The sequence below is a fragment of the Rhinichthys klamathensis genome, unplaced genomic scaffold (genome assembly GCF_029890125.1).
Source record: "Rhinichthys klamathensis goyatoka isolate OS25496 unplaced genomic scaffold, OSU_Roscu_1.1 h1tg000196l_1, whole genome shotgun sequence".
Taxonomy (NCBI): Eukaryota; Metazoa; Chordata; class Actinopteri; order Cypriniformes; family Leuciscidae; genus Rhinichthys; species Rhinichthys klamathensis.
In genome coordinates this window covers 8,830,223-8,974,401 of record NW_026606722.1, presented here as the reverse complement: position 1 = coordinate 8,974,401, position 144,179 = coordinate 8,830,223, and the positions used below count along the sequence as shown (strand labels likewise).

The window sequence follows — 144,179 nt, the reverse complement described above, 5'->3', positions numbered from 1 at the left end:
ATAATTTAATACTCATTCATGGAAAAAATATATTAAAGTGCAAGTCAGTGATTCTGATAGTGTTTAGGCCAGCAGAGAAGGCCTTGCTGGCTCTGACGGCCCACCACTGGTGGAAACAATGTGGATGCACTGAAAAGTGTCTGTGCATAAATGCAAAGTGCGATCACTGCGTCGAGAGCACACATACACGGATGGTTTGTTTGCGCTTCAATATAAGAGACTCACGCATGGTTTCTTTACGACGTCACCGCATCGTCGTTACCTTGATTTCAATCCTCATCCATCAAAACTTTACTAGCGAGACGCTGGTTTGCTTTATCCAGCCGAGAAACGTAGTTTTTTTGTGTGTTTTTTTTACATTAGTGCTGTTTTGGACTGTTTGTTTGAATGAATTCGCTTACTGGATCATTGGACTGAAAACTTTTAGTGCCTCGCAAACACTGAAGCGAAAGCGAGTTAAAGAGTTCGAAGAATAGAAATGTACAGGTGCTTGCGTCATTGTAGATGCTCCGTGTGATAAACTCCCGACTTCTAGGATCATCTAACTGTGTGGTGTAAATTACATTAATGACGCAGTTTCACGTGCTTCAGTCATTTATGTGTGTTAAATCATTTGTGATTTAAAATGAAATGCATGCATTAACGTCGACAGCCCTAATGAGAATGTCTATATTCTGTGTTTAACTCAGACAAAGACATTCATATTAATTGGCTTCACATACTGAACAACAACAACATTGCCTCAGGAACTGAGTTCAGTGGTTCTGTTGTTATATTGGATTTTGTATTAAATTTACTTTTATGAACTAATCCGTTTGTCAGATCCCAGTGAAAAAAACATTCAACTTAAAGAAAATCAGCATGGCTGCTCCAAGCTAATGAATAGTTTTGGGCATAGCCTATTTTACTTAAAGGGTAATAACTTTTGAATGCAATAAACAATATTAACAAAATTTGGTGGATATATGTATAGCATAAGTATGAGGAAGCATGTTACATTGGATGATGTTCAGACAAAAGGTGGCGCTATAACAGAGAAAAAATAAGTGAAAATTAAGTGAACTGTATTTATTATGTTTAATATGCATAAAAATGACCAGAAATACTGATAAAAAAGAACAGTTATTGTTTTATACAATCAGTGAATAACTCTAAGAGCATAGACTAAATTGATGATTTATGCTTGGAAGCAGATTTGTGTTTTATTTTGTTCCATAACTTCCATTTTTGTCCTTTTGTAGAGCCAGTTTACGCCACTTCTGTAAATGTATGTGTAGGTTTCACACTTCACATCTCAATTTAGAATTTTTTTTTATCAATAGGGAGATGAAAATAAATAATGTGAAGACAACAAAGGTAACAAGATCTGAAAATGTCACAAGCTCGCTCATATGAGCACCGCGCTCAACATATGAAAGCATGGCCCTTTCTAGCCCATTTTACTTGCTGATTTATTTTTTAATTCGCTCTAATTATCTCTCTATGTACTAGTATGCAAATGAGTGTGCTAACTCCACAAGTACCCACAGTGAACAGTCTTTGGCTTCAGCGCTGATGTAGTGGAACCGAGCACAGACGTTCAGCAGTCTCTTATCGGCCACTTTAGATGTGAAGTGAGCGGCTCACCGGCGCTCTGTGCTGTAGTGGGTATCAAATGAATGATCGGAGGATAGGAGCATGTTCATTTTCATACGGCTCAGCAGATTTTACATTCATATTCTCTGTGCTCAATAGAACACATTATCTCTCCAAACTCTCTCTTGAGTTTCAATGGCTTTTCACATTAATTTTTGACCTCTAGTATGTAAATGGTGGAGATAATGGCGATAAAACTTGTCGCTACAGCGTTGTGAGAGATTTTGGATGTCAGAGTATGAGCTTGATACTAAATGGGTTGTATTCTATACATTTGCATTTCATGCTTTTGTCATTTTTAAGTCTCCTTATAATTTCAGTCAAGTTGGACCAAAAACACTTTAGTTTTTCACGATAATTTCCCACCCTTTTTGACGTTTAGAATTAAAGTTTTTACCATCCCTTTAAGCAATTTAGTGTCTTTTTTTTCTCTATTTTTACAGTTTATATGATGGCAACAAAATAGAAAGATGGCTCTCAAGACCGTTAACATAATTACATTAATTTGGTTTCAGTTTTTTTTAATCCAGTTTACATTTTAGGATCATTACTGTAATATACTATTATAGTTCTAATTCATATTTTGAATTTGATTTTATTTAATAATTTTTTATTTTAATTTTGGTAGTAGTGCTAATAGTGCTATATATAGTACACAGTATACAGTATATACACAGTATATATATATATATATATATATATATATGTACAGTATACACAGTGTATATATATATATATATATATATATATATACACACACACACACACACACACATATATATTCGTATGTATGACAGATGTATAACACCTGGTGTTTCTTAGAGTAGAAAACAATGCTAAATAGAGTCCAATTACAGGTGACAGGCACATCCATACCGGCTGATGGGTAGCACACGCTCCGCAGCTTCACACACACTGGAGACACACTGAGTGGGATCATCGGATTGGCTCTCGTCTACATTAAACGCTGATCACATACGACGAGAGCCAGGTCTCACAGACCTCTTGACTAATGTTGTGTGTCTTGGCGTAAATTGAAAGTAAATGCGCTGAGATACGGTGAAAGACTCCATCTTTTTCGGTTTTGATTAGGTTGCTTCAGCGTGTAGGTAAGGAGTCCTAACCCCAATTCAGAGGCTGGATCCTTTAAAGGCCGATTGCGTCACAGTGAATGAAGAAAACGAAGGCTGTCTCAATTCGAAGGCTCCTTCAAATGCAGCCTCGAAAGGCCTTTGCGGACTTCTGACGCAGCTAAAGTGACTCCTGAAAATCTCCTCTATTAGAAAATATAACAAAGAGATTTAGATTTCATATTCACTCCTATGTAAATTCTTTCTAACTTGCATAGGTGAGTAAGTGTGTGTGTGTGTGTTTATTATTCCGGTCACTGACTGCGCTGACCATACGTCTGTTCATTTATCTAAAGGACAGCGCAGTCAACGAGATGAGACGAGCACACACACACACACTGACTCACCCAGAGTCTACAGGGGAAGAACACGCATGGGTGAACTGAGAAGAAAAGCTGAACAAAGCTGCCAAACTATTTTCAGTTGGAAATTGCTATTATTGTAAATAAAACAAATATTATTGGTGTACAAGAAAATACTAATTCATTCTTTCTACTTTCTACTTTTACATTTAATTTTATGTATTTATTTAATTAATTATTTGTAAAATGTACTAGAAAAAAATTTATTCTTTTACAATTTTTTTGCAACTCTCACAATTTTTGCAGTTTATATGATGGCAACAAAATAGAAAGATGGCGCTCAAGACCATTATTTGTTTTCCATATTTTCTTTTAATCCAGTGGTAATTTAGTATCATTAATATACTATTATATTTTGAATTAGATGTTTTTAGATGTTAGATTTTAAATGTCTAGTTTTCAAATGTAATTATTTGTAATTATTTAATAGGTAATTGTGACTTTATCTCGCAATTCTGACCCAGGATCATTGGACTCTGGTTTATTTATAATAACAGGAATATTGTTCGCAACAGAATTGTTGAAGAGAGTGAATTTGCTGCTTTGTCAAAACGGGATGAATTAGAGATGCAATTTTTCACGTGGTTTTAACGTACTGTTATATGGCAATACATTTATAAGCAACATTTTAACATGCTGTTGACAGTCTAGTTACTGCTAAACCATTCGCTGAACCCACAGATGATGTTAAACCAAGAAACCAAGATCTCCTTCAAAGCAGAGCTTCTGAAAAACTGGCTTAAACACTTTATTTCAGTTATTTTTTCGTCAGTTGTTGAATGACTATGTCGTCCATACCCATCACTAAATATGTCAGTCTTACAGTATCAGTGCAAATTTGTCCTGCTGACATAGAAATGATCCATTCAGAACTATTGCAGATTAATTGGGCTGTTTAGTGGAAATACATGGCAAATAAAATGGTGAGAAAGGTCATATTATTACACTTCCACTTCCTAAAAAGACACATGTTTGACTGTGTGGTGTGTGTGTGTCTTATGTTGATGTGTAATCTGACTGAAAATAAATGTTTTTGATATGTATTCCAGGTTTGTTCTTCTTGCCCTGAGGTACGTCTTGAGCTGTCAGAGCTGTCGTTCTCTCCTGTCTCACTCTCTCCATGTGGAGCGATGGGAGAAACGCTTCTAATTCCAGTTGTTAGTGACTCAGACATCACCCGTGTGTGGGCCGAGCATGAGCGAGAGATATACTGACGGACAGAGACAGAGAGAGAGAGAGATTCTGATACAGATTATCCAGCTGCTTTATAAAAACAATTTATACAAAGTGTGGTATTTCTGAGCCGCCTCCTCCGGTGCTTACAGAGGCAAATTACTGCTTAGATTGAAAGAAAATGTGTTATGTATTGTTTGGATCATGATAAGTAGGCGTTACAAGCCAGAGTGATTTATTGTATATTGATGAAGACTTTTCTTTAGAGTAATGATCACTGATGAATCATTGACAACAAAACCAGGAACATGAATTAAGAAAGTAAACAGAGTCAGTTGTGATTTCATGTTGACTTAATTTGAGGCTAAACAAGACTTGTTGGTGGCTACAAGTTTCCAGCGAGATCTTTTTGGTTGTTGTTATTTTTGAGGCTGCCTGATTTGGGGGAGGAATCTAATTGGAGGATGGAGAATATTCCTGTGAAATGTAAGTTATGCGCCGAGGAGAGGAGAACACCACGTCTCAAATGCATTAAGTATTTGTCAGAGCATCTGATGGGGCAAGCCGCTTTAATGTGTTATTTCAAAGCCCTTAAAGGGATAGTTCACCCAAAAATGACAAATCTGCCATTAATAACTCTCCCTCAAGACTTTCGTTCATCTTCAGGAACACAATTGAAGATATTTGGATGAAATCTGAGAGTTTTCTGTCCCTCCATTGACAGCTACTGACACTGTGATGCTTTAAAAAGTTCATTAAGAGATCATAAAACTAATCCAACTAATCTAAACCTAAATTCAATCTGTTCATCATATAAAGCGATCGAGTCTCTTCAGAAAATTTGGACTAAAACCTCTCAATTCATATGGATTAGTTTTACGATCTCTTTATGAACTTTTTGAAGTGTCAATGTTTCAGTTGTGTAGCTGTCAATGGAGGGACAGAAAACTCTCAGATTTCATCAAAAAGATCTTCATTTGTGTTCCTGAAGATGAACGAAAGTCTTGTGGGTTTGGAACGACATGAGGGAGAGTAATTAATGACAGAGTTTTCATTTCTCTGTGAACTTTCTCTTCAATATAAAGCAAGTCGCATGTTTAAGACAAATTGTATTATACACTTTTTGATCAGCAGCTCACTCTTGTCTGTGTCCTCCGTCATATAGTTTATAAAAATATATCGATATACCCTACAAAGTGTCGAGCCCTATGCGACACCCTAAAACATAGAGAATAGAAAGAGAATACAAAGCATATTTGCATTGCATTATGAATGAAGCATCTCTGAAGGCAGTGATGCATGAAATCGAGCTTGAAGCTTATGAGTTCATGTACTATTGTAGATGATATTTCATGGCTTGAATGTTTCAGTACGTCTAGTTTTGCGTCTCCAGTCCATCAGCAGGTCAGACACTCGAGAGCACAGGTGTGTTGATGTGAGACGTGTGTGTGTATGCTGCAGTGGACTCGTTGACATTCTGCTCTCACCTCGTGAATCCTGAGCAAAAAGACGTCGCCGTCCGCTCAGATAAGAGTCGCATCGGTATGCGCGCTGTGAGCTGCGTAACCTTAGATACACCATCACCTTCACTAGCGAGTGAGTGTGAGAGGGTTACAGCAGGAACACGGCCGTTTAGTGGAAAGCAGAACAGCATATGTTTCAAAGTCTATGTATATGTTTATTTTAGTGCTGTCAAACGATTAAAATATTTGATCGCGATTAATCACATTAATGTCATAGTTAACTCACGATTAATCACAATTAATCACACATTTTTATCTATTCTAAATGTCTCTTGATTTCTTTTTGTCTCATTATTTTTTCTCATTTTAATGCTCTTATCAACATGGAAAAGTGGATCGGCTTGCATTGAGCAAATGTTTTTTTATTGAAAACAACATTGACAATACTATGTTCAATTTCACACTAACATTCTCACTTGGAGCAAATAATCTCTCACACAATGGAACACTCTCCATCAATAAAAGGGTGAAATAAATACCGACGAGGTCCTGATATTGACGAGGGGGCGGAGAATTCGCATCAGTTGTGTGTGTGTGTGTGTGTGTGTGTGTGCTTGGCCATCATCAAGAGGTATTTCAGACTGGATGTGCTGCGATGATGATAGCTCAGTTCACAACGACAAAACACACAGATCACTTTGGTCTTGTCAATGGAACCATTTGGCAACTTTTTAAAAGTAAACTTTCCATTCAGAATCTTATTGGCATCCATTTCGGTGTCTCGCGATCGTCACCCACTCAAAACGTAACGTTAACCAACTATTTGTCCGGCTCGCAAGCCCAAACAAGTGTGTGCGGCGTCGTGCCTGTTGTTTTGTTTCCGGTCTAGCTAGATCCGCTTGCGCTTTCAAAACGTCCGCGCGCGGCGCAAGCCATTGAAATGAATGGGTTTCATAGCGCAGCGCCGCGTCCTGTTGCAAAAGCATGTGAAAAAACCTACAAAGTTTGCTTATTCTGCGATAACAACCGGCTGCATGTACATTATCCCACTTATTACACGGCTAAGTAAATAATTAGACATGAAATTTTGAGTCGGAGTCTAAATATTTTATTAGCTCTTTAAACGCAAAGCTTCCTAAAGAAACTAAATGAACTCAAATAAAAATACATTACATAAAAATGTGTTTAAAATTAAATATGTAAATATTGACATTAAATAATAATCAATATATATATATTATTTTAGCAAGGGTTGCATTAGCAAGTGTTATGAATCTTTGACTCAATATAAATTAATCTTTTGTGCATTCATAGCAAATATTGGCTAATTGTTGTGTTGAATATTTTCACAGTATTTTATAGTTAAGGTTAACGGAATAATGCGAATACCAGCTTGTGTCTATTCTTACTATTATGGATACTGTTTTTTTTTTTTAGTGTTGACTTGGTACCAAAATACTTTGAGTTGGTCTGTGGATGTGCCTGTCTGAGTTTCAGACCAGTCGAGAGGCTTTAGAGGAAGATCATTGTTTAAACTGACAGCCTCTTCACCTTCTCTTGCGTCAGCCGCTCTTTGCATGGCAGTCTCTTCTAATGACTCCATTACTCTGAGCAGAGGAGGTGTGTGTGTGTGTTAGAGACGAGGTATAGAGCGAGTCCAGACCACACTGGAGAACTGGAGGGATTGTCGTTTGAGATGACTCTATGACTTTAGTTTTATTGGGCAACTCAAAAAGAGTTTTGCAGAATTTCTCATTATGGGAACTGGGGCCATCAAGCTCCAAAAAGACAAAAAGTCCCCATGAATAATAATAATAATATATCACTGATTTATCCGTGCACATGTATTTTTTTTACATTTATGTGCCTTGTAATCTTGAATCAAAATAACTCCTCCCTCTTGCATCTCTTTGATGATGAGGGCGGGGCAACCTGTCACTCACATGAGATCCACCAATAGCAAACCACAACCATCCAATCAATTCCTCCCGGACAAAATCAGGTCCCGCCCACATTTGTTCTTGTTCCAGAAGCCGTTTTACTCGGATATACGTCACTATAGGGAAGAAAAGACTATTGCAGCTAAGATTTCATTTCACTTTGAAAACATTTTTCGCTTCAGTTTATTGTTCAAATAACACTAGAGATCTGCATGATTTGAGGTATTATTTCCATCTGTAGGGTCAAGGGTTTGTAGTATCGCTGCTTTTAGTTAGTTACTCTGAATACTGAAGACAAACCCAGACACATGGAGGCAAGAGGAAGGTGTGTCCTCTTACCCTCACACACACTCACATCCCGTTGTTTACATGCACTCGTCTAACCTGGCAAGATTGTGTGAGATGGTTCAGTGCAAAGTTTGAAGGGCTCCTGGTCTTCCCTCTTTGTCAGTTTCTGCAGAATCCATCCACAAATATGCACACATATATAAACACACATATGCGCAGAAGCATATCTGATCAAGACAGACTATCTATCTATCTATCTATCTATCTATCTATCTATCTATCTATCTATCTATCTATCTATCTAACTATCTATCTATCTATCTATCTATCTATCTATCTATCTATCTATCTATCTATATATATATATATATATATATATATATATATATATATATATATATTTAGTATAAACCTCTCCATCCGTCTGCCATTATTATTATTATTGACAATAATAATAATAATAATAATAGTAAATAAACCAATTTTTATATAATATTTTTAGTAGTATTATTATTATAATTATTATTAGAGGAAATTGAATGAAAAGTATTTTTTAATATTTATATGCTTATGCTCAATTTTAAATAATAATATATAATATACACTCTGGTTGTTTTAACCCAATTTTGAGTCAAATATAGACAAACTCAAACATTGGGTTACAAATTTAATGAAAAAAATGTAACCCAATGGCTGGGTTTGTCCATATTTGACCCAAATTTGGGTTAAAACAACCCAGCATTTTTTAGAGTGTAATATACTATTATTATTATAATTATGTCAAATGTGTTAGTTAGTTAATTTGTTAGTATTATATATTGTTTGCAAAAAAAAAGACTTGGTAACTGTCATACCACCAGGCCACTTTACCAGTAAAACATGAATTCCATGTAACATCTTAGAGCTCTTTCAAAAAAATTAATCAAATGAAGGTCGTCGTCACCACCTCGGCTCAGATTCATCTCCACACACTTTCACATGACATTAACATATGGTCAATCAACACCACCATGTTGCATCAGGACTCAGTGTTTCTTCCAGTTGGTGTGTTGAGATCTGTGTGAATACTAACTACATGTGTGGGTGAGCAGGCTGTGAGTGAGTGGACGGCTGGATTCCAGTGTTTAGTTGATATTTCTTAATTATCTGAGCGAGTGTGTAGGCGAGAACAGACACTGCTGTAGCCTGGAGTTTGTCTTCAGAACACCTACTGATTTAAAAAGCCATTTTCTCCACTTGTGTAGCATTTTATTGCACTCAAGTCCACTTATGTTTCACAAGTTTTTTGCAGCAGAAACAGTCATCATTTAGTTGCACTTACTTGCAAAAACTTTAGGTTGTGAAACCATTTTTATCCTTCCAAATCATCATATTAGAATGATTTCTGAAGGATCATGTGACCCTAAAGACTGGAGTAATGATGCTGAAAATACAGCTTTGATCACAGGAATAAATAACATTTTAAAATATATTTAAATAGAAAATTGAAATAATATTTCACAATATTACTCTTTTTACTGTATTTTTGGATCAAATAAATGCAGCTGTGGTGAGCAGAAGAGACTTCTCAAGTCTAGTTTATTTATAAAGCCCTTTCCACTACAAAGTAGAGTACAGAAGAGACTTCTTTCATATACAGTACATTAAAAAATCTTAATGATTCCTATCTTTTACGACATAACACAGTAATCTTTTTTTTTTTAATGTAAATTATGCAGTGCAGGAAATTGCAGAAATGTTGTTAGCACATCCTTTTGAGACATTTATTAATTAATTACCACATCCAACCTGCATGGTTTGGTGTGGCCAAAACCCAAAATACCTTACATTGACATTTTTGAGGCTACCGGGATATTTTCAAAATGCTGCATTTTGTAATGTTTGCTAACCTTAACCATTTGCATCTAAATTGTAACTTTTTTTAATTTATTTTTTGATATTTTTATACTTCCTGGGATTTTAATGTTTAATGAATATTTCTGAAGGATCCATTAAACCAGGGTTTCTCAACCTTTTGCAACTCATGGCCCACCAATGACTATTTAAAAACATTCCAAGGACCACCTTTCCAAATTTGATAGTATGAACACAGAATAACAGATAATTCAAAAAGTACAATGATATACTCTGCTGTTAATCTGTTATGCCACTGTAGCAGACTAGGTCAAGTCAGCTATATAGATGAAAACTGTCTATAAAAACGACTTGGCAGGTTTACTCAGTAACCATTCTTGTAACAATAACAGGCACAACGGGTCAGACACACAAGAGGGGAACATTCACTCTATTCATTAGCAGAAATGTTCATTCACCCCAATTTACATAGTGTAAGTATAATTTATCAAATACAATTAGCGATATTAACATGACTGTTTAAAACAATATTCGTTTTGCTTCCCAACACAGCCCGGGTGTTTTGAGGTCAAATGTTTCTGCAGCTTTGATGTTTTTTTTAGCGCTTCATTTGACACATTTCTCCACATTCAACACACTTAAGGGGGTCGCACACCGGACGAGAGGCTTTAAAATTCGAAAACATTATTTTCTACACACGCGGCAGCCATTTGGCGTCTGTCCGCGGCACCCAGCTACGGCTCAGGACCCTGTTCAAAATCCTGCCGCGCCACAGAGCCCCATTTACACGGACTTAAAAGATAGATACAAGATACATTTAGTTTTATATTAATTTACAGAAATCAGCTGCGTGGATGAAAATTATCGGATTTTCAGGTGAGATTCTCAATTAATTCAGTTAATGTACGTCTTGAGGTAAAGTGTTCTGCAGCAGACTCAGCAACGGTTGTAATTGTAGCTACAATACAATCATAATAGTACAGATATTATCTTAATTTAATAATGTCCTTAAACAAAACAATATTGCTGGCCATAAACTGAGAAAGTGCACGTCTGGTGTGTGATACCTTGAGTTGTCCTAGCTCCTAGGGGCAATTTACACCTGGCCACTTTAAAGGAGCTGTATGTAATAAATTTATTTCAATTAATCATAAAATGGCCCTGATATGTCACTAGACATTAAGAAATCATGTACATTTCAAATACTTATATCACTGACAACAGTAGTCCGGCCAGGATATTGTCATTTAAAAAGTGCAGTTGCAGCCCTCAACTGATGTTGATGTTGTCATGTTGTGTTTTGGTCTGATGCTCCACCCTCCACCGATCTACCAATCACGAAGTCAGTAGTGTTGCAGCATCCGGGTTGCCAGCTCTGCTCTAGTTACCACAGCTGCAGCTCGTCACGTTCCTGCTGGATCCTGCAGCCTATCTGGCAACCTTGAGTCAGGGGGGAGGGGGAGGGGATACACCACTCTATAGTAATTTGAAAGTGATTGCAGTACCAGTTTTGGCCACAATCTTACATACAGCTCCTTTAAACTGTGATCGGATAGCTATCCGATTGTAAAAAAAAAAAGACGGATTTAAATCCGATCGCTCAAACCACGGGGAGGAGGTCTGGGGCGCATTCCAGATGAAACTGGACAAGTGGAAATGCATCTGGTTGAAACCACATGTTACTCCTCCCAACAATGCAAAAAAATAAACATGTGAGAGCGTATTATAGGCTAGGCCTATATATGTCATGTTATAATCGGCGCTACTGCAGTGGGCTACGAATTGCCGCAGATGAGAGCAGCTGAGCATCATCAAGCCAACGCGCAACTATAGCAAATCAAAGTGAAAGAAGTCGGAGACGCTTAACACACAATCATCTTCGTTAAAAGTAAAGAAACGAAATTATCTTACCATGTGCCATTGCCGTTCTCTCCTATTGTGGTCTTTGATTTTGAAATTAGCTGATGATCAATAAATTGCAGCTCATATCTTTTGATTTCGGTGACGTTAACTCCATTAAATCAGCATATAGTGCGGGAATTGAAGATCGGATTTAGGCTATATCCGTTTTGCGGAAACACATTTATGTGATCAAGTGTAAATGGAATCGTTTTGATAAATCGGATATCTATCTGATCAGTAAAAACACATGAAGTGAGCAGGTGTAAACAGGCCCCTAGACGCGACGCGGCGCTGCGCTTCTCGTCCGGTGTGCGACCCGCTTTAGTCTCAGTAGGACCTGCCCTTATAAAAAACAAATTGAATGTATTCAGCGTCATATTTTCTCACCACACACTTCGCAGCTTTTTCTTGCACCAGTCTGTCTCCCACGTCTACGTTTCTTTTCAGAAAACGATCCATATAACAGTAACGTAATGTTACTGCTTCTGATCGAACAAACGTTCAATCTGACGTTGTAACGTGATTGGTGTTGCGATATTTAAACATAAATTCGCTTTTAGATAATGCTTTATGACTGGACTTGAGTGTTTTTGATCATATAAATTCATAAGAACAATCAGATAATTAGAAAATAACAAGATTTGTCAATTAAAAAAACAAATAAAAATTAATTTGGGGGTAGTTTACCACTGCCTACACGGCCCACCAGATGGCGCTCCGAGGCCCACTAGAGGGCCGCGGCCCACCGGTTGAGAATCACTGCATTAAACTGTTTAGTTTCAATACATGTTCTGGATGGACTGTATATAAGCTTTAAGTGTGTTTACGTTGAATATTTCAATAGAGCCTAAAAATGCCTGCTTTCCATTACATGACCTCTTTAAATAGTCCTCCATCAGATTTTTTTTATTCCAGATGAACAGCTGAAAATCAGCAGCCTTGCATCAATCACTGTGGCTGAGGGGCGGTGTGTGTGGTCGTGTCAAACTGTGCAGAGGTTTTGATATAAATAGACATCATCAATCACGAGGGCGTGCGTAATCCACGTCTGGTGGAGGAGTGCGTCACTGTCAGTCAAACCTGTCACACACACTCCTGACGGATGCACAGCAGCGTATCATTAGTGACATCGCACATTCCCTTTAAAGAAACCCTGAATTGAGTTTCTGCTCTGCATTTATGCCCACGGGACACATTCAAGTTATAAGAACCCAACCAGCATCGAGTAGCTTTAAATAGTTCACAAACTCGTGTTCTCTATAGGAATTTGGCCTCACTTGGAGGCTTTATAAAGAGTCCTAGAAGTGAAATCGCAAAAACAGCACTTTTCGCTCCAACACCCTCATTGTTCTTCATTCGCGTGATTCTTTTCAATCTGCCTTCGTTTTATGTGTGACCCATCCAGTTACCCTCATGGGCAGCCTTCCAGAAAACTCAAATAACATTTGGGTCTCTTTTTTTTATTAGATGCTTCTCTGGGGAGGAAATGGCGTTAATGGGAAATTCTGTTGAAGGCGGCTCATTTTACGTTGAGTTGGCTTATTTTGTGGACGGAGTAAATCGTATTTTGGCGACGGATGAGTTTCATTACGAGGTTCTGCAGGTTTTTGTTGCTGTTTTTTTTTTTTTTTTAACAGCCTCTGACAAAACAGGATCTGTCTTTCTCTTGTTTTCTGTAATAGCTTTTGATTTGTGCACTGGTAGAGGCCAAGAACAGGAGGAACAGGATGGGAAACTTGTATCTGTTAGTGTTATTGTGGTCCTGCTTTTTCAGTTATTAAAATGGTTTTATAAAGTTATTGTACTACAGGGCTGTTGAATGCTTGAATCTGATTGGTTGACGAACGTTCTAATGCACGGCTAAAGTAGTTCCAGGCTGGTTTTGACCGCATTACAGTTCCATATCACTACGCCAAATGATTTCAGTGATTTCAAACGTCCTTACAGCCGACAACAGCAGAAGAACCAAAACCCACAACGACACTGACCAAGCAAATAAATAGTGAATATAGAACTAAAATGACAAACTACTTCCATGTTTTTGCCCCCAAATTACATTTTATCAGTTGTTTATCCCGCTTCTCCCACTCAAACACTAACACAGGACACACACTCGCACAGAAACGTGTTGTCAGCGCTACCCTGACGATTTTATTAGTAAAATTGTTTAAAATAGTTTCTCACTAGCGAGGTAATAACGGCGCTGTTCTTGAAGCAGATAAACTTACAGTTTCACTATTGTCGCTGCTGAGACGCTGCTGCCGAACACTGTTGAGAGACACACAGACAGAGGTAATTTACACACGCTCTCTCTCTCTCTGTCTCTAATAACTGCATTAGTCTGCTATCAGTGGCTCAAACCTCTGTTACTAGCTCTGAAATGACATTTGGGAATTAGCAACGGAGGCTCGGGATTAGATGCGTAAGAAATTAGTTCCACAAACAAGAGCGTTTTAAGGACAAACACCTGTATTATGTCTTGAAATACATCATCTGAACAATGTTTTGAGGTGTGGTAACCGTAGTATAAGCATAATAATTGACAATAATACAAGCGTCCGTTTAATTATTGAAAAATAATGATTCGCATCGTGGCCGCATTACCACCTCGGGTGTGCTTTATTTTTCAAGAATTCAATGACCCGGAGTCAGTTATTCCTTACTTAAACACTTTTCTACCAAAACAAATTTGAACCAGGGTTATTATAGTTAACTAAAATTAAAACCATAAAAAAACTAATTTTTAAATTGTTACTGTAAAATAAGATAATTTCTGCCTCATTAAGAAGCCACATTAGTTCACAGAAGGAAGTTATTTCATACTGGTTGCCATTAAGTGTATTTGTTCCTTCTTTTTTTTTTACACAAAATAAACAAAATGATGATTAATTTGACTGATAGCATTATTTTATTTTTTTCAAGATTTCTATAGATATCGCGATATATCGCTATTGTGAATTCTTTTGGCCATGATAATTGTGTAGGGAAAAATCTGATATCGTAACAGCCCTGGGCTGACCTTGATTCTGAGCCCTGAGCACAAACAAATGAATAATTCAAACAGAAGGTTTCATGCTAAAAAGAAGAGCACAGTTTTATCGTCTAGCATGTAGTCCAGCGGTTTGTCTCTCAGGTCTGGATCCTGGTGTCCCTCTCATGGCTGTTGAATGGAAATCCTCCATCTAATGTCGTCAGCTCGGGTCCTGTGATCCCTGACCGTCTCAGCTGCCTCCTGTCAGGAGATCCTCATGTTCTCAGAGGCCGGATGAGGAAGCTTTCTGGATGACACTGAGAGATACATCACTCAGAGACTGGTCAGAGCTCATAGATGGGTAAAACCCACCACAGATGGCAGGGAATAGTAATGCACACCTCTACCAGTACAGAGAGGACAGTCTCTTCAGCAGCTCAACATGAAATATGCCATTGGAAGGAAAAATCTTCTCAAATGTGTCGCCTAGTCATGAATATACTGTAGGTTAATGATTTGAACAAACCTTTAACCCTAAGCATTAACTGTCTTCAGAAATGGTTTCATATTTAAAGGGGATCTAATAAGCCCTTGATTCAAGGTCTTTATTATGTTTTTGGGCTTGAGTAGGTTTTCATGCTTGAATGTTCACATTTTTCCCATGTTTGACATTGTTGCAGCTCCTCTCTTCTGGTCTGTCAGTAACGCTCTGTTTCAGGGGTCTCAAACTCAGCTTACCTGGGGGCCGCTGGAGGTAGACTCTGGGTCAGGCTGGGCCGCATCAAGTATTTCACAAAAATAGTGTTTCAAGTATTCCATAAAAAGGAGTATGCTGATCCACAACTGATCCATTCTTCTCAATCTTTATTATTAACAGTTCTTCAACATCCAGTTCTTCAACGGTTCTTCAGTTCTTCAGCATGTTCTTCTGAACATGAAATGTTCCTCTGAATTTGATCAATCCTTTCTGAACATGAACGGTTCTTCTTGAACTGTCCTTCTGAACATGAACTTTCCTTCTGAACATGAACTTTCCTTCTGAACATGAACTTTCCTTCTGAACATGAACTTTCCTTCCGAACATGAATGGTTCTTCAGAACATAAGCTTCTCTTCGGGCTGCAGTGGCTCAGTGGTTCATGTTCAGGTTGTCTACAAACCGGAAGGTTGGTGGTTCAATCCCCGGTTCCACCTGACCAAGTGTCGAAGTGTCCATGAGCAAGACACCTAACCCCAGCTGCTCCCGACGAGCTGGATGGCGCTTTGCATGGCTGACACCGCCGTCGGTGTATGAATGGGTGAATGTGAGGCAAAATGTGAAAGTGCTTTGGTGGCCATTGGGTCTGTGAAAGCGCTATATAAATGCAGTCCATTTACCATTCTCTTGCCTACTCCTTGCTGCCAGAGACCTGGCAGCGCTTCCTCTCACACAGCTGAGACACATTTGGCTTGAGGGAGGAAACAGTTGAAACCCTCAGTATGGCTTGAAGATGCTCATCAGTAAGTCTGGACCTGTACTTTGACTTATTGAAGTTCATGGTGGAGAAGAATAGATATCTGCTCCCAAAAAGGCACATGGTCCGCTTGCACATCCAGCAGAGCTCAGGGAAGGTGCGTGGCAATTCTCTCAAAAATTGTCCAAGCTTATCTGCGTTTCCACTCATCTCCCTGAACTTGGCTTTGAGTCCAGAATTGCACTGGTCAGGTCAATGAGCTCCATTTGAAGTACAGGAGGAGTATCTTGCACATCGAAGGAGAAGGGGTCTGCAAAAATTTTAAAAGTGGCTCTGTGTGTCAGTCTGCAAACCTGCGATCAAATTCCTCCTGTAGCTTCATAATGACATCAGCTTGCTTCTCACCACTGAATGGTGTGCCCACATCCATGAGTGCCTTGCATGCTGGGAAATGGCAGAGGTTTGTCTGAGAGAGCTGGGCTTTGATTAACACAAGTTTTGTGGAGAATGCCCTCACATTGTCATAGGCAGCACTGACAAGTAACTTCTTCACTAACCTTGGAACTTCTTGTTCAGTACATTCAGCTCCTGTGTGATGTCAACAAGAAAAGCTAAGTCCATGAGCCATTTGGGATCTCTTAACACAGGAACAGCCATCCCATCCTTCTCCATGAAGGCTTTCACTTCTGCTCTTAGCTCAAAAAACCTCTTCAAGACGTTTCCCCTACTGAGCCAACGTACCTCGGTGAAGTAGAGCACATCCTCATGACTCTATTTCCTCCAAAAAGGCGCGGAACTGCCGGTGCTTTAAGCCCCTAGATCTGATATGGTTGATGCATTTCACAACAACAGACATCACATCGTCAAACCTCAGGCATTTGCCGCAAAGAGCCTGCTGATGGATAATGCAGTGCAGAGCAATGGCCTTCTCCACATTCTCCTCTTCCAGTTTTCTTTGAACAAGTGCCACCAGTCCATTTTTCCTTTCTGTCATTGATGGGGCACCAACGGTTGTTATTCCAGCAAACCTCTTCCATGGCAAACCAGCACCACACAGCTGGCGTAATATCTCCTGACCGGTGGTCTGACCATGCATTGGAATCACAGCGAACCACGGACATATTGCGAGCTGCGCAGTGTTCTCCGTGTTCTCAACAGCGACTGAGTATGTACAAAAACGTTTGGCTTTCTCACGCAGCTGATCATATATGTTTTCTGACAGGTCTGAAATGCCCTCTGCCACTGTGTTAGCTGGAAGGCTGATGTTGCTAAACTGACCCTTCTTTTCCGGACAGACTTTACTTGCAGCTAGTAACATGCACTTCTTGATGAACTCGACTTATTGAACGGCTCACCGGCCTTCGCAATCATCTCACTCACCACGTAGCTAGCTTCGACGGCTGCTCCATTCTCTTTGTTTGCTTTCTTGAATAAATCTTGTTGCCTCAATAGACATTTTTTAAGATTGGCGACCCGGTTCTTTCGCTCATCTCCATGGTATTTTGTCTAGTTGAGTAATGACGTCTGATGTTATATTCCTTGTACACCGCAACTTTCTCTGTGCATATGAGACACGTAGGGGTTCCCCTGTGCTCGACAATTTTTTTTCCTGAAATTGCCTGTGCTCGTCGCCAACCTTTCTCTTCACTGCACGTTCTGAGAGAGACATGACTGGAACTGGGTGATGGAATATATTTTCCGTCCACTTGGTGTCACTCTGGAACACATTTCAACCAAGTGGCTAACGTTGATACTTCCCCAGGTACTTCGCGGTTGGCTAGCTTCACAACCGTTGACAACAAACGCCGCCAGAAGCTGTCACAAGACTATCTATGGTAGCCCATAAGTGATTAAAAAAAATCCGTGGCAAGTGCGGCACACGCAACGACTCAGTAAAAAAAGAGTTTCAGAACAACGCGTGGGCCGCACTAACACTAAACTTTAATGTCAAGTAGGGGGCCACAAAATATCATCCCCCGGGCCGTGAGTTTGAGACCAGTGGTTTAGTTCCTGTCTCTATGAAGCCCCTCCGTCTGTAAAGCACACTGTGCCCTGATTACATTCACATTTATTCTTTTAGCAGAAGCTTTTATTCAAAGCGACTTACATATGAGAACAATAGAAGCAGTTAAACTAACAATAGGACAACAATATGTAAGAGCTATGACTATGAATAGTGATTCTTCGCCTCATATACCCTTTTCCTTGTTATGTCGCTTTGCACTGTTTTGTCCTATTGTTGATCTCACTCAATCCGTCTATTATGCATATTATCCAACAATTGTAATAGCTGTGAACTGGACTTTGCATCACTGCAGCACACAGAATTATACACATTTTTCTTCGCCTCATATACAATTGTTTCTGTTTGATTTGTCGCTGTGCCCTGTTTACAAAATATGCTATTGTTGATCTTTTGCACTTCATGAAATTGCACTGTCGATTGATCCTCTAATGTAATCTCGTTGTATCATTGCAATGACAATAAATTATTATTATTAAAAGAAAGATGAAAAAACATAAAAGGACCCCTTTAATATTTTAAGTTGATACTTATTTGAAACATGCATTCATTTAAGCAAAGACTAGGAGCATGTTAAAGCAGTGATTACTTATTGTAATCATAGTGATTACAATATATGGAAAATTTGGCAGTTTTGTGTGTGTCCAAAAATTGTTCTGTCAGGACCACTATTGTCAAATACGATTGACAATTAGCATACAATTAGGATTAGCTGTGTGGTTCTGTTCTGCGCTTCATGCAGTCTAGCATGGATAAGAGCAGCGATAACCCCCCTTAGGGTAAACAGAACAGGACCAAGATGAATGTATGCAGATATTATTAACTCAAGATTTTAAAGTACAACATAATTCGAGAATTTATTCTGATTCAAGGGGAATCATGCCAAATCCTGACTGAGGAGAGGAGGAGCTAGGGTGGGAGGAGGGTAATTCGCTCCTGAGAAACGCGATAGCTTCTGATAATACTGAAGGAGCTTATACATGTATACAGTGATAGGCGTCGTGTTCCTATAGGTAGACGTGGATCAGCTGAGAGTCACTGATGCGAGCTTGACTAACGTGACCTGCCAGAACTGACACTATACGCTTGATTTCATGATATTTTAGATTTTTTTTTTTTTTTTTGCATAAATGCATGGAAATGTTCAAATGTTCCACAACAAAATTGGAAGAAAAAAATAATTAAAGCCTATTTCAGTACCATAAAGATTTGTTTTGCATTGTGACATTATTTCCATGATATTCCCCGCAAATGTCATTATTGTAATACAAAAGGGGGAAAAAATCTAATTTTCATTACTGTAATCTAACCCTAAGTGTATTACTTAGATTGTAAATTGCTTATATGGCGTTGTTGAATTCCAGTAATGAGAATCACCATTGAGAATGAAAAAAATTACATAAAAGGTGTAAAGAATCCAAATGCATTACCATGAGAATCTGGAAAGAAGTTGTCATGGGGCTTCGCTATTGCATGCATATATGAAGTTATATTTCCTAATAATCAGAAAAAATATTGATTTATTTTTTGTGCATGTTTTCTTGAGATTCAGCCTTTTCTAAGATTGTATTTTGAGGGCTGCAGATAACGGACAGAGAGTGTGAGGATTTACACTGAACTGCTGTATTCACACGGGTCAGTCTGATGAGGATATTACAGCGAAAGTCAGAAGACTGTTTAAGAGGATTATGAGGGGAAATAAGGGTCTCTCTCTGTCTTAACACGCCAGAGAATAAGATTATGTCTTAAACTTGCAGTCTGCTACTTTGAAATAGTCATAGTTCACTCTAAACAATGAAAAGAAGTTACAGTGCTGCAGCTTTCTGCTTTGAGACTGCAATACATCCATCCCATCATTACAGATCCTGAGGAAGAGAGCGTGTGCTTGGGGAAGCTTTTAATACATTGTTGGATTATATTGCTTGTCCCTTTAAGGCAAATCAGTTAATGTGGCTTTTTTATTCATCCTGACCCAACTGTTTTCAACATTGATAATACTTTCTTGAGCATCAAATCATCATATTAGAGTGATTTCTGAAGGATCATGTGACACTGAAGACTGGAGTAATGATGCTGAAAATACAGCTTTGATCACAGGAATAAATTAAATCTTAAAATATATTCGAATAGAAAAGAGTTCTTTTAAATTGTAATAATATTTCACAACTTCTTTCAAAAACATTTTAAACAACCAACCGACCCCAAAATTTTGACCTGTAGTATTAATATAAATACATTTATTTGAATTTTAGATTATTTGTGCATATTATTAAAATTGTTCATTTATTCTTGAATTATAATTAGACTGAAGTATACGTTTTGTAATCACCATTACCCATTTAGGAGGATATTTTCACAATGCATTTTGTGGTTTTTGCATGCCTACTTTTAGGAATAGTCTTTGATAGGAATGCTGTCTTTAAACGTTGGCTTTTGCTCACTACGTTTTGTGATAAAGTTATGGTATCCTCAGTTTGTAAAGCTAGTGGTTGAGAATGATGCTGTAAGACAGAGATGTGAAGTACAGTAATATCTGACTTTGCAGTTTTGTATTTTCCCAGCTTCATAAATGTCCTCTGGCTTGTAACTCCTCTGTGTTGTTTTAAGTAAATGACTGATGTGAGTTTGGGTCCCCGCTGTGACCGAGGCCTGTGGAGCGCTAAAGGTCACCTGTCATCGCGGCTCATTAACGCAGAGACGCGCAGAATGACACGCGTGCGCTGCAGTTGTGCTTTATGTTCCACAGGTAGTAAAGGTCAAGTTTGTCCCCTGCAGTCCATTTCTGGTAATTAAAAAAAGACAGCATGTCAAATTACTGCTCTCCACGGGTGACCTTTCACTGCAGATCTGTGTGTGTGTGTGTGTGATATCAGACACTTGAGTTCAGTGGAGATCAAGCGGCTTGATCGTTTAACAGTTACTCTCACTACAGTGAACCAGATGAGCTTTTGAACAAGGACATGATGAATTATTCTTGTGTTTTTGTTCTTATATGGTGTTATACGTCCACGATTGGTCTAACAGCAAACAATCAACACAAGTAGAGCTCAGATATTGCCCTTTCATAGCTCAGGAGGCTTGCTTTTCATTGAAGGATTGACTAAAGCAGTGTTTTGCTTGACTAAAGCAATGATACTCTTGTAAGCTAAAAAGTATTGGAAATACTTAAATTTTATTGAAAATAAATTACATTTGTAATATTTACATTTATGAGACTTATGTTTCATTGATGGATCAACTTGATTTTTTTTCAATGACACTCTTGTAAGCAAGAAAAGTATGGAGCTATTAATGTGTCTTTATTACATGCGAGAAAATAAGTGAGAGAAAAAGTTATCACACTGATAGCAAAAAAGCATTTCATGAGAGAAAAAAGAATATTTGAGAGAAAAAGTTTTCATATCAATAGCAAAAAAATAATATTTGAGACTAAAAAAAGTTTTGAGAGAAAGTATTTTCTCATAGAACAAAAAAAATATACATTTGAAATTTTTAAAATTATTTCTGAGAAAAAAAACTCTCAAAATACTTTGAAAAAAATCTTAAATATAAATTTTTTGCTATCAGTGTGAAAACATTTTCTCTCTAAAAAAAAGGGTTCCCTTTCGTTGTCACTCCGAGTTCCGTCGGATGACGACGAATGGGGGTTTCGCTTAGAAAGCCTATCGACTTCGAGTATACAAAACGAGCCAATGGCAAACAAATGCCATGGGTCTGCGGAATTTGCATGGCGCAACTCCGCCCCACCTCGTGGGGATAAAAGGAGAAAGCCGGCAATATGCAGATATGTTTTTGCTTCGGAGCCAAGATGTTCTCTTCACTCCTGCAGGCTATTCTCTGACTATCTTCGAGAATCTTCAAGACGAGCAGCTTCCAGTCGGTGTTGGTGTGATGGCGTGCTCCAGCGAGTTTCACATTCCTGCCTGCTGATCTGAACAGCTGTGTGCTTCTCCCTGGGCGCTTCAGCACTGCTGCAAGCTTTTCTCACACAAAAAGAGCGTGCACGCGGCGCGTCTTTTTAAAGACGATCTGCCCGTGCATTTCTGAGTGCGGTAGTCTGATAGATTCAGCTGATGGGCACGAGCGCTGTTTTGACGTGTTTGGGCTTCGATCACGTTCGAACAGCGCTCGCGGATGCGTCACGTTCTCTAAAGGGAACATGACCATCGCAATGTAATGGTCAAGACTCAATGAGCTCAACTGAGTGAGAGTCCCCTCATCCACACCCCGATCTATTTTCTCCACGTGAGAGAATACTTTGGCTGGTGGCCAGGGTGACCTGAGATGGCCGGTGTGGAACTAACCGCCGATTAATATCCGTGGTCCACACCCCTCTCTTTAACATTGCAACCCGCGCGGTTCTGAATGAGTTAGCTGGTCAGAGCCGCGTCCAGAGGACGCCGGCGGGCCGGCATCTCATTCAGTTCCCCGGCTGATGAAATCATGTCTATCGCCGCGTCACAAGGTGAGCTGGAGTCCTTTGGAAGTGAGGGCTCGTCTATGTTGCCACTCTCGGGTGTGCAACATAGCGAGTCTGATCCAGAGTTGACAGCTATGCTTCCCGGGCCGCCGCGAGTATCGGGCATGTGTGGATTACTCTGCCATGTCTCGAGCACTCAAGGCTGATGATTGGTTTTGGGGAGGCGAACCCAAAATCCTTTCTACCCGGATGTGCATGAAGAAGTTATGAGATCGTGAGAGTCTCCTTTGACTTTCGCGACTGCTCAGCAGCCTCTTCCACCTTCTCTGCCCTCGAGAGGCCGCGGCCATGGGTACACTGGGGTTCCCCCCGTGGAGTGTTCTGTGGCAGCACGTCTGTGCCCCCACAGCGCCTCCACCTGGCGTGGCGACCCTAAGCACCCCTCCAATGCCTGTAGGTTTTTTGTCTACTCCGGTGGCAAAGACCTATAGAGCAGCGGACAGGCTGCCGTCTCACTGCATGTTATTGCCATCCTTCGGGGTGCTCAATGACATGCACGAGGGTAGGGCTGATTCAGGGCTCATCTAAGAGACTGCCTGCCGCCACCGACCTCGCTCTACGAGTGACGAAGGTGACCGCACGCTCCCTGGGTCAGGTGATGTCCACTTGTGTGGCCAGACATTTCTGGGTTAACCTGGTTGATATGCGCGAGGCTGAGCGAACCCGCTTCCTCAACTCCCCCATATCCCAGGCTGGCCCTTCGGTGGCGCGGCCGAGGACTCTGCCTAACAGTTCTCGGCCGCCCAGAAGCAGACTGAGGCTACCAAACACGTTCTGACCCCGCGGCCAGCTGCTGCCGCCGGCTCAGACGCCTCAGTCAGCTTGCCGCCGAACGCGCCCTCCTGCAACTTTCGGCCCCTCCCGCCCGGCCCCAGCAGCTCCGGGCCGCGCCGTGGAGGTGGTCGCAGGAAAGCGCCCCAGCCCGTACCAGCCCCGCAGCCTGCCAAATGCCGGGCAAAGCGGCGCTCCCGTTACGGGCAGCTCAGAGATGGGTTGCAGTTCTCCAGGAGGTGGTTGCAGGGCCACTCCTTTCCCCGGTGGAGGGCCGGGGGAGAACCTCTTTTTCCGAGAGCTGACTTCCCATCTCTAAGCACACAGAGTTCTCGGACGACACGGTGCGCCGCCCCCGGGCCGTGCACCCCTCGTCCTCCTCTGTCCCAGAGCCGGATGACAGTGCGCGCCGTCCCCGGACCGCGCCGCTCTCATCCTCCTCTGTCGCCAGACCCCTGGCAGAGTAGACCCCCGTGGAACGTTCGTCCTTCCCTGGTCTCCTCTGTCAGGACGCGGTCTATGACTGTACCCCCACACCAGGCCGCTATGCCGTCCACGTCTGGGTCAGCCATACCGCCTCGCTGCTCCACCGACGGGAAGTCTGTGGTTCGCGTGACCCCGCTGGTACAGTCCTTGGGAGCCTGGCTAGAGCTTCCCAACCTGTCCCGCTGGGTCGCACGATCGATCAGGCTCGGCTACGCGATTCAGTTCGCGCGGTCTCCTCCCCGCTTCAGGGGAGTCCGCTCCACTATGGTCGGTGGCAATGCCCCTATCATGAGAGCGGAGGTTGCTACCCTGCTGGCGAAGGGTGCGATCGAGACTGTCCCTCCAGCCGAAATGAGGACCGGCTTCTACAGCCCGTACTTCATTGTCCCGAAGAAAACCGGTGGGTTACGGCCAATCCTGGACCTGCGCGTTCTGAACCGCTCCCTTCACAGGCTGCCGTTCAAGATGCTCACCGCCAAACGCGTTTTCGAATGTGTGCGGCACCAGGATTGGTTTGCAGCGATCGACCTGAAGGACGCCTACTTTCATGTCTCCATCCTCCCTCGACACAGACCGTTCCTGCGGTTTGCTTTCGAGGGGCAGGCATATCAGTACGCGGTTCTCCCATTCGGGCTAGCCCTGTCTCCTCGCGTCTTCACGAAGGTCGTCGAGGCAGCCCTTCTGAATTACCTCGACGACTGGCTAATTCTAGCTCACTCTCGAGATCAGCTTTGCGAACACAGGGACTTGGTGCTCCGCCATGTAGCCCGTCTGGGCCTTCGGGTCAACTGGGAGAAGAGCAAACTTTGCCCCTGCAGAGGATCTCTTTTCTCGGTATGGAGATTGACTCGGTCGCCATGTCCGCGCAGCTTACGAGTGAGCGCCCGCAGTCACTGCTGACTTGCCTGAAACAGTTCGAGGGCAAGAGTGCGGTTCCACTGAAACTTTTTCAGAGGCTCCTGGGGCATATGGCATCTGTAGCCGCGGCAACGCCGCTCGGATTGCTTCATATGAGACCGCTTCAGCTCTGGCTTCGCGACCGAGTCCCGAGGTGGGCATGGCAACACGGCACCCTCCGAGTACCAGTTACTCCGACCTGCCGTCAGACCTTCACCCCGTGGTCGAACCTCAGTTTTCTACGGGCCGGAGTGCCCCTGGAACGAGCTTCCCGGCATATTGTTGTAACGACAGATGCCTCTACCACGGGCTGGGGTGCCATGTGCAATGGACGTGCTGCCGCGGGTTCCTGGACAGGACCCCACCGCCTATGGCACGTCAATTGCTTCGAGTTGCTGGCTGTACCGCTCGCCCTGCGCCGCTTCCGAGCCGTGCTCAGGGACCAGCATGTACTAGTCCGTTCAGACAATACCGCGACCGTAGCGTACATCATCCGTCAAGGTGGTCTGCGCTCCCGCCGTATGTCGCAACTCGCCCGCCACCTCCTCTTATGGAGTCAGAAGCATCTGAGGTCGCTTCGTGCCATCTATATTCCAGGAGCTCTGAACTGTGCAGCCGACGAGCTCTCACGGTTTCAGCCCCTCCCGGGAGATTGGCGACTCCATCCCCAGTCGGTTCAGCTGATTTGGGACCAGTTCGGGGACGCACAGATAGATCTGTTTGCCTCTCACGACTCGACCCATTGCGCCCTGTATTATTCCCTGACCGAGGGCACGCTCGGCACGGATGCACTGGCGCACAGCTGGCCGCAGGGCCGCAAATATGCGTTTCCCCCAGTGAGCCTTCTTGCGCAATTCCTGCGCAAAGGTCAGGGAGGACGAGGAGCAGGTCACTCATGTCGCGCCGTACTGGCCCACCCGGACCTGGTTCTCCGAACTCATACTCCTCGCGACAGCACCTCCTTGGCCGATTCCTCTGAGGAAGGACCTCCTTTCTCAGGGACGGGGCACCCTGTAGCACCCTCGTCCCGATCTTTGGAACCTCCACGTGTGGCTCCTGGACGGGACAAGGCAGGTTTGAGTACCCTACCACCAGCGGTGGTGGCTACCATCACTTCCGCTAGAGCGTCGTCCACGAGACACGTCTACGCGTTGAAGTGGAACCTCTTCGTCAACTGGTGCTCTTCTCACTGAGAAGACCCCCGGAGATGTTCGATCAACGTCGTGCTTTCCTTCCTTCAAGAAGGGTTGGAGCGAAGGCTGTCTCCCTCCACCCTCAAGGTCTATGTCGCCGCTATTGCCGCACAGCATGATCTTATAGAAGGTAAGTCGGTGGGGAAGCATGACCTGATCGTCAGGTTCCTGAGAGGAGCGAGGAGACTGAATCCTCCTCGCCCTCCTCTCGTACCCTCTTGGGACCTCGCAGTGGTCTTAACCGCCCTGCGTAGTGCTCCCTTTGAGCCTTTACAGTCAGTCGAGCTTAACTTCCTGTCAATGAAGACGGCGCTTCTGACTGCATTGGCCTCCATCAAGAGGGTAGGGGACCTGCACGCATTCTCCGTTGACGAAGCGTGCCTGGAATTCGGGCCGGCGTACTCTCACGTGATCCTGAGACCCCGGCCTGGATATGTGCCCAAGGTTCCTACCACTCCCTTCCGGGACCAGGTGGTGAACCTGCAAGCGCTGCCCCGGGAGGAGGCAGACCCAGCCTTGGCACTGCTCTGTCCAGTACGTGCGCTCCGCATCTACATAGACAGGACGCAGTGTTTCAGGACCTCAGACCAGCTCTTTGTCTGTTATGGTGGGAAGCTGAAGGGAAAGGCTCTCTCCAAGCAAAGGTTGTCTCACTGGTTAGTGGACACCATTGCTTTGGCATACCAGCAGCAAGGTCGACCGTGCCCCCTTGGTGTGACTGCCCACTCCACCCGGAGTGTGGCGTCCTCTTGGGCTCTAGCGCATGGCGCCTCGCTAACAGACATCTGCAGAGCTGCAGGCTGGGCGACACCTAACACATTCGCCAGATTCTACAATTTTCGAGTGGAGCCAGTGTCCTCTCATGTACTCGCTTCAACCAGCTAGTACCGGACCCGCTCAGGTGTCTTCGCTTGCTCGCCATTCCACTCTACGGACTGGATATGTGCGATATTCTCCTCAGGTGAGCTTCTCCGAAAGCCCTGAGTTCCTCCAGCACTCCTGACGTCGGCGCCAGTGTCTCTTGCCTGCGCGTCGGCTAGGTGCCTCCCGTGTGCATGGTACCTCCCGGAGCTACCCCCACATGTGTATTCCCACTGTAAGCCTCTCTGAGCATGTGTCTTTCCCTTGGCAAGCCACCTTGCCACCCCTGGGGTTGAAATATTCCACCTGCGGCTGGATACCCCAGTGATTCCCCATATGCATCCCTCGGGTCATATGTGTATTTCTAAGTCCCCCCCCTCTGGGTTGGCAGTAATTGCATACTTCCCTGAGACTGGGATATGCTCCCCAGTGTACCTTGGTATTCCTGTGTTAAATAGGAGTCCTTCGTCCGTGCTAGTCTCACGACAGGGATCTCAGATTTACGCAGGGCACTGGAAGACAGCTGGGAAGGTGGCGTGATTAGACTGGTATCCCCATTCGTCGTCATCCGACGGAACTGGGAGTGACAACGAAAGGGAACGTCTCGGTTACGGATGTAACCCTCGTTCCCTGAGTAGGGAACGGAGACGTTCCGTCTGCCTGCCACTTCCGCTGTACCGCTGGAACAGCCGAGTTCAGTCTTGGCTCCTCAGCGAAGAAACATATCTGCATATTGCCGGCTTTCTCCTTTTATCCCCACGAGGTGGGGCGGAGTTGCGCCATGCAAATTCCGCAGACCCATGGCATTTGTTTGCCATTGGCTCGTTTTGTATACTCGAAGTCGATAGGCTTTCTAAGCGAAACCCCCATTCGTCGTCATCCGACGGAACGTCTCCGTTCCCTACTCAGGGAACGAGGGTTACATCCGTAACCGAGACGTTTCTCTCAAACCGCTTTTCTTTGCTCTCGATGCCATTTTTTGCTCTCGTGTCAGGATTTTGCTTTCGCTGTGAAAATTGTGTCATGGGCGGGGCCACTTTCTTTTTTTCCTATTGGAACGTTCCTATTGGCCAGTCGGGTGAGCATTGTCTTGTCTTGGGAGTCGAACTGAATCATTACACCATTGTTCGGTTCACCTAGATAGATGCCTCCTCTGCCTTTAGATTCTCTGCCCGAGCCCGAGCCCGAGGTCGGGCCGATATTTCACGTCACTATCCTCGGGCCGGGCCTTTGATCTAGAGACGTGCACTCCCAACGCAAAAGAGTGCGGCGCGGGACTAGATGGCCGAGTGCGAGCGCGGGCTGTAATGCACTCACTCTGTGTGTGAGGGTTCAGGGAGAATAAAACGATTCGTGGGACTCCCGCAAACTAGAAATATCTATGAATAAAACATATAAAAACGAATACATTGTTATTCATCAGAAAAGCAACAAGAACAACTAAAACAAAATACAAATGATTTACAGGCCAGAGTTTCTATTTCTAACATGTTTGCAGCGTTGAGCGATGTAGCCAATCACAGACATGTGTTGATTTCTTGAACGCAATAATGGCCAATCAGAAGCATTTAAGATAGACTCCCCTCACCGCTCAAAACTGACTTTTTGTTCAGTGCTGAATTCTGTATGCTGGCAAATCCTCCAATTATAACAAACAAAGGGTATATATTATGAAAGATTCATTGTGCAGTCAGCTTCACTGATAATATAACAGAGATGTGTGAGATCGCGATGAACTGATGTCAGCTTTAGGAATTTTTAAGGTAGCGCACTTTGCGCGCAGTCATGCCAAACCATGCACGCAGTAGCCTGCTTGATTTTATGTTATAACAGTGGTTTGTGTGTTAATGCTTTAATAACAAATTATTTATCAGGAGCATTTATGCTGATGTGTATGATGGCGACACGTAGGCTAACTTGAAAGTATTTGGAGGTGCAGAACAGAGGAGGAGGAGGAGAAAGTAACATGGAAAGTAGTTGAGAACGTCAGTTATAACGACCCACGTATTAAAGCTGCCGTCGGCAACATTTTTTTGATCATATTCAGTGAAATCGACACTATAATCCTTAGGGGTGTCACGATTCTCCAAATCCTCGATTCGATTACATTTTCGATTCTAAGGTCACGGTTCGATTCGATTCTCGATTTTTACATTTATTTTTTTAAAGCCGAAACCGGCCAATCAGGATGCTCTCTGTCTTAATGCGCTTCATGAGGCACATGCGCAAGATCTCTCGCTCTCTCCCGTGCGCGCGCTATACGGTTTGGAGCACAGTTTTTTCTGTCTCACATGCGCGATTGCGCGCTCTTGCTCGCTCTCTCATTCCGGGAGATTAATGTGGGCATCAGGGAGCCGCTATCAGGGAGACTCCAGGAACTTCCGCGAGACTTGGGATGTCTGCAAAGTAAACTGTGGCTTTTTTTGAAGCGCGAACGTAACATAACTCACTGGAAATTCAAAAAACGTACACACCTGCGACTTCAATGAAAGAGGAGGGGGTTCAAGTTCTGTCGATGGGTCTCCTGCATCTGCTGCAGTTGCCATGCTATCTTTTGATTGGCTGTAGCTAAGTTAGAGGAGGTTGACCATATACTCGCAGCTTTTCAACACGCGTGTTTTTTTCCCGCTTGGCACGCCGACCGGACGTGACATGGGGGCGTGGCAGCATCAACGATTCCATTTTTTAATTCGATCGATTCGAAAAAAAATCAATTTCGATCGATTTCGATTTAAGATCGAAATCGTGACACCCCTAATAATCCTACAGAAGAACATAAATAAAGTGGTTTTAGAAAAAAACCCGAGCTTCTAACTCCACCTGGAGCGTGTTATTTGTTTAGCAAAAATCCACCGCTCCCGGATCATCGGGTCCAATCAGCGCAGGGGGGTGTGAGATCTGACTGTCAATCACAGATCGGGCACACGCCACCCCTCACGCACGTTACAATCATATGCACACGCCTGAAGTTCCGAAGAGTGATGGCGGAAAATCAAGTAAGCTCATTTAGAGTATAAATGACGTTAGCAATTGCAATCTATCAGTAGATTAGCCAGGGCAGCATACCTCCAAATACTCCATGGTGTTGATGGATGCTGATGAGACGGGCGCGTTCACTGAAAACCTGGTGCACACGCACTGACGAGCACGAACTGGGTGGGACGGTATTCGTTGATAGTGGGGGAGGGCCATGAGAGTTGTAAACATTCAAAATTTTGCCTAAGTCCACTCAATCTGCCAGACTTGCCGACTGCAGCTTTAAATGGTCGGTTTAAATCGGGCTCAGGCTCATAATTATAGTTAATGTGTCGGGCCGGGCTCGGACACAATGGGTAGGGTCGGGCTTGATTTTTTGGGCCCGATCTAAGCTCTAAGTTGAGCATGGACACTCCAATGTTTGGGTAAGATGATGACACACACACAACTGGATGTTAGCTGGCTGAGCAAGTTCAGCATCACTGAAAATTAAACATTAAAAATAGCACTCATATTCATGAATGAGTATTATATTATTAGCTTGCTAATAGCTAGTAAAGCTAATTATTAATTAGCCATCATTCTAGGTTGCATGAGTGCTATTTTTTAATGTTTAATCTTCAGTGATGCTGAACTTGCTCAGCCAGCTATCCATCGAGTTGTGTGCGCCATCATCTTACCCAAACATTGGAGTGTCCGTGCTCAACTAAGGCAGAGGAGGCATCTATCTAGGACGGTGAACCGAACGCGAACAATGGTGTAATGATTCAGTTCGACTCCCAAGACAAGACGATGCTCACCCGACTGGCCAATTCATGGGTTTCAGTCACGTGACTTTTTTGTTGTGGCCGCCATCTTTAGGACCATTGCGTTAAATCGCATAATCTCTCCCTGGTGATCGGAAAGATGTTGCACACTTAAATAGCACAGATGAAAAGCAACGGTATTTAAATAAAATAAATACTTTAGGTATAGATCCGTATTTACTGTTAAACGAACTGCTGACTCCACTAAAGTCTAGTAAAAACTTGCCAAATTTTACGTTTGCTGACATAACATCTAACGTTACCTCGTCCACAATCCCTCTCCATGTCCCCACCACTTTTGAAACATCTCGCGGCACGGATGTACCAATACACATAAATAAAAGTAAAATAAGAGGTGATCTACCACGCTGAAATGTGTTGTTTTTTAAATCAAGTGATCAAAGTGCTTGTTGACTCTGGATCAGTGGTGCAGAAACAGTGTTCTCTCGTGACTCGCGCACACTGCACAGTCTTCACACGGACGCGCGCTTTAATGAAATCACAAAATAAAATGCACACAAAATGTGTTCCTGACTGATATACAACCACTGATAAACACAATCGATTTTAATAAGGGTTTTTTAATAAAAAAGGGTACGAGGGCGGATTAGAACCCAGAACCTCTGACACGCTTGGCAAAAGTTCCGCCACTGGACCATCAAAGTACATATGTAAAATAGTCGGATGTTGAATGTCATTAAACAACAAATTAAATTCAATGGACTATTTACATTGATTGCTTGACATCGTAATGTTATTGTACAGGTATATCTGATTTATGATTTAGTGTTGTATTAAATGCCCCCATGAAGAAAATTTTCTTGATAACAGGAAGGGTAAGTGGCACTCTGTTAATCAAGCAATATTAACGTTACACCAGTAATCGCTGAACATAAAAGCATCGCTGAACTGAATTGCTAATAATGTTGGTAAAGCACATATCTCTTGTATTATCAGTGACGTTTGGACACCTTTATTTTCAATTCTCATTTATTTGTATAGCGCTTTTCACAATCAAAGCAGCTTTTTTAGAAAATGCATGTGTCTACATTACAATTTAGAGTGTCCGAGTTATGCATTTCAGCAATGTATATAAATCATGCAGTTAGCTAATAATCTATTAATTTAAACAATGCATTAAGGCAGAAACAGTGAGCTGTAGTTTAGCATACTAAAGCAGGTAACAACAACATAATTCAGCCAAACGTATAAGGTTATAATGTAAATATAGATAGCGGTCTAGAATAAGGTTGTATATAGAGAATACGTGTTCCAATTGTAAACTACATGTTTTAATTTAGCTAGCTAACCTGTAATTTGCTAATTTTACTTTTATTTAAATTTCCAGGTCAACGTTAATTTCTCAACATATCTTTGTGATTTGCTGTTATCACAGTTTACAGCACAGCAGATAGACGGCATGTTGGAATTCGGTCCTACAAATGGCGGCCGCTCCACTGTGTGACGTCACATGAAATCTATGAATAGGAACGTTCCAATAGGAAAAAAGAACGTGGCCCCGCCCATGACACAATTTTCATAGCGAAAGCAAAATCCTGACACGAGAGCAAAAAATTGCATCGAGAGCAAAGAAAAGCGGTTTGAGAGAAAAACTTTTTTTTTAGAGAAAATGTTTTCACACTGATAGCAAAAAATATATATTTAAGATTTTAGTATTTTGAGAGTTTTTTTTCTCAGAAATAATTTAAAAAATTTAAAATTTATATTTTTTTATGTTCTATGAGAAAATACTTTCTCTCAAAACTTTTTTAGTCTCAAATATTATTTTTTGCTATTGATATGAAAACTTTTTCTCTCAAATATTCTTTTTTCTCTCATGAAATGCTTTTTTTGCTATCAGTGTGATCACTTTTTCTCTCAAACTTTTTTTTTCTTTCAGATCATTTATTTTCACACATGTAATAAAGACACATTAATAGCTCCATACAAAATAAATATATTTAAAGAAAATACATGTGTAAATATATAATATATAAATATTGGATATTTTTCTCATCTATGTTGCATTGAAGAATCAACCGTTTTTTATTTATTTTTTATAGCTTATTATAATATTTGTAATTATCATATTTTTAGATTTCATTGTAATTATAATACATTTTTGTTTAATTTTTAGTAATTTCATTATGTGCTTTTGTCATCTTATTAGTTTTTTGGTACAATTTCGGTTAATATTTAGGTTTAATTTATTTAAATTTTTATTTCAGTTTTAGTTTTAGTTTTTTATTTATTTCCAGCGCTTCAATTTATTTCAGTTTATTTCCAAAAGGCAACATTTTTAATTTTTGTTTTAGTTGAAGTTTTTCTGCTATATTATATTTTGTTTCAGCTTTATTTCAATAACCAACATGTTTTTAATAGTTTTAGTTTTAGGTGCAGACTTATCTTGTCAAATCTTTGAGGCATTGTTGAGATCTCTTCTGAAACTGAGTCTCCTTTTGGTCTCCATTTCATCTCATTTCTGTGTTGGTGGAGTAACTGAGATGGTAAAGTGTTTCTCCTCCCATGGTTCCATTTCTTTTTTATAAATCCGAACCCTGTAAGTTGAGATCCCTTCTTCTGCGAGTGCACATGAAAGCACATCTCATTTTCCACCGTGTGACCCGTGTGGCCCCGTCCTCCAGCCCCTGATCTGATCCATATATCTTCTGTGCTTTCTGACCTCCGCTGGATTGTGCTGGACACACACACCACAGCAGGAGCTGCACCTCTCCTTCAGTGTGTTTGGACAACGCTAATGAATCCCACACACACACCCGAGACACTGATACATGAGAGGAGACGTCTGACTGCTCATTATTTGCTCTGGTGTCCTAATTAAAAGACTTGTTTGAAAAACAGTTTCAACAAACAACAGATTCTCAGCACAATGTGAGAACAGAGGAAGTGTGTGTGTGTGTGTGTGTGTGTGTCTATCATTCTGTCTGTCTATCTGTCTATTGTTCTATCTGTCTATCTGTCTGTCTGCCTGTCTGTCTGTCTGTCTGTCTGTCTGTCTGTCTGTCTATCGTTCTATCTGTCTGTCTGTCTGTCTGTATGTCTGTCTGTCTATCGTTCTATCTGTCTGTTTGTCTGTCTATCTCTCTGCCTGTCTGTCTGTCTATCTATCTATCTATCTATCTATCTATCTATCTATCTATCTATCTATCTATCTATCTATCTATCTATCTATCTATCTATCTATCTATCTATCTATCTATCTGTGTGTCTGTCTGTCTGTCTATCATTCTATCTGTCTGTCTATCTATCTATCTATCTATCTATCTGTCTGACTATCTGTCTCTCGGTCTGTCTATCTGTCTGTTTGTCTGTCTATCTCTCTGCCTGTCTGTCTGTCTATCTGTCTATCTATCTATCTATCTATCTATCTATCTATCTATCTATCTATCTGTGTGTCTGTCTGTCTATCGTTCTATCTGTCTGTCTATCTATCTGTCTGTCTATCTGTCTCTCTGTCTGTCTATCGTTCTATCTGTCTGTGTTTCTATCTGTCTGTCTGACTGTCTATCTGTCTCTCTGTCTGTCTATCGTTCTATCTGTCTGTTTCTATCTGTCTCTCTGTCTATCTGTCTCTCTGTCTGTCTATCGTTCTATCTGTCTGTGTTTCTATCTGTCTGTCTGTCTGTCTGTCTATCTATCTGTCTCTCTGTCTGTCTATCGTTCTATCTGTCTATCTGTCTGTCTGCCTGTCTGTCTATCGTTCTATCTATCTGTGTGTCTATCTGTCTGTCTATCGTTCTATCTATCTGTCTGTCTATCTATCTGTCTGTCTATCTGTCTCTCTGTCTGTCTATCGTTCTATCTGTCTGTCTGTCTATTGTTCTATCTATCTGGCTATCTGTATGTCTGTCTGCCTGTCTATCTGTCTATCGTTATATCTATCTGTCTGTCTGTCTGTCTGTCTATCGTTCTATCTGTCTGTCTGCCTGCCTGTCTGTCTATCTGTCTATCGATCTATCTATCTATCTATCTATCTATCTATCTATCTATCTATCTATCTATCTATCTATCTATCTATCTATCTATCTGTCTGTCTGTCTGTCTGTCTGTCTGTCTGTCTATCGTTCTATCTGTCTCTCTGTCTGTATGCCTGTCTGTCTGTCTGTCTGTCTGTCTGTCTATCGTTCTATCTATCTGTCTGTCTATCGTTCTATCTATCTGTCTGTCTGTCTATCTGTCTCTGTCTATCGTTCTATCTGTCTGCCTGTCTATCGTTCTATCTCTCTGTCTGTCTGCATGTCTGTCTGCCTGTCTATCGTTCTATCTCTTTGTCTGTCTGCATGTCTGTCTGTCTATCTGTCTGTCTGTCTGTCTATCTGTCTGTCTGTCTGTCTGTCTGTCTGTCTATCTGTCTGTCTGTCTGTCTATTGTTCTGTCTGTCTGCCTGTCTGTCTGTCTATCGTTATGTCTGTCTGTCTGTCTGTCTGTCTATTGTTCTATCTATCTATCTATCTATCTATCTATCTATCTATCTATCTATCTATCTATCTATCTCTCTGTCTGTCTGCATGTCTGTCTGTCTATTGTTCTGTCTGTCTGCCTGTCTGTCTGTCTATCGTTATGTTTGTCTGTCTGTCTGTCTGTCTATTGTTCTATCTATCTATCTATCTATCTATCTATCTATCTATCTATCTATCTGTCTGTCTGTCTGTCTGTCTGTCTATCGTTCTATCTGTCTGCCTGTCTGTCTGTCTATCGTTCTGTCTGTCTGTCTGTCTGTCTGTCTGTCTATTGTTATATCTATCTACTGTCTGTCTGTCTGTCTGTCTGTCTGTCTTTGTGTCTATCGTTCTATCTGTCTGCCTGTCTGTTTGTCTGTCTGTCTGTCTGCCTGTCTGTCGTTCTGTCTGTCTGTCTGTCTGTCTGTCTGTCTGTCCGTCTATCGTTCTATCTATCTGTCTATCATTCTACCTGTCTGTGTCTATCGTTCTATCATTCTGTCTGTCTGTCGTCGTTTGTTTTTGTTTGTTTGTTCTATCTATCATTGTATTGATAAATCTATCTATGAGCCTTAACAATTCCAACCGAACCATTTTTATTCAACTTCCATACATTCAAATCTAAATTGCAATTCTTCTTCCTGTTCAAGTTCATGAATTGTATTGGGATTTAAAAGGCATCCTCAGTTCAGTTCTAAATAAAGCACAACCCTGGTGTTTCGTGTCCACATCACATTACCAGAATATTGCGAGTCAGCAACATGTCCTCGGCAGAAACTTTATAGATTGATGTGTCGTTCTACAGGAGTTATTTGACATTTAGCTGATTGTGTCTTTTCTAACATGACTGACAGTCTCTCACTACAGGGACGTGGTATCCCGTGGAGCAAACGTTAAGTGTCTCGCTCGAGGACATGAGGGGGTTTCAGGGCTCAAGTTATTCTCCAGGACAATCAACCCTTCCGCCACTTTAACATCACAAGCCTGAGGTTTAATCCACTAATGCTGGAAGAGAAGCTGTACGCTATCATCCTTCACTTATCTGTAGATCTCATATCTGATATCACTTATGGATGATTTCAGAAGGAGACCTTGTGTCTTGTTAATGGAAAAACAGTCAGTGTGAGCATGATCTAAATAAAACATCAGTGAAGACTACCAGAATACGTATACATTTAAAGGCCAGGGCGTCTTCAGCCATTATACATGTAAGGACTTCTTTTTCATCTTGGTTTTACAGCCGAATGCTGTGTCAGATTTGAAAGGTTTTTATATTAAATGTGCCGTACCTTTAAAATTCCTGCTGTAAATTCACTGAAAATCTTTTAATTCATTATAGCTTTCAAATCTTACTTCAAGATGTCACATTTTGATCGGTATTTTTACTGATATTCTAGATTTGGAAGCTATCAATTTATATAACTATGATTATTATTAAATGGTTCAATATAGTTCAAAAGTTTGAATTATTATCATCATTATTATTGTTATTATTGGTACTATTAGTGATGAAATACATATGTATGCAAGTTGAAAAGTGTGAATTATTAGATTACTTAATTGTTGTTATACTATTATTATTATTAGTAGTAACACATTTATTTTATTAAGTCAAAATTGTATTAAAAAGGTATTATTATTTGTCAATAAATGTACAGTACGTTAAAAAGTGTAAATGTATTATTAGTGTTTACTGTTTACTATTAGGAGTAGTGGTAAAAAAAATAAAATTATTCAAGTCAAAAAATTTGTATTATTATCATTCATCGTCATAGTTTCAAATTTCATAATTGAATAATTATATGTAATAAATATATTTATTAAATATTATAATTAGATTAGGAATAGGAAGCATTCAATTAATATAATAATATTATTAAGGTTTAAAAAAATTAATTATTATTAGTCAATAAATATATATTTATGTAAGTTAAAATTGGTAATTATTATTATACTTAATTGTAGTTGTTATTATTATTATAAGTAGTAGTAAATATATTTATTTAAGTCAAAAGTGTGTTAATATTGATAATTAACACTTTATTAACTACATAAAAATGTTATAATTATTTATAATATATCACTATCATCAATGATATATAAATATTATTATAGTAATAAATATTATCACTATTATTACAAAGAATGAGACAAAAGTGTAGAATTTGCCTGCATTAATCAAGATTTAGATCTATTCTCTATTTATTAAAGCAGGTCAACATCCGTTTCCAGTATCCCAATACAGAACTTTCTGTGTTGTTGTTGTTGTTGAGTTTTTTTTTTTTTTTTAAGGAAAAACTCACATTTGGAAATAGATCATGCATACTTTGTGTTCTTGTTTTGATGTGGCTCGGCAGATCCCTGTTCCCGTGTCCTGGTTTGAGTAACTGTGTCCAGCATTTCCCCGAAGTGTCCTGTCCTAGATTGTCATTCCCGTTTGCTTGGCCGTTGTAGCCACACACACACACACACACACACACACTGTTACGAGGTGTGTCAAGGATGTGCTCTGCAAGGTTCCTGTTGTAATCCGTCAAACCTTTGACCTTAAGTATGATTCATGTTGAGGCCACACATGCATCATTCAGCTCTTATTGTGGAGTTTATTGCGGGGCCGGGGCCGGGGCCGGGGCCGGGGCCCGTGCGTGATGAACGACCTCTGACGGTCCCTCGCTCGGTCGCTTTGAGCGGGTCATTTGGGTTGACCTTTCCGTTGAGTGATTGACGGGTAAATGACAGCTGTACGCTGCCATAAAGATGATGAAGCTTTGAGTCTGAAAGGTCAGAGAAAGCAAAGCATGATGGGAACAGAACAGCAGCTCTTCTCTAACATCTCATGACCTGCAGGCGTCTGAAGCTGAAATCATCCGAGATTATTATAATATTTCATTTAAGAATGAGTGCATTACACTTTACTTTCAAAATGTGTTCTTTTCATGTTAAAGAACCACACAACTTTCAATCGTGATATGAATTGCCTTGCCATAATAATACGTTGTTATTGAAAGAAATTAATACGTGTATTCGGGGTGCGTTAAATTGCATTTATAATGTTACAAAAGATTTCTATTTCAAATATATTTTTCTTTCAATTCAATTCAATTTTAATTAATAAATGCTGTTCTTTTGACCTTTCTATTCATCAAAGAATCCTGAAAAATAAAAAGTATCTCTGTTTCCACAAAAATATGAAGCAGCACAACTGTTTTCAACATTGATAATAATCAGAAATGTTTCTTGAGCAGCAAATCATCATATTAAGAATGATTTCTGAAGGATCATGTGACACTGAAGACTGGAGTAATGATGCTGAAAATACAGCTTTGATCACAGGAATAAATTACATTTTACAATATATTCACATAGAAAACAGTTATTTCAAATTGTAATAATATTTCACAATATTACTGTTTTTACTGTATTTTTAGCCAATTAAATGCAGGCTTGATGAGCATAAGAGACTGCTTTCAAAAACAATCTTACTGACGCCAAACTTTTGAATGGTAGTGGAGGGATCTTTATTTTTACACTTTATTCACAAGATACTAAATGTGTTTATAAAGCTTACAGAGAAATTTGAGGCAAATGTACAGTGTTTATGCAAAACGGTAGCATCTGTAAATGACTCTTATGTTCAACATCACATGTACAGTGGTGAATGTTAAAGAAATGGAACTACTACTTTAATAGAAAGTAACGCGTGACTTATTTTTGTGCTATTTTTCCTCACCATCAGATGATTTTTCACTCTATAATTTCTCTCTTAAATGCAACAGAAATGGTTTCATAAATTTTTGGTCATGCAATTCCCCAAACTGCACATATCATGCACATTAAATATAGATTCTGCTCTCACGATGAAGTCCTTTAACCGAGATGCTCTTCTGTTGACAGAAATAGCAGAGTTGGGGGAAAGTGTTTCTGTCATTGGTCTCTGGTCTCATTAGTGGATCTCACCTGCTCTTTCTTCCTCACTTTACTGAGGAAACATAATAAAAGCCATCAGATATGAGGAGCCTGCTGAATATCCAGACAGAATCGCTCTGAAACACACACACACTCAGCACATCTACAGGATTGAGCCCCGTTTCCTCCTGTCTCTGAAACAATCCTGAGACGAGAATAACGTTGGAGCTGAGTTAGCGCTTCTGTTTGCTGAGATTTAAGTGTAAACGGCACAAAATTATGTTTGCGTCATATTTAACTTCCGTTATGTGATGCATTTCAGAGTAATATTCAGTGGGAAAAGGGCAAGAATTGATTTTGTCCGGCAGATTTGTAAAATTGGCTGTGATATTATAGGTTCATTACGTCTGCAGAGTCGGCGTTTCAGACGTGGTGGAGAATGTTATTAAAATGTTTTCGTAAGATTATGATTTATTTTCTTCTTTAGAATAACATCGTCTGATGAATAATGAACAATAATACCAAAGACATTAAGGGCCCTATTTTAACGATCTGAAATGCAAGTGTCAAAGCGTAAAGCGCAAGTAACTTTGTGGGCGGATCCCGGCGCTGTTGCTATTTTCGTCAGGGCCGTAAAACACAGAGAAGTGACATTGGGGATGGAGAAACCCACGCAAATTAACTTCTGTTAAACAGGCGTATGATAATTTGGGTAAATGTGTAAGCTACATGCTTTTATAATAAATTGTCTATCTATCTATCTATCTATCTATCTATCTATCTATCTATCTATCTATCTATCTATCTATCTATCTATCTATCGTAATAATGTATGATTTGCAAAAATGAAAACTGCTGCTTAGATGAGAGAATCAACGTGTATGCGCGTTGTGCACACGCTACATTGATTATGGCCAAGCATGCGCCCTTAAAATAGCATAATGAACAACGCGCAACGCGCCACTGACTTTAGACTAGTTTTTTTCTGGTCAGTGGCGCAATTGTTTTATAGAACAGCAAAATAGCATGAGGGAAAGTTTGCGCCGGAACACGCCTCCTCTTTGCGCTGAACCGCCCCGGGGAGCGCAAGTGTATTTCTTAGTTAACCGACGTGCGTCTGTGGAGGGAAAAGTCCGCTTTGCGCGGGTGTAAAATAGGAATGATACATGCGTCAGTGTACAGAGTCAGAGTCTTAGGGCCCTATCTTGCACTCGGCGCAAATGACTTTGTACACTGACGCATGTATCATTCCTAGAGGAGGCGTGTTCCGGCGCAAACTTTCCCTCATGCTATTTTGCTGTTCTATAAAACAAATGCGCCACTGACCAGAAAAAACCTAGTCTAAAGTCAGTGGCGCGTTGCGCGTTGTTCATTATGCTATTTTAAGGGCGCATGCTTGGCCATAATCAATGTAGCGTGTGCACAACGCGCATACACTTTGATTCTCTCATCTAAGCAGCAGTTTTCATTTTTGCAAATCATACATTATTACGATAGATAGATAGATAGATAGATAGATAGATAGATAGATAGATAGATAGATAGATAGATAGATAGATAGATAGATAGATAGATAGATAGATAGATAGATAGATAGATAGATAGATAGATAGATAGATAGATAGATAGATAGATAGACAATTTATTATAAAAGCATACATGTAGCTTACACATTTACCCAAATTATCATAAGCCTGTTTAACAGAATTTAATTTGGGTGGGTTTCTCCATCCCCAAATGACTCTTGCGCCCGACTCAAGTTTAAAAGGGGTTGGTCTGAAATAGCTTCATTATTCATAGGTGTGGTTTGGGCGTCACGTGAAATAAACCAATCAGAGCGTCATCCAACATACCCTTTAAGAGCAGGTGCGCATGTTGCATGGCGGATTGTTATTATTATGGCGGATTTACCAGGCGCGCGCCAGGAGCGGTTCACAGCCGAGGAGACCGACGTTCTTGTCAGGGCAGTGAAAGACAGAGAAGTGACGTTGTATGGGGATGGGAAAAACCCAACCACATCAGTGAAGGTTAAACAGGCGTGGGAGGAAAAAAACATTTTTTTTACATCTTCATGGACACCACAATGATTTCCCTCATGTGTTAATATTTTTCCTTGTTATAATGTATGATTTGCAAAAATAAAAACTGCTGAATCTGTGTTGATGAGAGAATCAAAGTGTATGCGCGTTGTGCACCCGCTACATTATGGCCAAGCATGCGCGCTTAAAATAGCATTATGAACAACGCGCAACGCGCCACTGACTTTAGACTAGGTTTGTTCTGGTCAGTGGCGGAATTGTTTTCTGGAACTGCAAAATAGCACCAGGGAATGTTTGCGCCGAAACACGCCTCCTTTTTGCGCAAGTTCATTCCCTAGTTTACCGACGTGCTTCTGTGGAGGGAAAAGCCCGCTTTGCGCGGGTGCAAAATAGGAATGATACATGCGTCAGTGTGCAAAGTCATTTGCGCCGGGTGCAAGATAGGGCCCTGAGTCTATCAGTTTGGCTTGTATTCGTTTATCTGTGCTATCAGTCGGTTCCTTCTTAATCAGAAAAATAACAGTAAAATTGGATATGCCTTGACTTTAGATCAGTGTGGATGAAAGGAAGCTCATATAACTCAACACAACTCAACTGTAACTGTAAATGGCAGTTCCTTTAACTTTACGGTTTGCAGACATCTCATCCCTCAGTGAACAGACACTGTATTCCCTTGCTTCAGCTCTCTGTCTCGCACTTAATGAAAACTGATGTCCTGTTAATGTTCAATGAAGATTCATTAAAAGCTGTCATATTCCTCTATAATGCTCCGTCTGAGTGAGATGCAACAAAATCATGAATGCTCGTTTTACGATCAACAGAACTCTAACATGGCATCTGCTTTGCTCATTCTTGTAGCTTTCACATCACTCTTGTGCAGTGTTTATAACGGTAGCGTTAGCTGTTGCATCTGTGCTGATTTATAACAGGAGTGTTGTAGTTTGTTGCTTTGTTCGCTTGCAGTATTGCATGTTTGTGCAATTAAAGTGTAGACAGCTTCATTGATTATAAAAGGAGCATTAGATGTCACATGTGCAGTGTTGCGTGGATGCGCAGTTGCAGTGTAGACTCAACTTAATTGATTAAAACAGAACATTCTAGTTTCGTTGTGTTCACTTGGGGTGTAATAGATTTGCATGCATGAAGTTTAGACAGATTTATTGATTAAAGGGGTCATGACATGGATTTTTTATTATTTTAATATGTTCATGGAGGCTCACTTAAAAGGTTAGTAAAGTTTTTTTTGCACACACAAAAAAAATCTTGTTTTAAACCTTCATTCTGACCCTCTGGTCTGAAATGACTTGTTTATAAGGCGATGCTCCTTTAAGGCTTGTCAGTAAACGGCCACTGTTATGATCGGCTAACGTTATTTATTATAAACAGTATCAACTATTTTGCATGTGAGTGAGTGTTTTGAAAACATCCATATAAAACCGTCTTCAGCTTGTGAACGTGAACTCTCTATTACTCTGTGCCTCGTTTACAAAATAATCTATAGTCAAATGCTCTGAACAAACATATAACCCTCCGACTCGATGCGGGACACCATTAAAATAAACCGTACACTTGTTTCTGACACTGGGATCCTTCTGAAGTCTCTACAGAAATGAGCAAATGATCTGTTTAAACTGGACGCATCAAAGCAAACGTTCTTTCACTCTTTCATTTGTCCTGTTGTCGTCTGACTCAAGCGCGTGCGTGGAGTGCGTCTGAAACTGAACGCGTGTCTGTATACTGTGTCAGTGTCAGTGATTATAATGGCTTTTATTAGCTTTTGACACTCATCCAGTAGGCGAATGTCAGCTGTGAAGCGACTGAACGCCAGTGGGCGGGGCCTATGATGCGATGATGTACAACTATTTGTCGATGTCTTGCTCTGGTGGCGTTCATATGCAAATGTACGTTACAGATCCTGCAATATCTAAAACGAGCCATTTTTGGAGTTTGATTATAAATCCTGTTTATAATGAGGGCGTTTTAAGCTATGGAACTTACAGGATGTTTAAGTGGTAAAAAGACCTCTTATATGTCAAAAAATCAAGTACAATTTAATTTCTCATATCATGACAATTTTCTGTCATTGCATCGCACACTTGCAGTGAGTGAAGACGGCGTTATTGATTATAAAAAGCGCGTTCTAGTTCCCGATGTCATGCACTTGCAGTGTCGTTGATTATAGAAGGAACATTATAGTTGTGTTTGCCTGGAGTGTAACTTTATTGATTGAAAAGGTGTGATTCAAGTTGTGTTGCATCGCATAGGGAGTCACAGGGTCATGTGTTGGCAGGGTGTTCTAGTTCTGTCACATCACTTGGAGTGAGTGTTGTTGATTATAACACAACGTTCTAGTTGTGTTTGCTTGCAGCGTAGACAAAGTCTGTCTCACTCATTCCTGGAGGGAAACTGATGCTTTTCTAGGGTCATTCCAGTGTGCATATCACTTCAGTTCGGCAGCATTGCAGTTGGTCACAAAACATGTGTCAACATCTGCAGGACATGTCTGAGGGAATGAGGAGGGTTTAGCTGTCAGAGTCTGAACCCGTGAGAACAGAAGTGTTGAGATGTGAGACTGAGTGCAGTACAGATGTACGTGGTGAGGAGCGACAGCGTTTGCCAAACCAACAGCGGGTCCAGGCGTTTTAAGAGTCTCCTCACATCTGTCATGAGATTGCACCATCGTGAGATTGTCATTTTGATCAATCCTCGCGGCTGTTGAGGCAGGGCTGCTTCAGGAGTGTGTGGAACAGCATTTTTATTTTAGTTGTATTCAATTCATCTCCATTGGGACACTGTGTTCTTCTTAGCTGGCTTTGTTTCAGGGCTCAGATTTTAACATGTGGTTTACCAACACAGCAACATTATTTATCATACACAAGTAATATATATATTAGGGCTGTCAATCAATTAAAATTTTTAATCTAATTAATTACGTACTCTGTGATTAATTAATCTAAATTAATCGCATACATCTTTTTTGCTGTGAAAGTATTTTACATATTTCAATTCAAAAGAATCAATGAATAATCAGCATTAGTGACATTAACTTCTGGATGCTTTGTTTGCATTGATGTGGTACTTTAGAGTTGACGAACTCTGGATATGCAAATTCCTTGCGGCAGACATTGCAGACGACTTTATTTTTATCAACACTTCAATCAAGCTGTTTTTTATAAGTAACTGTTCCAATCAATGATCCAGGCAGCGCGTTCTCGTCTCCCTCCTTCATTTTACAATCGAATGGTGGTTAGAACGGCTCCGGGTGAAAGGTCAATACGGAATGGATTAATCTGCGTTATTTTTTTTAACGCGTTATTTTTTCTCAGATATTATTTTGACAGCCCTAATATATATATATATATATACACTCACCTAAAGGATTATTAGGAACACCATACTAATACTGTGTTTGACCCCCTTTCGCCTTCAGAACTGCCTTAATTCTACGTGGCATTGATTCAACCAGAGGTGGAAAGAGTAATAGAATATTCTACTCAAGTAAAAGTACTACTACTTCAATGAAATTTTACTTAAGTACAAGTAAAAGTACTGGTCTAAAAATCTACTCAAGTAAAAGTAAAAAGTAGCTCATTTAAAATTTACTCAGAGTAAAAGTTACTGAGTTACTTTTTTAACAGCGGGTGGGGGAATCCCCCGTGTAGGGTTGTATTAATGGTATGAGATTTTCACAGTATGATAACGTCTCAGAAAATATCACGGTTTACAGTATTAATCAATTATTAAAGGTGCTATATGTATTTTTTAGCGGCCTCTATAGGTGATGTTTCAGATTGCAACCAATTTTTACAAGAGCGGGCGTGCTCGAACACAAGAGCGATCACTCATGGTACCGGCCACACTGATACTTTCAACACACCAGAGAAAGCGTCACACAACATGCTGGAAACTCATGTAAACTCCCACTGCAACGTTACTATAATAGGCTACTTTTATCAGCTTGACGTTGAACTAATGCTCCATGCTCGTACCATGATAACGTTACATGTGGAGTTATCTAGCATAAGGCATTTCACTAACTATTCGTGTATCTTTCACAATCAGCAATGTCAACATAGATGAATGTATAATATGATAATGAAAATGGTTAGTGAACTAGACTGAACAATTTCAGTGTAACAGTAAGATCTAGAGATGCACCGATTGATCGGCTGGTGACCGGAATCGGCCGATTTTCACGTGATCGGCCATGATCGGCGACCAGCCGGTCAGTCTGACATATGCCGATTTTATGCCGGTCAAATGCACTCGGGCGCCGCATGATTAACATCGCGCAACATCAGCATCACGTGCACACGGAACACACATGTAGGAAACCTCGTGAATTACGACCGTTTCACACCGCAAGCGTGAGCAGCGGGTTTTTTTTCTTCTCTTCGGCGTGCATGTTAATCAATGAGTGCATTCACACCGGGAGCAGGAGCAGTGCGTGAGCGTCGAGCAGGAGCGTCGCATGAACAACAGTGAAGCGCGGGTTTCGGCGCCGAGTCTATTCTGCTCGCGCTCAATTAAAGTGAAAGCATACTTTTGATGGACAAAATAAATATGATTTCACCCCAAAAGTGCCCAAAATGCACAGAATTTGCACGTCTGGTGTGTTTTAACAAGAACTGAAGTAGCCAGGCTATGTCAGAAAAGAAAATTAAGACTCAAAAATATTTATAGAAAATAACTTGTTTTTATTCCCAATCGTTTCCTTGCACATGCTCCACTTGTCCTGTTTAGCCTGGCTGGACATGTGTCAGAGAGAAAAACTGTTTGAGAAATATAACTTGCCATTGATGTACAAGTGATTGCAATAGGCCTGTGTGTGTGTGTGTGTGTGTGTGTGTGTGTGTGTGTGTGTGTGTGTGTGTGTGTGTGTGTGTGTGTGTGTGTGTGTGTGTGTGTGTGTGTGTGTGTGTGTGTGTGTGTGTGTGTGTGTGTGTGTGTTGAGAAATATATACTGCAAGTGTGTGTGTTGAGAAATATATACTGCAAGGGTAGGCTATATTTATTTGATTTTTATTTGTTATTTATATATTATTTTATTGCCATTACCTGTTTTCATACAAAAGTTTAGTTTGCTAAATATATCAATTTTTTTTAGTTGGATATTGGATGTGGAAAGAAAGAAATGCTTCTTCCATAACACCTGCACTTTAGATGTGTGTGGATTTCCCACACCAGGAGTAATTTATATAGTTCTATTTTATAGCGATTATCTGTTAAAAAAAAATTCTATGCAAAATGTTCTATTAAAGAGAAGTTAGAAAATAAATATTTGTGGGCTGTAAAGTGGTTTAAAAAAAGGAAATCGGAATCGGCTAAAATCGGTATCGGCAGGTCAAACTCAAGAAAAATCGGAAATCGGAATCGGCCTAGAAAATTGTAATCGGTGCATCTCTAGTAAGATCGTAGGAAGTAACATTACTGTACTGAACGTGTCTGGAAATGTGTATTATAAACAATATGATAGTAGTGGGATGAGTGACGTTAGACAGTAGATCTAGTACATAAAATAAAAGTTACATCCTAAACTTAAAGCACCTACTTTTTGTTATCCTGGAACAGTCTTTTGTATTCATTTCATGTCTCATGTATGTTGTAGTTTACCTTGCTATTTCATTATAGTTTAACATTATTTCAGCATATCTGAAAACTTGTAATTTATCACAATAAAAATAGCGGAGGTCTCTCCATAATTCAAATGCTCTGCCGATGTTGATCCGTGTTTTCGTCCTAAGTCGATCCGATTCACGTTTGGCCTGACGAGCTTCAGCAGATACATTTTTGTTTTGTTTTGTTTTTTATATTTATGTGGAGTTTGTGTTGGAGTGTGTGTTGTGCTGGAGGCAGGTCGTTTGTTGGTGTTATCAGACTCCATGTCGTCAGCTGCAGTGCCGTCGGATAGACTGTATATAAAAGGAGAGAGGCTCGGGAGCGCGCATGCACGTCACATCCGATGGATTTCGCAGTAAATCCGACCCAGAGACTTCACATAGAAATAGGAATACCGGCCTTCAGAGGTAATAGCTAAACCCGACAAGTTGATCATTGTAATGTGTGATTACAACGCCTTCACACACAGGCAATAAAAAAAGGATTCATTTTAGAAGAAAAGTTACATATAGCACCTTTAAATAAATAAACGGTATTATTAAATTATGGTTATTATTATTATTATCATTAGTTAAAATGACAGTTAAATTAATGAAAACTGGGTTTTTTTTTGGTTGAACAAATGCTTTTACTATAACAAACTTGAAACCATTTGTTTGTTTTGTTTATTAAAATTTCAATAAAACATGTCTAATCAATTAAATTCAATAATTGATAATGAATTAGATTGACAACTTATTTTTAACATTAATAATTTATTAAAATGTTTAAGAATAATATAGTCCTATGAAATGTATTTTATTCAGAAAATTAATGTTTCTTTTTATGATTTAAACCAAATATATTATCAAAAATGGTGGTAATCAAATGTAAATTTATACTTTGTGTCCTTTTATTTTTTGGGGAAGCGCTGCAAAAACAGATTTACTAAATAAACCATGGACAAAAAATGTATATTCCTTTAAATAATGTTTAAATAAAATGTATTATTGTTGTTATTACTATTTTGAGAAGTTCGTTCTATTGTATGCCCAGAATTTCTCCTTAGTAAAACCGAACTTTTATTTTGACAGGTTGTAGTGAAGAAGACCCGTTTCAAAGTGTATTTGACAATGGTTTTTCTCAAATAAAATTATGAAAATGCTCATTAGGCGTTCTCTCAGAGCAACTCTGGAAATGTATTCATGTCCTCAAATTGTTTGTGAGACGCTGAAAACACCATGAACGTCACGCGTAGCCTACTTGAGTATGTAACGTTAGTAGACAAAGGGGCACAGCTCAGCAGAACAAATATGTTATATATTTACATAGCAGTATTTTTGTGCTTAAATATTCACAGACCATGTCGCGATTGGATTTATTGCACAGTTCTACTTTCCATGTATTCATCCATCCATTATTTTGCGTGTTTTACGTGACATCTGCGTTATGTAAATTCCATTTTCATGACTGGATTCCGGGATTCCCTCTGCATCACGTAAGTCATTCGGCCTTAAGTTACAATCATCGGGACATACCTTTATCTGCAGGAGGGATGGTGTCCTATGTATCCTCCTTTTGCAGCCACTTTGCGTCCACATTTTTTGCAAATTGGATATCTATCCTCGAGGACAACCACTCGTTTTTTTTACAAAGTATTTCCATACTGGCCATAATTCGCTTCATAAGAATTCGAGGGCGCTTTCAGCTCAGCTGGGTCTGCGTCACCTTTCTTGCGCGTTTGTTCTCCCGCCCTTCAACCAATCAATGCAGTAGTTTCCGGAGTGATTTTTTTTCTCTCCCTTGTATTATTTTTTACTCAGTAACGGATATGATTTCAAATGTAGCGAAGTACAATACTTCAAACAAAACGTACTTAAGTAAAAGTAAAAGTACAGCTTTTAAAAACTACTTAAAAAAGTAGAAGTACACAAAAAAACTACTCAATTAGGTAACGCGAGTAAATGTAATTCGTTACTTTCCACCTCTGGATTCAACAAGGTGCTGAAAGCATTCTTTAGAAATGTTGCCCCATATTGATAGGATAGCATCTTGCAGTTGATGGAGATTTGTGGGATGCACATCCAGGGCACGAAGCTCCCGTTCCACCATATCCCAAAAATGCTCTATTGGGTTGAGATCTGGTGACTGTGGGGGCCATTTTAGTACAGTGAACTCATTGTCATGTTCAAGAAACCAATTTGAAATGATTAGAGCTTTGTGACATGGTGCATTATCCTGTTGGAAGTAGCCATCAGAGGATGGGCACATGGTGGCCATAAAGGGATGGACATTGTCAGAAACAATGCTCAGGTAGGCCGTGGCATTTAAACGATGCCCAATTGGCACTAAGGGGCCTAAAGTGTGCCAAGAAAACATCCCCCACACCATTACAACACCACCACCAGCCTGCACAGTGGTAACAAGGCATGATGGATCCATGTTCTCATTCTGTTTACGCCAAATTCTGTCTCTACCATCTGAATGTCTCAACAGAAATCGAGACTCATCAGACCAGGCAACATTTTTCCAGTCTTCAACTGTCCAATTTTGAAGAGCTCTTGCAAATTGTAGCCTCTTTTTCCTTTTTGTAGTGGAGATGAGTGGCACCCGGTGGGTCTTCTGCTGTTGTAGCCCATCCGCCTCAACTGCCATGTGATTGGTTGATTACATAATTGCATTAATGAGAAATTGAACAGGTGTTCCTAATAATCCTTTAGGTGAGTGTATATATATATATATATATATACACTCACCTAAAGAATTATTAGGAACACTATATATATATATATATAGACCATATAGACCATATATAGACCATATATACATTTTGATATTTTTTTACTACTGGGTGCAGGACACTATTCATTTACATAAGTTAGGATAGTAGGATAGCGTGATGTCTGAATACATTTTGGTTTGACTGTGTATATATATACTTGTTTATTATTTTATCTTATAAACTAAACTGAACTCCTGTTGGCCTTAGAAACATAACACGTGTTAAGCCAAAATGTTTATATAATAATTCAGATTCACCCACATTAAAACAAGGGGAAGAAAAAATGTATATACATTTACGCACCTGTTGTGAATCATTCAGTATTCGACCTTTTTAGTTCAGATATGTAAGAACTTGTACAAGCTTATCAGTAAATGAGACACATTTCGGTTGACACAAACCATTTGTATAATAATTCAGATTCACCCACATTAAAACAAGGGGAAGAAAAAATGTATATACATTTACGCACCTGTTGTGAATCATTCAGTATTCGACCTTTTTAGTTCAGATATGTAAGAACTTGTACAAGCTTATCAGTAAATGAGACACATTTCGGTTGACACAAACCATTTGTATCCTTATTGCGAGGGAACGTACCCTGGGCTGGATTTTATTTCACCTGCACCATTTTGTTCTTGGATTTCGAGGATGAATTTGTCTAGTGACAGACGCGTTTGATTGGACACAGCCTTTGATGTCAGCAACAGAAGATATGGGAAGCATTTTCTTCTTTCTTTTAAAAGTTGATAAGTCTATTTTTCTTGTTTAGTTTAATCATCTACGATTAGATGGTGACTCTTTTATTTGCATTCAGCATCGTTTTTCTCTGCTGTCGACTAAGTGACAAACCAACCCGATCACACTAAATGCGTCTCTATAGCACGCATTGTGTTTATCGTGCAATATATACGCGAAAATGAGTTTTTACGTGCATATGATACGCATGGGTAGGTTTAGTAGTGGTGTCGGGTGCGCGTGTATTATACGTAACGTTGGGTAGGATTAGTGGTGTGGGGTGCGTGTGTATTAAACGCAATAAAGTGCGTATCAAATGCACGCGAAAACTGCGTGTCATGTGCACGTAAAAACTCACTTTCGCGTATAAATTGCACAGCGCGTGCTATAGAGACGCATTTTCATGACTCCTCTATAACATCTTTCTCTCTTTCTCTCTGCAGGACAATAATGCATTCAGAGAACCCAACAAAACCAGTGAGACGCCAGTGAAACACCAGTGAAACCTGCAAAGCCCAAAACACACCACAATCCTCAACTATAGGAACAGAATGGAAGATCTGGCTTCTTGACGAGTCACGATGTATGAATATCCACGGTGTGTTGACGTACCTACGTAGACGCACCAGTTGTTTCTTTCATCTTCCACATTTGGACGCCTTGCTTTTAACCTCTACTTTAATCGGCAGACCCAGTATGCCGGTCCGTGATTTGTGACTGGAGTTTGGCGAGAGCATGCGTCCATGGACGGGCTCATGGCGCTGGATAGCGCTGGTCCTGCTGGCATGGGGGACGTTGCTCTTTTATATCGGGGGTCATCTGGTGAAAGACAACGAACACGCGCCGCGCTCCAGTCGTGAGCTGGCCAAGATCCTCACCAAGCTGGAGAGACTGAAACAGCAAAACGAAGACCTGCGACGCATGGCCCAGTCTCTACGGTAAACTCCTGCTGGATTACTATAGTTCAGCTAAAAATGACTGGTTCTTTATTTTCTCATAATTTTGTCCAAAAAAAAAAAACAGCATATGGAATTGGGAACAAGGTTACAATTAGGAAATATTTGGAAGTATTCTGTTATCAGCTAAAGATGAGTGTGTCAATAATAATACTAATAGTAATATACAGTTGTAATGTATTCAGTTAAGCAGACACAATGAATGTTACACAAGGGCAGCAATTACAACATGTTCTCATATGATTACAATATAATAGGGCTGGGTAAAAAAATATCGATTTCTCGATTTTAATCGATTCTCATTTTTACCAACCGATATCGATTCTTAAATCCCAAGAATCGATTAGGTTATCCTGTTTTCAGTTGACGAATGAATGGAACATTGTAGCGCTCATCCCATCCAATATATCGCAAAGTCTCAGATTTCTAAGTACGTCCATTTTCTTACGAAATTCAAAAACATACCATTTTGACGCTGTGGCGTGAGATCGCTCGGGCTCAGCTCAAGAGAAGCAGATCTTCTCTTCCGCCTTAATAATACCAGTTACAGCGCGAAATTGACATGAATGAGCACCTGAAAGTGTGTTAAAAGATAGAGTACAACTTATCGAAATCCGTATCATGTCACATGGAATCGCTCAATCAGTGTTTCAACCGTGGAAAGACGTCAGTAAAACAGCGTCATGTAACGTCACATTTACCTCAGAAAAACCATGTGTGACCATAAACTCGTTAGTCAGCTAGAAAAATTAACTCTAGAGAGGAGCATTTAGCTAAATATATGCACCATATTACATATTAATTATAATTTTTAATGTTCTTCAATATTTAATGCATGTTTGAATAAATCTGACAAGTTTTTATGACAGCCACCATTTAAATGTTTATATTTCATATACCTTTATTATTATAAAAATAAATAAAAGTGTAATTTAAGTGTTTGTATAAAAATCAGTATATAATTATAATAATATACAACTGACTCCCATAGTTTACAGCATTAGTTAAGAGATTTGTTTTCCTTGAGAAAATTTGCCATATAGCTATTGTACCTGATATACAAAATAATCAATATTGCATCGAACCGAATCGGAATCGAAATCGAATCGAATTGCAAGCTGGTGAATCGAAATCGAATCGAATTGTGAAATTTGTGTCAATGCCCAGCCCTACAATATAAGGATAATATTTGACATGTTGTTGTACTATATTTATACTATATTTATTATAACATTTAACAGTGTATGTTGATCCTAAGTTGGCATCATCGCAGGTTATTCAGTGCAGGTTATTCAACCATTCAAAGTAGTTAAATTATCTTAATTTCAGGGATTTCCGCAGTAAAAATGGACTTATGCAAGTATGCAAACTTTTAATCGATTTACAGTCCGCTATGCATGAAGATGCATTGTGCTTCTATAGTTTAAATTGATTGATATGTGTATGGTTTGTGATATCAAGGCTGTGTGCCCTGCCACTAAAGACCCTCTCTAACATTTGCAGTATTTGACCCGATTCTGTCTGATGTGAGTTTAGTTCCCTGGGAACAACATTTGCTCTTAACAGAACAAGAGAAAAGAAACCGTATGAGCTTCTATAGAAACACAATCCCATGTTCTTCTGAGCAAAGCTGAGCCAAACAGTCGAAGATTGTGGTTCTCAAGCAGGCTGCAGAATGACTTCAAGTTAAAATTATATGTATTATTATTTATACAATGATTTAATATGTAAAGTCATTTATATAATATAATTAATATTTGGACAATCAAATATTAATATATTTAATTATATTATATATTTAATGTTTTAATATTAAAGTGTAAATTGCAGGTAAAATTTTTCACGAAGATAATGCAATGTGCTTACTAAATATAAAGATAAGAACCGCCCACCATTGTTTTTTTATGTTTTTTATACCAAAATGCTGAATATAATATGAAAAGTTGGTGCGTTTTACAGTGGTTTTAAGCACGCCCCCTCCCTTCCACTAGGCTGGGCGTGACGTCATAAAAGGTACTCCAAGCTTTTACTGTCTATGCTCCAGGCCTGGAGTTACGTTATATTGGAGACCTAGCTAGCAAAAATGGTTGTTAACTATTGTGTTTGTGCGGGATGTACGAATACATCAGAGGCTCCACAAGTTCCCCAAGGACAAACGGCTGATTCGTGCCTGTAAGTGTTAGCATAACTTTCCCGAGGTAGAGCTTAGATCGGGCCCAAAAAAATCAAGCAAGACCCTACCCGAGCCCGCTGTGTCCGAGCCCGGTCCGGCCCTGCCTGACACATTAACTGTAATTATGAGCCCGGTTTAAACCCGACTATTTTTTAATACGTAACGTCGGTCGTTATAACTGACGTTCTCAACTACTTTCTATATTACTTTCTCCCGCCCGCAACATTTATGTTTTGTCCCGCTCCCACCCGCAAAAAGACTTTTTTTCTGTACCTCCAAATACTTTCAAGTTAGCCTACGTGTCGCCACCATACACATCAGCATAAATGCTCCTGATCACTGTTATAACATAAAAGCAAGCGGGCTACTGCGTGCATGGTTTGGCATGACTGCGCGCAAAGTGCGCTCCCATAATAATTCCTAAAAAGCTGACATCAGTTCATCGCGATCTCACACATCTCTGTTATTATCAATGAATCTTTCATAATATATACACTGTTTGTTATAATTAGAGGATTTGCCAGCATACGTAATTCAACACTGAACAAAGAGTCAGTTTTGAGCGGTGAGGGGAGTCTATCGTAAATGCTTCTGATTGGCCATTATTGCGTTCAAGAAATCAACACATATGTCTGTGATTGGCTACATCGCTCAACACTGCAGACATGTTAGAAATAGAAACTCTGCCTGTAAACCGTTTCTATTTTGTTTTAGTTGTTCTTATTGCTTTTCTGCAACAGATGAATAAAAATGTATTCGTTTTTATGTTTTATTCATAGATATTTCTAGTTTGCGGGAGTCCCGCGAATCGTTTTATTCTCCCTCAACCGGCACACACAGAGTGAGTGCATTACCGCCCGCGCTCCCTTTTATGACGTCATCACCCAGTTACAGTAAAAAACATGCTATCTTTGAAGAAACCTCAATAAATGTTATTTTAACGCATTTTAAGACAGAAATTTTTACATATATACACATTGAGCACTTTAATTTACACATTAATTGGTTGTGGTGGTTAACCTGCAATTTACACTTTAAATACTATTATTTTGTAAGGTTGTATTTTGTAAGGGGGGGGGGGGGGGGTTACATTTTAATTACAAAAAAACATTTTTGTAATTAATATTTATTATTAATTTGAATTACCTAACTTAGTTAAAATGTTAAAAAGCAAGATGTATACTTAAATCGTATTTATTTTCCCTCAATAACTAATGTTTCTCTTCAAGCACATGCAGTTCTCGCTGTACAGAGTCAGACAGGGAACAGATTTATGACACGTGACTCAGAACATGAGGAGTTTTGCAGGATATTCAGGAGAGATGTGTTCTGAAGTTCTGATGGAGAAAGTCAAGATTTATAAAGAGCTTAGAGGAGTGAAGACAAATGTGGCCCTCTCAGATGATGTTAGAGAAAGCGGGATATGCTGAGGACCTGGTTGCCCTGGATAAAAGGGGTGTCCCATTATGCTTTTCCCCATGTTCATCTTTCTTTAGTGTGTAATGTTGCAGCTCAAAGTCCCTCCAGCGGGAGTTCTTCTCTATATCAGTGTCAGTGTTTCTGAACTCCTGAAACGCCTCCATTGTAGTCTTGAGTTTCTTCCGGGAACAAACACGTCACAATATTCCTCATTTAAATAATTAATACGCAGAATAAAGGGGCGGGGCCTGGTTGAGTTAGTTAGTAGTGTGTTGAAACTGGCGGTTATGGGAAGAGTGCACATTTCCCAAACACACTCAAAGTGCTTGACCAATCACAACACGCTGATCCAGCCGACCAATCAGAGCACAGTGTGCTTTTCAGAAGGAGGAGTTACATAGACACAGGAACTAAACAGAGCGTTACTGGCAGACTGGGAAGAGAGGAGCCGCAACAATGGAGAATATGGAAAAAATTATGTGTTTTTGGAACATTCAAGCATGAAAAGTAGATTCTATTAGACCCCAAAAATAAAATCAAGACTTTGTAAAAGTGCATAATACAGCCTCTTTAAAAAGATCATCAGTGAAGTAGGGCTGCACAAATTAATTCGAAAAATAATTACAGATTAAAGCTGCCACAAGTAGTTAATTGTGAAAAGTGTTGGTTACAGCATTAAAGTGGTAGTCCCACGACTCCCACCATAGTGCTGTTTTGTAAGGGGAGTGTGCTTGAAACTGAACCTGTGTTTGATTGTCTGTAACACACAAGCAAATAGTTCCTCAAAAACAGCTCTTTATGGATCCTTGGAGTCGAGCTATTGTCCATAAGCAGTGAATAAAGCTGCTTTGGTCATTTGTCTTTGTCAGGCTGAAGGAGAAGCATCTGTTTCAGATATAAATCTTGATCTGATCAATGTATTCTGTGCTTTAATTCCAAACAGATCGTCCAATGTGGCTCTTATGTGTCTTTCGGCCTCATTCAGGGTCCCAGTCTCACATTGATCGGCTCTAAACCTGGAGGTCCACAATATCAATCCCGGGATCTCTGATAGATCCAGACTGTGTCCTTGGACTGTGGAGCTGGACGAGTATTAATTATAAAACAGCTGCATTTACTGGTTTTATCAGGCCAGATTCATTAGAACTTGAGTGAGTGAGTGAGTGAGTGAGTGAGTGAGTGAGTGAGTGAGACAGTGAGTCAGTGAGTGAGTGAGTGAGACAGTGAGTGAGTGAGTGAGTGAGTGAGTGAGTGAGTGAGTGAGTGAGTGAGTGAGTGAGTGAGTGAGTGAGTGAGTCAGTCAGTCAGTGAGTGAGTGAGTGAGTGAGTGAGACAGTGAGTGAGTGAGTGAGTGAGTCAGTCAGTGAGACAGTGAGTGAGTGAGACAGTGAGTGAGTGAGTGAGTGAGTGAGTGAGTGAGTGAGGGAGTGAGGGAGTGAGTGAGTGATGGAGTGAGTGAGTGAGTGATGGAGTGAGTGAGTGAGTGATGGAGTGAGTGAGTGAGTGAGTGAGACAGTGAGACAGTGAGTGAGTGAGTGAGTGAGTGAGTGAGACAGTGAGTGAGTGAGACAGTGAGTGAGTGAGTGAGTGAGTGAGTGAGTGAGTGAGTGAGTGAGTGAGACAGTGAGTGAGTGAGTGAGTGAGTGAGTGAGTGAGTGAGACAGTGAGTGAGTCAGTGAGTGAGTGAGACAGTGAGTGAGACAGTGAGTGAGTGAGTGAGACAGTGAGTGAGTGAGACAGTAAGTGAGACAGTGAGTGAGTGAGTGAGACAGTGAGTGAGTGAGACAGTGAGTGAGACAGTGAGTGAGTGAGACAGTGAGTGAGACAGTGAGTGAGTGAGTGAGACAGTGAGTGAGACAGTGAGTGAGTGAGACAGTGAGTGAGACAGTGAGTGAGTGAGACGGTGAGTGAGTGAGAGACAGTGAGTGAGACAGTGAGTGAGTGAGAGACAGTGAATGAGACAGTGAGTGTGTGTGTGAGAGCGAGTGTGTGTGTGAGCGAGTGTAAGAACATATATGTACATTCGATAATATTTTTTATAATAATTCATTATAATATGATTATAATTTATATTTTGTGAGTGAGTGAGTGACCGAGCGAGCGTGTGTGTGTGTGAGAGAGAGAGAGAGAGAGAGTGTAAGAACATCCAGTATATGTACATTCACTTATATTTTTTATAATATGATTATAATTTATATTTTGCTGTGTGTTTATATATTTTTCTTGTATATTTATTTTAAATAATAATAGTAACAGTAATAATAACAATATACTTAGATAATAATAATAATAATACTTAATAAATAATAATTTATACTTAAATAACACTTACTAAGTATTTGTAATTAGTATTGTTTAAGCACAATAAAATATTATAAGAACAAAAATATTTACTGTATATTATTACTTGATTGTATTTTTAATATTAATTAACTATAATATGATTATATTTAGCTGTCTATACAATATATAATATAATATTAATATATATTTATAGTATAATGTTATGCATGTAATATATTTTATTTATATTTAAATAACAACAACAATAATATGGTGTAAAAATGTTACGTCCAAAAACTGCTGCACCGATGTGAAAAAAGCATCGAGGACCTTTATTTCTCTTTTTTTCTTAAATGAATATCTTCAACAAAGCACTGTTTGAATGCCAGAAGGCACTTTTATGTGTTATGTAATTTATATATGCACATACTACTATAATAAAGTGGTGATGAAAAAAACCTACTGGATAGATACATTAACAGGGGAATTGATGCTCAAAGCAATAAAACGTTTCCAGCCTTCGCTGAAGAGAAATGGAATGGTTTCTGACAATGGCCCGCGTGTGCTGCCGTCTGCCGTGCATTATTATGAAGGTTTCTCCACACATCATAACGTTCATTTGTTTCATTGAGACGCAGCGGTCCACACCCTCAGGCTGGGTGAAGATATGTGTGCTTTCTGTCAATATCATTATATGAGCAATTAAAATTGCCACGAGCCTTGGAAAATATTCTGCCACAAACATTCTTCATAGTGGCATTTGCCAAGAACACACACAATAAACGTAGAAAAGAAAACAGCTTCCCTGCACTAAAAACACTTTTATGATTAAGAATATTGTGCTATTCCTCTTAGTATGCGTAGCCAGACTTAAAGCGTAAAGGTCAGTCCACATTCAGCTTATTCTGGATAGGAGGAGTCCATCTGACTGACATCACAAGTGACCAATCACAGTTTTGTGTTCACGTGATATTAAAGGGCCCCTGAAATCAAAATGTACGTTTTTTTTAGCTTTTAGATTGAATATGTTAGCCTTAAGGTTAAGAATAAGCTGGCGTGTTCCAAAACAATGACAAAATTCGCATTTAGGAGATACAAGCATTCAAAATTCAGTCTCTCACTTACGCTAAAATGGATCACGGATTTTGATGACATCACCGCGGACTTCAGTTTCTTCTGTCCAATCAAATGCTCTCTAGAATCTTAAGCTCCGCCCCCTCTGCTATAACTACCACCAGGCCAAAGTGAGCGTTGACAGTCACGGAGCGATATGTGTTAGAGATGTGTGTTCAGTTGCTCAAACGCTCGAGTTTTATTTCGTCTTCCAAAAAAATACGTTTGATTTTTTTTTATCCAACGTATCATCAGCGCTCAGCGCATTCGCTTCCATGTTGCTGTCAAGTACGACTTAAGGTCTGTGAGGTAAACTAAACGCTATTGGCTATTTGAAAAGGGGGAGGAGCCATTCAATATGTCCCGCCTTAGCTTCCTGTTTCAATGTTATGTGGAAATTTGTCAACGCATTGGGGCTTTAAGGATGATTGCCAGTGCTTTTGCCACATTGTTATGCGTTTGCTAGTGTGCTAAGTGGCATTAGCATTTTGCTATGCAGTTACTAGGGTGTTCTTGGTTAGTTAGTTGTTCTTTAGCATGTTCTTATGCTCTTGCTAAGGTCTTTTGAGTGGTTTTCGTATATTGCTAAGTGGTTACTGTAGTCATCTGGGTGATTTAAACACATTCATGTGCAGTTACTAGGGTGTTATGGTTGATTTGAACATGATGCAATGCAGTTACTCTGCTATTCTTAGTGGTTTCTTCCTGGTCCAATTGAACAGAGTCCCTCCTCAAGTCTCTAGATACAGCTCTGCTCCCTTCTTCAATGTAAGTGTGTGGGATTTTTCCACCTATTTCATCATCCACCAGGTGAAAACCTTCAGTCTGATTGCTTGAAAAAAGTAACAGCATTTACTGTATAGACGTCTATTCGAATTCACTAATCATTTTGCAGTATTCACATCTTCCTTGCCAAAATCTGTGTGATCTTCAGGCTTCAGTCTCCTGACTAATCTTGCGACTCTTGTAATTTCCTCTCGCAGTGAGTCGGTGACTGACAGTAATTCACTCGCTGTAATGTCATTTGGCCGCCGGTTCCTCCTGTATCAGACTCTGTTTTGCTCTCCATCAGCAGTTCTGAAGTTCTGCCCCGTCTGATGCTCGTGTCACACACTCGTAAGATGGAGTTGAGCTAGAGCTGCATTATTCTGGATTAATTGAAAATATATATATATATGTTTTTGTTTAAAGCTACAGTCCGTAGCTTTTTTGGGGTTAAAAATGATCCAAAATACATATTTGAGAAAATACATAACCAGCCTGTGTTCAAAACTCTCTGCTTGCCGTAGCTCGATTCAAAGCGGTAAGCTTGTAATAATGTTTTTAATTCCAGTGGTACTGGTGGATTTCCGCAGGAGATTCGAGCATGTCTTTGCGTCATTACGTCACATCTGTACACACACATCTGTACACAAACATCTGTACACACACATCTGTACACACACACATCTGTACACACATCTGTACACACACACATCTGTACACACACATCTGTACACACACACATCTGTACACACACACATCTGTACACACACACATCTGTACACACACATCTGTACACACACATCTGTACACACACACATCTGTACACACACATTTGCACACACACATCTGTACACACACATCTGCACACACACATCTGTACACATAAAGAAAAGTCTCGGCTAGTATAAGCTATATTGCGTGTGAGGATGCTGGAGGTGGAGATTTATAGCCTTTTCTCACAGCACTTGATATAATTAAACGTATTAATTTGATGGCGGATCCAGAAAGGTTCAAACGACAATCACCAGTGACAACAGATTCACCCGCTGTAAAATGCAAAGGACTTCGTTCGGACTAATATCGGAAGGACATTACATGTAGTCACGCAATGCTTGCTTACATTGTTAACATTAACAATTTGAGAACAAACTATAATTTGCATGGTTTTGCGTGATATGATAAACGATTGTTAGATTTAGTCAGCGCGATTTACTGCAATGACAGAACCAGAACAAAAGTGGATGTTTCTCTTACTTGTTCAGATGACATTTTCCGGTGAAAATTATTATGTTGGTCATACTTCCAAAAAGAATAATCTGTGATTCTGAATGCCAGTATCCACACCGGCGCGGTGACTGACACACTCCTCAAACACTGTGTTCATTCGCGCTGTGCCGTGTCGAGGGTGTTGAAGTACAACTCACATAAAGTTGATAATTCCGCGAATGACTGCAATTGCAGATTTCGAACAGAGAGGGCGACAAAGAGGAAAAACGCCGGACTGCAGCTTTAAATATTGAAATCCCGATTCTCACACAATTCTGAATAGACCACTGAACAAAATAACCAGCCCGTTCTCATCCTTTGGCGTCATACATGTGACGCTTTGTACATTTCGTCGAAATCTTACGCACATGGCATCCTTTAGCATCAATATGAGACGCAGATCCCAAGGCGTCATACAGGTGACGCTCGTCTAAATCCGACGCACATGGCATCCTTTAGCGTCAATATGAGACGCAGATCCCAAGGCGTCATACAGGTGACGCTCGTCTAAATCCAACGGACATGGCATCCTTTAGCATCAATATGAGACGCAGAACCCAAGGCGTCGTACAGGTGACGCTCGTCTAAATCCAACGCACATGGCATCCTTTAGCATCAATATGAGACGCAGAACCCAAGGCGTCGTACAGGTGACGCTCTTCTAAATCCAACGCACATGGCATCCTTTAGCGTCAATATGAGACGCAGATCCCAAGGCGTCATACAGGTGACGGTCGTCTAAATCCGACTCACATGGCATCCTTTAGCATCAATATGAGAGGCAGAACCCAAGGCGTCATACAGGTGACGCTCGTCTAAATCCGACGCACATGGCATCGTTTAGCGTCAATATGAGAAGCAGATCCCAAGGCGTCATACAGGTGACGCTCGTCTAAATCCAATGCACATGGCATCGTTTAGCGTCAATATGAGACGCAGATCCCAAGACGTCATACAGGTGACGCTCGTCTAAATCCGACGCACATGGCATCCTTTAGCATCAATATGAGACGCAGAACCCAAGGCGTCGTACAGGTGACGCTCGTCTAAATCCAACGCACATGGCATCCTTTAGCGTCAATATGAGACGCAGAACCCAAGGCGTCATACAGGTGACGCTCGTCTAAATCTTACGCACATGGCATCCTTTAGCGTCAATATGAGAGGCAGAACCCAAGACGTCATACAGGTGACGCTCGTCTAAATCCAACGCACATGGCATCGTTTAGCGTCAATATGAGACGCAGATCCCAAGGCGTCATACAGGTGACGCTCGTCTAAATCCGACGCACATGGCATCCTTTAGCATCAGTATGAGACGCAGAACCCAAGGCGTCATACAGGTGACGCTCGTCTAAATCCAACGCACATGGCATCCTTTAGCGTCAATATGAGAGGCAGAACCCAAGGCGTCATACAGGTGACGCTCGTCTAAATCCGACGCACATGGCATCCTTTAGCATCAATATGAGACGCAGAACCCAAGGCGTCGTACAGGTGACGCTCTTCTAAATCCAACGCACATGGCATCGTTTAGCGTCAATATGAGACGCAGATCCCAAGGCGTCATACAGGTGACGCTCGTCTAAATCCAGCGCACATGGCATCGTTTAGCGTCAATATGAGACGCAGATCCCAAGGCGTCATACAGGTGACGCTCGTCTAAATCCGACGCACATGGCATCGTTTACCATCAATATGAGACGCAGATCCCAAGGCGTCATACAGGTGACGCTCGTCTAAATCCGACGCACATGGCATCCTTTAGCGTCAATATGAGACACAGATCCCAAGGCGTCATACAGGTGACGCTCGTCTAAATCCGACGCACATGGCATCGTTTACCATCAATATGAGACGCAGATCCCAAGGCGTCATACAGGTGACGCTCGTCTAAATCCGACGCACATGGCATCCTTTAACATCAATATGAGACGCAGATCCCAAGGCGTCATACAGGTGACGCTCGTCTAAATCCGACGCACATGGCGTCGTTTACCATCAATATGAGACGCAGATCCCAAGGCGTCATACAGGTGACGCTCGTCTAAATCCGACGCACATGGCATCCTTTAGCGTCAATATGAGACGCAGATCCCAAGGCGTCATACAGGTGACGCTCGTCTAAATCCGACGCACATGGCATCGTTTACCATCAATATGAGACGCAGATCCCAAGGCGTCATACAGGTGACGCTCGTCTAAATCCAACGCACATGGCATCGTTTAGCGTCAATATGAGACGCAGAACCCAAGGCGTCATACAGGTGACGCTCGTCTAAATCCAACGCACATGGCATCTTTTACCATCAATATGAGACGCAGAACCCAAGGCGTCATACAGGTGACGCTCGTCTAAATCCAACGCACATGGCATCTTTTACCATCAATATGAGACGCAGATCCCAAGGCGTCATACAGGTGACGCTCGTCTAAATCCGACGCACATGGCATCTTTTACCATCAATATGAGACGCAGAACCCAAGGCGTCATACAGGTGACGCTCGTCTAAATCCGACGCACATGGCATCTTTTACCATCAATATGAGACGCAGAACCCAAGGCGTCATACAGGTGACGCTCGTCTAAATCCGACGCACATGGCATCTTTTACCATCAATATGAGACGCAGATCCCAAGGCGTCATACAGGTGACGCTCGTCTAAATCCGACGCACATGGCATCGTTTACCATCAATATGAGACGCAGATCCCAAGGCGTCATACAGGTGACGCTCGTCTAAATCCGACGCACATGGCATCCTTTAGCGTCAATATGAGACGCAGAACCCAAGGCGTCATACAGGTGACGCTCGTCTAAATCCAACGCACATGGCATCCTTTAGCGTCAATATGAGAGGCAGAACCCAAGGCGTCATACAGGTGACGCTCGTCTAAATCCGACGCACATGGCATCGTTTACCATCAATATGAGACGCAGATCCCAAGGCGTCATACAGGTGACGCTCGTCTAAATCCAACGCACATGGCATCGTTTAGCATCAATATGAGAAGCAGATCCCAAGGGGTCATACAGGTGACGCTCGTCTAAATCCGACGCACATGGCATCCTTTAGCATCAATATGAGACGCAGAACCCAAGGCGTCGTACAGGTGACGCTCTTCTAAATCCAACGCACATGGCATCGTTTAGCGTCAATATGAGACGCAGATCCCAAGGCGTCATACAGGTGACGCTCGTCTAAATCCGACGCACATGGCATCCTTTAGCGTCAATATGAGACGCAGATCCCAAGGCGTCATACAGGTGACGCTCGTCTAAATCCGACGCACATGGCATCGTTTACCATCAATATGAGACGCAGATCCCAAGGCGTCATACAGGTGACGCTCGTCTAAATCCGACGCACATGGCATCCTTTAACATCAATATGAGACGCAGATCCCAAGGCGTCATACAGGTGATGCTCGTCTAAATCCGACGCACATGGCATCGTTTACCATCAATATGAGACGCAGATCCCAAGGCGTCATACAGGTGACGCTCGTCTAAATCCGACGCACATGGCATCCTTTAGCGTCAATATGAGACGCAGATCCCAAGGCGTCATACAGGTGACGCTCGTCTAAATCCGACGCACATGGCATCGTTTACCATCAATATGAGACGCAGATCCCAAGGCGTCATACAGGTGACGCTCGTCTAAATCCAACGCACATGGCATCGTTTAGCGTCAATATGAGACGCAGAACCCAAGGCGTCATACAGGTGACGCTCGTCTAAATCCGACGCACATGGCATCTTTTACCATCAATATGAGACGCAGAACCCAAGGCGTCATACAGGTGACGCTCGTCTAAATCCAACGCACATGGCATCTTTTACCATCAATATGAGACGCAGAACCCAAGGCGTCATACAGGTGACGCTCGTCTAAATCCGACGCACATGGCATCTTTTACCATCAATATGAGACGCAGATCCCAAGGCGTCATACAGGTGACGCTCGTCTAAATCCGACGCACATGGCATCCTTTAGCGTCAATATGAGACGCAGATCCCAAGGCGTCATACAGGTGACGCTCGTCTAAATCCGACGCACATGGCATCGTTTACCATCAATATGAGACGCAGATCCCAAGGCGTCATACAGGTGACGCTCGTCTAAATCCGACGCACATGGCATCCTTTAGCGTCAATATGAGACGCAGAACCCAAGGCGTCATACAGGTGACGCTCGTCTAAATCCAACGCACATGGCATCCTTTAGCGTCAATATGAGAGGCAGAACCCAAGGCGTCATACAGGTGACGCTCGTCTAAATCCGACGCACATGGCATCGTTTACCATCAATATGAGACGCAGATCCCAAGGCGTCATACAGGTGACGCTCGTCTAAATCCAACGCACATGGCATCGTTTAGCATCAATATGAGAAGCAGATCCCAAGGCGTCATACAGGTGACGCTCGTCTAAATCCAACGCACATGGCATCGTTTAGCATCAATATGAGACGCAGATCCCAAGGCGTCATACAGGTGACGCTCGTCTAAATCCGACGCACATGGCATCGTTTAGCATCAATATGAGACGCAGATCCCAAGGCGTCATACAGGTGACGCTCGTCTAAATCCGACGCACATGGCATCGTTTACCATCAATATGAGACGCAGATCCCAAGGCGTCATACAGGTGACGCTCGTCTAAATCCAACGCACATGGCATCGTTTAGCGTCAATATGAGACGCAGAACCCAAGGCGTCATACAGGTGACGCTCGTCTAAATCCAACGCACATGGCATCTTTTACCATCAATATGAGACGCAGAACCCAAGGCGTCATACAGGTGACGCTCGTCTAAATCCAACGCACATGGCATCTTTTACCATCAATATGAGACGCAGATCCCAAGGCGTCATACAGGTGACGCTCGTCTAAATCCGACGCACATGGCATCTTTTACCATCAATATGAGACGCAGAACCCAAGGCGTCATACAGGTGACGCTCGTCTAAATCCGACGCACATGGCATCTTTTACCATCAATATGAGACGCAGAACCCAAGGCGTCATACAGGTGACGCTCGTCTAAATCCGACGCACATGGCATCTTTTACCATCAATATGAGACGCAGATCCCAAGGCGTCATACAGGTGACGCTCGTCTAAATCCGACGCACATGGCATCGTTTACCATCAATATGAGACGCAGATCCCAAGGCGTCATACAGGTGACGCTCGTCTAAATCCGACGCACATGGCATCCTTTAGCGTCAATATGAGACGCAGAACCCAAGGCGTCATACAGGTGACGCTCGTCTAAATCCAACGCACATGGCATCCTTTAGCGTCAATATGAGAGGCAGAACCCAAGGCTTCATACAGGTGACGCTCGTCTAAATCCGACGCACATGGCATCGTTTACCATCAATATGAGACGCAGATCCCAAGGCGTCATACAGGTGACGCTCGTCTAAATCCAACGCACATGGCATCGTTTAGCATCAATATGAGAAGCAGATCCCAAGGCGTCATACAGGTGACGCTCGTCTAAATCCGACGCACATGGCATCCTTTAGCATCAAAATGAGACGCAGAACCCAAGGCGTCGTACAGGTGACGCTCTTCTAAATCCAACGCACATGGCATCGTTTAGCGTCAATATGAGACGCAGATCCCAAGGCGTCATACAGGTGACGCTCGTCTAAATCCGACGCACATGGCATCCTTTAGCGTCAATATGAGACGCAGATCCCAAGGCGTCATACAGGTGACGCTCGTCTAAATCCGACGCACATGGCATCGTTTACCATCAATATGAGACGCAGATCCCAAGGCGTCATACAGGTGACGCTCGTCTAAATCCGACGCACATGGCATCCTTTAACATCAATATGAGACGCAGATCCCAAGGCGTCATACAGGTGACGCTCGTCTAAATCCGACGCACATGGCATCGTTTACCATCAATATGAGACGCAGATCCCAAGGCGTCATACAGGTGACGCTCGTCTAAATCCGACGCACATGGCATCCTTTAGCGTCAATATGAGACGCAGATCCCAAGGCGTCATACAGGTGACGCTCGTCTAAATCCGACGCACATGGCATCGTTTACCATCAATATGAGACGCAGATCCCAAGGCGTCATACAGGTGACGCTCGTCTAAATCCAACGCACATGGCATCGTTTAGCGTCAATATGAGACGCAGAACCCAAGGCGTCATACAGGTGACGCTCGTCTAAATCCGACGCACATGGCATCTTTTACCATCAATATGAGACGCAGAACCCAAGGCGTCATACAGGTGACGCTCGTCTAAATCCAACGCACATGGCATCTTTTACCATCAATATGAGACGCAGAACCCAAGGCGTCATACAGGTGACGCTCGTCTAAATCCGACGCACATGGCATCTTTTACCATCAATATGAGACGCAGATCCCAAGGCATCATACAGGTGACGCTCGTCTAAATCCGACGCACATGGCATCCTTTAGCGTCAATATGAGACGCAGATCCCAAGGCGTCATACAGGTGACGCTCGTCTAAATCCGACGCACATGGCATCGTTTACCATCAATATGAGACGCAGATCCCAAGGCGTCATACAGGTGACGCTCGTCTAAATCCGACGCACATGGCATCCTTTAGCGTCAATATGAGACGCAGATCCCAAGGCGTCATACAGGTGACGCTCGTCTAAATCCGACGCACATGGCATCCTTTAGCGTCAATATGAGACGCAGATCCCAAGGCGTCATACAGGTGACGCTCGTCTAAATCCGACGCACATGGCATCCTTTAGCGTCAATATGAGACGCAGAACCCAAGGCGTCATACAGGTGACGCTCGTCTAAATCCAACGCACATGGCATCCTTTAGCGTCAATATGAGAGGCAGAACCCAAGGCGTCATACAGGTGACGCTCGTCTAAATCCAACGCACATGGCATCGTTTAGCATCAATATGAGAAGCAGATCCCAAGGCGTCATACAGGTGACGCTCGTCTAAATCCAACGCACATGGCATCGTTTAGCATCAATATGAGACGCAGATCCCAAGGCGTCATACAGGTGACGCTCGTCTAAATCCGACGCACATGGCATCGTTTAGCATCAATATGAGACGCAGATCCCAAGGCATCATACAGGTGACGCTCGTCTAAATCCGACGCACATGGCATCCTTTAGCGTCAATATGAGACGCAGATCCCAAGGCGTCATACAGGTGACGCTCGTCTAAATCCGACGCACATGGCATCCTTTAGCGTCAATATGAGACGCAGAACCCAAGGCGTCATACAGGTGACGCTCGTCTAAATCCAACGCACATGGCATCCTTTAGCGTCAATATGAGAGGCAGAACCCAAGGCGTCATACAGGTGACGCTCGTCTAAATCCAACGCACATGGCATCGTTTAGCATCAATATGAGAAGCAGATCCCAAGGCGTCATACAGGTGACGCTCGTCTAAATCCAACGCACATGGCATCGTTTAGCATCAATATGAGACGCAGATCCCAAGGCGTCATACAGGTGACGCTCGTCTAAATCCGACGCACATGGCATCGTTTAGCATCAATATGAGACGCAGATCCCAAGGCGTCATACAGGTGACGCTCGTCTAAATCCGACGCACATGGCATCGTTTACCATCAATATGAGACGCAGAACCCAAGGCGTCATACAGGTGACGCTCGTCTAAATCCGACGCACATGGCATCCTTTAGCGTCAATATGAGAGGCAGAACCCAAGGCGTCATACAGGTGACGCTCGTCTAAATCCGACGCACATGGCATCGTTTACCATCAATATGAGACGCAGATCCCAAGGCGTCATACAGGTGACGCTCGTCTAAATCCGACGCACATGGCATCCTTTAGCGTCAATATGAGAGGCAGAACCCAAGGCGTCATACAGGTGACGCTCGTCTAAATCCGACGCACATGGCATCGTTTACCATCAATATGAGACGCAGATCCCAAGGCGTCATACAGGTGACGCTCGTCTAAATCCAACGCACATGGCATCGTTTAGCATCAATATGAGACACAGATCCCAAGGCGTCAAACAGGTGACGCTCGTCTAAATCCAACGCACATGGCATCGTTTACCATCAATATGAGACGCAGATCCCAAGGCGTCATACAGGTGACGCTCGTCTAAATCCAACGCACATGGCATCGTTTAGCATCAATATGAGACGCAGAACCCAAGGCGTCATACAGGTGACGCTCGTCTAAATCCGACGCACATGGCATCTTTTACCATCAATATGAGACGCAGATCCCAAGGCGTCATACAGGTGACGCTCGTCTAAATCCGACGCACATGGCATCCTTTAGCGTCAATATGAGACGCAGATCCCAAGGCGTCATACAGGTGACGCTCGTCTAAATCCGACGCACATGGCATCGTTTAGCATCAATATGAGACGCAGATCCCAAGGCGTCATACAGGTGACGCTCGTCTAAATCCGACGCACATGGCATCCTTTAGCATCAATATGAGACGCAGATCCCAAGGCATCATACAGGTGACGCTCGTCTAAATCCGACGCACATGGCATCGTTTACCATCAATATGAGACGCAGATCCCAAGGCGTCATACAGGTGACGCTCGTCTAAATCCGACGCACATGGCATCCTTTAGCGTCAATATGAGAGGCAGAACCCAAGGCGTCATACAGGTGACGCTCGTCTAAATCCGACGCACATGGCATCGTTTACCATCAATATGAGACGCAGATCCCAAGGCGTCATACAGGTGACGCTCGTCTAAATCCAACGCACATGGCATCGTTTAGCATCAATATGAGACACAGATCCCAAGGCGTCAAACAGGTGACGCTCGTCTAAATCCAACGCACATGGCATCGTTTACCATCAATATGAGACGCAGATCCCAAGGCGTCATACAGGTGACGCTCGTCTAAATCCAACGCACATGGCATCGTTTAGCATCAATATGAGACGCAGAACCCAAGGCGTCATACAGGTGACGCTCGTCTAAATCCGACGCACATGGCATCTTTTACCATCAATATGAGACGCAGATCCCAAGGCGTCATACAGGTGACGCTCGTCTAAATCCGACGCACATGGCATCCTTTAGCGTCAATATGAGACGCAGATCCCAAGGCGTCATACAGGTGACGCTCGTCTAAATCCGACGCACATGGCATCGTTTAGCATCAATATGAGACGCAGATCCCAAGGCGTCATACAGGTGACGCTCGTCTAAATCCGACGCACATGGCATCCTTTAGCATCAATATGAGACGCAGATCCCAAGGCATCATACAGGTGACGCTCGTCTAAATCCGACGCACATGGCATCGTTTACCATCAATATGAGACGCAGATCCCAAGGCGTCATACAGGTGACGCTCGTCTAAATCCGACGCACATGGCATCCTTTAGCGTCAATATGAGACGCAGATCCCAAGGCATCATACAGGTGACGCTCGTCTAAATCTTATGCACATGGCATCGTTTAGCGTCAATATGAGACGCAGAACCCAAGGCGTCATAACCGTACCCTACCCCAGACCTAAACCTACCCATAACAGTGCGTGTTATATTGATGCTAAAGGATGCCATGTGCGTAAGATTTCGACGAAATGTCATATGGCGTCACCTATATGACGCCAAAGGATGAGAATGCGTTGAAATAACATGTAGTTTACTAGAGGTTCTCATGTTAAAGGGGCTATATGGAACTTTTTCCCCAAAATAAATGTAACAATAGCCTTTTTATTTTACCATTTATGACTTAAACATCTCCTGATGAGCATACTGACACCTTGTCCGCTCACATTGGGTGCACCTGTAAGCCTGTATCCTATTTTTCCTATTTTCTGTCGGGTCGGATTTTTCCCGCGCTGTCTGCGGATGTGATGTCAAGCGCGTTCATGTTAAACGTTTCAGATCACTCTGCCACCACAGCTAGTCAGCAAGTAGCCTACACTCGCAAGCAGTGCAATGGATTTTGCGAATACACAGAAGAGACCTAGGACAACTCGGACACCAACAGTAACTCCACAGAAGACTAAAAAAGTTAAACCCCTGACAAGTGGCCGAAAAAGATCGAAGATTGAGAGCGACCGGCGCGGAGCAAGGACTAGAGTGAACATCGGCTTCGCATTTGAGCCTTGGAGGGAGCTCAGATCTGTGTTGGGAATACGAAGTGACCCAGAAATGGCTTTTTTTTCTGAAAAGGTAATACGTGATAAAACTGTTCATTGAAATAGCACTGTGTTGTTTTCAGTTCACTTGTAAATGCTGTTAGTGAAGTGTGCACATACGAGCGCGCGCTGCGAGAGTGAGCAGAAAGGAAGAGCAGTTCTGTTTTTTGGCCACAGGTGTCAGTCGCGAGTTTAAATTTCAGAAAAACACATATAGCCTCTTTAAGATGAATTGCTTCTAATTTAATTAATATATTTTTTTTTTAATCAGTTTGAATGAATGATTCAATGACTCACTCATAAATACGTCATTTGTTTCATTACTGGATGAATCAGCGTTTTTGAACGAATCTCTTTAATGAATGATTCAATGAAAAAAAAAAATTTACAGTCACTTGTCGCCACATACTTTTCAAATGGTGATTTACTCTATTACATTAGTGTTTATATATTAACTATAATCTTTAATTCCAGTACTTCTGTGATAATATATTTATAAAACAGAAATAATGATACTGTGTGGCTGAAAAGACTGTTTATGAAGCTGTTTCATACCTATACATGACTAAAGGGATGTTTACACAACACCGTTTTCAACTAAAAACGTAATACATTTTATGCGTTTTGGCCGTTCGTTTACACGACAACGGCATTTTGGGTGCCTGAAAATGCGAACTTTTGAAAACGGGTTTCAAAGTGCAAGTTTTTGAAAACGGTTTCGAAAAGCAGCAGAATACAGGGTTTTTAGTCGTTTTCGCGGATCCGTGTGAATGGGGATCGTTTTGACAATGATCAAACGTACCGTGTAAACGTACCCTTAACCACAACAGAACATGCATGTTACATAAATCTGCTCAAATTAAAACTCTAGTCTTAAGTGTGTCAAAATTCTAAGATTTGCGTAATTGTAGTCTTATAGACTTATAAGTAGTCTTATAGACGACATGAGGGTGAGTCATTAAAGACAAAATTTTCATTTTTAGGTGAACTAACCCTTTAAGAATAAATGTGATTCATAAAGAATTAATTTCTTTCTTAATGAGCTTCGTTTACAGTCTGAGGGAGACGCACGCTGGAAACAAAACAATCTTCACAAACATGTCTAAGGATTTCCACACAGAGGAAGACTTGCATTTTTTTGCCCAGCCATATTTATTTGAACCCGAATACACGGACGCACCAGACACACGTCAGCAGCGTCACTGAACGCGGATCCACAACAGAACCCGGAAGACAATACAATGCTGAATAAAGTCCTAGTTTTTGTTATTTTTGGACCAAAATGTATTTTCGATGCTTCAAAACATTGTAACTAACCCACTGATGTCACATGGACTACTTTGATGATGTCTTTATTTCCTTTCTGGACAAGGACAGTATACCGTACATACATTTTCAATGGAGGGTCAGAAAGCTCTCGGACTAAATCTAAAATATCTTAAACTGTGTCCCGAAGATGAACGGAGGTCTTACGGGCTTGGGACGACATGAGGGAGAGTCATTAATGACATCATTTTAATTTTGGGGTGAACTAACCCTTTAAGAATAAATGTGATTCATAAAGAATTAATTTCTTTCTTTTAAAAAAATCCTTGCTGACCCCAAACAATTGAGCGGTGTCGTCTTTCTAATGTCTTTTTGCATATGGAAGCAGGCTGGTGTCCTCAGCACTTGTGGTTGTTTTTGTCATTTGCTTTCAAATTAAAAGCCCTTTTTGCATCTTTTGAATCAATTAGTATTCCCTCCTCCACTCTTGCAAATTGTGCTAACATGCTCTATTGATTTCTCCACGCTAATCTTTGTTCCCTTGCATATATACCCTCATGCATATGCATTCAGCAGAAGTATTAATATTAATGTATGATTACCATATTAATACTTAGTATAAGCAATCTACTCAGTGGTTTTAGCACTTGGACGCATATTGACCCGTTTACCGCCCCCTAAAAACAAATAGAAATATTCAGTAAACATTCAGTTATTAAATAAAAGCTCAATATGATAATATGTGATCTAAACGAGCAGATGTTTGTGTCATGCAGTTTCCCAAATGCTCGTTAGTTAAGAGGTGATTTCATCTAAATCAGCTGAATAGAAACGAACACTGCCAAACTGTAATTAGCAATTATGCTTTAGACGAATGTATGGGCAGCAAATTTATGCAGTGCACTGAACGCTATTGAACATCACAGCAGACATTTATGATTATTTTATTCATGGCCAATTCATAATCAGGCTCCGGTGAATCAACGTTTGGAGCCTGTCGTTTTCCGTGTCGCTCTCCGTTTGTTTACGGCCTGATTGCTTTCTTCATAGACGGCGTGAGAAGAGCAGACTGATCCGCTGTTTGCAAACTCTAAGCTGCGGAAGCGGTTCGCTAACAAACCGTGTGTGTTTTGCAGGATGCCGGAAGGACAGTCGGATGGGCCAATATCGTCAGGAAGACTCCGCTCTCTTGAGGAACAGCTAAGCCGGGCCAAACTGAAGATCCACAGTTTTCAGAGATTATCTGGAGAAGGCAAGTAAAGAGATAAACAGGACTAAGTCTCCCTTTCTTAACCATAACAGAACCCTTGTCCATACATAACCAAATCCTCATGGTCTTACATTGGTCAGATAAACAGGTCTGACCCAAACTTACTCAGTGTTGTTGTTTCGGGCTGATTTTGATAGCGTCACTGAGTCACAGTGTTTGCTATTCAGGGGGGAATCAGCCTATGAATGTCATACTTATAGTTGCATGTTAAAACGGGATGCAAGAACGTATTTTAAAGTGCCCCTATTATCGGGTATATTACCTTTTATGTAGTGTGTAATATGGCTGTTTGTGAATTTAAAGGTCTGCCAAATTTCAAAGTGCAGATAAATGGAGTTATTGTCTCCCAAAAGAAAGAAGAGATTCGAGTCTTACTTCCTACTGAACCTACGTAGATTTGTAACAAATTTGCATATTGCCAGCCTATCATTGGCTGCCTGCGAACAACGTTTACTTTGCCCCGCCCCTAAACACTGTAGTTTTATCTGAGGCCTGAAAGAGTTTGGACATGTTGAGAAGACGCTGTTTTCTGTACAGCGAAAGCAAATCAACTTTGATGCACTCAGCGCTGGATACGGTAAATCGCACGCCATCGTTACTGTTCATAGGACTGATTAAGTGCTGAGGAAGATCCAGAGCTAAAATTCAGATATGGAAATGGACATTTGGTTTCCAACAGGCTGGGTCATCTGACCAATCAGAGCAGAGTAGGCTCTCGGAAAGGAGGGGCTTAGACAGATTAGAGATTCCTGATCAAACCGTTGCAGATACTGAGAAAAGAGTTGATGCTGCAATATATATTAAGTGTTTTTTAACCTTATGCATGTAAACCTATTGTTGGAGACTCCAAAACAAAATGAGGATCCTTTAAAATAGAATAATAGAGGCACTTTAGCAATGAAAAAAAAAGGATCTCTGAGCATGCAGTTTATATTCTGGCCGAAATTTCCACAAGTTAAAAAATAAATACGACCACCTCACGTTGTGTCAATCACGTTTACACACTGCCTCTGAAAAAAAAATCTGATCAGGTTCAATTTTCTGCGTTTTTTCACATCCGTAGCAAGCATTTTGAGAGGTGCTTTGACAATTCAGAGCATCAAGCAAACGCCAAAATCCAGAACTGTTCAGGGTCAATTGGTTCACGGAAATTTGTGGTTTTCATTAGCCTGGCAAGCCAGACCTACATCAAGATGTTAGGTCTGGGAACTCACAATTGGCATACCTCAATCCGAGGGGCGGGATAAACGGTTGTCTTTCAATATCCCTCGGCACGTAATAGGATAGCGCAACAACCAACCAGAGCAACGAGCGGCTGTGGCTGAGTGAGTCCCATGCGTTTTTCCACCAGTGAACCAGCTAGTTGGTATGTTAAACTTTTGCCGTATCCGGTCGTCAAAACTCTGAACACATCTTCCTTTTTTAGGAATGACTTAAGTGACGTTCTCTTAACTCCAAGTCATCCAGAGTCGCGGGCAAAGCCGATTCGAAAGACCGCTGTTCGCCAGCAGCATCTTCTTTGTTTTCAAGCAGAGGGAAATCACCTATGGAAATCACCCGGAACCGTCATAACTCTGCCGTTATTATGTTAAGCCTGCCCGCCGACTCTACACGATCTGATTGGCCGGACCAGTTTTTGGTTTTTCCAGCTCAAAAGTCTATGGAGAGTTGCTAGACCACACTTTGCTGCAAAATTATTTTTGCTGCCACTAGATTTCTAGGCTAGGTTTTCATTTTAATATGTGGCTCCAGTGTTACTAGGCAAAGCATCAAGCTGAGCCACTGACATCCTTAAGTAAACTTTGAATCGCTCGGGATATTCCCGAAGCTCTTTGATAAGGAGGTGTAACTCTCCTTCCTCTCTACGCAATCTCAGGATTAGATGGACCCAATATTTCCTCATTCTTTTTCTCTTTTTAAGAAGAGAGAGGACAACAAAATCATCCTCACTGCTTGAAGACTCCATTTTGCATTGTTTCGCGAATTTTTTCGCAACGGATTAATTAATACACATCGAAGTCAGTGCATGACAAATTTTTAGGATGATGAATACGAAAAAACAAATACAAAAATGTCTTACTCAGTGTGCAAGGACCTTTAAGGTTTTGTTGTCCTCTCTCTTCTCAAAAAGAGGAAATATTGCGTCCATCCAATTCTGAGATTACGTAGAGAGGAAGGAGAGTTTATCTAGAGGGATTATCCCGAGCGATTTACAGTTTACAGAGGCAGTGGGAAACGTAATTGACACAACGTGAGGTCGTATTTATTTTTTAACGTGAAAATTTCTGACGACAATATGGACTCCGTGTGCAAGGACCTTTAGACTTGCAGATTGACATCCTTGTAGGTTTAACAGAATCACAACAGAATGATTCATTGTGTAGGGAGAGTTTGAATGTTTGCACACGTTCATGTGCATTTATGTCTGTGTATTCAAGTCTCTGCATGCATAATCATCAGGGTCAGGATGGGTGAAATTTCCTTGCTGCAGGATCTGCCAAAAATAACTACCAACATCATTATCATCACCCTGGGCCAGAGGTCACAGATGTATAAGATTCATCCTTAAAGAGTCTCTCTCTCCTCGTGCTTGGTCTGACCCCTATAAAAGGACCGATAGATGCTGTGTGTCTCACTCAGGTCACCTCTGCTGTAATGAGAGGACGGATTAGAGGATAAACCAGCTGTGTTTGAAAACCCTAGTGAGCTGCCCACATACACAGCACCTGAAGTCACGGAGAAGATTTATAGCCATAGTGATAGTGCTTATTGAAACAGCATTTGTTTATATAGTTATATAGCTGCAGAAGATCAGCAGTTTCTGAAACACTCAGACCAGCAACAAACATGCCACGTTCAACGTCACTTACATCACTTTCTTCCTCACTCTGATGCTCAGTTTGAACTTCAGCAGAACGTCTTCATCATGTCTACATTCCTAAATGCTTTGAGTTGCTGCCATGTGATTGGCTGATTATATATTTGCATTAACAAGCAGTTGAACAGGTGTTATAGATACCTAATGAAGTGGCTGGTGGTGAGTGTATACAGTATATATATTTTAGGATACTTTTGTGTGTGTGTGTGTATAAATATATATATTAGGGGTGTCCTCGACTAAGGATTTTCATAGTCGAATCAGAATCGTCAAGTCTTGCCTATAGTCGAATCATGTGTGTGGGGGGGGGCTTTAACATTTTAAAGCCGCGATGTACAGAACATCATACATAGATATAGAAGAAAATGTATAACAACATTTCGGATCAATAAAACATAAATAACTGCAGACAGGATTTGCATCTCACATGCAAATCAAATTAAATCGGCTAAATTGCCTGTGCGAGCAGGCTCGAAGTACAGCGCAACATTGATGCACCAAAAATGAATCGATATTTAATTTACAGAATTAAATTAGAAGAGAATATTCGGTTGTTAAGTCTGACGTCACGTGTGACGTTTAGCATCTTCCGGGTCCAAGCGCTCTGCTCGTCCAGATCTAATAACAATGGCGGAACCTGTTAATTTATTTACGATCACGTCCTACTTTAGTGATGCACCCTTGGCGGTCAAAAAGGGTTCAAACTATTTTAACTCCAACAGAGTGGTCAGTGTAGCTCATCATTCAGGTGGCATAATTAAGTGGTAGAATGACAAAGTTTTTTTTTTTTTTTACTCCAACACGGGACACAGCACTGCGGCATGTTAAAACTCGGGCGAAAGCGGTAAGTAGGTAGAGAGGACCCGGAAACAGTATTATCGGAGAGTGGTTACGTCACGACTTAACAACCGGATACCTTCTCATCTACTGCTTTCATCTTCTACTGTGTGGGCCTCGAGTGAGTTCACGTATTGTAACTTCTGGGTTGTACGTCAGAACATAGGCTCACTATTGGCCTATGCTGGTCGTGTGTGTGATGCGTGTGATGCTGGCCAATAGTGAGCCTATGTTCTGACGTACAACCCAGAAGCGCTGCGCTGTTACACTACGTGAACTCACTCGAGGCCCACAGAGTAGAAGATGAAGAGTTGAATAAAGTCGTTATCTTTGTTTTTTGTTTTTTGTGTCGTCGCTTGATAAACTTAAGGTTGAGCCACTGTAGTCACTCGGACTATTTTAACGATGTCTTTACTAACTTTCTGGGCCGGCAAGTTTCAATTACAATTGACTTGACTTGGACAAAAACTACGATAAGACCTGTTGGAAAGCATCTTTTGCTGCGATTTTTGTGTGAGCAACCACAGAAACCGAAAATTCTCGGGCCAGCAGCACGTGTCCAAATTTTAATCTTAACCGTTCTATTTCATCAGAAACGATCTTAAAACAGGGCGATGGAATGTATATGCACATGGTACAATCCACTCCTAATGCACATTAAGAAACTATTTCTTCAGTGTATACATTAGTGGTATACAAATGGTACATTTGCATCAGTTGAAACATTCCTTTTCTTGCAAACAGCATACCAACTGTACTCATCTGAAGTATAATCATCATTGGAATAAGTGAACATTACATTTTACTCATACCTTCAAGCAGAATACATGTTCCTTAAACACATGTGTCCATGCACTCTATAGTCTAACTCATGCATTTTAAACTTCATAAGATAATGCAACTGATTATGAATACTAATAAAGAATAATAATACAGGTACATAATATTAAATAATGAAATTATATTCAAAGATGAAATTTTAGTCTTCAAATATTCGACTATTCGGGGTCACCCCTAATATATATATATATATATATATATATATATATATATATATATATATATATATACACACACACACACACATTTTCCTTCTTACATTTGTTTCACAGAACTATATAAATAAAGTGTGAATGCTATAAATAAATACTGATTAACAAATAAAAATAATTTAACCTAATATTTGAGATTGCCATTTATTTGTTTATGCTTATTAGAGTATCATGTTATTGGCAACATGCTAACTGAGAGAAGCACTATTGAGCAGTTACTTCTGAGGTTTCATTTCCATTAGGATGCTGCCTATGTAGTCAGCATACAGCAGGGCAGCTCACTGGGGATCGGGACAGATCTTTCATTCAGGGTCACCTGTCCCGCTGGCAATATACCCAGGAGGGTTTTCCTCCAAAAGCACTGAACTGAACGTATTACATAAGAGCCAAAGATGGAGACCGAGCAGAGTGAGAGACGAATGAGAACAGAATCAAAAAGAGGACAGTCTAAATCTGTAGGGGAGATCGACAGCAACTCTAACCTTTTGTGCAATTTCCTTCAAAACTCACACACTGTTACAAATCTCCCTGCCATCTTTTCATATAAAGCACATATGTCAGCAGTAATAGCTGCTAAGTCAACTGCAGTCTTCAACTAGATACTAGACTAGATACTTATCTTCACATTATATCACGTCCTCTCAGACCTTATTCCTTAATTAGAGCACTTTTGAATCTCTCATTCTCTTCCTCAGTTGGTCCGGGTCGAGAACAGGAAGAATTGCGGAGGAAGGTGGAGAATGGAGTGAAAGAGCTGTGGTATTTTATTCGAAGCGAGATCCAGAAGCTGAGTCACATCAACCCGACAGACAGACAGAAACACACTGAGACACTCCTGCAGGACCTGGGTCACCAACAGAGGTCAGGCATAGCGCTATTATCACCGCTGCTCTTCTGCTTCATTCAGTTCAACTTTGTCTTTAAAGGGGACCTATTGTGCAAAAATTACTTTTAAGATTGTTTTTTAACGTAATTATGTGTGTGTACACAACCCCCCTGTTATGGTAAAAATCCATCCACATCCATTATTTTCCCCATAAATCTAATACAGGGTCTCCCATTCAGGAATGCTTTGGATGTGTGCGCTCAGAAAACCACATATCAACATTTTAAACTGATATGGCTATAAAATGCATGCAAATGATCAACTTTAATGATGTCGAAGAACTGCAATGTCACTTGAGCGTGACCATGATACTGATGATAATCAAAAACAAACAAACAAAACTGAATTTTTTTATCTTGTTTGTTGTTGCCGGCGTATCTGAGGCACGAGCTGTAAAGGCTCCGCCCTCTTCTGGAAAGGGGGCGGGGAGCAACAGCTCATTTGCATTTAAAGATACACGCATGAAAACAGCATGTTTTTGCTTCCACCCAAAAAGGGGTTTCATTGCTTTAATTCTTTAGGAGGAATAAAAATGACATGCATTTCACATCTGAAATCTACAGGAGACCTAATTTGCTCTCATTTACCCTTCTTATTTCTTGAAGAAACAAGATTTGTGATCTTATCTCATTTGTGACTCTCAGAGGTTGAATCTCTCAAACCATGTTTCGCCCCGTGGTCAAAACTACATTACATTTGCATTAAGAATATGATTAAAGGTTGTTGTTGTTTTTTTGCATTGTGACAATAGCACATTTAGTCTCTGAATTATTTTTAATATAATGCAAAAAAAAAAAAAAGAGAGAAAGAATGTGTTACGTATTTATTAACGACGTGTTTTCTGTATTGTCTTTAATTAAAAATAGACTCAAACATGACCGGCTTGCACTAATTTAATAAGAATCAGCATTATGAAAAATAATAATTACAAAAAAGTTGACCAATCAAATGTTTGGACTAAGATTTATAAACGTTTTTTCAGAAGAAGTATCTTCTGCTCACCAAACAAAAATACAGTAATATTGTGAAATATTATTACAATAAACACTTTGTAAGTGTTTTCATTATGCCAGTATTCAGTGTCACATGATCCTTCAGAAATATGCTTAATTGCTGCTTAATTATTATCATAGTGCTCACTGTTAATTTATTATTATTATCAATGTTAAAAACAGTCTTTGCTACTTAAGGGACTGCTTTTTTATAGAACATAAAGTTCAAAAGAACAGCATTTATATGAAATAGAAATCTTTTGCATCCTCATGAATGTCTTTACTGTCACTTTTGATCAATTGAATGCATCCTCACTGAATAAAAGTATGAATTTATTTTTCTTTTTAAACCTTTCTTACCCCAGACTTTTGAATGATAGTGTATCACAGTTTCCACACACAAAAAAATGAAGCAGTAAAAACTATACTATTTATATGATTAATTGTCAAAATGCAAAAAAAAACAAAAAAAAACTTAAACCTAAAATTGGTTTTCAGCAAAACATTATTTTCATTTATTTCTTGTTTTCTTCTGAAATATGAGTCGAGCATGTTGTCGACGGGTTTCATAACACTCAGAATTGTTTTTTGATGAGATGGATGATGAAGAATTGATGTGCGTCTCTAGTTTCACCGTTAGGAAACGGCTCCAGACGCTAATGGTGGTGCAATAGAAATATAGCAGCACTTAATTTTGAGTTATCACCCGCTAGACTAATTACAGAGAGAGACGCTGTCAATATCTCATTATCTCGGCGTCTCTCAGACGGTCAATCAGCACATTCACACCTGTTTCTCTGTTTTCACAAAGAGAAGTGCTCGATGCACATTTAATGCTGTGCTGTGTTGGAGCGAACGGCTCCCTGAGGAGTCTCTCATTGATGAAGTAATAATTAAACTCCTCATAAACTCAGCATATGCCCATCTGTTTGAATTAGCAAATGACTGGTTGATGTGTTACTAGTGTCTAAACTCCCACTTTTTGAGGAATAAGTTGATTTAAAGGAATGGATCATCCAAAAATTGAAATGATCATCATTTACTCGTTACTTTATTTCTTCTGTCGAACAAAAAAAGGAGATGTTGTGCTGAATGTTCACGCTGTTCTTTTCCTCGGTTAACATTAAAATACTGCAAAATTTATCAAGACGAATGTTAAACAAAAGGACGGGTGTTTTTTTCTCTCTCTGGCAGTGATTTTATTGTGTACAGGCTGTAACTGCAGCCCTATTAGAGCAATAATCAGATCTCTGGTTTGACTGGATTATTTTGATTTCATAGTTTTTTTCAAAATGATCAAGCGGGATGCAACCGTGAAGGACGGTTTAAGGAGATTTGAGATCTGATTTGGTCAAAATGTGTACTGTAAGTAATCAACAGTGATGGGTAGATGTAGTGCTTACAAATTATAGTCCGTTACTGGAGACAAATTACATGTCTGACTCTGTACACTGCAAAAAAATATTTTCTTCCTCTGTATTTCTGTCTTGTTTTCTAGTACAAATATCTAAACATTCTTAAATCAAGATTCAATTACTTGAGAAGCAAAATGACTTGAAAAATTTATCAAAATGAAGTGAGCTTTTGCTTAAAACAAGAAAAATACCAGCCAGTGGGGTCAGAAAAAAAATCCTGTTTTCCCTGTGAGTAGAGTTGGTTTTTCTGACCCCGTTGGCAGATATTTTGGTAACCCTTTACTTAAAGCCTTCATGTATAATGCATATTCATAATGTACGTTATAATGCATTATATAATTTTTATAAACAATTGTAATTAAAGTTAAAATGCATTTACAGCTTCCTTGTTACATCTGAAATTGGTTGTGTCATGCATAATGCTTTCTGAAGGTGTCACATTAAATATTATAACTAAGGTGCCTTACAAGGCATAATCAATGCTTTAAAAATACTTTTATAATGCATTATAGTGATACTGATATTGTTCTTGTTTTAAGCTTAAACTTGCATAATTTTGACTTAGACTTAATACTTAATATTGAAGTAATTTCACTTCTCAAGTAAATGTATCTTGATTTGTACTGGAAAGCAAGACAAACATACTGAGGAAGAACATCACTGCAGTGAAAGTGACAATCTATTCCCTTACACATACTTTTTGATTACTTTGAGATTAAAAGATCGCATTGATTTGAATAATCGTGTACCATAAAAATAAAGAGAGAAAGAAAATCCATTCTCTATATAACGTCAAAGAGGTTGGACTGACAAAAACCTTTGGGAATTGCATAAAAATGGCATGAATTTGTGCATTTTAATGTGTTTAAAAAAACAAAAGCCTTCCAAAGACATAGTAATAATTGATTAGATTTGGAATCAACAAACATATATTTGTTTTGCATATATAGTATATATACTTTACTTTAAATTTCTACCCCCCCCCTTCCTCTAAATATTGTATTGTATTATTATTGCACTATAGCCTCAAACTAAGCATTTGAATGTACAAATTGTCAGTGACATATGTATACATGACAAATAAACTTAAAACTGAATTAGAAATAATTCACCACCATTTTGCCAATAATATTTAATCATGTAATCAATAAAAAAGTAACTTTAGTCCGAGTATTTAAAAATGCATGTCATTTTTTTAATCTGATTGCGTAATCCAGGTTACATATGACCAGCACTGGTAATGAATGGATTGTCAGATGATGATAGAGGAGGTTTAACACTCTCTCCTGTGTGTTTGTATGCTGTCAGAACGATCATGACAGACCTGCACCTCCTCAGTCAGGCGGATGGAGCAGGGGATTGGAGAGAGAAGGAGGCCAGAGATCTTTCCCGTCTGGTGCAGAACAGGATCTCATACCTGCAGGTACAGTACACGCGTCCTCTCGCTCAGGGCTCGACATTAAAGGGATAGTTCACCCCAAAATGAAAACTCTGTCAGTAATTACTCGCTCTCATGTTGTTCCAACCCCGTAAGACTTTCGTTCATCTTCGGAACACAAATTAAGATATTTTTTATTAAAACTGAGAGCTGGATCACTCCTCCATAGGCTTCTAAGGGATTGAAACTTGCCGGCCCAGAAAGTTAGTAAAGACATTGTTAAAATAGTCCGAGTGACTACAGTGGCTCAACCTTAAGTTTATCAAGCGACGAGAATACTTTTTGTGCGCAAAAAAACAAACAAAAATAACGACTATATTCTGTTCCACTACGTGAACTCACTCGAGGCCCACAGAGAAGGAAATGAATAGTTGAATAAAGTCGTTATTTTTGTTTGTTTTTTGCGCACAAAAAGTATTCTCGTCGCTTGATAAACTTAAGATTGAGCCACTGTAGTCACTTGGATGTCTTTAATAACTTTTGGGCCGGCCAGTTTCGATCCCTCAGAAGCCTATGGAGGAGTGAGACAGCTCTCAGATTTAATCAAAAATTTAATTTGAACAACACGAATTAAATATCTTTTTTCTGATATGATTCTTCTGTATTACTATCCCTCTGTTCCTTTATTCCCCTTCTTTCCCTTTATACTGAAATCTGTGACTTCACTTCAGTTTGATCGACTGGTAAGAGGAAATATTGATGCCGTTCGAGATTGTGATTTTCTTTACAAACTGCCTCTAACGAAACCCAAAGTGTGAGATCAAGTGAAGTCAGTCTTTTACTGATTTATCTTAAAGTCTTTTGACACTAATGCCTCGATCATGCATTATTTGTTTTCTGCAAAGAAGCACTAGTTTGTCAAATCAGGAATCATTAAAGATCCCACTTTATTTAACATGATAATAATATAGCTGCTAATTAGCAGGTTTTTTTTCTGTTGGTTTAGATGGTAAGCCACCAGTCTAGACCAGCACAACCCAGCATGGTGTCTGTTTCTCTCCGCAGGAATGATCTGGTTATCATTCACTACCATGCTTTATACCAAATCCTCTCTGATCACTGATTTCCATAGCATCTCTGCATCACAGAAGCGCACAGCACATGTCTGTGAGTGTTTTCTGCTAGGGCAGCACTTTAAAACGAGAGTGCTTCATCTGCTGCCATAGCAAACTCTGTGCCAACTGGATTGGATTTGAATTAAGAGTGAAATCTATATTGCCTTCGCTCAAAAAATACATTCCACCAACGTGAAAGGGCCGCCAGACGATTTGATTATCGTAACTCATTTCCTCTAATGGCACAATAAAACTGAAAAAGCATTTCTGAGGGGAAATAATGTGAGCTCAGAAATTCCCTTGCCGGACACACAGAATCTGTTCATCTTTTACAAATGTGTATCAGGATAACCATAATTCCTGACCAATACTTTAACTTCAGATTTTGTAAGCGCTGTAAAATTATCATTAATATGGAATCTCCTTCAAGCAGGGCAAGAAGCTTCAGCATCGTTGTCATTTTATTTTCTTATAATTCGTGGATTTTATTTTTTTATTTGACTTATTTATTATTTACACTATGCCGTTCAAAAGTTTGGGGTCTGTACGATTTTTTTTTTAAAGAAGTTTCTTCTACTCACCAATGCTGGATTTATTTAATAAAAAATAATATTGTGAAATATTATTACAATTAAATGAACTATTTTCTATTTTAGTTTATTTTAATCTCTAATTTATTCCAGTGATCAAAGCTGTATTTATTTTCAGCATCATTACTCCAGTCTCAGTGTCACATGATCCTTCAGAAATCACTCTAATATGATGATTTGATGCTCAAGAAACATTTCTGATTATTATCAATGTTGAAAACTGTTGTCTGCTTCATATTTTTCTGGAAACAATGATACACTTTTTTATTCTTTAATGAACAAAGTTCAAAAGATTTAATTTGAAATATGAATGTATCTAATAGAAAAAAATCTGTCATTTATGTATGTAATAAATGTGACCTTGCTATTGAAAAAATAATTTTGGAACTTTTTAAGTTTGCATTTTGCTACAAAGTCATTTGATCTAAAATGCAGTCATAATTTGAGTTGCATCTGTCATGTGTGTCGTCTGTCCGGATCAGAACCCGCAGGATTGCAGTAAAGCTCGTAAGTTGGTGTGCAACATCAATAAGGGCTGTGGATACGGCTGTCAGCTCCATCACGTGGTTTACTGCTTCATGATCGCTTACGGCACACAGAGAGTTCTCATCCTCGAGTCACACAACTGGCGCTACGCTCCCAAAGGATGGGAGGCAGCCTTCCTTCCCGTCAGCGACACCTGTACGGATCGATCCGGAGCCACGACGGGACACTGGTCAGGTGAGAGCTGTAAATCAGCAGATCTCTTTATTAAAGTCAGCATGAAACCAAAGTTGAGAATCTTTTCTTCCCTATTGTGACGTGATGTGTCGTTCATGAACGATTCGTTCATTTTGAACAAATCTTTAATATGACTCGGGACTACCGAGTTGTCTCAGAGAGTGATTCGTTCATTTTGTGTTGACCGCGCATGCGCATTGCGCAACATATAGTTTTTGAACATAGATATCCATAATAAAGGCTAGATGTCTTACAGCGGAGTCTCTATCGTCATTACCGGCGGCCATCTTGTCACAGGCAAGCTTTCTGGCGGGCTCTCTGATGTAAGATGAGTGTTCAGCACGAACACCAATACTCTTATCTCGTCGAAATCTTGACGGATTTACAAACGGTTTGGTTTCTTACAAACGTTATTAACGTGGCTATAATTCTGGATGATTATTTATTGATACACTTATTATTCATAAGTGTGCAGTGACTGCACACTTAGAATAATAAGTGTTGCAGTGTCATAACTACATGTCTGACGTTTATAACAAACCAAACCGTTTGAAAATCGGTAGAAAATTGAGCAAGTTATGGTTATTTAAAAAGTACATGCGCCATTAAAACACAATGTTACGAGTGAGCGAGCTGCCTGTGACAAGATGGCCGCCAGGTGCGGACGTCGACCTCACTGGCCAGCAGCGCGGACGAGACATCTAGCCTTTATTATGGATATCTATGGTTCTGAATCTGTACTGGAAACAGAGATGATTAGTTCATCTCTCTCGAGTCTTCGGGTTCGGGACGGGTCCGAGTCTTTCGTTCGTCCTGTCAGTCTTATAGAGGCTAGACTTGGACCCGGCCGAACCCGAAGACTCGAGACTCGATGAACTATTCATTTGTCTTTCCGAATCCGGACCGGTCCTTCAGTGCATTGTGGCTGTGTCACACCATACGGCCCACAGACACTGACGAGTCGACATCGACAACTAACGTTTTAAAGTTCGAACCCGAAGACACAAGAGGCGGAGAACAGACGTGATAAATATGAAGTTGCAAAAAGAAAGAACGTCTCGGATCAGGAGGTGAGGTGAACTAACAGACTGCAATAGCTTGAACTTAAGACCCAACTAATAAATTAACATTTCTGTTTCTTATAATTTGACTTTGGCTGCATTACCCTATAGTTTATTTTTATAAAAAAAAATCAAATGGAATCAACATTTTCGTAAGTAGGGTACTAGATGTTTTGGGCATTTATTAATTTAAAAAGAATGATGTGCACAGATAAATTATTTATAATAATTACTGCAATATTCCATAAAAATAACAATAGTCAGTTTTGATTTCATGGCGCTTTGAAGTCAGTAAGTCAACATGAAATTAAAATGGGCCCTATTTACCTTCCCATTAAAGGCCAGCTTGTCATATTGTGAATGATTCGACAGTGCATGTTATTATGGAGAAAACAAAAAACATATAGTCTGTATGGTAACAGTGACTATTTACCACTGCTTCAAATGTGGCTCGTTCAGTGTTTTATAGTGTTAGTTTTACTTTATCAAATACAAAGAAATCAATCAAATGAAATATACACTACCTTTCAAAACTTTGGGGTTAGTAAGATTTTTTTATTTTTTTATTTTGCCCACCAAGGCTGCAGTTATTTCATTAAAAATACAGTAAAAACAGCAATATCGTGACATATTGTTATAATTTAAAAGAACAATTTTCTATGTGAATATATAGTCAAATGTAATTTAAAATCAGATTTAGCATGTTTCTTTTGTGCAGTAGCATCTTGTCTCATAGACTACCATTCAAAACTTTGGGCTCAGTATGTTGTCGTCATTTTTTTAATTCTTTTTTATTCATCAAGGATGCATTAAATCGATTAAAAGTGACAGTAAAGACATAATGATCAAAAAAAAATTATATTAAAAAGAAATGCTGTTTCTTTGTTCTCCTGAAAAACATATATCACGGTTTCTAGTAACACAGCAGTTTCTGACATTGATAATAATCAGAAATGTTTCCTGAGCAGCAAATCATCATATTAGAGTGATTTCTGAAGGATCATGTGACACTGAAGACTGGAGTAATGATGCTGAAAATTCAGCTTTGATCACAGGAATAAATTACACTTTACTGTATATTCACATAGAAAACAGTAATTTTAAACCGTAATAATATTTCACAATTTTACTGTTTTTACTGTATTCTTTTGCAGCATTGATGAGCAGAAGAGACTTCATTTAGAAACAATCTTACCGACCCCAAACTTTAAATGTAATGATGTATGCAGGCGTCTCGAATTAAAACACATCTCTTTTTCTGCATTCTCCAATTAAACACAGTGCTGCATTGATTTAATTGTTTTCTCTTTCCTTGTAATTCAGTTTAATACACTTTTAAATGAACATTTCTCAATCCATTTTAAATTAACTTAAGATCAGATTGTAATTGTATTCTTTGTTATGCCAATTAAGCACTATGAAATGTGAAAAGTGCTGAGCCCATCAGGTCATATTTAACACGAATTTGTGCAGCAACATTTTCTACTGTAAAACTTGTTCACCGTGTGTGTGTGTCGTGTGAACTGGAGTCTAATGCTCCTAAAGCTAAATAGACAAAGTGTGAAGCTCTAGTACAAGACCGATATTTAAGTGTAATGAGGACATGTGAAAATTTCCTCTCTTCTTTGTGTCCTAATTATTACAGCCGAGGATCTGTTGAGGGAATAGATTATCTGAGGATTCTTGTCAAAACCCATTCCAGCCGCGTGAAAAAAAGGCAGAAAAAGAGCTGCGAGTGCTTTTACACGAGCCTGGGAATGGCTTGGGAGTTTTTTTCTTAAATATTTCATGCTTTGCCTAATTAAAATTTCAAGCACACTCGGATCACGTGTGCACTTGCTCATGCAACGGCCGTAAAACAGCCGGCGGGCCGCTGTTGTTGTTGTGTAATTGTTAGGGAGAGTTTTAATGAGCTAGTTGTCAGTTGGTTTGTGGTTGGGAACGTCAAAGCCGTGTTCAGCTAACGCTCATAATTAGCAGACCCGCTGTAACTTGTTTTTTGACAAACTATTAAAACAAAGCCTCTGTGTTCTGCTTCGGTTCATTTGCGGTTTGTGTGTTTCTAAACTCAGCTCAAGTTGTTGTAGGCTAATCAGAACGCCTTCATTCCTCTAATAATGTGACAGTATAGCATGTGAAACAAGAAAGTTCACACAAAAATGAACATGGCGTCATCATTTACTCACCCTCATGTCTTTTTAAACTTAAATGTTTAACAGTATGTTCAGTAAAACAGAGTTTCTGTCAATCAAAAGCTGTCCACATTAGGTCATTTGTTAAATTTATGTGAGGAACATACCATATTTCTAACCCTGTAAAGCCAAACATATGAAATAATATTGACATTTTTTTAAATGCAAAAATATGCAATTTAGATGTTATTTATAAGTCCAAAAAGTAAGATACTTCTCATGCGTGTAATGTAAATCAAAGAGATCTTTATAACAGTTTAGCAGACTACTTAGATAAAATGCATATAAATATCAGTTTGTCACTCTATATCTGCTGATAAATTGCTAGGAGATATTTAAATGCTTAGTAGCTCTGTAGTTTGTGTTGTGTTTTTATGCAATGCAATAGAATTATGATTGAGAGATGAACAACTAAAGGCCTGATGAATCGTATTTGATCATATTTTAACATGATTTTTATAATCCAAAGTTGCTTCAGTCCAGTAAATGTGTGTTTTGAAGTATTACTAACAATATAATTATTCTAACGTTTACTTTATAAAAATTTGTGAAGATTTTACACCGCAAAAAGACACAAGCTGCAGATGCACGTTCGTACAATTATTCTAGATAAATATATCAGACGACAGATTGAAGGCATGTAGATTGTGTGCCACAGGTTTTTTCAGCAAAGTTTTGATCATCTTGATCATTTTGAGGCCTTAGAAATGTGCATATCAAATATGATAACAGTAGGCTTTATAGGGTTCATTTGTGTCCAACCGCAAATAAAATTTGTGCTGAGAATAGTAACTTTTGGGTCTGTTTGCCATACAAAGCTATCTTGTGGCTTCGAGAAAACTATAGAAAACAAATATTCTGACTCTGAGGCTTATTGACCACTATTAAAGGGGACATATTATGTTTATTAACTTTCTTTAGTGTGTAATGTTGCAGTTTGAGCTCAAAGTCCCTCCAGCGGGAGTTCTTCTCTATATCAGTTTCAGTGTTTCTGAACTCCTGAAACGCCTTCATTGTAGTCTTGAGTTTCTTCCGGGAACAAACACATCACAATATTCCTCATTTAAAAAATTCATACGCAGAATAAAGGGGCGGGGCCTGGTTGAGTTAGTTAGTAGTGTGTTAAACTGGTGGTTATGGTAAGGGGCGGTACATTTCCCAAACACACTCGAAGCGCTCGACCAATCACAACACACTAATCCAGCCGACCAATCAGAGCACAGTGTGCTTTTCAGAGGGAGGGGCTTTATAGAGACAGGAACTAAACAGAGCGTTACTGACAGACTGGGAAGAGAGGAGCCGCAACAATGTCAAACATAGGAACATTTTTTTTTTAACATTCAAGCATCAAAAACCTATTCTAGTAGAGACCAAAAACGAAATCAAGACTTTGTGAAAGAGCATAATAGGTCCTCTTTATAATACGTATTTGTAATATTTGTATGTATTTTTGGAGCTTGACAGCATCTATCCCTTCACTTTCATTGAATAGAAAAGAGCAGCATGTTCCAGGCTAGGGTGAGTAAATTATTTTTTTATTTTATGAGCTGTCCCTTTAAAAACTATTTATCTACCGAATAAACATCCACAGCTCCTGCCTCTCTGGCTCTTTCTTCTGGCCTGTGTCTCTTTGTCTCTCTCTGTTTCTCTGGAGGGTGTTTGTGAAAGGACTCCGGGTAAGTGACCTGCTTAATCTGACGTGTCCAGACTTCTGCCCCGAGACCAGCGCCAGTCATTCCAGCACGAGGGAGAGCGAGTGTGTGTGTGTGTGTGTGTGTGTGCGCAGGAGCACTGAAACGGGTCACCTTGGCGACTTTTGAAGAAACTCGCCTCCAGAACACTTTGGGAATTTCTTCAGATCAAAGTCTCTCTGGTTTCCTCCCTCCGCCGTCCTCTCGCGCTCTTGTCCTTCCTTTGCCCCTTCTAACACAAACTGCACCATTAAATCTAATCAGTCTTTATTTCTCAGGGGTGACTTTGTATCTGCATGGCAACCACATAAACCATGCGACGCTTTAATGCAGTTAAACGCTACAGTCGACATCTGCATCAAACATTTATGAAAACCTGTGACGGGTCGAGCGTTTATTCTTTACGGTTAGCTGATGAAAATCCACTGAAATGCGGTAAACTCAAGCTTAGGTTATGCTAGAGTATAAAACAGAAACAATGCTCAAAATGCTCCAAGTTACTACATTTGTCTTCCATAAACAGCCTACTGTTACTGGCTAATGAACTATCTCACATGGCAGAAGAATTGAGCACAAAAGCATGTTTTGGGCTCTATTTGTCCTCATTTCGCAGCAGTGTTGGTGTTGTTTGGAGCGCACAGGTGCGGATAGGAGTGAGCGATGGTCTTCAGGTGTGGCTGCTGCGCTCTTGTTAATAAAAAACATGAGATTTCTCATGCAAATTGCATGTTTTCTTTGTTTTTACCTCCGCCAGATGCATTGTGAATTGGTTGTGCTTTAAAAGATGGTTTGTTGTCTGTATCAAACATTTGCATGCATCTTGAAATCATGATAGATGGGTTGAGTGAGCAGTGCCAGGTTGAGCTACTTGATGCTAATGCCGCGGCTCTCTTTCAAATTCTATTGAGCGTCTACCTTGAAAGCATCATTGGCAATGCAGTAGGCAGATAAATGCTTTGTTTTGGCCATTTTGGCAGCGTTGCATGTTTCTGCAATCCCGGAATGCATTGTGATTAGCTCAGTATTTTATCCAACAAAGGTTTGATAGAAAAAAAGGCTCCATCCAATTAAGAATGAACCGTTTCTCCCAGCATCTATTGTTTCACCCAGCTAGCAAAGTGACGATGTCGTTTCAAAATTGATTAAATTTCTGCTATTTTCTGTCAAATGAAATTAGATGCTGACAGACACTGTTGAGTTTCAAAAATGACCATAAAGGTCGCATAAAACTGGTCCATATGATTTGTGTGCTGTTTTCCAAGAGTTCTCAGGTCAGATGTTAAATTTATTTGAGGAACAAACGATAATTTATGTAAAGTTTATGTAAGGGATAATGTCCCATCGCGTCGGGGTCCTCATCACCCTGTCAGGGGTTCTCAGATAACAACTGGATGGGTGTACATTATTATTATTACACGGCTATTTGCCACGTAAGTAAATAATTAGACACAAAATATTGATCTGAGTCAAGTTCAAACTAGACGGACATTTCAGAGAGACGGCCCAGCGGGCACCTTGACGTCAATTTGACATCAATAAATAGTCAAGATTTTGACCACCATGTATAACATGCATGAATATGCACATTTTCATTATATTTTGTAATTATTTCCTTGTGGTTGTAAAGAGGCCAAACAAAGGTATCAATCTGACATGTTTTTTCTGGTCCCTACATCTCAGGTCAATATCATTGACATTAAATCGATGTTGATTTGACGTCAGGAAATAAAACGTCAATATGATGTGAAATGTATATCAAAACAATGTCTGAAAAAGTATATTTATTACTCACTGTAAATCAATGCGACTAATTTTCAACATCTAAAAGACCTCGCCTGAATGATCTTGAAAGTTGTAGGCTTATAGGTATTTTGCGTTTTTATTTTATTTAAATCCTAGCAAGTTTATATTCAGTTCACGATTAAAATGACAGCAGACACTATAATTGCATATACTATAAAAGGTACATTTAATCTGACATTGAAGCTGATTTTTAAAATAATCATCATCGACTACAAATTGACTACAAAAAGACGTCACATCCTGGCCATATCGCGCGGAAAAGTAGAAGATCTGCATAACCGCCCTCACACGTCTGCTCAACTGCCAGAGAAGAGATCGTCAATTTCAATTTCAAAAAATCCTTCTCTTTCAAATCCTGGTAAGTAACCAGCTAGCATGCTATTGTTGTTATTATGTTAATACACCATATTATACACAGGCTACTTAATCTTAATGGGTGTAATTTTCAGAATTATGTCGAATAATTTCAAAGCCTTTACCAGAGCGAGTTAGCTAGCTAATTTGACCTGAGGTTAGCTTAACTGTAACGTTTACATTCTGGTATGGAAGAAGTGTCTTCCTGTCTGCCATCGTATGATTTTAACATTGTGTGTGTGTAAGTGTGGAAAAATGTAGATTTTACTGGTTTTCTGAGGCCAAACCGACGATATTTACTTTAGATTCGAATTTGTTACATAAAAGTTACATAGGCTATATTTTGCGATCCGGTTCACAGAGACCATAAAACATTGGGAAACATTGCCAAGTCTATGCGAATAATCTTGAAAAATGTATGTTCTTGTAGTGGTAATAAAATATCCATATTATGACTAATTACTCTTGAATTGTAATTATTTTAAAGAAATGTTTATTTTAATAAGGAGTTGACAAATTAACAATGAGTTTAAAATGATATCCTAAGCATGTGAAATGTTATCAATTTTTTTCAGCGTACCAGCACCAGATCTGTAACAGATTTGAATAAGAGGTAAGTTGGTAGCCATATACTCCCTTGACCTTTTTACATAATCCTTTCCCAATGGAAGAGAAAAGTAAGTGTGTTCTTAACAAAAATAGCTGCTGCATTGAATTATTATTTTTTTTAAATGCAATAATAAAAAAATGATTGTACAGAATATAATATTGTAATATTGCTCTCTTTGGTCTGACATTCAGAGTTCCAAAAGCGACTCCGCTTCAACAGCTTAACAGACAGCTAACCAGCGAGAAAAAACGAAAACTCATGGTAGGTTACTATGAAAAAGTAAAACAAACTTTTGCTAACAGATGTAATTATTACACATACAATATCGTATTCACATATTCTTGTACCTCATACATTTCTGCATATTTGCTAAATTATTCCTTCAGACAGATCCGATGTCAAATTGGTGCAGCTACCCTGCGGGAAAATGTCAACATTGTGATGAAAAGGTCAGTCTCTGAAGTTGTGCTGTTAATATCTAAAAATGTATTTAATATTCTTAAATGAGTACGCCAACATCTGCGGATTGAATATGAAGAACACACTGAATCTGATTATAACAAGACTGAAGCGAACACGAATGTTTGTAGTTTACAATTAATCACAAATTTTTAGGGGGCGAGGCAGAAGTTTAGGGGAATTTGATTACACTATTTCAGATAGTCCGTCGGACAGGCCAGTTATGCATTTTGGTAGCCCGACTGGAAAACACAATAGCCCCGGGACGTCGGGCTAACGATTTTGTGAGCCCTGACATTATTTCACATTTCTTGCTGTACAGCATGTATAACTTTGTTTATTCCCATTTTGATTGACAGAGTGCTCACAAATCGCCTCATGTCTATAATGAACATGGATGGGACTGGTGACAAGCTGCCTTTCAGAAGAATGGAACTTTATAAGGTCACAATAGGTAATTATATTTTCTATTTGTGCACCTACACCACCTATAGCTCTATTCTCTACATGATTTTTATTTTGATCAGTATGTGCAAGATAAATGGCAATTGCTGTTACATTTTTCAGGTGCCATCCAGAAGTTACAACCCGGCATCACAGAAGCTTCCATTGGTAGCCTTAGGCCATCCTTAAAAATATTCTTGTTTGCCGTAACCCGACCGACCCTGTCAAATTAGGACCGACCCAATTTTTTATTTTTTTCCCCTTTTAGTCCGACCGACTTGCCGGTTGTAAACTTGCATTAAGACCGACCGATTTTTTTTTTTACTCTTCAAACAACTAATACAAATGCAATAAAATAATATACATTTATTATAGTAAGTATTGTGAATATAAATTGCGTAGGCTACGTTCTTTCTTTTAAATAAAAACCCGTGGCGTCATCTATTATGATTATGTTTACACCATTGGTTTACGCATGTCACACTATGGCCTGTGCGTTCGCTTCGTTTCATTCACTGTCAATGGTTCGCGCTCGGTGATGATGGCTGCGGCGCGGCTGCTTGTGAAATACGTCTGTATGAGCCTACATTTAGTCGCTCATTATTCGAAATTCAAATAGGGAATCGATGTTAACGGCCTTTCCTCGGAGCGCGTCCAGCTCGTCATGACATGCCCACCGCGAACGCACGTCACACAGCAACTGCAGGCTCTGACAAACAAACACACATAAGTGTGGGAAGCCAAACACACCAAAAGGGGGATGAAACAGCGCGGTGTGTTACAGAGTTCGCGCTGCGCTGACTTGTAATCTGCGTGGCTCAATGGACCGAGACGCGCGAGCGCGACAGACTCGACAGCGCAGAGAGAAGTGTTTGCTTGCGCCAGCCAATGGTCAGAGCGGCGGGAACTAATCTCACCAGCGCCACGCTGACCAATAAAACAGCACATCCCATACCGAAATGTACTAAATTGCACAAAAGAAAATCGACCATTCCATAATATGTCAGGACTACTTAATCGGCCTATAGTTTCCTACAATGCGCCTAGCTATTTGACCACACTGATTTCCGTTAATAATAGCAGATGTTTATGGGTCAAATCTCTCACTCTCTCCCTGCAACTTTTTGTTACCCTCCTTTCCTGCCCCTAGACCAGAAAGGGGGCTTGTAACAGTATGGGTCAAATGTAAACGAATGGTGCCAAACGCGCTGTTTTATTGGTCGGTGCGGCGCTGGTGAGATTAGTCATTTTAATTTATTTGTTTCCCTCTGAAAATCCACTTTCAATGAAATCTAGTGGCTCCTTTTTTTTTTTTTTTTTTATTCTGCCTATTTTTTTCCAAATGAATGCAGCTGGAATTAATGCAATAAATATGTTTTTTTTTTACAAAGATTTCAAATTGTTTGTGGTCTATAACCTGTATCAGAATGAGGTTCGCAATGGTGCGCCCGAAGGCATGGGGGTTGAAGACCCAGTCAGTGACGTCACGATATGCAAATTTGTTTAAATTCATACCGACCTAATCACCATGACCAAAATTATCCTTTTTTTTTACATTGAATCTTGAAAAAAAAAAAATATAGACCTACCTACCGACCCTTTTTTTTTTTTTTTTTTGCTGTTACTGCAAACCAAAATATTTTTAAGGATGGCCTTACGGCCAACCATTTGAGCGCTGCACCGGACAGAAGAGGGGGCACTGGACGCCGGAAGGTAGGAGCTGCTGCAAACAATGTAGATCTAGGCCCAATCCCATTTCTCTGTTTTTACCCTTCCCCTTAATTTTACCCCTACACAGTATCCTTCGAAACAGAGTGGAAAGATATAGGGGTAAAAATATTCTCCATGGAAATGAGACACCAATAGCCTACATAGGGAAGAGCTCGGACGAATGTGATGTTTTGATATCGCTGCTCTCTGGCTTTGAATGAATATTCACATTCTACAATTCAGTACAAAATGTGGACTGATTACTAGCAGTGAAATGAGATCCTGACATATGACACTATTAACAGATATTAACAAAAGTTCAGATATTAACAAAAGTTTTCATATATTAGTACACATCTGGACCTCTGACTACTGCATGTGATTAGGCTATAATGTGGATTATCTTTAGTTGTCTATATATTGTAGAGTAGCCTACTACTGATGGGTACTAAGCGTTAGTTATGTTAATGGAAAGGCCCCATTTTAATGTTTGCTTTCTTGTTCTCTTGTTCCCTTTTACAGGCACTTGAGAGCCCTGGAGGTCTGAACCCAAAGCTGTATTACACTGCTCAAAAAAATAAAATAAAAACATATCAGATCTCAAAGTATGTGTATGTTGTCAGTCATTGTACATTAAGGTTGGAATTGAGTGATGCTTGGCATTGAAATGATATCAAAATATGTCAATAAATTGATGTAATTTTGACATCAATGTTTGATGTCACATTTATGTTGAATTGATATTGAAGCTTGATATTGAATGACATCAAAATAGCATTAAAATGACATCAACATCATGACATCTTGACGTCAAATAAATGTTGAATTGGCATCAAATGCAAACAGCATGACATCAAAATGACATCGGCAGAGGTCAAAATCTTGACATCAAATTGACGTTGTCACTTTGACGTCAATTTGACTTTCATTTTTGACCTATTTCGTGACGTAATTTTGACGTCAATGTTTGATGTCATTTTGATGTTAAATTGACATCAAATGCCCACTGGGGGGATAACGCTTATTACACAGAATTTCGCCACATAAATATTTATGGGGATTAGAGATATTGATTTCAGATTAAACCGTTTTAAAATCATGTCTGTTATATTTTATAATCCAACAGTGTACTAAACAAAATGGCAGCCGCTGCGTTTGTGTGAAACGAGAGAGAGCGAGTCCACGATACTGGATGGCATAATTAAATAACTGTACACAAAATATTGATTCGACTGAGTTTTTCAAATATTTTATTAGCTCACCAAAAGCACAACTTCCACGAAGAAAACACGTTCCTAGCAAACGTATAGCGCTGCTGACTTCAGTGACACGGATGAGCCTGTGTTTCTGTCATGGTTTCTGTTTATCTGGGAATAATATATCGCTGGATGGCGCGATTGACCAATCAGAATCAAGTATTCCACAGAGCCGTGTATTAATCATTTTAACTCTTTCCCCGTCTGCATTTCTGAAAAAAAGTTGTCAGCCAACGCCAGCATTTGTGATCATTTTCACAAGTTTCATGAACCGCAAAATATTTTGTAGAATGAATATCTGAATATGAAATACATCAAAAGATAGAACAGCCTCTGTTTAAAAAAAAAAAAAAACAGTTAATGCATTATTTTTTTAGCAAAAAGCTGAGAAAATCCTGTTTTTGTCAAAGACTACAACCAGATCAGATTCAGAACGGTGATCAAACACAGATGGAGTAGATCGAGTCCATCAAAGCTTCACAGTCCTGTAACTCGTCCTGGGTCGACATTTCATTCAGCAACATTAGGAAGTTTTGATTTATATGCTGTTATTTTACACGTGCATCTGCTTACATATGATACCGCTTGTTTCTGCTTCTTATTTGTCAGTGTTTTGATCAGGAGATTCAGTAATCTTTCAGAAGATGTGTAATAGCGCCCCCTATCGTATAACAGTGAAAACATGGAAAGACAGAAATTTCCGTCAAAGGCAGGAAGCGTTTTCTCATAAATGGTGGGGAAAGAGTTAAGTAAAAAAAAAGTAAGCCCCGAGTTAGAGGCCCTAGACGGCATGAACTCAGCACAACTTCAATGCAATGCAAGTCGCTTTGGATAAAGTGGTCTGCCAGCGTCTGTATTTGTGTGTGGGTTAGGATGCCTGAAGCTCACTGACAGTATAGGTTTGGAATAAAGCCAAAGTGTTGCATTATTGAATGGACTCTATGCTCACCGACTGCCTATGAATTTCCTCTAAAATCACTGAGCTGTGCGAGCTTTCAGTATAGTATTCTCCCATAGCAATGTAGTATATTATATACACTGCCCGGACAAACAAATTAGCTGTTTGGATTTAAATAGGCAAACGCTTAAGAGTCTAAGATTGGATCATTATTGCAGTGATTATTATGTTTCTATAATGTTATATGTGTTGCATCAGTTCTTCTAACCCTAATTGAGGGAGTGTGTAGCTTTTCATTTCTTAAACATCCATGTAGGAAGAACATCATGGTCATATTCCAGGAGGACAGTGTCAAGATTCATCAGACTCAGATTGTGAAAGAATGGTTGTGAGAGAGAATGAAGAATCATTTTCACACATGAATCGGCTCCTCTGAGTCCAGAGCTTAAACTCATTGAGAGTCTTTGTGATGTGCTGGAGGAGACTTTACAGAGAGCTGGACTCTTGCATTGACAATACAAGATCTGGACCAAAAACATTTATTTCCATCAAGAGCTGCATCAGTTTTTGGTCAAGATCTTGTATTGACAATGCAAGAGTCTGTAAGGGGGGATTTCCTCCAGTCAGTGCTTGAAGTGGGGGGAAAAGGTGCCGGTACTCTCTTGCATTGGCAAATCATGACATTTGACATTTCTACAGTGAAAAACAAAACTTGGAAATATTGCTGGTACAGCAACAATTTATTGTTATTTATTAACAACATAAATGTATTTAAACAAGTCGTGTGTGTGCGTGCAGACTGATCTCATGAAATGGCGTATGTATGACACGCCAATTCGTATTTCCATTTTTGGCGTGCTATCAACACGCATAATCGCTTTTCAGCGTGTTTATCAACGCCTTTGACTTAACGTTATATTACTGTATTATGTACATATAAATATATGACCTACCCCAACCCCGTCCCTAAACCTACCCGTCACTGGGGTTAATACCATTTATGAGTCTTCTCCTACCATCCTAGGAAAAGAAATATCGCTCCACAGATGTAGAATATAGATTTTGCTTCGTTTCGCTCGGACATTTAACGGCGTACACATACACGCGGAATCACTCGGACGTTTAATGGCGTAGACATACACGCAAAAGATTTCGGCGTGGACATACATGCGGATAGCTCAAAATGCGTATAGATAACACGCCACTTGAATTGAAAGTGGCGTGTATGTTTACGCAAAGTCATGATGTCATGTTGGTGCGTGCGTGTGTGCGCGCATTTATTTACAAAGAAACATTCTCTTTTTAGAAGTTGGTCATTAATAAACTTGATACTTGAAGTTTGTTAAGATGGGAGGTATACAACAATTACATGTAAATGGTAAACAACAAGAACAACCAAGAAAACAGCTCTGATATTGTCTTTTCAGTCATATGTTTACAAGACAGCAAACATTAAAAAAAAGTAAACTCGGGTTTGATTTGGGCATGTCTGTGTAGGCTATTACATAAACTAAAAGAAAGCTTATATTCTGACTAGTTTGCTCGTTTTATTAAGTTGGCTTGAGAAAGCCAACTTACTGAAATCCTATTTAAACTTCTTCTTATTATTATTTTTCTTACCCAAAATTTTCTGACTCTAACTCCTCCTAGAGCTTTAACTCTACAAACTCCAAACTCGGGTCAGACCTTCAGACTGTTCTGACTCGAGTTGCTATATCTTTTCAGACTGATTTGACTTTCAGATTTCTTAAAAATTAATATTAAAAATCATAAAAATCCCATTGACTTTCATTGCAACAGTTCAAATTGAGCCAAGGCTACGGTGGCCCAGTAGTGTACAACACAAAAACTCAAATCTAAACTCCTGAAGCCCTAGACTCAATTAAACTACCATTCTATATGTACTAATGAACTTTATCTATCTATCTATCTATCTATCTATCTATCTATCTATCTATCTATCTATCTATCTATCTATCTATCTATCTATCTCTTTCTATCTATATATCAAACTATCTATCTCTTTCTATCTATCTAATCCTATTACTTTCTAACTAATCTATCTATCTTTCTTTCTTTCTAACTAATCTTTCTTTCTTTCAAACTAATCTTTCTTTCTTTCAAACTAATCTTTCTTTCTTTCTAAATAATCTATCTATCTTTCTTTCTATCTAACTAATCTTTCTTTCTTTCTAACTAATCTATCTATCTATCTTTCTTTCTAACTAATCTATCTTTCTTTCTAACTAATCTATCTTTCTTTTTAACTAATCTATGTTTCTTTCTAACTTTTCTTTCTTTCTTTCTAATTAATCTTTCATTCTTCCTTTCTAACTAACCTATCTTTCTTTCTAACTAATCTAATCTAATCCTTTCTTTCTAACTAATCCATCTTTCTTTCTTTCTTTCTTTCTTTCTAACTGCTCTTTCTTTCTTTCTAACTACTCTTTCTTTCTAACTAATCTATCTATCTTTCTTTCTAACTAATCTATCTTTCTTTCTTTCTAACTAATCTTTCTTTCTTTATTTCTAACTAATCTATCTTTCTTTCTAACTAATCTTTCTTTCTAACTAATCTATCTATCTTTTTTATTTCTAACTAATCTATCTTTCTTTCTAACTAATCTATCTATCTTTCTTTATTTCTAACTAATCTATCTTTCTTTCTAACTAAACTTTCTTTCTTTCTAACTAATCCAATCCATCTTTCTTTCTTTCTTTCAAACTAATCTATCTTTCTTTCTTTCTAACTTATCTTTCTTTCTTTCTAACTACTCTTTCTAACTACTCTTTCTTTCTTTCTGTCTAACAGCTAATCTATCTATCTTTATATATTTCTAAGTAATCCATCTTTCTTTCTTTCTAACTAATCTATCTTTCTTTCTTTCTAACTAATCTATCTTTTTTCTTTCTTACTTACTGATCTTTCTTTCTGACTAATCTATCTTTTTTCTTTCTTTCTTACTGATCTTTCTTTCTTTCTGACTAATCTTTCTTTCTAATAATCTTTCTTTCTTTTTTCTAACCAATCTTTCTTTCTTTCTTTCTACCTAATCTTTATTTATTTATTTTTTCTAACTAATTTTCTTTCTTTCTTTCTAACTAATCTTTCTTTCGTTCTCTCTTTCTTTCTTTCTTTCTTTCTTTCTTTCTTTCTTTCTTTCTTTCTTTCTTTCTTTCTTTCTTTTTTCTAACTATTTTGCTTTCTTTCTAACTTTCTAACTTATCTATCTATCTTTCTTTCTTTCTAACTAATCTATCTTTCTTTATATCTTTCTAAGTTATCTATCTATCTTTCTTTCTAACTAATATATCTTTCTTTCTTTCTAATCTTTCTTTCTTTCTTTTTCCTAACTATTTTTTCTTTCTTTCTAACTTTTCTTTCTTTTTTTTCTAACAAATCTTTCTTTCTTTCTACCTAGTCTTTCTTTCTTTCTTCCTAATCTTTCTTTCTAACTAATCTATCTCTCTCTCTTTCTAACTTTTCTTTCTTTCTTTCTTTCTTTCTTTCTTTCTTACTGATCTATCTTTCTTTCTAACTAATCCATCTTTCTTTCTTTATTTATTTCTTTCTTTATTTATTTATTCCTTACTGATCTTTCTTTCTAACTAATCTATCTTTCTTTCTAACGAATCTATCTTTCTTTCTTACTGATCTATCTTTCTTTCTAACTAATCTTTCTTTCTTACTAATCTATCTTTGTTTCTAACTAACTAGTCTTTCTTTCTAACTGATCCATCTTTCTTTCTTACTAATCAATCTTTCTTTCTTTCTAAACTAATCTTTCTTTCTATCTACCTAATCTTTCTTTCTTTTTTCTTTCTTTCTAACTAATTTCTTTCTTTCTACCTAATCTTTCTTTCTTTCTTTTTTCTAACTCATCTATCTTTCTTTCTCTCTTTCTTTCTAACTAATCTATCTTTCTTTATATCTTTTCTAAGTTATCTATCAATCTTTCTTTCTAACTAATATATCTTTATTTCTCTCTTTCTTTCTTTCTTTCTTTCTTTCTTTCTTTCTTTCTTTCTTTCTTTCTTTCTTTCTTTCTTTCTACCTAATCTTTCTTTCTTTCTTTTTTCTAACTATTTTTCTTTCTTTCCTTCTACCTTTTCTTTCTTTCTAACTAATATTTTTTTTTTTCTCTCGTTCTCTTTCTTTCTTTCTTTCTACCTAATCTTTCTTTCTTTCTTTTTTCTAACTATTTTTCTTTCTTTCTAACTTTCTAACTTATCTATCTATCTTTCTTTCTTTCTCTCTTTCTTTCTTTTTTCTAACTATTTTTCTTTCTTTCTTTCTAACGTTTCTTTCTTTCTAACTAATCTTTCTGTAGCGGCACATGAAAAAAAAATCCTAAAACCGCTAAGGAGCTGAGTGGAGGAATAACTTCTGTGACGCGTTTATCCTTGAAGCTTGCATGTTGTTTTATTTTGTACAGGTTTCACGTTTGCACGGTCAACAAAATATGTGCTCCAGCACTCACCCCCATTCTTCCATATGAACACACACACACAACAGGTGTTTTAACCCCACTTAATTAATGACACTCCCATTATAGTTTGGTCACATGACTTTCCCATTACATGGCTCCTACATACCAGCCCCTAATTATTATAAATCGATAATTATATTAAATACACATAGGAGACATTTATAAATACAAGATCTCAAAATACAAAAACATTTTTTTTACATCAATCATAAATGTTTGCACATTTACAATACATCAATTATTCAGTACTGAGTCCTTGTAAAGTCCATAACAGTGTCAGCACAGAGTGAATTTACAAATCGATGCAAGGTGAGAAATATGTGGTGTGTCAATGTGATAAGTGTGATAAGTCCATGTCTGTGTTAAAAAGTAATTCTCTTTCAAGCAAAATGTCAAATATCCACCTCTTGCAGAAGGCAGATTTTTGTCACTGGTCTATTCAAACAGTTTGTCTTGGTTTTAAGTCTCACTTGACGAACAAAGCCTTGATTATCTGGGAATGTCTGAATCACTTTTCCAGTTATCCATGAATTACGTGGTGCTGAATCATCAACCAAAAGCACGATATCACCTGGTAAGAAGTTGCGAGATGGAGCTGACCATTTTTGCCGCTCTTGCAGTTGAGGCAAGTACTCCTTTGTCCATCGTTTCCAGAACAGGTCTGATATATATTGCACCTGTTTCCATCGACGACAAGCATATATATCCTCCTTTTGAAAGACCCCTGGTGGCAATGATGGGGTAGTTTTTAACAGCAGCAAATGATTGGGTGTCAGTGCTTCCAAATCATTGGTGTCAGTAGATTCCTTAGTAATGGGACGTCCATTAATAATTGCTTCAGCTTCACATAACTGTATGAAGACCTTCTTCGTCAAGGTTTTGTGTTCTTAAGGTGGCATTAAGTACTTGTCTTACAGACCTGATCATTCTTTCCCATATGCCTCCGTGATGTGAACCAGTGGGGGGATTAAAAATCCACTTTATTCCCTTCTGCAGAAGCATGTTGTTGATCTGAGATTGGTTCCAGCATTCAATAGCTTGCCTTAACTCGCGTTCCGCTCCATGAAAATTTGTACCATTGTCAGATTGCATTTCCAAGACCTGTCCACGTCGTGCGATAAATCGTCGTAGTCCATTAATAAAGGAATCAGTATCCAATGATTGTACCACTTCAATATGAATAGCACGAATGGCTAGACATGTGAAGATAACTCCGTATCTCTTCACAATACTTCTCCTGCTCTTAATTTCGAAGGGTCCAAAACAGTCGACTCCGACGTATGTAAATGGAGGTTTATCTGGAGAAACTCTATTCACTGGCGCCAGGTATCCAGTACCTCTGATGCAACCTTGATAGCATATAGTTTCGACCACCATGACCCACCTCTTGATGTATATGTTTAAGAATGAGGTCTGAGATGTGAAAATCCTTAGCAAGTATAACAGGATGTTTTGTCTCTTCAGGCATAACAGCCCTACTCAAACGTCCACCGACTCTTAAAACAACTTCTTCAAGGATGGGATTGAGCTTATAAATGTGACTGTTCTTTTTCACATTTTCTCCCTTTTGCAAGCTTGAGATTTCATCAGAGTATCTTTTTCTTTGGCAGTAACGAATTACCTCTAATTCAGCTTTCTTTAGCTCTACCACGGAAAGCTCACTTTTGGCACATTGTGCCTTGATTTTCTCCATTTCCTCTTTCAAATGTTGTGTTTGTTGGTTTTCGTCTATGCAAGATTGTATTAAAGACATACCCAGTAATTTCCTCTTCTGGCTTAGATTGAGGAGTAATTGCTTAAATCTGAGGATCCAAGCCACTGACTGCTTCAAAAGGGTCCAAGAGGAGAAATGCTGGATGAAGTATGTTGTAACATCCATATTCTCTTCTATTTGTACAGCATTGACTGTGACACTTGATTTTATCTCTGGATCATCTAGTGAACATTCCCCCAGGTCAATAAGATTAACTGGCCACTCCTGTTCAGGCGAAAGAAGAAACTGAGGTCCAAGCACCCAATTCTTGTTCTTCAGGAATGATTCCACTCTCAACCCTCTAGAAGCTATATCTGCTGGATTAATTGCAGTGTTCACATACCGCCATTGTGATGATTGAGACACCTTTAGGATTTCGGAAACTCTGTTGGCGACAAATGTTTTGTACCTAGAGACTTCGTTTTTGATATATTTAAGTACAGAAGTACTGTCAGTCAAGAAGACAGAGTCTTGAAAGTCCATGCACAATTCCAATCTCCACACTGAATCCATTCGACTTGCCAGTGTTGCAGCAGTAAGTTCCATTCGAGGGATAGACACCAGCTTCAAAGGAGCTACTCTAGCTTTCCCCATTACAAAGGCGACGTGCGCTTGTGAGTCAACATGATGCAAAAGCAGATACGAAACTACTCCATAACCATCTTCACTTGCGTCGGAAAAGTGGTGTAATTGTGCTGTGCTCACTTCTCCGAAGTGACTTCTCCGAAGTGAATTGGAAACTTCAAACCCGATTTTGAAGTTTTCCAATTCACTCAATCCGTCCAACCACTTGATCCACTCCTGAGCATTTGAAGCAGGAATAATTTCATCCCAGCCTAGTTTCTTCCTGCACAAATCTTGCAAGATCTTTTTTGCATATAAAATCACAGGAGACAGGATTCCTAAAGGATCATAGACAGAACTCATGGTAGCCAGGATCCCTCTTTTGGTCAGAGGTCTTTGCTGCAACACACTCTTAAACTTGAAGGCATCAGATTGTATGCACCATTGTACTCCCAGCACTCTTTCCACTGGAAGTAAATCTTGGTCCAAATCAAAATCCTTCACATTGTTTGCTCTTAATTCCTCTGGAATTTTTGCCAGAACATCTCGATTGTTACTTATCCATTTTGGCAATGAAAAACCTCCTTTCCCACAAATAGCAACAAGGTCGTGATACAGAGAAACAGCCTTCTCATCTGAATTTACTGACAACAGACAGTCATCCACATAAAAACAATGCAAGATTGCTTCAATTACTTCCTTGCTGAAGTCTTTGTTGTCTTCAGCACACCTTCTGAGGGCAAAATTTGCACAACTGGGTGATGAAGTAGCTCCAAAGAGATGCACAACCATACGATGCTCAACCAGGTTTTGAGTAAGGTCACCATCAGGCCACCAAAGAAATCTCAGCATATCTGCATCATCTTTTGGCACCCTCACCTGATGAAACATGGCTTCAATATCTGCTGTGATCACAACTCGTTCCTTCCTGAATCTGGATATCACTCCAATCAATAAACTGGTGAGATCTGGACCCTGTAACAGTTGGGTATTCAAAGACATCCCTCGAAATGTAGCAGCACAGTCAAATACAACCCGGAGCTTTCCTTTTCGTGGGTGATGGACACCGTGATGGGGTATGTACCATACCTTCCCGTCGCTACGTCCTAAGTCCTCCGTTGGCACTCTCTCTGCGTAACCTTTAGAAATAAGGTCTTTCATGAAAACAGAATATTCAGAATGAAACGAAACATCCTTTTTCAACCTTTTCTTTAGGTTCAGAGCACGCTGTTCCGCAATTGTCCTGTTGTCTGGCATACAAACATTTTTCTTCCTCAAAGGTAAGCCAATTGAATAATGACCATCTACAAGCTTTAATGAGTCTTTTACCATCTCAATGAACTTGTGATCTTCTCTTGAAAACCCAACTTGTTCGTTTTTGTTACACTCAGGAAAATCAACCTTGAATTGTTGTTGCCAAAGCTCTCCCAAGTTTGAAACTGAAATCCTGTTAACTGTAACATCAGGATACTCAAAGGCAGACTGGTCACCACCATCTCCTCTTAGTGGACCATTTACGGTCCATCCCAACCTGGTCTTAATTGCATATGGTCCATTATTGACACTGCAGATCACTTGAATTGGCTCCATAACCCTTGGGGCGTTGATTCCTATAAGCAATTCAACCTCAGAGTCAATTTCAGGTAGAGTCACATGTTTCAGATGTGGCCATCTCTTTAGATCCTTTTGTCTTGGGATGTTTCCACTATGCACAGGCATGGTATTTTGTGTATAGGCATCAGGCAACTCCCAAAAGTCATCTTTGTTCAAACCAGCCACCTCTAATCCAGAAACAACGTGGGTAGTTGTGACTTTCTCCTGTCCCATAGTACGCAAGAGAATATTAGTTCCCTTTCAAGGGAACTTCGAGCTGCGTCAAACGCTGCGGGAACGCCCCTGCGTTGTGCGTCATGAAGCACGTATGGAATCAGCCCAATGGAGAGATGAAACGTCATAGGCGGGTGACGTCATCGACCAGGAAACTATAAAGCACCCCAAAAACACAAGCGCATTAGCTTCTGTGCTTTCAGTCGCGCTACATGTGAATCTGTCCCTGTGTGATATTGTCTGTCTTTACATACCCTGCACCACACAAACAATTTATTCTTATATTGAGAGATATGGCGGACGAACAACAGTTTAGGAAGTGTGTTCCTCCCTGCTCGCGTTATTTAACGAGCGGGGATACACATGATCTTTGTGTTGTTTGTTTGGGAGTTCAGCATGCCCAGTCTGCTCTCGAGGGGGCAGACTGTGAGCATTGCGAGCGTCTGCCGTTAAGGACGCTCCGCTCCCGCCGAGCGCTCTTTGAGAAGAGCGGTTCGGTGCGCACTCCCCGCGGTTCGGGTCCCGCTTCTGCCGAGGCAGAGCGGCGGCGCTTATCGTGGGGATCGCAGATGGATCTCACAGCGGGGTTTGAGACGGGCTCTGCCTTATCTCTCCCTTCACCTGTGAGATCCAGTGCCTCAGTCCCGGGTTCGGAAGCACGCGCTGCGGTTTCTTCCGCTCGGGCTGAGGCACCAATGCTGCAGCTATCCAGTTCTGAGGAGCTGGATGTTGTCAGTGTTGAGGGAGATGTGGAGGATTCGCCACCCCACACTCCCGAAAGTGATGAGCTTATGGAGGTTTTAACAAGAGCTGTTGAAAAACTCAATATTGAATGGCCAGTGACTAGACAGGAGTCTGTTTCTAAATCAAAGTTGGATGAGAGATTTTTGCCGTCACGTGTGCAGCCTCCACGCCGGTGCCTGCCGTTTTTCCATGATCTCCACACCGAGGTGTCGAAATCATGGAGAAAACTGGTGTCATATAGAGTGTTTAGTCCCCAGACTTCAACATATGCAAATATAATGGGAGCCAAGGCTCATGGTAATGGTGCTTTGCCTCGTGTGGAAGAGACGCTTGCGAGCCATCTCTCCCCCGAAGCAGCATCATCTTTTAAGGCACCGGCATTACCCACCAAGCCTTTAAGAAACACCTCGGCTTTGGTGGGTAAAGCATATTCGGCAGCAGGTCAGGCTGCGTCATGCCTGCATACTATGTCAATCTTGCAGGCATACCAGGCTGATCTGCTAAGGGACGTGAGTGAGAGTGAGGAGGTCAGTACTGACGTAGTTCGCGAACTGCGTCAGGCTGCTGATTTATCCCTGCGTGCCACCAGAGAATCGGCCAAGCTAGTGGGTCGTTCTATGGCAGCTCTGGTGGCCGCAGAAAGACATTTGTGGTTAAATCAAACCAATATTAAAGAGAAAGAAAAAGCTTTTCTTTTAGATGCTCCTCTCTCTCCACTGGGTTTGTTTGGTGATGCTGTAAATTCAGTTATCGATAAATTCCAGGAAGAAAAGAAACAAACTGCAGCTTTTAAAAAGTTTCTTCCCCTGAAAGTTCACGTCCCTGGGGCTGCTGGGCGGGAGCAGCCCCGGCCGTCTATGAGCTCATCACATAGAGCGCAGCAGAGGCAGAGTGTCGCGTCTCGTGCTCCCCCTGCTGGACAGTGGGCTCAGCCGCGACACTCTCAGCCGAAGCCTTCTAGCAATAGAACTGATCTGAGGACAGTTATATTGGCTAAGAAGGCTTCGGCTAAGAAGAAGTCCTGACGCCAAGGCGTTCAGGATACTGAGGGTGGTCCCCACCGAGGCGGAAAGGTGTTCACCTCTTTTTACGGTGCCCATTCCTCCTCGGTGCCCTCAGGGGCTCGTTCTGCCAACCCCGCCTTTATGCCGGGGCACAGACGATCCCAGCGAGCGCTTTCCCGAGGGACGCTCGCTCCCTCTGAGGAGGGTCTCAGAGCGGTCAAACCAGTTGTTCCCTGCCGGTGCGCCGTTACAGGGCGCTGCGTTTGCTGCTCAAGTTACACCAGAGGCCAGTCTCGAGAGACTGGTACCCTTAGTAGAATTTCTGGCAGAGTGGAAAAGCCTTCCAAAAATATCTCATTGGGTCCTGCAGACAGTAGAAAAGGGTTATGCTATCCAGTTCAGGTGTCGTCCACCAAAATTCAGAGGGGTTCTGCACACAGTGGTGGGCCCCGAGCAGGCTCTGGTATTGGAACAAGAGGTGAAAACACTCCTTCAAAAGGAGGCTATAAAACGGGTTCCTCCTCCCAGTTTGGAGTCAGGTTATTACAGCCGATATTTCATCGTTCCAAAGAAGGATGGGGGGTTGCGTCCAATTTTAGACCTGCGCATATTGAATCGCTCGGTAGGGAAGCTAAAATTCAAGATGCTCACTATCAAGCAGATCGTGTCTCAAATCAGATCCGAGGACTGGTTTGTCACGATAGATCTGAAGGACGCGTACTTCCACGTTTCCATCCTTCCACAACACAGGAAGTTCCTGAGGTTCGCCTTCGGGGGCGAGGCGTACCAGTACAGGGTTCTTCCGTTTGGCCTAGCTTTATCTCCCCGCACTTTCACGAAATGCATGGATGCAGCACTAGTGCCTCTGAGGCTTCAGGGCATTCGTATTCTCAATTACATCGACGATTGGTTGATTTTAGCTCAGACGGAGCAGATGGCGGTTCGGCATCGAGATGTCGTCCTCGCTCATATCAGAAAGTTGGGGTTGAGGCTGAACGCAAAGAAAAGTGTATTATCTCCTTCCCAGAAGACCACTTTTCTGGGTGTCGTTTGGGATTCGGTCTCGATGCGGGCGCGACTCTCTCCGACCCGCATCGCTTCGATTCTCTCAGCTGTGAAACAAGTGAAGCTAGGCCAGCTACTCACTGTGAAGCAGTTTCAGAGACTGTTGGGTCTGATGGCAGCAGCGTCCAACGTTATACCTTGCGGCCTGTTGTACATGAGACCGCTACAGTGGTGGCTCAGGACCAAGGGATTCTCCCCGAGGGGAAATCCGCTCCGCACGTTCAAAGTCACGCGGCGCTGCCTTCGTGCTCTGGTCATGTGGAGAGAAACTTGGTTCCTATCCAAAGGTCCTGTGCTGGGGGCTCTTTGTCGTCGCATAATGCTAACGACGGATGCTTCCCTCACAGGGTGGGGGGCGGTCATGAGTGGTCGCCCAGCCCAAGGTCTGTGGCAGGATCATCATCTATCGTGGCACATAAATTGTCTAGAGATGTTGGCTGTGTTTCAGGCTCTGAAATACTTCCTAACAGACCTGAGAGGCCATCATGTGTTAGTTCAATCAGACAACACGTCGGTGGTCTCTTATATAAATCATCAGGGGGGCCTGCGGTCTCGCCGGCTTTACAAGTTGGCCCGTCAGATCCTTCTGTGGTCCCAAGGGAAGCTACTATCTCTGAGAGCAATGTATCTTCCTGGGTATTTGAATGTGGTAGCAGACTCCCTGTCGAGGCAGGGGCCGAGGCCAGGGGAATGGAGACTCCACCCCGAGGTGGTGGAGCTCCTTTGGTTGAGTTTCGGTCGCGCCGAGGTGGACCTATTCGCTTCCAAGGAGACCACGCATTGTCATCGGTGGTTCTCCATCACTCATCCAGCCCCCCTGGGGTTGGATGCTATGGTGCAGCCGTGGCCGAGGTCACGTCTGTACGCCTTTCCCCCGATTGCTCTGTTACCAGGAGTTCTGGAGAGGGTCCGCCGGGACGGGGTCAGTCTACTACTAGTAGCCCTGTTCTGGCCGGCCCGAGTATGGTTTGCGGACCTGATTTCTCTCCTGGACGGTTCTCCTTTGGAGCTCCCGGTCAGGAGGGATCTACTCTCCCAGGCGGGCGGCACGATACTTCACCCCCGCCCAGAATTGTGGAAACTGTGGGCTTGGCCTCTGAGGGGGCCCAGCTCATAGACTCCGGTCTCTCAACCGAGGTTGTTGAGACCATTCTTAACTCCAGAGCTCCATCCACGAGGAAGCTTTATGCCTTGAAGTGGAAACTTTTCACTTCTTGGTGTGGAGAACACCTGCAGGACCCAGTTAACTGCCCAGTGGGTGCAGTGCTGGAATTCCTGCAGGAGCGCTTCTCCACAGGGTTATCCCCCTCCACACTAAAGGTGTATGTGGCGGCACTAGCTGCTTACCACGTCCCTTTCAGTGGAGTTTCTCTTGGGAGACACCCGCTTATAACTCGTTTCCTCCGTGGCACTTTGAGGCTGAGGCCAGCAGTTCGTACGAGGGTGCCGACTTGGGATCTGGCCATTGTATTAGAAGGTCTTTCCCTAGCTCCTTTTGAACCTATCGAAGAAGTTCCCGAGAAGTTTCTCACTTTTAAGACTATCTTTTTACTTGCTATCTCTTCACTAAAAAGAATCGGAGATTTGCAGGCTCTGTCGGTTTCACCCTTGTGCCTGGAATTTGCACCTGGCATGGTTAAAGCTTTTCTGCATCCTAGACCAGGTTACGTTCCTAAGGTCCCTACTAATATCGTTAGACCTACGGTTCTGCAGGCTTTCTGTCCTCCTCCATTTATGTCATCGGACCAGGAGAAACTTAATTCACTCTGCCCTGTTAGGGCATTAGACGCTTATGTCCACAGAGCTGCCCTGTGGAGGAAATCAGAACAACTTTTTGTATGTTTCGGGCCACCCAGGAAAGGGTGTCCTGCGTCTAAACAGAGAATGAGCAAGTGGGTGGTCGAGGCTACCTCACTTGCTTATGAGTCGGCTGGCCAGCCTTCACCTTTGGTTGTCCGAGCTCACTCTACCAGGAGTATGGCTGCTTCTAAAGCTCTTTTGTCGGGGGTTTCCCTGAGTGATGTTTGTGATGCGGCTGGATGGTCTTCACCGCATACTTTTATTAAGTTCTATGACCTAGACTTAAGCTCTACCCCTGGGGCACAGGTGCTCTCGTCCTCTGTGCGCTAGTCTCACATGACGGTCATTTGGTCCTATGGCGACGTGGGTATTCGCGTTCCCGCAGCGTTTGACGCAGCTCGAAGTTCCCTTGAAAGGGAACGTCTCGGTTACGTATGTAACCCTAGTTCCCTGATAGGGAACGAGACGCTGCGTCGCTCCGCCATACTCCCGGCACTCCCGTTAGCGCTTCCTTCAAGCCTATCAGAAGCTAATACGCTTGTGTTTTTGGGGTGCTTTATAGTTTCCTGGTCGATGACGTCACCCGCCTATGACGTTTCATCTCTCCATTGGGCTGATTCCATACGTGCTTCATGACGCACAACGCAGGGGCGTTCCCGCAGCGTTTGACGCAGCGTCTCGTTCCCTATCAGGGAACTAGGGTTACATACGTAACCGAGACGTTTTTTTACCTGAAAGACCAAGTCTGTTCATCAGTGCAGGTGTACAAAATACTGCAGTGCTACCTTGATCCAGAAAAGCATAAGTAATCACAGTCTTATTTCCTTTTTTAGATTTAACTTGTACAGGAACTATGGAAAGTTTACATTCAAATTCACCAGCCCCAATAAATCCACTGGACTCAACAGATTCCGGAACACTGCCCATTACAGTGTCCATTTGTCTCCTGATGGGTTTTGAATCGATCTCCTTTTCTCTTGGGTAGATGTGAAGTATACTTGGGTGCCTAAGATTACACACTTTACATGAAAGGCGATTTCTACAATCTCTACTGACGTGCCCTGTGCACATACAGCCAAAACAAACACCATTCTCTTTTAAGAACGTAATCTTCTCACCATGACTCCTCTTTTCCAATAGAGGGCACATATCCAGAGCATGTCCACGTCTACAAAACAAACAACTCTTGTTGCTGGGTGAAACGATATCTTTTTTGCTGGTTCCAATTTCTGATTTATTTTCCATTGCTGTAACGGTAGTAGCAAAACTGCTTCTTTTAGATTTAAGATAAGACTGAGACTTGCCTTTGTTCAACAATTTACTTCCTGTTAATGCTGGACCATCCTGTATGTCTCCGAAAACTGGATCAGTCATTATTTTTACTTGTCTTTCAACAAAGTTAACAATGTCGCTGAAGGTAGCTCTTTGATTGACAGCTTCCTGCAATTCACAGACTTCAGATCTCCATTTTTCCCTCAATTTGTATGGTAATTTCTTCACTACAGTCAACATATTAGAGGGCGTATCCAACTCGTGAAAATACTGAATATCTTCCATGGAGTTACAACAGCTTCTTAGGAACAGATTGTAATCCTGTAAAGCTCTGACATCTTCACTTTTGATATTTGCCCATAAAAGAGCCTTTTCCATATAGGTAGATGCAATTATATACTGGTCACCAAAATGCTCTTGTAGTAAACCTTTGGCCCTTAAATACCCACGGTCAGCAGGCATATGCTGGCAACTTTTTATAATCTCTTTTGGATGACCCCTGGTATACTGTTCAAGAAAGCATAAGCGATCGCTAGGGCTTTCAGTTTTACGCTCCACACCACTTTCAAAGGATTTCATGAAGGCATGATATTGCAGAGGGTTTCCATCAAACACTTGAATTTCCCTTTTAGGCAAAGATGACAAACACTTTTGTTGAATCAGTAAAGATGTAATTTCATTTTGCACTGCCTCCAGTTATTCAGGTTGCAGGACTGCCGAATGACTAAAGAAACCTTTTCAGCAAGATGGTAGAAAAGCGCAGTTACAATAGCTTAATATGTGGGAGAGCGTTGCTATAGGTAAGGCAAGTTTATTTATATAGCACATTTCATACACTATGGCAATTCAAAGTGCTTTACAGAAGGTATTAAAATAATCACAAAATAAAAGCAAGGAAAATTAAAACAGCTATAAAAGAAATTATAACTATGTGTATCATCACATATTGCGAGTGTGTAGAACTCCAGGAACATTTAATATTCAACAATATTATTGATCTGCCTTACTTAAGGTGGACGATGACGCAATTTTCTTCTAGAAACAAACTTTGTTGTATTATTTTCATGTTATCACTGTGAAGCTGCTTTGATACAATCTGTATTGTAAAAAGCGCTATATAAATAAAGGTGACTGGACTTGACTAGTAAGAGGCAAAGAGAGAGAATAAGAGACAGAGCAACTGTTACAATCTTTTTTTATCCCTTCCTTAACCATGTGACCAAAACCCAAATGTGAGACGTTCAAACTGACCAATCAGATCATTGCAATTCCCCCATCGTACCAAAGGTGTGACGTTTAGAAGACACCCGATGTCCACATATCTTGGACTACAGGCCTTGATCACTATCAGCACATCTTTGCCTTTAGGATCTCAAATGGTCCTTGGGGTAAGAAAGGGGGTTGAAAACAGTAAAGCAAATGTCTTTGTTCATTTTCAAATATCTTTGATTATTTTCAACCTTATAAGTCCAGCTCTCTGTAAAGTCTCCTCCAGCACATCCCAAAGACTTTAATGAATTTCAGGGCCCGTATTCATAAAGAATCTTAATGCAAAGAGTTAGCCTAGGAAAACCCAGACCACTTCCGGCAAATTTAGATTTGCTCTGCAAGTAGGTCTGGAAAAGAGCTCATTGAAGTCCATTTCCAATCCGTCGGGCACCAATCAGAAACGTTGGGACGGGCTTTACACGATGACGACAGCACAGCGACGGTGAAGCAGATTTTTTACATTTACAAAGATGAATGCCGCTGTGGAACTATGTGTGACGGTTGTAGTTGAACACCGTCATTAGAACTCTATAACCGCCAAAACCATGTTATTAAAATATTTTTTTTCACAAACATTTATCATAGAGAATGTTTAAATACTAATATCAGCTTACGAGGGAAACGGAGGCGGAGTTAAGCCCCGTTCACACTACAAGCGACAAAGCGACACGATACCATTCATTTCAATGGGGAGCTGGCGATTTCCGGCGACCGGATGGGGCGTGTCTGGCGACACGACAAAGTTGAGATCTGTTTAACTTTATGCAAATGGGGAGCGACTTTCGGGAGCTACAACCAATAGGAGCGGAGCGCGTATGATCCTTCTCCACATCATTGGATGTCATTCATAAAGGCAACCAGTAGTGGGAACTCCCACTAGCGACCTCATCGCCAGCCACTGGCGACATGCAGCGACAAAGTCGCTTGTAGTGTGAACGGGGCTTTAGTGGTGCGATCGGAGGCTGCTACTGCTGGAGATGATTCGGGAGAGGTCTGTGCCCCTTTACCGATCAGAGCGCGCGCTGACACGGAGTAAAGCCTTGTTTATACTCGACGCGTCCGCACGAGCGCGAAGGTGCGCGGGGCAAAAATCACGCGTTCGGTGCTCAAGACCGGCAAGACCCCATTTCGCTTGCCTGTGTGCACGGGTATTTTGTAACAGCGAGCGCGGCGCCGCATCCGAGGATGAACGACTTCAAGCCGAATCTGCCCGAGCCGTTCGTCTCACACCACCGGCACCCAGTTTGCGCGTCTAAATTGCAAAGTTTTTTTGTTAAGGTTTTGTTTACTGTGTGTGATTTATTTAATGGAAAGCACATTCACTTCCAGTTGTCTTGCTGTTAATTTTAAATAAACGTAGAGCAAGTAGCTAATCAGTGTCTGCTCGTTTATTCATTTCAAACCAAGTTGTTAAACAGACGAACGTCGCTCTGCATACGTCATCTTCATCGCTCTGATTGGTTTTAGGTCTATCCAATTGCTCCAAGAGGCATTTGAGCTACGTCCGTTGGTGACGCCCCTTTGGAAGTGATTTGTTTATGAAGCTTTGCCAGACCCTAACTCAGTTACAACTGAGAATGGTCTGGTTTTAACCAGGCTAGCAAAGAGTCGCTCCTAGTGACAAAATTCTAAGAAAATTCTTAGTAATGTGGGGTACGGACGAGGACTTTTAAGAGGCTTAAGAGTTTCTTTAGCAGAGGAGAGATGGCAGAAAGACGAAGAGGGAGAAGAAATGTGTGGCAGACAATGGATGACAGTGAGTTAATAAGACGCTATAGATTGACACCCGGCCCGAATGTTCCTTTAAGGATGGCCTTGTGTTCATCCACTAACTGGGATAACAGTAAACACTGTTCCTCTGTCCAGTCGGGCTTTCTCGTCCTTCTTGGTTCTGATTCCATGTTTGTTACATTAAAACCAACATTCAAACCAACACTTAAATAGACATGCCAGCAATCAGTGTAACTGGAAAGAGTGGAACAAGTTTTATCATTCTAAGCCAATCAAATACCTTATAGGAAATTAACAGCATGGTAAATAAAAAAAAGGATTTATATACACAAATATAATGTGTGTGTGTGTGTGTGTGTGTGTGTGTGAGAGAGAGAGAGAGAGAGAGAGAGAGAGAGAGAGAGAGAGAGAGAGAGAGAGAGAGAGAGAGAGAGAGAGAGAGAGAGAGAGAGAGAGAGAGAGAGAGAGAGAGAGAGAGAGAGAGAGAGAGCGGTCAAATAGGAAAAATTACGCATGTAATTTCAAAGTGAAGGCTTTGAAGCCGAGACTCCTACGTAAAAGTTTTTAAGCTAAATTAAGAGTTTTCTGAGAGGATTCTTAGGATCTTTATGAATACGGGCCTTTATGAATCTGGACTGAGAGGAGCCGATTCATGCTTCACTTGTATATACAGGTACATCACAATAGAGAAGAAAAGAGCACCGCAACTTCCGTTTCATGCCGACTTTAAACTTTAAAATGCTGATGTAATGTGTTTCTCTGCAGGTGAGGCTCATGACCGGGACGTTCAGGTGGTGGAGCTGCCCATTGTCGACAGTCTTCACCCCAGACCCCCGTACCTTCCGCTCGCTATCCCAGAAGACCTCGCTCCCCGACTGCAGCGTCTGCACGGTGACCCGTCCGTCTGGTGGGTGTCTCAGTTCGTCAAGTACCTGGTCCGACCTCAGGCCTGGCTGGAGAAGGAGATCCAAGAAACCTGTGTCAAACTGGGCTTTAAACACCCTATTATTGGGTCGGTACATCTCTCATCTTCTCTCAGTCTATCAGATAATCATTTTATTTGTCTTCTCACATTCCGTGTGTGTGTGTGTGTGTGTGTGTTATCTGTGCCCGTGGCAGACGCGTCTGGGTGGGTGTTACGCTGATAAAACACTGCGAGATAAAGATGATGACACATGATAGTGACAATGAACATGAACATGGCTCACAATCATGATGAAATTAATGAGAATAACTGAGAATTGAATGATTGCGGCCCCATGGGAAGCATCATTCTCTCATGACAGCGCTGTGAAATATAATAACCCAAATAATATAATAAAGTAAATCTGCATAGAGATCAGATGAAAAGAGAGAGATAGACAAATACTAATGTGTTTGGTACCGGTACATATAAAGGACTTGATTTCTGCTCCTGTTTCTGAAAATCTTCCTGTCAGTTTAATTTGAATGCAATTTTTAAAATTAAAAATATGTAAAGCATCAGTGAAGTATTGAAGTTCAGTGCGTGTGTCGTTCTTCAAATCATGTGTTTGTTGATGCTGTGCTAGTGCTTATTTTCACTGATAAATGATCAGACTTTCAGACTTACCTGGCAAATTATATATATATGTGAAAAAAGATGAATTGATTTGCTTATATGAAGTAACTGGATATGTTAGGAATAAATGAACATGCAAAGGAGAAGTGTTCACTGCAAAAATTATGTTCTTCCTCAGTATTTTTGTCAAATTTTTCACAAATTTCGAAACATTCTTAAATCAAGATATATGTACTTGAGTTTCACAGTCACTAAAGATTATAAGTCTTGATTTCTGAAAAAAAATAATTATCAAAATTATGTTACTTTTAGCTCAAACGAGAAAAAAAAAAGCAAAAAGTCAGAAAAATAAACTTAATTTTAAGGGAATTTTTCTGACCCCACTCACTTGCAGATTTTTTTCTTCTTGTTTTAAGCAAAAACTTCACTTGATTTTGATACATTTTTTAGATAAAAAAAGTAATATCTTAAAGGTGCATTGCGCAACATTTCATGTTAAAAATACCCGTTTTTCTAACCCATACATGCTTAAACAATTGCCTGATGGGCTGAATGAGCCCTTCTCTGATCACTGCGATTGCCTCTGTAAGGATTCAGGGCGGATCTAATCCGTGGGGAATTTGCATATAATAATTAATAATTGGTAATTAATAATTATTCATACATGTTTGGAGTAGATCAGTCTTACATGTTAATAAATCTCCCGATAAGGGAGGATCTGTCATTTTACCTGCATGCATGCATGTGAATCCTTGAAATTAACCACAAGTTGATTGCAATTAATTACACGGACCACGTTTCACAAAACAGGTAAAATGAATTAGCTCAATTGTCAGGATAATATTTGTGGGGATCCACCATATCATCTTACTTTATAGGATTTCAGGAAACGCAATTCTCTGGCCAGAAGAATTGGGTTTCCTGCCCTATAAACACAACACATACTCTTTAAGGTATTTTTAATTTTAGTAAGCTTGTAGCATAAGATCTTTGGCACTTAAGTGACTTGAAACTGAGCAAAGAGACTGTACATCAATCAAATGAATATATAATTAATTTAATAGAGGCATGACTACTTATGTATTTACTACGGTTACACGGGATATATGTATTTACAAACACATAGACATCAATGAACAATACAATAAGACATCAATGAACGAGAAATGCGTAAAGTTTGGACAATGGATAACTTACACGCGTGAGCGAGTAAGAGAGAGAGAAAGGGGGAGGGGGAGAGAGAGAGAGAGAACATTGGCAGAATTTCATTGGCAGAAAGACATTCACCTCTCCGATTACAACACGAAACATCATCTTCAAACTTCTTAGAAGCTCTATAAAGAGATTATACTTGCACAAGTTATGTTATGGTCTCTCTGTGCGTCGAGGCATTCCTGTACGGCCCTGTCTGGCCGCGTGAGCTGAGTCCTTTGTGTGTGAGGAAGCGTCACGTGGGCTGCTTGGCGCACGTGTTGAACGGAGGTTTACAGTCTTTGGGGTAACATTTCCAAAGGGAAATAGTTCGGCTAAGGAAGTGAACTGAGTCGACTACGGAAAACAAAACTTTGACTAACAAAAAGGAAATAAAGATCTCGACGGGGAAATCATGCGGAGTTAACGTTACATCTTTGCATGGCTGGTGAAGAAGCGCGTGCGTCGCTCGGTCCGGCGCGTCACGCGGTCACGTGCGCGTGTTTCTCCTTCAAAGCGAGCGCGCGCTCGTTTAAAGGTCCCTTGTAGATGGATTTGCTGAAGAGATATGTCACGGGGTTTTCTTTTCAATCGTCGATTGGAATTAAACACAGAGACTTATCTACAACTGAAAAACACATACTAAACTAGAAACAAATAAAAGAAAGGCGAAGAGCTCGCCCGGAGGCGAGACGTTACATTATGACACGAGGACAAGGGAGGAAGAGAGCGTCCAGAGGGAGGTTCAGTCCTCTTTAGAGGAACTGGAGTCCACACCTCTGAGGTGCGAACTGTCCAATGACATTCAACGAAACTTTTGGCGGCCAAATTCTCTTTGTCTTGTCAAAGTTAAACTATGGCCGTGTCCGCCTCTTTTATGACCAGTCAGAATTTGTCAGAATCATTCCACAAGATGGTAAAAACATAGAAAACATACATTTTACTGTAATCTTCTGTATCTGACCAAATCAGTTGGAACGAGATAATTAAAACGGTACCAAACAAAACATTTACACATAATTGGAATACGAAGATACATCTTAATACATAACTATAAACTCTCAAGAGTTTCACTGATACGCTAGGAGATCATATCTAGACTACCATGGACTGGGAAACACACAGACATACAGGAATATATCGTATACAATTGGTAATGGCTCGTTTTATGAGTGTAATGTAAAGGTCCATCATGTGTGTGTGTTGGTTTGTGTGTGTGTGTGTGTTAGAGTTCTGTTATCTCTCTTGCAGAGATAGGGGAGGGCATGGAATGTTCAAGCATTTTATGACTCTGGCCATTCCTGAGAGAGAGAGTGTGTGTGTGTGTTGTACACACGTTCTTGCTTGAGGAAAGGGGGAAGTCAACTGACAGTCCATACCTTACACTCTATAATCCTGTACAGTAAAATAAATTAGAGGGATTCGGGGCGGAATTTGAGACTGGCCGTGACGTCATGCGCGTTCACGCTCACCTGGCTATGACCGGCAGGTTTGTGTATTCGCCGCCATTCTCCGTATCAGCGAAGACAACTCGAGCGACAAAACTTTAGTCAACTTTCAACAAAAGTAGATGATGGATTTAAAGAGTTCATTCCAAACCCCAACGCAAACTCCACGTAAGACAAAGAAAAGAAAACGTTTGTCTAGTGCCACCAAAAGGGCCAAATTGGAGTCAGACAGGCGTCGGAATAAGATAAGAGTCAACATCGGGAAGGCTTTCAACAAATGGAGAGATCTCCGGTCTGCTCTAGGGCTCAAACGGGATCCTCAGTTGGCTTTTACAAAGTAATAACTTATATTGTTCATGAACGTGTTTCCATAATAATACAATCATAAGTGGATACAGTAAACACATAAAACAGTTCAACATGGAGATAGATGGAAACAAAAACCGAAGTTTTCTACTACCCCCGTTTTCCCCTCACACATAAGTGTGTGATTTACTCAAATGCCTTTGCTTTCATAGATTTAAAATGACTTGGAGATTTATAACTTTATTACCTCTGAAGACATTATGACTGTAAACAAAAGATTTGTGCGGCTGATGCTCCTTTGGTTATGAACAGCTCGTGCAAGCGTGCGTGTGCGTGTGGTCCATGAGCGTGCACACCTCTGGTTGCAGTTTCGCTTGTCGCCAGAGGGGGCATAGTTCTGCAAAAACTCAGAGACTTGCGCAATGCACCTTTAAGTAATTTTGCTTTGCAAGTAAATGCATCTTGATTTAAGAATGTTTGTATATGTACTAGAAAACAAGACTAAAATAGTGAGGATGATCATCATTTTTTGCCGTGTTGCTTTGCATGATATGTGATATAGATCATTATAAATGACATTAATTTCCATGTTTTCATTGTTGAGACTACATAAGTAGCTCAAACAGTTTTGACATGTATGCATTTGGCAGATGCTTTTATCCAAAGTGACTTACATTGTGTAACCCTGGTTAAGTAATTGTTTTACAGATATTATTTATTTTTATGTTGCTTGAATTGAATGTTATGATTATTCATAAATGTGAAATTCTATACAAAATAATATAAATATATATCTGAATTGAGTTAAGTTATGAGTATCCACCAATCGGAGCGTTTGGTTGCTGGCTCCGCCCCTTGCTTACGAATAGCGTTGCGCAGATTAGACAACAGATGCAGAGCGACGGAGATATCTGATCTGACTAGAGCAATCTGACGAGAGAGTGTTACAATTGAACTGATATAGTTCTTAAACTGTTCAAAGCTCATAAAAACGGAAAAAATCTGAGAAGTAAGATAGTAGATGACCTTTTATGATTGTCAATCGGGCACTTCAGAGTTTACATTGACATCCTCTGTTGTTTTGTATTGTTACTTTGTGATTAAAAAAAAAAAAAAAAGAAAATACAAAAGAGAAAGGATCACTAAATACAAAAAGTAAAGTTACCTTTTAAGGTTCAACCTACCTTCTGTCTCTGCCTGTTTTCTCAGCATCACCACCACCTCCGTTTTCGTACCAAGCAGTCTTCTGATTTTATTTGTCTGGTCCATTAGTGAGTTAATACCCGCTACAACTGTGGCGAGCCAGCCAGGAGGTGGCGCTGTTTCTGAGTATTAACAGCTGTGATGTGAACGATTAAATTAGCATTTTTTGATTCTTAACCAACAAAAATGGACATAGTTGAGGCAGAGGGTATTAAAGTCCCGAACTCTGTGATTGTAAGTGGCTTGACAAAAACCGAAAGTGATGATGAGTTAATTGACATCCTGAAAAAGTATGGTTCTTTTGCCAGAACCATTTTCATTAGTGACAAAGAATCAGTTTTACCAGAGCACAATAATTGAATATAACAGTGGTCAAGCCTTGGAAATGCTATAACCCCAGCTGCCTTATACTCACCATCTGTCCAGTGATCCAGGTATCACTTACCACGTGAGGGCATTGTCTAGTGTCTTTACACAGCAATTGGGCAGTTGCGTCACTAAATCTTACCTTGAAGGACTGAAAGAAATAGCAAAACTGAGCGGAACCAATTTCGAAGCAGTGTTGAGCCAGATGCTATCTCAAATGAGCGCAGAACTCACACCAGCATCCACTGATCTTGAGGCTGGAGATGGAAACCCTACTGTGCAAGAACTTCCTGGCGACTGTGTTGGAGCAGCACCTGTTAAACCAAGTCAGGTAGATGAACCAAAGTCACAGCACACGCCTGTTAAACTGAATGCTCCACCTCTCTTTACCTCTCAACAAATACACAGCCCACCTGAAGTTCAGAAGCTCATTGTGGAACACGTTGTGAGGAGTGGTGAAATGACTGCTCAAGCGCCTGTGCAGACAAGGCTCAGGATGTTCTCCGGTAAATGTCCTAGACCTGGAAATGAGGCCGATTATGATACTTGGCGTTCCAGTGTTGAGCTTGTTCTGAAAGAGCCTGGCTTATCTGATCTGCATGTGTCCAGGAAGATAGTGGACAGTCTTTTGTCACCTGCAGCCGATATTATAAAACACCTGAGCCCTGAAGCTCCATCCTCAGCTTATCTTCAGTTGTTAAATTCTGCTTTTGGCATTGTTGAAGATGGGGATGAACTCCTTGCAAGATTTACGAATACCCTACAGGATGCCGGTGAGAAACCCTCCGCTTACCTGTATAGATTGCAAACAGCCTTGAGGGTGATTATCAAAAGAGGTGGTATTACACCTGAGGAGGCAGACCGGCACCTCCTCAAGCAGTTTTGTAGAGGCTGCTGGGATAATGATTTGATTACTGATCTGCAGCTAGAGCAAAAACGCAACCAACCCCCTCCTTTTGCGCAGCTTCTGCTCATGCTACGCACAGAAGAAGACAAGCATACAGCAAAGGTCACTCGTATGAAGCAGCATCTTGGGTCTTCTAAACAGAGAGCTTTGATGCATTCTCAAAGAGCGTGGGCCTCTGCAGAACCTGAGCAAAGAGAAGCTCCAGGAGTGGTTTCACTTGCCACTGAGACACAAGAGCTCAAGAAACAGATTGCTAAGCTACAAAGTCAGTTAACCAATCTTATGACCAAGCCAAAAATCCAGAAGAAATTCCCACAGCAGGTAGCAGTAGACAAACAGTACAAAACAAAAGTTGGAACTGCCAGTAATGTGAGTGTGACTGCAGTCAATAAGAAACCAATGGGCAGGCCCAGGCCATGGTACTGTTTTACATGTGGCGAGGATGGCCACGTTGCATCTTCCTGCACTTCTGAACCTAATCCTGCACTTGTCACTACCAAACGCAAGCTCCTAAAAGAGAAGCAGCTTCAGTGGGATGCTCAGAACCCCACCCCCAACCCTGATTTAAACTAAAGCCAGCCCTTGTTGTGGGACAGACAGGGGCTGAATGTAAAGCAAACCGTCCCACTGCTAAACATGTGTCAAGCAAATTTCAATCTCCCAGCAAGCAAAGCGCTAGCCTACCAAAGGGTTTAGTCGGTGCGAGGTGCATTGCGGAGGTCAGCATATCCGGTGAAAAGTGTCATTGTCTATTGGACACTGGGTCACAAGTCACAACCGTCCCTCAATCCTTTTATGAGCAGCATCTCTCAGGGTACCCCATTAACTCCATCAATGACATCTTGGAAGTAGAAGGTGCCAATGGCCTCTCTGTCCCATATGAAGGCTATATAGAAGTAGACATTACCTTTCCTGAGGAGTTCCTGGGTGTGAGTGTTGAGGTGCCTACCGTAGCCCTAGTAGTACCTGATGTCAAATCTCACAATCAACCATTGGTTTTAATAGGCACAAACACCTTGGATGTTCTCTACGAACAACATTTGAATGCAAGTTCCCCAACATACCAACCATCTTCATTTGGTTACAGAGTGGTTCTGAGGACACTTGACGGAAACAAAACTCAAATGGTGTTCTTGGTCATGTGCGGTTGAAGAGTAAAGTACCTGAGGTCATGGCTGCAGGTCAGACAGTAGTGGTGGAAGGTTCCGTTGCAGTGCCCTGTGGGGTTGATAAGTGTGTTGTAGTGGAGCATCCATCTAACCCATTTTTGCCTGGTGGGGTATTTGTAAAACGCTGCCTACTTACACTTTCTAAAACTCAGCCTTACCGTTTACCAGTGGTGCTCACAAATGAAACCGAACATGATATAGCTATTCCACCAAGGTGTATAGTAGCAGAACTCCATGTGATTAACATGGAGGACACACTCCAGAGGAGCATGAGAGACGACTATTGAATGTTCTATCTCGCCTCAAGGAGTACGGACTGAAACTTTCTCTGGAGAAATGTAAATTTTTCCATCCAATCTGATGGAGTTTTGGTTCCTTGCCACTGTCGCCTTGCTTTTGGCTTGCTTAGTTGGGGATATTTAATATTCAACAATATTATTGAACTGTGTTGTACTACTTTCATGTTATCACTGTGAAGCTGCTTTGATGCAATCTGTATTGTGAAAAGCGCTATATAAATAAATGTGACTTGACTTGACTTGACTTGATTAAATCAGTGCTTCCTCCTCCAAGCATTTTTTTAAAAGATAAGCACCCACCTGCTCAGGAGCTCAATTTCACCTTAAATTTTGGTGAGTCTCCTTTACCACAGAAATGGAAGGACCGTATCACTAACAAGCTCAGAGAAATGCCAGAAGTTTTCAGTCAGCATGACTTGGACTTTGGGCACACCCAGAAGGTGAAACATCGCATAAATCTGAACAATGAAACTCCTTTTAAACACAGAGCACGACCGGTCCACCCACAAGATATTGAGGCAGTCCGCAAGCATCTGCGTGACCTTCTAGCAAGTGGAGTCATACGAGAGTCCGAATCACCCTTTTCCTCACCCATTGTGGTGGTGAGAAAGAAGAACGGAGATATACGGCTGTGTATCGATTATAGGAAGTTGAACCTCCAGACGGTGAAGGACGCGTATGCACTACCCAATCTTGAGGACACCTTTTCTGCTCTGACAGGTTCCAGATGGTTCTCCGTACTAGATTTGAAATCGGGATATTATCAGATAGAAGTTGAGGAGTCTGACAAGCCCAAAACCGCCTTTGTCTGTCCATTGGGGTTTTGGGAATTTAACCGTATGCCCCAAGGTGTCACCAATGCACCAAGTACTTTCCAAAGATTGATGGAGAAGTGTATGGGGAACATTAATCTGAAGGAAGTACTGATCTTTTTGGACGATCTCATAATATTCTCAGACACTCCAGAGGAGCATGAGAGACGACTATTGAATGTTCTATCTCGCCTCAAGGAGTACGGACTGAAACTTTCTCTGGAGAAATGTAAATTTTTCCAAACCTCCGTTCGCTATCTAGGACACATCGTGTTGGAGCATGGGGTTGAAACAGATCCCGAGAAGACACAAGCGTTAAAAACCTGGCCGAGTCCCACGAACCTAAAAGAACTGAGGTCATTTTTGGGCTTTTCCGGCTACTATCGCCGTTTCATTAAGGATTATTCGAAGATTGTAAAACCACTCAATGATCTTACTTCAGGGTATCCACCGTTAAGGAAGAGTGGTAAAAAGAGTGACAAAAAGGGTCAGTACTACAATCCTAAGGAGCCCTTTGGAAGTCGTTGGACGCCTCTTTGTGAGGAAGCTTTTCAGTCCATTATCGGGAAGCTTACTAGTGCACCTGTCCTGGGTTTTGCTGACCCCAAACTCCCCTACTTTCTCCACACCGATGCCAGCACCAAGGGATTAGGAGCTGCGCTGTATCAAGAACAAGGTGGGCAGATGCGTGCAATTGCATTCGCGAGCAGAGGGCTGTCGCACAGTGAGTCAAGGTATCCTGCTCACAAACTTGAATTCCTTGCTCTTAAATGGACAGTAACTGAAAAATTCAGTGATTACCTTTATGGCAGCCAATTTACTGTCATTACTGATAGCAACCCTCTCACGCATGTTCTTACCACTGCAAGATTAGATGCAACTAGTTATCGGTGGCTTGCAGCTCTTTCTACGTTCTCCTTTAAGTTGCAGTACAGGGCAGGCAAGCTGAACATTGATGCCGATAGTCTTTCAAGGCGACCTCAGGAGCCTTTTCCAGAAAACCCCTTATCACAAAAGGAGCATGAAAGGATCCAACAGTTCATAGAGCATCAGCTTACCGCCGCAGAAGAGTCTTTCAGTGCCACGGAGGAGGAAGTCCAGGCCATCTGTGAGAAGCACCTTGTTAGGCAATCAGCTGATGTCGGGCCAGGCATTGCTCTTGTAAGCTCCATTGCACTACGTTCTGATGCTGTACCCGACTGTTATGAACGAGAAGATAGTTCTGATTGCTTACCTGTTATACCTCACCTTTCAAAAGATCTTGGTGAAAAACAAAGAGCCGATCCAGTTCTTCGAGAGGTGATTTTGCACTTGGAGTTGGGAGAGAGACCTTCACCAGCGCTAAGGAAGGAACTTCCTGGTCTTCCTTATTTCCTAAAAGAATGGAACTGCCTTGAGATAAAGGATGGAACACTTTATAGGAGACAGATAGTTAAGGATTCTATCACTTACCAGCTAGTGCTCCCAGAAGAGTTAAGATCCACGGTGATGAGCAGTTTACATGATAATATGGGACACATGGGGATGGAGAGAACCTTAGATCTGGTCAGATCCCGTTTCTACTGGCCAAAAATGGCTGCTGAAGTGGAACAGAAGGTCAGGACATGTGGTCGTTGTGTGCGAAGGAAGTCTTTACCTCAAAAAGCGGCACCCTTGGTCAACATCCAGGCCACTAGACCGTTACAGTTAGTTTGTATGGACTTCCTGTCATTGGAACCAGATAGAAGTAACACAAGAGATATCTTAGTGATCACAGATTTTTTCACTAAGTATGCTGTGGCAATCCCTACCCCAAATCAAAAGGCGAGAACAGTAGCAAAGTCTCTTTGGGAGAATTTTATTGTGCACTATGGGTTCCCTGAACGCCTTCACAGTGACCAGGGCCCAGATTTTGAGTCACGCACAATCAAAGAACTTTGTGAGATATCAGACATCAAGAAAATTCGAACAACACCCTACCATCCTTGGGGAAATCCTGTGGAGCGTTTCAACAGGACTCTGCTGAATATGCTTGGCACATTAGAAGAGAAAGACAAAAGTCATTGGAAAGATTTTGTCAAGCCCTTAGTGCATGCATATAATTGCACGAAGCACGAAGTTACAGGGTTTACCCCCTATGAATTGATGTTTGGGCGCCAGCCTCGGTTGCCTATCAGTCCACAGAAATCCCATTCTGAATATGTCAAGCACCTAAGGTCTCATTTAGAAGAAAGCTATCTGCTTGCCTCCAGTAGAGCATTAAAGAGTGCAGAGCGGAACAAAACCAGGTTCGACAAAGGTGTGACAAATTCCTCCTTGGAAGTCAATGATCGAGTGTTGGTGAGAAATCTTCGGCTGCGTGGTAAACACAAGTTAGCAGACAAGTGGGAGTCAGGGGTGTATGTTGTAGTAAAGCGAGCAGCTGACTTACCAGTTTACACAGTTCGTCCTGAGAGCAAGGATGGTCCTCTTCGTACACTTCACAGAGACCTTCTGCTTCCTTGCAGATTCTTACCAACACCAGAAGTCTCAAGTCCTACCTTGTCCAAACCTACTTCTAAACACAGAACACGCCAGAACCCTAGTGTTCCGCCATCGGATGATGACTCATTTGCTGACTCAGAGGATGAAGATATTAATGGATGGTCTAATGCTTTTCCAGTTGTGGAAACAGTGCGGTTCTCTACAGTCCATGACATCTGTAGATCAAAGGAAACTGTGGATGTTCCTTCTGATGCTGACTTGACTAACCAAGATCCCCCAGATGTTGACAATACAGTGGAGCACTCACCTGCTGATGCATCAGACGAATACTTACCTGTTGACGATTCACCTGTTGATGCTCCAAGGGTCCCTGAAACAAGTAATATACCTGACGAGGACCAAACTGAAACAGAAAAGGACCTACCTGTTCAGAGTGAATATGAAGTTGAAGTGACAAACTATGCTGAAGTATCAGATGTTCCTGTTGAAGGGAAAGAACAACAGCCAGAAACTGAGGGGGGGGGGCATAATTCAGATATTCCGCTCAGACGCTCTAATAGGCAGAGAGGGGAACCTGAGAGACTTGCCTACTTTCAACTTGGAAACCCCTTGTCTTTTGTTGTTCAGTCCTTGTTCCAGGGGTTAAGCACTGCCCTTGTTAGCTCTCTCAATGGTGTTGAAAATTCAGGTGCCCTTTCCATTTTAACTGATGTTTCATCAAATGTAGTGACTAATCAGCCACTCAGAGCATGCAAAGGGTCTTGCATGATTTCAGGGGGGAAAAGTGTAACCCTGGTTAAGTAATTGTTTTACAGATATTATTTATTTTTATGTTGCTTGAATTGAATGTTATGATTATTCATAAATGTGAAATTCTATACAAAATAATATAAATATATATCTGAATTGAGTTAAGTTATGAGTATCCACCAATCGGAGCGTTTGGTTGCTGGCTCCGCCCCTTGCTTACGAATAGCGTTGCGCAGATTAGACAACAGATGCAGAGCGACGGAGATATCTGATCTGACTAGAGCAATCTGACGAGAGAGTGTTACAATTGAACTGATATAGTTCTTAAACTGTTCAAAGCTCATAAAAACGGAAAAAATCTGAGAAGTAAGATAGTAGATGACCTTTTATGATTGTCAATCGGGCACTTCAGAGTTTACATTGACTCGTGTGGTTGTGTCAGACCGCATGGTGTATTAAGTGTTCACTGCTGACGCCATTTTGTCTGCGCGTGCCTGTGGGAAAAAAAGGAAAAAAAGTGAATGAACAGGCCAGGGTTTTTTTTCTGTGTGAATTGTTTTTCCAAGATGGATTTCCCCAATTGATGGCGAGCCTCCCACTTCGATTCTGAAGAGATCACGAACTTAGAGGAGAGGACAGTTTTCCGTCTCATTATACCGTTTCACCTGCTCGGATAAGTAAGAGTACACGTTTTCAGAGACTGATATTTGTTTTTTGGGACTGAAACAGTAACTCTGTTTACACAATTGAGAAAATATAACATTGATCAACATTCCAATTGATATTTCTTGGAAGCAGTGGTTAATGTGTATGGCCACTGGTGATTGTTTTGTTTTTGTTTTTTCTTTCATTTGAGATCACTTGGATACAGTGAGTGAAATTGTGATTATTGATATGCAAAAAGTTATTTAGAGGGTGCACCCAGGCAATATATAAGTTTTTTGTATATATTTATTTCCTCTGTTGTTTTGTATTGTTATTTTGTGATAAAAAAAAAAAAAAAAAATACAAAAGAGAAAGGATCACTAAATACAAAAAGTAAAGTTATCTTTTAAGGTTCAACCTACCTTCTGTCTCTGCCTGTTTTCTCAGCATCACCACCACCTCCGTTTTCGTACCAAGCAGTCTTTTAATTTTATTTGTCTGGTCCATTAGTGAGTTAATTTCCGCTACAATTGCATTCAGGGTATACATTTGATCAGTTCTTGTTTTCCCTGGGAATCAAAGCAGTGACCTTGGCGTTGCTAGTGCCTTTCTCTACTGTTTAAAGGGTTAGTTCACCCAAAAATTAAAATGATGTCATTAATGACTCACCCTCATGTCGTTCCAAGCCCATAAGACCTCCGTTCATCTTCGGGACACAGTTTAAGATATTTTAAATTTAGTCCGAGAGCTTTCTGACCCTCCATTGAAAATGTATGTACAGTATACTGTCCTTGTCCAGAAAGGAAATAAAGACATCATCAAAGTAGTCCATGTGACATCAGTGGGTTAGTTACAATGTTTTGAAGCATCGAAAATACACGTCAGCAGCGTCTTACGTCAGCAGCGGCACTGAACGCGGATCCACAACAGAACCGGAAGACAATACAATGCTGAATAAAGTCGTAGTTTTTGTTAATTTTGAACCAAAATGTATTTCTGATGCTTCAAAACGTTGTAACTAACCCACTGATGTCACATGGACTACTTTGATGATGTCTTTATATCCTTTCTGGACAAGGACAGTATACCGTACATACATTTTCAATGGAGGGACAGAAAGCTCTCGGACTAAATCTAAAATATCTTAAACTGTGTCCCGAAGACGAACGGAGGTCTTACGGGCTTGTGACGACATCATTTTCATTTTTGGGTGAACTAACCCTTTAAGCTACAGGTAAAAATAGGATTTCCAATATTCAAATCAGGTTACATCATTCACACTGTTGTTCAAAACTCAGATCAGCAAAATCGACATGGCCACTACAAACCTCTCAGACGACAAATGAAGGGATAGTCCCAATTGTTTCTGAACAGAAGCAGATAAATCCAGTTGAAAAAACTCAAACGTGTCTCTGTCTTCCAGTGTCCATGTCAGACGGACAGATAAAGTCGGGACGGAGGCCGCGTTTCACCCCATAGAGGAGTACATGGTCCATGTGGAGGAACAGTTCCAGTACATGGCTCAACGGGGACACGTGGATAAAAAACGAGTGTATTTGGCCACCGACGACCCCTCGCTGTTACAGGAAGCAAAAACCAAGTGAGTTACGAGTCCTGAAAGGGATTTCGACAAATGCTACAAAAGTGCAGAGAAAGAGAGACAGACAACACAAAAAACAGCTTTTGATCTAGTCACTCTTTTTTTTTTGCTCTCACCGAGTTAAAAGCATCAAAGGTTTCTAGAAATAAACACTGCATGCAGCAAAATGAAGAAATATCTATTTTACATGGTTTTATAAGCTCACATTACATTTTATAAATGCACACATTTCCTGTGAGAGCTATAATTTACTTTATATTTCACTTTATAAATTACATTTAAATGTATTTATAGGTTATTATTTATTTATAATGCATTTGTTTGGAATTTATTTTTGTAACCATATATAAATGAACATTTTACATTTTATTTATAGTTATATAATGAAAATGTATATATTTGATGAGTCATCAATATTCTAAATGTATTATGCACTTTTTTCATCTTCCAGTTTGAAAATGTAAGTTTATAATTTATTTAATTATAATGTATTTGTTTGGGATTTATGTATTTTATTTGTAACCATATATAAATAAACATTTATAATTACAAGTGTTACATTTTACATATAGTTATATAATGAAAATGTATATATGATGAGTCATCGGTATTATAAATGTATTATGCACTATTTTTATCTTCCAGTTTGAAAATGTAAGTTTATAATTTATTTATTTATTCATAATGTATTTGTTTGGGATTTATTTATTTATTTTATTTGTAACCATATATAAATGAAAATGTATAATTACAATTTTTACATTTTACATATAGTTATATAATGAAAACGTATATATTTGATGAGTAATCGATATTCTAAAAGTGTTTTGTGCTATTTTCATCTCTCAAAATGTTCATTTGTCTCGTTTCCGGTTGTCTACTGTGGGTGGAAGGTTATTTAGTGTTAAAGTACTTCGTGATATTCACGTGATAAGTACACAGTGATATCTCATCTGTGGCTACATTCAAGACTCAGCTAAAAACATATCTATTTAACATGTATTTTGTATAATGTGACTATATGTGTCCTCCTCATGTGATTGTAATGTGTGTAAGGGTGTGTAAATGTGTTGTAATGTACAATGTAAAGCGACCTTGAGCTACAGAAAGGCTCTATATTAATAAAACTTCTTCTTCTTCGTTTTAAACCTGGAAGATGAAAATAGTGTGGGGGAAAAAGCTCCCCAAAATTTACAACGCTGTCTTCAATGATGTGCAACACAAGTTGTTAAAATATTGTTTAGTGTTTAATGTATTTTTAATATTTTAAATGTTTTTCAGGTACGCCGACTATGAGTTCATCAGTGACAACTCCATCTCTTGGTCAGCAAGTTTACACAACCGTTACACAGAGAACTCCCTCAGAGGCGTCATCCTGGACATCCACTTCCTGTCGCAGACTGACTTCCTGGTTTGCACCTTCTCCTCACAGGTACATAGACCCTGTCGTACAAAAACTCTTGTTAATCCTTAAACCAGCAGTTGTTTGTTTTACTGGTAACACTTTACAATAAGGTTTCATTTGTTAACAGTAAAGAAGTCATGACATGGGAAATCAACTTTGCCTTGATCTTTTGACATATAAGAGGTCTTTGTACCATTAAATCACCCTGCAAGTTTCATAGCTTAAAACGTCATCCTCATTATAAACATAGCATTTATAATCAAGCTCCAAAAATGGCTCGTTTTGATATTTCGGGATCTGTGATGTCACATGGGCAAATACATTTGCATATGCATGCCTCCAGTGCCAATCATTGACGAATAGTTGTACATCGTCGCATCATAGGCCCCGCCTACTGGCGTTCAGTCACTTAATGGCTGGCACTTGCCTACACCGGATGAGAACGTCACGTCAAATCAAACAGAAGCCATTATAATCACTGACGCTGTCTACATTGGACACAGTATAGAGACGCGAGTTCAGTTTCAGACGCACTCCACGCGCTTTGATCGTCCAGTTTAAACGGATCATTTGCTCATTTCTGTAGAGACTTCAGAAGGATCCCAGCGTCAGAAACAAGTGTACGGTTTATTTTAATGGCGTCCCGCATCGAGTCGGAGGGTTATATGTTTGTTCAGAGCATTTGACTCCAGATTATTTTGTCTGTAAATGAGGCAAGGCAAGGCAAGGCAAGTTTATTTATATAGCACATTTCATACACAATGGTAATTCAAAGTGCTTTACATAGAAAAAATTAAAATAATCAAAACAAATAGGAATAATTAAAACAGTTTAGAATAAAAAATAAAATAAAGTACAGTACAGTACAGTAAAAACAGTCGGACGAACAGTGGCACAGTGCTCATTCAGTAAATGCACAGATAAACAGATGTGTTTTGAGTCTGGATTTGAATGTAACTACTGTAGGAGCACATCTGATCTCCTCTGGAAGCTGGTTCCAGCATAATAGCTAAAAGCAGACTCTCCGTGCTTAGAGTGAACCCTTGGTATTTCTAGCTGATGTGATCCTAATGATCTGAGGGATCTGTTAGGTTTATATTCAGTGAGCATATCTGCAATATATTGAGGTCCTAGCCCATTAAATGATTTATATACCAGTAATAATACTTTAAAATCAATCCTAAATGTAACTGGGAGCCAGTGTAAAGACCTGAGGACTGGTGTGATATGTTCATATTTTCTGGTCCTGCTCAGAATCCTGGCAGCAGCGTTCTGTATGAGCTGCAACTGTCTTATGGTCTTTTTAGGAAGGCCAGTGAGGAGTCCATTACAATAATCCACCCTGCTGGTGATAAAAGCATGCACAAGTTTCTCTAAGTCTTGACTGGAAACAAAGCATCTAATTCTTGCAATATTTTTCAGATGATAGTATGCTGATTTAGTAATTGCTTTGATATGACTACTGAAACTAAGGTCTGACTCTAGAGACACACCAAGATTCCTGACTTGATTTTTAGTTGTTAGACCCCTAGCGTCAAGGTATGCATTCACCTTGAGAACTTCATCTTTGTTTCCAAACGCAACAACTTCAGTTTTGTCTTTGTTTAACTGAAGAAAGTTTTGGCACATCCAACTGTTTACTTCATCAATGCATTGGCACAGGGAGTCAATGGGGCTGTAGTCGTTAGGCGATAGGGCTAAGTAGAGCTGTGTGTCGTCTGTATAGCTGTGGTAAGCAATTTGGTTATTTCTCCTTATTTGGCTTATTGGGAGCATATACAGGTTGAACAGGATTGGCGCAAGAATTGAGCCTTGAATGACGGTTTTATATGAATGTTTTCAAAACACTAACTCATGTGCAATAGCAACGGGGCGTTGATACTGTTTATAATAAATAGCGCTAGCCGATCATAACAGTGGCCGTTTACTGACAAGCCTTAAAGGAGCAGCGCCTTATAAACAAGTCATTTCAGACTAGAGGGTCAGTAATTTTTTTTCAGGTATTTTTTTTTTGTGTGCCAAAAAATCCTTTATTAACATAATAAGTGAACCTCAAGAAACATATTAAAATAATTTGTCAAAAAATCCATCCCTTTAAATACCTACATTAATAAACTTGAACGAACTATGAACAATACTTCAAAATTGGTAAAACTTTACAAAAAGGTTCCATTTGTTAGCATTAGTTAAATACATTAGTTAACATGAAACATACTTGTAAAGCGTTTATTAATCTTAGTGAATGTAAATTTCATTCAGTTGTATCTGTGAATATTATTTAATAGACCTGAGCTGACGTGAGCAGATGTATTTTTGGTAACACTTTACAATAAGGTTCATTAGTTATTATTAGTTAATTTATTAACTAAAATGAACTAATCATGAGCAATACATTTGTTACTGTATTTGTTAATAAAAATACAACTGAACATTGTTAATTCCTGTTAGTTCACAGTGCATTAACTAATGTTAAAAAATACAACCTTTGATTTTAGAAATGTATTAGTAAATGTTGAAATGAATATTAACTAAGAGTAATTAATGCTGTAGAAGTATTGGTCATTCTCAGTTCATGTTACCTAAGGTTGTTAACTAATGAACCTTATTGTAAAAGTGTTACCGTATTTTTTAACTAACATTAATAAAGATTGAATGCAATTTTTTTAATTAAAAATATGTAAAGCATAGTGTGTCGTTCTTCAAATCATGTGTTTGTTGATGCTGTTCTACTTATTTTCACTGATAAATGACTTTTAGACTGACTTTCAGACTTACCTGGCAAATTATATATATACACTCACCTAAAGGATTATTAGGAACACCATACTAATACTGTGTTTGACCCCCTTTCGCCTTCAGAACTGCCTTAATTCTACGTGGCATTGATTCAACAAGGTGCTGAAAGCATTCTTTAGAAATGTTGCCCCATATTGATAGGATAGCATCTTGCAGTTGATGGAGATTTGTGGGATGCACATCCAGGGCACGAAGCTCCCGTTCCACCACATCCCAAAGATGCTCTGTTGGGTTGAGATCTGGTGACTGTGGGGGCCATTTTAGTACAGTGAACTCATTGTCATGTTCAAGAAACCAATTTGAAATGATTCGAGCTTTGTGACATGGTGCATTATCCTGCTGGAAGTAGCCATCAGAGGATGGGTACATGGTGGCCATAAAGGGATGGACATGGTCAGAAACAATGCTCAGGTAGGCCGTGGCATTTAAACGATGCCCAATTGGCACTAAGGGGCCTAAAGTGTGCCAAGAAAACATCCCCTACACCATTACACCACCACCACCAGCCTGCACAGTGGTAACAAGGTATGATGGATCCATGTTCTCATTCTGTTTACGCCAAACTCTGACTCTACCATCTGAATGTCTCAACAGAAATCGAGACTCATCAGACCAGGCAACAGTTTTCCAGTCTTCAACTGTCCAATTTTGGTGAGCTCTTGCAAATTGTAGCCTCTTTTTCCTATTTGTAGTGGAGATGAGTGGTACCCGGTGGGGTCTTCTGCTGTTGTAGCCCATCCGCCTCAAGGTTGTGCGTGTTGTGGCTTCACAAATGCTTTGCTGCATACCTCGGTTGTAACGAGTGGTTATTTTAGTCAAAGTTGCTCTTCTATCAGCTTGAATCAGTCGGCCCATTCTCCTCTGACCTCTAGCATCAACAAGGCATTTTCGCCCACAGGACTGCCGCATACTGGATGTTTTTCCCTTTTCAACCCTAGAAATGGTTGTGCGTGAAAATCCCAGTAACTGAGCAGATTGTACTCAGAAATACTCAGACCGGCCCGTCTGGCACCAACAACCATGCCACGCTCAAAATTGCTTAAATCACCTTTCTTTCCCATTCTGACATTCAGTTTGGAGTTCAGGAGATTGTCTTGACCAGGACCACACCCCTAAATGCATTGAAGCAACTGCCATGTGATTGGTTGATTAGATAATTTTATTAATGAGAAATTGAACAGGTGTTCCTAATAATCCTTTAGGTGAGTGTGTATATATATATATATATATATATATATATATATATATATATATATATATATATATATATATATATATATATATATATATATATAAAGATGAAAAACACCATTTCACCATTCTGGTTTTTCCCACCCAACATTTTCCCGCCCTTGTGGTTCTGTATGTGTCAGGTGTGCCGTGTGGCTTACGAGATCATGCAGACTCTTCACCCGGACGCCTCCGCTTTCTTCCGCTCTTTGGACGACATCTACTACTTCGGTGGACAGAACGCACACAATCAAATGGCCATCTACCCACACCAGGCCCGCACGCCTGAGGACGTCCCGCTGGAGCCCGGAGACGTCATCGGAGTGGCCGGAAACCACTGGGACGGATACTCCAAAGGGGTGAACCGCAAACTGGGACGCACCGGCCTCTACCCGTCCTATAAAGTGAAGGAGAAGGTGGAGACGGTGAAGTATCCCACTTACCCCGAGGCAGACAAGCTGCTGAGCTCATAGAACAACAGATTAATAATCACGAGCACCAGGACGGGTGAGCTCGCCATGCCGAGGATCGCCGGATGGATGTAACTTTTATTCTAACCTGACTGAGGTTTGTATAAATTGCATAAGGATCTCATAGACTGATGTGGACATTGAGAGCCTTTGAAACGGCTCTCAGATCAGCAGAAGCAAATGATTCAAACATTTTTTTTATTGTTTTTTTTATTATTATTCTCTTGCCTTCTTTGCCACTTTCTCTGTCCTCAAACTCAAACTGGAGTGAATCTCACAGAGGATGTCAGGAATATGTTTAGGTCACATTTCATCCACAAAATCAACAAAAAAAGTAAGAACTTTTTTATTTATTTATGTTTTACATTAAGAAAATTAAGCCTGATGTGAAATAATACCTCAAATTATATTATTTACATGAAAATTAGTGTTTGTTTTTTGTCAATGTGTATAAATAAATGTTTATTTATAACGTATTTGTTTAATTTATTCACACTTACCATTATGAAAAATAGGTTTATTTTTTATTTTCACATTATGTTAGTATTTGTTATGCTATTTATTAAATGAGAATGAATTACAAACTCAAAACCTTCTGAGACATTAAAGCAATGCAAATTGGAGTTAAAATGTATTTATAATTAATTTTAAATGTATTTATTTATTTATAATTACAATTGTTGTATTTATGTATAATAATCATATAATGAAAACATATTATTTCAATTATTTTCACAGTATGGTAGTATTTTCCTTTTATTTATCCTGATTAAAAAAATATATTTAATTAAACGTTTCGTCACAAACAGTATATTATTCAAATTGCAGAGAAAATGTAATTTCTTATTTCTATCATTTGATTTAGTGGTGAAATATGATCTGGACATTTTCTTGAAATTGTGTTTCTCATTTTTTCATCATCACGCTGCGCTCTTAAGTTCTCGATCTGTCTTAAGTCTGTATGTGTGCATTTATGTGTGTGTTCACACAAACTATTTGTGCTTTATTTATTGTGCATCCAGAGCGGTGCCTGAAATGAAAGGAAACGGCTTTGGAGAACTTATATATATATAAAAAAGGAGTTATTAAATAGTTGTTAAGGTAACTTAACAATTTACCCATTGTTGTCAAATGACTCATTGTTACTGATCCCTGAATCATTTGGCAATTTTACAAATGCACACATTTAAAAAAAAGTTAGGATTAGTTTTGTAGTCAAATATTATAAGATAAATGTGATCTCATTAGAGATTCATAAGTATTATGTAAAGTGTGACTAGCCATTTTTTTTTTTTACAATTGCACAGATACATACATTACAACATAAATGTTTTGGCATGTACAGCTTCAGAAAAGTACATGTTTAGAATTCATTTATTTTGGTTCACAAAATATAAAATTCAAAGGTTCCTGCTGTTCCACCAGCCTTTCATAGACAGAATTTGGTTCCAAGGGAATGCATGAAGGGATATAAAGTGCACCTTAAATGCAATGCAATTTGCTTTGGATACAAATCAATGCATTAAAGAGGACCTATTATGCTGTTTTCCATGTTCATCTTTCTTTAGTGTGTAATGTTGCCGTTTGAGCTCAAAGTCCCTCCAGCGGGAGTTCTTCTCTATATCAGTGTCAGTGTTTCTGAACTCCTGAAACGCCTCCATTGTAGTCTTGAGTTTCTTCCGGGAACAAACATGTCACAATATTCCTCATTTAAATAATTCATACGCAGAATAAAGGGGCGGGGCCTGGTTGAGTTAGTTAGTAGTGTGTTAAACTGGCGGTTATGGTAAGGGGCGGGACATTTCTCAAACACACTCGAAGCTCTTGACCAATCACAACACACTGATCCAGCCGACCAATCAGAGTACAGTGTGCTTTTCAGAAGGAGGGGCTTCATAGAGACAGGAACTAAACAGAGCGTTACTGACAGACTGGGAAGAGAGGAGCCGCAACAATGGAGAATATAGGGGAAAAAAATGTTGAACATTCAAGCATGTAAACCTATTCTAGTAGAGCCCAAAAACAAAATCAAGACTTTGTGAAAGAGCATAATACGGACTCTATAATGTAACATAAATGTAAGTAATGTAATGTAATTCCAAAGGTAAAATAAAATGCACATGTACTTTACATACAAATACCTATCAACACTAATGAGATCAGATTTAAATGGTTATAGTGTGAAATGAACTGAATCATTTTGGGTTTAATGTTCAATTAGGTTGAGCATCTCTTCTTTGATAATGAGACATTAATCCCCAGGAATTGATGAGGTGTGTTTGAGTCATATGGAGAAATGGGTTTCATGGAAATGTCACTGTAGATTTAAAGTGTTTGTTGTTGTGTTAGAAACTTTAATAGTCCACCATTGTTGCGATTACAAACTGATGATTTTAAAATGCCAACATGTTCTTTATAAATGGTGTCAGAACAGACTGAAGGCAAACCCAACAGTACATACTTCCAGCTTTCATCATTTCTTCAACTTCATTTTTATTGACATTTTTGTCCGTTTATTTGCTGGTTTCAACTCTGAAATGAACTTGGAGTTTAACTTTCTTTTGTAATGAAGACAAATAACGTTCATTATTATGAGACTTTGTCTGCGAGATGTTTTTCACATGTTTTGTTCTAGGGCTTTGTCTTATATAAACCCACTGATCAATTAAAGTGGAGAACTCTGATTGGCTGTTGTGTTGCTTCAGAGCTGTGGGTCTGCAGGCTTTACACCGCATTGATCAATGCTTTCTTTCATCAAAGTTCAGGCTTAATGCGCCTGCATGACATTCACTGTTCAGACCTGTGTGTGTGAGTGAGTGAGTGAGTGAGTGAGTGAGTGAGTGAGTGAGTGAGTGAGTGAGTGAGTGAGTGAGTGAGTGAGTGAGTGAGTGAGTAAGTGAGTGAGTGAGTGAGTGAGACAGTGAGTGAGTGAGACAGTGAGTGAGTGAGACAGTGAGTGAGTGAGACAGTGAGTGAGTGAGACAGTGAGTGAGTGAGACAGTGAGACAGTGAGTGAGTGAGACAGTGAGTGAGACAGTGAGTGAGTGAGTCAGTGAGTGAGTGAGTCAGTGAGTGATTGAGACAGTGAGTGAGACAGTGAGTGAGTGAAAGTACGTGTGTGATTTAATTGTGTAACTTCTATGCATCTTTATTTTTTGTCCATAATAATACATTCTTCATCTCCAGTCCAGTGGCTTGTTTCCAGGTGTCAGGTTACGCCGCTGTCCTGGACCATAACTCCTGCTATAGGTTTACTGGTCATGGTGTTTTTCACTGGATTATGACTTTGCACAAACAGAGTTGGTAAGTTATTCTGGCACAGCAGCCTCATATTATGTTTTAAATAAATCCCATTCACATCCAAGCATGTATTTAACTTTTTATAAACTCGTCACAGATGTTTTCCGCAGAGCTGGAACTATTGAACCTGGAATAATTCAGTGATTAAAAACAGACGGGTGATGAGCGATAAAAGCTCTCGTTTTGCTCTGTTACCTGCAGGACACTTCGATTATAAGCCACTTAATGTGTTTGCGCTGCCCTGTGACCTTTTTCTGAAGAGACCGTAGTTTGGTTAATTATTCTGTTAACTGGTCATCAGTCTTTAGTATTTGTACATGCATGTCGCTCCTTTCGTTTATTACAAGTCTGAGACGTTTCACACATTATAAGAGACAGAGCTGATCAGAGTTCAGATGCTCTTCACAGTATTTTAGTAATTCTGTGATAATATACTAACTTTCATATTCCAAATTTGAAAAAACTTTTGAAAAAATTACTTTTAAACCGGTACTCAAGTCAGTCTCTCAAGTTCACCAAGGTTGCAGTTATTTGATCAAAAATACAGTAAATAGTGAAAACTTTTTATGATTTAAAATATTTTTTTAAATATAATTTATTTCTGTGATCAAAGCTGTATTTTCAGCATCATTACTCCAGTCTTCAGTGTCACATGATCCTTCAGAAATCACTCTAATATGATGATTTGATGATTTTGATTATTGTTTTGTTCATCTTCTGACTATATTCAATGCATATTTTATTATATTTATATATTTGCTATGAAATATTCAAATGTTGATTTAAACGTATTTTTTCCATAATTTAAACCATAATTTAAACCATGCAGTAAAATATACATAAAAATAGCATAATCTTTTTTTCTTTGCACTATTTTCACTAAATACAGATGGTTTAAATTATAACATATATGTTTTTTTCCAATTATATGCAATAATAAACAGCAATATTTATGTAGCGTAAATATGTTTTACTAAACCATAACATATAGCTTAAATAATGTGACGTGCGGATTAATCGATGAATCAGAGTTTCAATTGATTCAGTTCGAGTTGATTGACAGATATAAAACTAACTGCACTGTCTAATGGTGAGAAAGATATAATAGATTTTCATTTTGTGAACTGTAAATATACAGCTAGTGTGCGTCTTTGACTAAGCTAATTCAATTCTACATGTGCAATGATGCTATTGCTGTCTGAAGGCATGTCCGTCCGTTATAGGTTTTAGTCAGATGTTTAATTCATGTAAACTACACTGGTTAACCACCCTGTGATTTCCCAGTAATTGCGTTATTGAATTCGCCTATTAACTGTTGGTCGATTTGTGCTTCTCTGGCCGTTTCTTCTCCCTGGAGTGTGTTTTAGCGTTAGCTGTCAGCTCGCTGTGATGACCATTAGCACGCAGCTGCGGTCCGCGGGAGATAACCGGTGATTTAGAGCTCGAGTCTCTTCTTATCTCGCGCACGCGCGCACACACACACACACACGCTTGCTCAAAGCCATCCGTCTACGTCCACAGCCTCTGATAAAACTGCAGCCTTGTGCATGTTCCCGCCGCGTGTTCATACGCTTTCCAGATGTCTGTGTTTACTAAAAACATTTGGAATCCCATTTGAAGGTTTCATGGCACTTTTCACAGATGAAAATCAGGTGCTAAGTGAGTTTAATGGTCTAGATCAGGATTAAAGGACAACAAACGCTGTAAAAATTATTCAGTCAATCTCCAATCATGACACTAGTTTCTTGTACCACTTGTACCAAGAATACTAACACACACACAGACACACAGCTTCTTCAAGGTTGGATTTGATCGGGCTCGAACTATAAACAGGACTCTTCCCAAAACATCAAGATAACATGTTCTTTCTCTCAATGAGAGGACACTTTAATATAGTAAAGTAAATGCTTTAACTAAGAAATGGTCATTTAATCTGTTGGTTCCAATGACCCTTGTGACCGCTAGTTGTCATGGTGAGCTAGAAGAACAGATATATGACCTTTCTCAAACAAAACAAGTCCATATTTCATCTCTCATATTTAATTTAGCCGGGCTAAATGAGGAAGCACTGTTACTGCATTATTGGCATGGGCCAGACCAGGGGCGTCACTAGGCCCTTTTTAGGGGGGCTTCAGCCCCCCTAAACTTCTGCCTAGCCCCCCTAAAAATGTGAGATTAATGTAGGCTACACAAATTCGTGTTCGCTTCAGTCTTGTTATAATCAGATTCAGCGCGTTCTTCATCTTCAATCCGCAGCGGCGCCGACAGAGAGCACGTCAGAAACAGAGGACAGGGTGTGTGTGTTCATGTGTGTTCATCTGAGCCTCATTGGTCTGTCACTGCTCGTCAATGTCAGAATATTTGAGATGACCAATCAAATCAAAGTAGGCAGGCTTTATGTTCACAGACGCTGCTGAGCGCGAATTTTAACAGTGCGACTCGACGCGTACGGTCAAGTGCGAGATAAGATGTAAGTAGCTAAACTTAACTTTTACTTTTTTTAGGTCATAAATGTTAAACGAATGACAAAAAATAATCAGGCAAACTAATATAGTTTTGTCTAATTTCGCCATTTTGAACTGAAAATAGGCTGTAACGTAACTCATGTAATGTAATAATTAGTTTACAAGAAACATTAACAAAGCCGTTTTCATCATATTAGGCACAAGATTAATAATGAATGTGTACATATTGAGGATATAATACAAATTGTAGCCTTTAGTAAATTTAAAAAGCTCAGCTTTAGGAGGGGAAGAGAAAGGGACGAAGAGACTGAGAAAAAAAGAAAGAGTGATGGAGATGAGAAGAGAGCAGCAGGTATTGACAAATAATCTGCCCACTGACATGGTTTTAAAGCTATTTCTTATCCTTTTTTGGTCTTCAAACGTCTTGAAATGCACATATCAGAGAAATAAAAAATTTGAACCCCCTACCAACCTCAAATTTAGGACCTCTGTGACTAAAACCCTGTCTACGGCCCTGTATTAGGCATAAGATCAATAATAAATGTGTAGCCTACATATTGTGAATGCATTTAATAAACTTAATTACCTTTAGTAGCTTTCAGTAAATAAACGCGTCTGAGAAAATGATTCATAGGCAAAATCAACCTATCAATTGACCCTATGTTTACTTTCTTCACTGACAGACACAAATGAAAAGCCTATATCAGTCAAAGCTCAGCTTTAGGAGGGGAAGAGACAGGGCAAGATAAAAACAAAGAGAAAAAGAGTGTGATGCTGATGAGGAGAGAAAAATAATCAGCTGCCCACTATCCAAGTTTTTTGGCCTTCAGAACATCTTAAAATGCACATATGTAGATCAGAGAAATAAAAATTTTCTCGGGGAGACCCCGAACCCCCTTATTTGCCCTACCTCACATTAGGGACCACAGTTATTATAAATCCGTGCCTTTGCATCGTAATGAAAATGGTTAATAGTGATCTTTAGATCCTAAACTAAAGTGTTAAATTTTTTTATTTAAAAAAAAAAAAATCATATTGGGGGCTTAGCCCCCCTAAAATGAAAATCCTAGTGACGCCCCTGGGCCAGACCCTCAGTCACCTCTCAGATATTTAATACAGACAATAAAGAATACATGAAAAGAACATTTCAGTAAGGTAACTTCTATAACAAAGTAATCATAAGCTTTGAGAAGTCATTCAACTCATTTGATATTTATATTTATGGAAAAATATTGATTAATACCTTGATTATAATCAGTTATTAGATATACAGTACATTGAGGCAGCTGTGGATTCCAGAAGCTCTATCGCCTCCAACACTTTAAGCGAGTTCTTGGAAGTTGCTGTAAGTTTTGCTCTTCAGACCTTAGGCTTCGTGAGGGATTATAGGGGTGAAGTAAATTAGACAGATAGCTGGGCGATGGATTATGTACGAGTAATAGGATTTTAAACTCAATTCTATAATTAACTGGCAACCGATGTACATCTTTCAGCAGGGGAGTGACATGCGTAAAGTTGTTACATACTTTCAGAAATCGTGCAGCTGCATTTTGAATCACTTGCAAACGAGAAATTTGAGACTTAGATATACCATATAGATGGAGTTGCAATAATCCAGCCTAGTCGTAATAAAGGCATGGATTGCAACTTCCACAGACTTCTCGGATAGAAACGGCTTAATTTTAGCGAGCAAGCGGAGATGAAAGAAACTAGGACCAATCACAGAGCGAATATGTTTATCAAACTTCAGGGAAAACTCCACATCCAAATTCCTCACAAAAGAAGAAACAAAAGGTTGTAGATGTCCAAGATCGATCTTGTTACTTCCCGGAGAAACAGAGGGGCCAAAAACAATAATCTCTGTTTTATCTGCATTCAAAAAATTTTAGAAAGCCAAAATGTAACCTCATATATCCATTGTGTTTGTCGTAACAAGACGTTATCGCGTTCACATCTGTCAAATGTAATTTTGCCTGTCATCAGACAAACGGGAGTTCCTGTCCGGAGATATCGGATTCAGTGAAGAACATACACGGATACTATTTTGGGATGTTGTGTTTCATGTCGTATTTCTGTTCATCTTGATTTTTTCTGTGTGATTTTGAGTGAACTGTATTATCAGATTCTCATGAACTTTAATTTAAATAATACATCAAATTTCTTATCATATCATATACGCCCAGAACACTTGGAATACACGGCACGTGTCACATAGGATTATTCTGTGATACTTTTGGATTATATTATTTATTATATGGACGAACCCGAGCGGGACATTTTTTAAATATTCTCCTTTTGTGGTCCATAAAAAGAAAGAAGGATATATACGGCATTAGAACAACACCAGGGTGAGTAAATTACTTAATTTTCATTTAAGGGGAGGGGTGTGTGTGTAAACTATCACTGTAATTGTGAAATTTAGCAAGTTATCTGTGAAAAATGTTTCTACACCATTTTTTTTTTTTCAATGCACCCTCATGTTGTTCCAAAGCATGACTTTCACCACTGGCTGCTTGCTTGCTTGCAACTCATCAGCTCATTATCACATGGGTTAATGAGCTGATGAGTTGAAACAGGTGTGTTTGATTAGGGAGAAAAAGAAAACGTGCAGTGTTGGGGGCATAGATATCTATAATAAAGGCTAGATGTCTTACGGCGGAGTCTCTATCGTCATCACCGGCGGCCATCTTGTCACAGGCAAGGCTCTGAGGTGCCTGATGTAAGATGAGTGATCAGCACGAACACAAATACTCTTATCTCGTTGAAATCTTGACGGATTTACAAACGGTTTGGTTTCTTACAAACGATATTAACGTGGCTGTAATTCTGGATGATTATTTATTGATACACTTATTATTCATAAGTGTGCAGTGTCATAGCTACATCTCTGACGTTTATAACAAACCAAACCGTTTGAAAATCGGTAGAAAATTGAGCAAGTTGGTTATTTAAAAAGTACATGCGCCATTAAAACACAATGTTACGAGTGAGCGAACTGCCTGTGACAAGATGGCCGCCAGGTGCGGACGTCGACCTCCATTGGCCAGCAGCGCGGACGAGACATCTAGCCTTTATTATGGATATCTATGGTAGGGGGTACT

At 40.4% G+C, this 144,179-nt stretch overlaps 1 protein-coding gene and 1 long non-coding RNA gene across 3 annotated transcripts; both read left to right on the top strand.

Annotated features, from left to right (window-relative positions):
• Window positions 1–50,836: 50,836 nt before the first annotated feature.
• On the top strand, window positions 50,837–135,670 carry fut8b (fucosyltransferase 8b (alpha (1,6) fucosyltransferase)). Its single transcript, XM_056262861.1, has 9 exons — window positions 50,837–51,125; window positions 72,720–72,835; window positions 78,316–78,481; window positions 82,222–82,336; window positions 84,479–84,716; window positions 115,479–115,725; window positions 129,236–129,412; window positions 130,694–130,844; window positions 134,987–135,670. Exons 1-9 carry the CDS (start codon window positions 50,923–50,925, stop codon window positions 135,314–135,316), a joined length of 1,743 nt encoding a protein of 580 aa, XP_056118836.1. The 5' UTR covers window positions 50,837–50,922; the 3' UTR covers window positions 135,317–135,670.
• Window positions 92,462–93,507, top strand: LOC130096180 (uncharacterized). Of its 2 annotated transcripts, XR_008808180.1 has the most exons (5): window positions 92,462–92,494; window positions 92,619–92,688; window positions 92,814–92,876; window positions 93,246–93,340; window positions 93,454–93,507. It is a non-coding gene; the product is annotated as an uncharacterized LOC130096180 (long non-coding RNA). The 2 variants fall into 2 exon arrangements; XR_008808179.1 differs by lacking the exon at window positions 92,462–92,494 and having other exon boundaries at window positions 92,586–92,688.
• Window positions 135,671–144,179: the final 8,509 nt, after the last annotated feature.

Bases quoted from the DNA above. Each gene is read 5' to 3' on its own strand.
- fut8b (XM_056262861.1), top strand. From the start codon at position 50,923: ATGCGTCCATGGACGGGCTCATGGCGCTGGATAGCGCTGGTCCTGCTG. The intron at 84,717-115,478 runs GTGAGAGCTGTA...GTTTCTCTGCAG, and splicing joins CACGACGGGACACTGGTCAG to GTGAGGCTCATGACCGGGAC. The intron at 115,726-129,235 runs GTCGGTACATCT...TCTGTCTTCCAG, and splicing joins TTTAAACACCCTATTATTGG to TGTCCATGTCAGACGGACAG.